The sequence below is a fragment of the Lemur catta genome, chromosome 19 (genome assembly GCF_020740605.2).
Source record: "Lemur catta isolate mLemCat1 chromosome 19, mLemCat1.pri, whole genome shotgun sequence".
Taxonomy (NCBI): domain Eukaryota; kingdom Metazoa; phylum Chordata; class Mammalia; order Primates; family Lemuridae; genus Lemur; species Lemur catta.
Genome location: NC_059146.1, coordinates 10,664,072 through 10,785,967, shown reverse-complemented (window position 1 = coordinate 10,785,967; position 121,896 = coordinate 10,664,072). Strand labels below are relative to the sequence as shown.

Below are 121,896 nucleotides of genomic sequence, written 5' to 3'. Positions count from 1 at the left end.
AAATAAAATTAAGTTAAAAAGTACCTGAATTGTAAAGTAAATATTTTTAAAAGTTGTGACATTTAAATTGCTGAACTTCTTACATTATTTTGACAGTAATATAATTTTTTCTTTATTGTTCCATCTGTTACAGAAAAGTATCAAATGTCTTATGCTAGTAGTTCAGTTGCATTATGAAATTGTGAAAATTATACCTATATTAAAAGTGAAATATTTGCACTTAGCCATGTATAATATATTTACAGTCTCAAATTCTAAAGTTTTCACTTGTATATTTTCAACAAATTCAGACTTTTATGTTAAGGCAAAAATTATGATATTAACAACTCATAAATTCCATGTTGTCTATAGAAAAAGACAAATAGGCCTTATTTCTAATTTACAGATACATGTATATACATGACATCTTCATAAGAACAATATAAGATTCGCCAAGAAGGAGTTTTGTCGTTTGGGAAAAGGATGCATGTAATACTATCGTAAGTGATATCAATTATAGAACAGTTCTAAGATGCTGCCAATGCACATCCAAGTTTTTATATTCCATTTATTGGTGGATTTAGTTATGGGATTGAATTTAGGATGTGGGCAATTAGAGTAAAGGAGGTTACAGTGCCGCCTCTGCTTTTATAGTTTATTTTATAGGAAAAGCAAGTTCAGTCATATTTGAAATTCTGCATATTTGATTGCTTAATAACTGTTCTAAACTTTAAATTAAATATCAATAATATGCATGTTGTAAAATGTGACATAAAATTGACTACTGTGACCCTGAAAATTTTCATATGCCTTGGAGCCGTTTTACTCTTAGCCTAATCAGAGGAACACTTTTGGTCCTCTCAAATCATTTCACACTGCCTCTTATAATTCTTTTGGGCTTTGTGGAATTCCTGTTGTTTTGTTGTTACTGATGCCAATTTTATAACTGGTAGATGATTAAAGGTTCTTAAAAAAGTATTTATCAATAATCATAACTAAAGAAATATGGTTGTCATCAAATTAATTTATTATGCATTCTGTCACTCAAAAACACTTAAACACTGTACCTTCCCTGCAGGAGACTGCAAACATTGAATTAGGATCAAATCAGCATTTTGAAATCCTGCAATGTAGAAATCAGTTCATTTTTAAACTTAGGAATTAAAGCCTGGCTGGTATATCCCAAACAATTTCAATAGAAAAAATAATAGGATATATAAAAATTTTAAAATGCCTTCAGTAGGATTAAATGAAATTAATTAAATTACATATAGTAAAAGCAGTATTATGTTTTATTCCGTTATTCCTTGGGTTACATGGGACATAATGGGATAGACATTACCTCACCATGCAAATACTTCTTTAAAATGTATGGAATTACGTATCTGATTCCCATGAGCTGTCTTCCCTAGGGCCATTTCTCTATTTATAATTTCTTGGAATGCATTTGCTCTTCATTTCTATAACTTTTGAAGAATGCACTGTTTATAAAAACATAAGGCAAGCAAACAAAAACTCTAAAAACTAAAAATATACCATTACTTGTTATTCTTCAGAGAAATGTATAGATCTGTAAATTCATGGCTGATATCTTCAACTATTGAGTTATCCATTGGTTTACTTGGTGTTTAGTAACTCTTTTCTACATATCCAAAGATAGTTCAGTTCAGAGGGTCCTCAGCAGGATTGTTTGCTGCGAGCGATCATCCTTGGTTCTTGTATTTGGAGACAAAGAATTGAAACCAAACACCAAAGCAATAAAAAAAAGTGAAAGGTTTATTAAGCAAGGATACCTCCAGACATGGGGTTGGGGTATCAATAAAGATTAGCAAGGGATAGCACATTCCAGAAGCGGGGACAGAAGCAAGCACATGTCCCAGCCCTGGGGTCCTTTCAGGTTCCCCTGTTTCTTCTGACTCGCTCATTCTTGTGTTACTGTCCCCTGGCCAATGAGAATGTTATCTCCTCCCATCCCTTGGATGGAGGAAATTTTTTACTTTATTTATTCAGGCCTGGATATGTCATGGCTTCCAAAACGTACTGGGGGTGGGCAAACTGCAATGCTAATTTATGGTAATAATGGTATAACGAAGTCAGAGTGGTTTGAGGACACTCTCGTCCATCTGCGCAAGTGCTACCCCCTAGACTTTGCCCAAATCTTAGCAAGCAGGGTGTATCTACAGTGGATACACTCTCAGCTGGACCACAGCTTTTGTTTCCACTGATCTGTAGCCCTGATTTTGTTCCTATTGTTTGGTGTCACCTGAGTTCTTTCCGGGCCACCTGTGTTCCCTATCCTAATCTCCTGGCTCAGGATGAAATACTCAGAGACAGACTGGACCACATATAAGTGTTATTTTTGTTCTTTTCTTTCTTTCTGATCCTGTAATTGCTTCTCTGTGTTATAAGTAGTCCATAGATTGTGTATGTCAATAAGATATTTTGAGTGTTCTGAGAAATGGAATCGTCTTTTTATTTGCAATGTATTTCTGAAAAATGATATTCTCAGTGCTTCTCAGGGGCAAACTTTTTGTCATCATGTTTTAAAATGCATTATTCAAAAATAATAGTATAGAAGCAGTGTGATAATCCATTATATTCTCTCTAACAACGTCAAAATTTAAGATATTTTCTCATATGATGTATTTTTATAGTCCTCAGAACATAAAACTGCTTGCTTTGCTCAGCATTTCCAAGTAGCCTGTTGTACTTCTCCAGATTTAGTGCCCTTACATGAACTGAGTTCAAACGGTTGGAAGTGATCACTTTTCTAAACATTTAGTGAATGATAGTCTAGTTGTCAGCTGTGTAAAACTGGACTTTTCCTCAAGTAGCAGTTGCCAGAAAAAAATAATTTATTTCAATTGTACTATTGTAGAATAGGAACTAATTTCACATTAGTAACTTTTGTTTCAACATTCGCAATAGAATGAAAGAAAGAATAAAGAAAGATTGCTATAATGGAACTCCTATAGTTATGTCATCTATAGATTAAACCCCTGTAGTGTTCTGGAATCTTTGCCCATTACTGTAGATACAAGGGTGATTAAGGCTTAATATTTGCTTTCAGGAAATGCATAGGATACACTATCTACTAAGGCAGATGGATAAGTACGTATAACATGATACATGGCATATGTAATGCTGTAACAGAACATATTTGATTATAAGAGAGTATATTTGGGATCTTAAAAGAAAGAACAACCATAACCTGCTAAATGAGGAGAAAAAAACCAACGGGTTAGATTAGGGAAAGTTTTATAGAGCAGTTGACAATTAGCTTATCTTTAAAAATGATTTTGTTGCTTTATGGTTTTGCATTTTGGGGATAAACACAAATACATCCACACACATAAAGTTAATTGCAATAAATGCTGATGAACGTTAGGTTAGACAAATGTCTTCAAGGAATGTTTTGAATATTAAAATTTGGCCCCATATTTTGATGTTCTGTTGTCTTAGCGACTGTTTTACAAGAAGGTGGAGCATTATTTTCATTTACATTTAAATTTATTTTAAGTCCATATTGTAATTGAGTTAGCAGTGCTTAATAAATAGTGACTAGTAAAAACTGTTAGGATATGTAACATTTAGAAATGTATAGAGGAGTGGGTAATAAGTTGGTAGAAGAAAACTGTTATTACAATAAAATATGTAAAATTTTAAAATAGCTCAGAGAATAATTTGCTTCCAACCATTTTTGTTTTGTCTTGTTGCTTTTGGTAAAACTTTTTTGGATAGTGATGCAGTTACAATTAATAGAGATTATGTATTCAAATGCTGAGAGTGCACAAAGGAATTGATACTCAGAATATTATCTGTACCAACAGAGGGGAAATATGGAAATGTTCCAGTAGATACAAAGGCCTAGAGTGTTCAGGAATGAGAAACTGGGCTCTAATCAAGATCTGCCACTGTCATGGGATGATGTTGTATACAAGTTATCAATTTCCAGACTAGAATTAAAAATCAATTTGGCAGGACAGTCTATAACAATCTGGAAAGTGGCCTGAAAATAGCATAGGTTAGAGATACGTAAATAAATTTTTGTTCACGGAGTTAAAAGTCAAAATATAATTGCAAAGTGATAATAAAATAGGATGTAATTTTTATTGAACATTATATATGTATTGATGGTACTTATGAATTACGTAGTTTGGGGAATTTTTTCAAGTGAGAAATTCATGGATCCTAATATATTCCCCCATAACATTTTAAATAGTTTTGACGTGGTTTTGCATAACTCTTAAATACAGATAAAATATATTGCTTTTGTTTTACTATATATACTGTAATTAATTTCAGGATAGTTGGAACCAGTTCAACTGGTTCAAATTACTAAAATCATAAATGAAAGTAGTGTGTTACTACTGAGTCTACAGAACTGGAAAGGATTATAAAAGAGTAGTACGAACAATTGTATGCCAACAAATTAGATAACCTAGACAAAATGGACAGTTTCACAGAAAAACAAAGCCTACCAAGAATGATTAATGAAGAAGTAAAAAACCCAAATAGATCTATAACTAGAAAGGACATTGAATCAATAAACAGAAGTCTCCCAACAAAGAAAAACTCTGGACCTGATGGTTTCACTGGTGCATTCTACCAAACATTTACTCATTCTTTATATTCATTTTCTTCTGGTTTTGGAGTCCTGCTGGATGTGCAGCCCATTTTTATGGTGTTAGTAAAAGTATTTATTAAACCTATATTGCTGGAAACCTGCACTTTGCTTGCCAGAACATTGATAGAGTGTTGAGTTAACCAAATGGATTGTCTGGAACCTACATTGCAATGCATGACATAATAAATACCACTATAGTCCCCAAACATCAACGCTCATTTTCTCCTACTTTTCTGCCAAGAGAACCTAGTAAACCACACAATTAATTCCACCTGGCTTGAATGAAGTGATCCCGTCACTCTACAGGAAAGCCTTGAAAACAGATCTTTTTATCTCAAAAATATTTGTATTTCAATCCAATTCTGTCTTATGTGAAAAGAATCAAGGTAATCTAGGCAGAATTTGAAAGGTGCCATACTTTAGATAACACTTTCTACTTCCTTAATATCAAATTCTCAGTTACATGTGATTCTGGAATTAGGGCACTGAACTGGAAAGAAAATTTTTATTTTAGTTAAATAACTTTGTTCTTCAACAAGATAATTATTGGACCTCTGTTATCTCGTATAAAATGAGGTTTTTGAACAAAATCACTAATTTTTAAATAAGTTCTTTTTAAAAAAATTCATCCAACTCTTAGTAATTTGAATAAAATTATGCAATTATATGGAAAATTTTTCTTGGTTTTCTATTACAAAAACTCAGATCAGACATCTAAAAAATATAAAAATAATTAAAATATTTTCCCCAGTACCCTGAGAAGGCACAAAAGAGAGAAGTGCAGGTCACAATGGAAAGGAAAAGCACCTAAATGTCCTTTTCATGCATTTATCTATTCAAAGACCTGTTCATAATTATAGCTCATCTCAAAAAAAATTTTAGCTTTATTTTCTCTATCTCCTATATTCTGGTTGTGTCATTTTTTAACATAAATGGATATATGATTTTTAAATACACATCAGTTTATATGCTCATTTTATATGTTCATTTATGTGTTCAATGCTCTCATACCTCCTTTCTTGCAGAATTAAACCATAATGCTCAGAGGTCTTAAATGAAAGATTAGTATTAAGACAAAAATACTTTAAAGTCATTCCAGCAAAGGTGAGCTAAGAGCACATTCTAATTAACCATTAACAATAACAAAGAGGAGAGGTTGGAGTTATTTCTGTCTGTTATAACTCATTTTCCCTGGGTGTGTTATATTTGTATTTCTTAATATTAACTTCTTGTGTTTATTTTGAAACATATTTTAGTGGCAGAAAGTATCTCATCAGTGCTCTTGAATTTACTTTACAAATGTTGACAAGTATAACTTTCATGTTTTCTAAATATGAAAAATGCTATTTCACTGAAAAAGGAGGAGATCATTTCTTCTGGTACAAATTATATAAATAAAAGGAAAATAAACTTTCATAAATAAACCTTACTCATTTCAATATTAAATATACAACCAAGTGTTTCACCATAGTTCTTTTTCAGCAGATTATCATGGTATGAAAACACTCATATTGATTTCACTTCAGAAGACTCATGTCTCTGATTTATCTCCACTGGAGTTTATTTTTTGTCTTTCTCAATGGCACTAAAGAGTACTTCTAATAATAATATTTAACAAGTATTGTTGTCAAGTCAATCCAATAAGCCTAGAGGAAAATATTGGCTGTCTGCCTCATTAGCATGAGATGCTGTACCTTAGTGTGTTCACTGTACAACATTATTGATTCACATACACATAATTACCTGGTGGCTGAAGTGAAAATATCTATGAGTAGCTGCTGGCCAAAATTGATCTTAGGTGTTTAATAGCTCGGTTCATCTGAGAGGGTATCACTGATACTATTATATCCTGTTCAGTCCATTATCCTGATAAATGCAGTATTGCTTTTATGGTTCATTTGCTAGACTTCTCTTGAATGTGAAATTACAGCATTTTCAAGTTAGAAGAGATTTTACAAATAAAAAAAACTAAAGATACAGGAAGGTTAAGTGTGTCTTTTATTCACTATTCTGAAACTGTATTCTATTTTATTTTTAACGTGAATATTATGTAAAGATAATTAGAAGTATGCCCTATTAGTTCTCTTCTAGTCTAGCCCAGAACTATTTGCTGTGTGAACATGCTCCAAAGGCTTGCTTTCGTGGTTTAAAAATACTTTTAAGGAGAAAGCCATCCAAACAAAGAAATCAATTGTGTAACCGAGGAAAATTTACATGGGGCTTGTAAAAATGGCTTATGATGAAAACAGTTGTTTCCCTGGCACATACTTTTAGAAAACTTGATTAGATCACAATCTGAAAAGTTTTTATACCTGTCCTATACCATGAGATCACAAGTCATTATAATTATAATAAAAATTTCTGGTTACAACATTTTTATTCATCACACAATGTTACTTATTCATTCATTTCAACAAAAATCATGCTTCTATTATTTCTTTTAAATTCTATTTAGTAACTTTTTTGCAAGTGTTAATGAAAATTGCGTCTAATATTTAAAGACTTTTAAAAAAACAGTTTTTGATTTTTTTATTTCAGGAAATTACCGGGGTACAAACATTTTTGTCATATGTTATGACTTTGCCGCATCCCAAGCATGATTTCAGACGTGCCCTTTCCCCTCTACAATGCTCACCACGTCCATTAGTTGTTAGATTACCCACCCCCAAGCAGCCTACCCCCAAAGAATATAACTACTGTGTGAGCACCTTAGTGTTGATCAGTCAGTGCCAGTTTGATGGTGAGTACATGTGGTGCCTATTTTTCCATTCTTGTGATACCTCACTTCAGAGCATGGGCTCAAGCTCTATCCAGGAAAATATAAGAGGTGCTAGATCACCATAATTTCTTATAATTGAGTAGTATTCCATTGCATACATATAACATATTTTATTAATCCACTCATGGATTGATGGGCACTTGGGTTGTTTCCACATCCTTGCTATAGTGAATTGTGCTGCCGTAAACATTCGAGTGCAGATGTCTGTATTATAAAATGACCTTTGTTCCTTTGAGTGGATGCCTAATAGAGGTATTGCTGGATCAAAAGGTAGTTCTACTTATAGCTCTTTGAGGAATCTCCAAATTCTTTTCCACAGAGGTTGCACTAATTTGCAGTCCTACCAGCAGTGTAAGTGTTTGTACCTTTCCACATCCTCGCCAGCATTTGTTGCTTTGGGATTTTTTGATAAAGGCCACTCTTACTGGAGTTAGGTGATATCTCATTGTGGTTTTGATTTCCATTTCCCTAATGCTTAGAGATACTGAGCTTTTTTTTATATATTTGCTAGCAATTATTCTGTCTTCTTTTGCAAGTTTCTGTTCATGTCCTTTGCCCTTTTATTGATGGGCTTGTTTGATTTTTTCTTGTTGATTTTTTCTTGTTGATTTTTTGAGTTCTAGATAGATTCTTGTTATCAGCCCTTTATGGGATGTGTCAAGAGCAAATATTTTCTCCCATTCTGTAGATTGTCTATTTGCTCTAATGATAGTTTCCTTGGCTGTACAAAAGCTTTTTTAATTTGATCAGGTCCCATTTATTTATTTTTGTAGCTGCTGTGATTGCTTTGGGGGGGGGTCTTCATAAATTCTTTGCCTAGGTCAATGTCTAAAAGAGTATTCCCTACATTGTCTTCTAGGATTCTTAAGGTTTCATGCCTTAGGTTTAAGTCTGTTACCCATCTAGAATTCGGTTTTGTAAGAGGTGAGAGGTGGGGATCCAGTTTCTGTCTTCTCCATGTAGCTATCAAGTTTTCCCAGCACCATTTATTGAAAAGGGATTTTTTTCTCCAGTGTATATTTTTGTCTGCTCTGTCAATGATTAGATGAAAATATACAGATGGTTTCATCTCTGGATTCTCAGGCCTGTTCCAAAGGTCTGTGTCTCTATTCTTGTGCCAGTACCATGTTGTTTTAGTTACTATAGCTTTGTAGTACAGCTTGAAGTCTGGTAGACTGATACCTCCCAGTTTATTCTTTTTGCTTAAGATTGCGTTGGCTATACGAGGTCTTCTCTGGTTCCATACAAAGCGTAGAATTATTTTTTCTAGATCTGTAAAGAATGATGATGGTACTTTGATAGAGATCGCATTAATTCTGTATATGACTGTAGGTAGTATGGACATTTTAACAAAGTTGATTCTACCAATCCATGAGCGTGGTAGCTTTTTCCATTTGTTTATATCTTCTACAGTTTCTTTTTTTAGTGTTTTATAGTTCTCCTTGTATATGTCTCTTACCTCTTTTGTTAAATATATGCCTAGATATTTGATTTTCTTTGAGGCTATTGTAAAAGGTACTGTGTTTTTTATTTGAATTTCACTTTGACTGCTATTGATGTATAAGAATGCCTCTGATTTGTGTGTATTAATTTTGTATTCTAAGACTTTACTGAATTCATTTATCAATTGCAGGAGTCTCTTGGTTGGATCCTTGGGGTTTTCTAGATATAATATTATATCATCAGCAAAGAGTGAGAGTTTGATCTCTTGTGCCCCCATTTGGACAGCCTTAATTCCCTTCTCTTGTGTAATTGCTCTAGCAAGGACTTCGAGCACTTTGTTGAATACAAGTGGGGATAGTGGACATCCTTGTCTGGTTCCAGATCCAAGTGGGAATGGTTTCAATTTTTCCCTATTCAGGATGATATTGGCTGTGAGTTTATCATATACAGCTTTGATATTTTTAAGTTATGTTCCATCCATGCCTATTTTGCTAAGAATTTTTATCGTAAAGATGTGCTGGACTTTGTCAAATGCTATTTCTGCTTCAATTGAGAGAATCATATGGTCTTTGTTCCTGCTTTTATTTATAAGGTGAATTGCATTCATAGATTTGCATATGTTGACCCAGCCTTGCATCTCTGGTATAAAGCCCACATGGTCATGGTGAATTATTTTTTTGATATGCTGTTGGATTCGATTTGCTAAAATTTTGTATTTTTGTGTCAGTATTCATGAGGGATATTAGCCTTAGTTTTCTTACTGTGTCCTTTCCTGGTTTTGGTATCAGAGTGATGTTGGCTTCGTAGAATGAGATAGGAAGGATTCTATATTCCTCAATGTTGGGGAATAATTTCTGTAGTATAGGTATGAGTTCTTTGAATGTTTGGTAGAACACAGATGAGTAACAATCCAATCTGGGACTTTTCCTTTTTGGAAGGTTTTTAATTGTTGCTCCAAGTTCTGTGCTTGATACTGGTCTGTTCAGGAATTCTACTTCTTCATGGGTGAATTTAGGGAGGTTGTATGTTTCCAAGAATTTTTCCATTTCTTCAACATTATGTAGTTTTTGGGCATATAAGTTTTTATAGTATTCAAAGATAATATTATGTATTTCTGTGGTGTCTGTTGTGACCTCTCCTTTATCATTTCTAATTGATATTATTAGAGTCCTTTCCCTTCTAGTGCTTGTCAATCTGGCAAGAGGGCTGTCAACTTTATCTTTTTGAAAAACCATCGTTTGGTTTTGTTGATCTTCTGTATAGTTCTTTAGCTCTCAATTTCATTTAGTTCTGCTTTGATCTTAGTTCTTTATTTTCTTCTGCTATGTTGATTTGCTCTTCCTTTTCCAATTCCTTGAGAGTGTTTGTTAGATTGTTGATATTTGAGTTTTCTGCTTTTTGGATGTGAGCATTTAATGGTATTGGTTTTCCTCTCGGGAATGCTTTTGCTGAGTCTCACGGATTTTGATAACTTCTGTCCCCGTTATCATCAAGTTCGAAGAATGTTTTGATTTCTCGCTGTATCTCCTCATTTACCCGATAGACATTCAACAAATTGTTTAATTTCCGTGATTTTGTGAAGTCGTGTGTATTTATGTTAGAATTGAACTCAATTTTATACCGATATCTGAGAAGATATACAGTATTATTTCCATTTTTTTCAATTTGTTGAGGTCTTATTTGTGGCCTAGTATGTGATCAGTTTTGGAAGAAGTTCCATGAGCTGATGAGAAGAATGTATATTAGGCTTTATTTGGGTGGAATGCTCTGTAGAGGTCTGTCAACTCTTTTGTTCTAGCACTCTGTTTAAGTCCATTATTTCTTTGCTTATTTTCTGTTTAGAAGATCTGTCCAGTTCATTCAATGGAGTGTTGAAGTCCCTGGCTATTATGACATTATTGTTTATCATGCTATTTAGATTACACAGGTTTTGCTTTATGTATCTGGGTGCTCCTGAGTTGGGTGCATTAATATTAAGAATTGTTAAGACTTCTTGTTGAATCTTGTCTTTCACCATTATGTAGTGGCCATCTTTGTCCTTTTTTACTTTTGCTATTTTAAACCTTATGTCATCTGAAATCAGTTTAGCTACTCCTGGTTTCTTTTGACTTCCTTTGGCTGGAGGATTGTTGTCCATCCCTTGGCCTTAAGCCTAAAAGCATATTTGTGGATTAGATGTGTTTCTTGTAGACAGCAGAAACTAGGCTTGTGGATCTTTATCCACTCTGCCAGTCTATATCTCTTCAGAGGACTATTCAAGCCACGCACATTTAATGAGAGGATTGATATTTGAGCTAGATTTCCATTCATATTGTTAGGTAAATTCCTATTGTTTTGTTTTAGTCCTTGAGCCATCTTGGAGACGAGGTTCTAAACTGGTAACTCCTGAGTCATTTTACTATGGAGAGTGTCTAGGGCGCTGTTCTGTGTGTAATGTGCAATGAGTACTTTCTGTAGGGCTGGTATGGTCTTCGCATAGTCCATCAGAGTTTTCTTGTCTGGGAAGGTCTTTATTTCTCCCTCATAGATGAAGCTTTATTTTGCCCAGTAGAGAATTCTAGGTTGGCGAGCACCGGAGGCGACTGTTTGAGGGGGCAGTGGGCGCTGGACCTGGCAAGCTGCCTCAGTGAGCCACTGGCCATCCTCTCCACTTCCCTGATGCACTGACTCGCACCTGTCCAGTGGAGAGTCCCACAAACTATCCCACCCTGCGCCAGCTGAATCTTTGGTGGTTTCCTGGGGCAGAGCCTCTCCCTCGGCATTCACTTCCCTTGGTCTGGACCCTGCAAGTGCCAGAGGTGAGAACCCTGTCTCCAAATTCCCTCCTGCCGATCTGGGAAGTGTCCTCTCAGACCTGACCCTCCCCCACCCAGCGCGGACCTACCACCACACACTGGACAGTTCAAAATGTCCCCTGACTTTGTCTCTTCTCCACACTGCCCATCAGCTATGCCTCAACTTCACACTGATTTCAGACACTTCCCTGGCTAAGTGGATGTGGAGGTCAATGGAGAGAGAGTTGTCCTCCTGTGGGTCAGACCATACCGCCCCACCCAGCCAGTGGGTGAGGCTGTCCCAAAGTCTATTCCTTATCGTGTATCTTGCACTCTCCGAACTTGGTGGTCGATTCTCCAATTCACCTTTCATTTTTCCAGCGCTGCTTGTCCTGTGCTGCTTCTCTGCAGATTCAGGATCCTGTTCCTGTGGGAAAGCAATCCACTCATGTGTAGCTGTCCCCGTTCTTCCCCTCCCACTCTGGGAGCAGAGAGCCAGGAAGTAGCCGCTAATCAGCCATTTTTTTTTCCATTTATTTTTTCCACTTAAAGCCTTTCAAACTAGAAACAATAATTTTTAGAGTCTAAGTTACCAAAATAGAATTAAAACTCTTGGTTTTTGCTTTGTTATTATTGTATGAAGGAAGAAAAATTGAAAGTTGTATTTTTAACCCTAATACCATAGCAATCTTTCTTCTGTTAATGATTGTTTTGGGTTGTGATCCCATTTTTAAAATCTACTGATATCTGTACACCTTTTTACAACCAGAAATAAAAAACATATGCCTAATAATGCATAAAACTTAAGGGTATTTGAGAATGCTACAATGTATCCATGTATCTCAGTGAACCTTAAATTTAAAATACTTGCCTGAATTAAATTGGAAGTGGAAACTATCTTTAATTAGTTAGGAAGAAGGCCAACCTTCACTTTAAATGTGTAAAGTTTATGCTCAGTATACTTAGACAACCACAGCTGTAGTTGATAGTGGTTTAAAATGTTTAATAATGCCAGGTCATGCGTAGGAAAAAAACAAATTCGTTTAAACAGTTGGTGTTCAAAGTCAAAACATAGCAACATAAATACTGAATTATATTTTAATTCTTATGTAAGAATGGATTTTGTAACTGAAAATGTAAATCATCTCTCAGAGCAGTATATCATGTTATTCAAAACTCAATTAGGAATATTTGAAGATGAATATTTAATTGTTTGGAATAAATAATGTGTATGGATTTATGCCAACTAATGATCTACTTTAAGCACTTTGGATATGGGATAAAAAAGAAACAGCTGGTTGTCAGCAGTGTTTACTGTGACTTCAGCAGACAACAATATCTACTGAATGCAAAACTTTAATGAAAGGGAGGCTCTAAATCTGCCTGTGGATAGAATTACAAATGTTTTGAAAATGTCACAGTAATTTTTTTCTTTTAAGAACAACCAAATAAATTTGAGATTCCATTGCCTGAAAGAGGTGAAGTCTACAAGAAGCAAATGTAAACAAATTCTTCAGGCACTTTGAATAACAGTTCCGTTTATTCTTTCTATTTTTCAATGCGTAAGTGTTATATTATTAACATAGAGCAAAGGAAATAAATCCTTGCATTTCTATGATGAGCTAAAGTTCAGTACTGTGGGGCTCTATCAATTTGTATTTCATGTGCCACTACTTCCATTGACATTTTACCATAGGGGGATCTCACACATTTATCAGGTTTCTATAATGAATACAGGAGGATATAGAATATAATGAGCTGATACACAAGAGATTAAGAGAGCATAAGTCAGAGTAATTTGTCAGTAGATATGTGGAATTAGATAGTAATTGGAAATGACCTGAGTATTTCAAAAGCTGAAGTGTAGATCTAAGTTATTTAGTTTCAAAAGGAAGACATGTGTGATTGAAATTGAGAAGTAATAAATGATTAAGGTAGGAAAGTAGAATGAAATATGATTTTTATACATAGCATGTTCATATGTTGAAATTGAATATAGTCTAAAGCAGAATAGGTCCTGAGATTCTTCTTTTTTAAATGGGTCAATTTGATTCTGTGGACCTTGGTTCAGCAAACAATACCCCTTTGACCTACAGACTTTGTTATGTAAAGAACGTTTTATTGGAACAAACTGACACTCAATTATGTATTGTCTATGGCTAATTTTGCCATCTGCAGACTTGAGTAATTGTAAGAGAAACTAGACTATATGGCATGTTAGTTAAATATTATATGATATTATACAATATTTACTGTTTAGCCCTTTATAAAAGTAAAATTTTCCAACACCTATTCTAGAAGTATGAAAATCATTGAAAATTAAATCTATGTTGTTGGTAGATTTATTATGTTTAAAATCTATTTTCCAACGATGTAGCTTCCAATATAAGCTAAAGAGTTAAAAACAGATTTATACTTGCTACAGATGTTTTAATATAATAAGAATAAAAAATTAGTGCAAAGTCAAATAGCAAGAAGAAAAATAATTTTTTTTAAAAAGTGACAAATCATATTTGTATTAGCTAGTGTTAATTAGAATACTAGAACTATTAAAAATTATATGTGATATACTTACCTGACAGGGGAGATACCATGATCATGAAGGTGGTTTTCCCAGGGCAAGTCTTATCCATTGTACTCCAGATGTGCTGATCCCTTTGATATCCCCAAATGTGGGAAACTCTACTGCATAATTTTCGGTAGTGGGGGCCTGTGTTTGCACTTTCCCCTGGGGAAAAAAAAGAAAAAAATCATATGTAAAACAGATGTGACAGCAGATGGTAGTAAACAATGCATTTTTTTTTATAACCCATTAACAACTTTTGCCAAATGCCAGTGGTAATAATGAACTTTATCTTGGACTATAAGGAATTAAATATTCAGTGATAATAAATGCAACTATTTTGGTTTACCTGATATGACTCAGTCTCACTGAGTGATGTTAAATAGTAGCAACTTGGTCTAAATTCAGCTTTGCTTTTTACATGGCTATGTTTAGTTCAGTAAGGCAGCTATTATATTTTATGAAGGCAAGATAAATCTTTAATCAATTTTGTCATGTCTTGATTATTTGCAAAACAGGATGACCGATAGACAGAAAAGAAGAATTAAAATCTGTCCAGCATAAGGTGAAATTTATAGCTGTAATTTTACAGAAAGGTCCCTTTGATGTCATAAACTACAAGAATAAAACATGAACAGTTTATTAAAAAACATACGACTAGTGAGATGAGATTGAAGCTGTTATAGTGCTGCACACCGTATATTGGATAATTCATTCCTTCCCCATTGTAGAAAATAGTAAATTGATTTTGATTTCATAGGTAGCTGTCCCATTAATTTTCAAAGCATAACTTTATGAAGAACAAAGTAGTGCAGTTTGCTGACATCAGCTTCACGACTGAGAACTTATCACTCCCTGAAGAAAAAAAAAAAAGTAATATTATCAAGAAGCACATCTGCAAGTCCAGCTATTGTCAAAGAATCATGACATATAAATTATTGAAGTGACACTGTTGATGTATCCATTTTGCTAAAACTGTTACCAAAATAGTTTAAAACTCAGGAAATGAGAGTCAGAACTTTAATAGCATGATCAGCATTTAGGGCTTCTTTAATTGAAGAGAAGTTTTATTTTTATCATCATAACACTTAGTGCATTTTCACTAGCTCTATGCTAGGAATATCTAAGGACAGAAGTTAATTTAGAGGAATGAGTTAAGATACAAATTATTTATATTTACAGAAAAATTTTGAAGATAGTACACAGAATTCCTGTGTACTCTGTACCTGGTTTCCCCTAGCATGTACATCTTAAATTTTTATAGTAGAATTAATGCACTCTTATTCACAATCTGTTGTTAACTACAGTGTATAATTTATTCATAAATCCTTATTTGATGGCTATTTTTCTGTTCCAGGATCTCATCCAGGATACCACATTATATTTATTAACCATTTCTCCTTAAGCTTCTCTTGGTTGTGACAGCTTACGAAGTCTCCTTTTTGTTTTCTTTGTTTCGTTTTATTTTGTTCTTTAATGGCTATGATAGTTTTGAGGAGTACTGGTCAGGTATTTTGTAGAAAGTTCCTCAATGGGGATTTGTCTGAAGTTTGTCTCATGATTTGACTGGAGTCATATATTTTTGGTGGAAGAAAATAGAACAAGCGTCAGTTTGATCACATTCTCTTTATTCTTCTGTTTCATTTTGTATGATGTCTCTGTGAGTTACTTGAAAATTTTTAGGATCCCATATTAATTTTTATATGGTGTTTTGGGGTACACAACTTATATAGCTTTGTTAGTAATGCTATTGGTATTAAAATATACATATGTGACTTATCACTATCTACTGGAAATAGAGGAAACTAACAAAAACCAAGTAATAAAATGACAAACAGGCTCTAACCTATCAGTAATTACCTATAATGTAAATATGTAGATAGTGAAATACACCAATAAAAGACAAATACTGGCAGACTATGAATTTTTAAATGACCCAGCAAGAAACTGTTTACAAGAAACTCAATTCAAATACATTGACATAGATAAGTTGAAAATAAAAGAATGGGGAAATATTTACTGTGCAAACATTAATACATAAAAGGAAGCATGATTAAATTAATGTAAGATAAAATAGACTCAGAGTAAAGAAAATGAGACAAAGCAGGACATTACATTATGATAAAAGGCTCAATCCATCAGAAAAACATAATGATCCTAAATGAGTATGTCCCAAACAACAGAGCCTCAAAATATGTGAAGCAAAATGTTATTGAGCTGAAAGGAGAAATAGACACATCCACAAATATTATTAGGAACTTTATCAACCTCCTTTCAGCAATGGATAGAAGGGCTAGAGAGATAATCAGCAAGGACACAGAATATCTGAATCTAAGCCACCAATGGCATCTAATGTTTAGGAGTTCTTCTATCTAATTATAAGGATCTCGAAGCAGTCTTACTTGTTTCACAGATGTTAACTAAAGGTCTGATGACCATGCTTTTAATTGGTCTTCAGCCTGCAGTGGTGTTTTAATATCAGGACACAGGATATCTGAGATTCATATTTTAATGGTTGTACCTTTGATCTGGTAAAATAGTTTCACTTTCTAAACTTGCAATTTCTGGACTATTTCCTCTAAAATCTGGCAAACTAATAATTAGATTTTTGAGCTCATCTCTTTCTTGTAGTACTTTTTAAAATCCTATTACCTGCAATAAGAAATTGCTAGTTACAACTCACAATTTCAGTATTTCACTCACAATCTCCTATGCCAGTGCTACAGATTTATCAGGCATGTATTTATTATGTCTTTCAAGTTACCTCAGGTGACAGTTGGCCAAATGCCTTTTTACTATGCAATCGTGGGGGGTCATTTTCTAGCCCCCAGTAAGAGTTTCCTTTCCATTCATTACCTGTTTCCAACACCAAGGTCACATATAATAGATTATTATTACTTTATACTATTTGGTAAGGAATTTTGTATCAGTTAGATTTTGATTTGTAACGATTACACAACCAGAATGGCATCTAGAAAGGAAAAAACGCAGAAAAAAATTTTTGTTTTCCTTCTTCACTCCCTTGAAAGTCTGTCATTTGGCTGACATAGGCTGAGCAAGGCTAGTGTGGATTTGAAAGTAACATTCATACAACTCAAAGAGTAAAAAATTAGTAAAGATAACGGAATGTACTGTAATACTTTATTACTAAAGTCTATCATTTTAATCAAAGTAGAAATGTCACTTTGCTCATGCCCGGTTATTTCCTTGAAATTAAAAATTTTGCAGTGAAAAGTTTCTAGAATTGTTGTCACAACAGTGTATTCTTTAAAACTAAGCCCTGTGTATAGACATCCTATATTCCAGGCATTTCACATGTAAGTAGATAGGACTGTTATGCTATGGGTAAAATTCTTTGCTTTAGCAGTCAAGAATTTTACATGGAGATTTAGTTACTAGACTGAAGAAATAAAGATCATTCTCTGCTGCATGGATCTCTATATTTATGTCTTCTACTTTTAGACACTCTAGATCCAATGAATCTCCTGCAATGAACCTAATTTGTTTGGATACTTGAGTCTCAATCTTTGTGAAAACTTGGAGATACTTACACTTATTTGATAATATAGTTATTCCTATAAAACTGTTTGTATACAGTATTACTTCATTTCATTGTAAGTTATTGTTGCGTGTTTATGTAAAGAACATAATATTTAAGATGAGAAACTAAAATTGAAATGTTAGCACTCAGACTTCTTCCAGACATTTGTCAGAACATTTCACTGGTAGTGAAATTATAATTGGGCTGTATTTAATAAATAACTCATTTGATGCAGAGTATCTGCTAGTTCCGATGTGGGTGCTCAGTAAAGAATTTTTGTTTTTACCTTTATTTAAATGAATATGGTTTAAAACATAAATTTTTTCTTTGATAAATTGCCACATAATCTTTCTAGAATGTTCTTTTAAGTATTGGTAGTGGATTTTATACTGATGATATTTCTGATTTATAAAAGTTATTTATTTTATAAATTATTTTATTCCATATACTTATAGCAACATGTAAAGAGTTAGCTTTTTGGATGCTGAGAAACTTCCACTGTCAAGATCTAGTTGATGGTTCAAAAGTCAAGTCTGAACTAAAGCATTGCCTGAAAGCTTGAAGTCATGGTATCAAAAGTACACTTGGTTTAAAATAAGACGGTTCATTGACAGCACCTCTAGAAACTTTCCCTCATGATATTCTTAAATATAAGGTAATCGCTGGGCATAAGCAAGGTGACCTGCCTACTGTGGTTAAAGTCATAGTCTTTAAATAGCAATTACAATAATATATTTCCTTGCCTAGCTCAACCTGTGAGTTTTCTGAATATTATCTATTAATAAGTTGCAATAGGTGGTTACAATATGCCAAATAAATATGTTCTTACAATTAGGAATTATTTGTTTTAATATTATAAAAAATTTTTTTGTAGATCTGCAAAAACTCAATTTTTATATTTTATATGCACTGGAGGAAGCAAAATGCTATGAAAAATAAACTACAGAACTTGATGTCAAAAAGTATCAACTGTGATATTGTTACTATAATCATGAAGTAATTTTCCTATTCTGTATGAACCTCTCTGTGCACATTGAAAAATTGTGATAATAATATAAACTCACTAATGGGAAGCTTTTGAGAGAATTCTACTGTGTATCTTGTGAAAAAGTCCCCATGTGGTACTTCGTACAAAGTAATTATTAAAAAAAATAGGCCATTCCATTTTATCTTCAATTGGAGAATAAAAATTGAAGATTACAGGAGAAGATCAGAATATGTCATGGCTCAAAAAAGAGTTTCAAGATGAATTTCCCTCTTTATTCTGCTTAGAAATTCATCCAATTTTTCTTACGCTAAAACATTTCACCTATTCTGCTCCTTTAATACAACCTAATTTGAATAATCATTATGAACTGAAAAGGTTCATTTTCACCCACCCTAATACCAAAAGACACACAGGGCAAGTCAACTTAATTATAAAGCAATAGGCTTTCCAAGATAGTTCCAAATAATTGCTGTAATAATATCCCCAAGAATTTCCCTGTTGTTCTTTATTCCCAGACTGATAACATAAAATGCTCCTTTAAAATCTTGAAAACTTTTAGAGACAGGAGTGAATTAAACAGTTATTCTTGCTTATCCTGCAGGGCTGTTTCATGTGCTAACACTTCTGCTAAGAAAGATATAAAAGAATATCATTCTTAGAAAGACCAGAGAGACCTTCCCTTAATAGCAGGGATGTGAAGGGAGAGTTGCTAACCTATTTTTCAGGAGAAGGATCTTTATGGTCCTGTTATAATATGGTCCCCACCTTAGGGCAAACATGAACATAAATCTTTCTTTAACAATTCAATTCTGAGTAGAACTCTTGAGACATACCAAATATTTCTTCTTACTGTTGGTGCTTAAATCTGCCGAAAGAACTGAGAGACAGAGTTTTAGTAAACTGTGTCTACTAAAAATCCTTGGAAAAAGTTCTTCAAAATCTCATCGCATTTTTAAAGCAACAGACTACTGTAATTGCTAAAGCCGAGTAAATGAAAATTGACTTGTTATTTGGCATTAAACAGCCTTGCTCAAATAATGTTGTCATTGGCAATGATTTCAAGCTACTTCAATATCCCCGTTTCATTTCATCTTCAATATGTGATATACATCTACATCCACATATAATTATACCTCTCCTCAAAGTTTACAATTACACCACCAGCTGGCTATAACCTACCAACCCTTCCCCTCAAGAGTAGGAATAATGTGGGACGATAAAAGTTATTACAAATTAGTACTTTCCATCTCTAACAATATTATCTAATCAGCCAAAGATAGAAGCATGACATTCTCCAATATAATTGCATTTTTTTCAAAATGCTTAGGATCCTTATAACAATATATTGGAAAGTAAAGAAGTTAATCTCTCTATAAAGTATATAAAAGTCATGAATAGCACTTTACTCATCTTTGAATACTCAAAACCTATCATTGTATTTGGCAGTTGTAGACACTCATTAGCTATTCTTTTAAGTTCTTTAACAGGAATCATAAAGATCTTGCATTTCAGCTTGCTCTCCTGTATCCACACCATGTTTGCTTTACGAATTATATGTTTTATTGTGTGACATTTGATATATAGTTGGCTGTTTAATCTTTGTGGTTATAGTTTTATCATTATGAAATCCTTTCTGTTTTAACATTTTCAATCATTGGCCCTGAATTCAACCAAGCCTTGTCATAATACTGTTATTCATCATTTTTCTTCTCTTTCCCTTGTTTGATTGATATCTTTACATAACCTTGTACTTTCAGACTATACTTGATACTTTAAAAATGTGTCATAGTTAAAATACATAATAGCTAAATAGTACTAAATAATGATTGAGAACTGGAAATTCAAACCAGGATATAAACCAGACTGGCTTTACTATTTACTGACACTGTTACATTGTGTAAAATATTTAAACTAGTTATTTTTCAGTTTTTTATACATCAAATGAGAATGATTGGTCCCTTACTCATTGAGGGTAATTGTGAAGATTAAATGAGGTAATAAATATTAATCATTCAGAACAGCTCGTATAAGGTTTTGCTTTTGTAAACGTCTTTACCTTTATAGAAGTGATTTTGTATCATTTGCATTCATTAATTGCATTTCCATTTGACATATAGTTATTATGTATTTATTTTATATCAGGGAATTTTTAAGTCATTGAGGACATTGATAAATTATCAGATATTTTGCCTCATAAATGCTCATGTTCTTGTAAATATTATAATATTTGGGTGGATAGATAAAATGACAAATGAACATGGTAACTTCCAATCATGATAAATGCTAGCGATATGAAATGTCATAATATGATCGAGACAAAGTTCCAAGGATGGTGTTACTAAAAAGGTAAATTTTGAGTTGAGATCTAAAAAAGTGACACAATTCAAACACTAAATATACCAAGAACACTAAGTCCAGGTACTGCAACCTGTAGACTATTTCTACATCGTAAAGTACAGCAAACTGGGGGCTTATACTATTTGTTTCCTTTCTCTCAGGGATCATTGTCTTGTGTGTTTTCCAGTATGGGAAACACATGTTGATAATACTTTTATTGCTTAAAGTGGGAGAACATATTAAGTCCCTTTATATTCTGAATACTCATTTTCACAGAAAAATATTTGAGATTATTTCCAACTTACAGAAGGGTTTTAAATAGCACAAAAAAATTCGTATGTTTTCACCTAGAATCACCAGTTGAACAACTATATGCTTTACTTAGAATCAGCTGTTAGTAACATTTTATAACCTTTGCATCTCTGCCCTTTGCCCCTTACACACATACACACACAAACACACACACACTTCACTGAACCATCGAAGGATAATTTACACTTCATGCCCTTTACCCCTAACTACTTCACAACTGTATTTCTAAGCAAAAATACAATCTCCTTCACATCCCTAGAAAAAATTTAAATTCAGAAAATTTAATATTGATATAATAATATCATGTAGTGTGTAATTTTATCTAATGTTCAACAGTCTTTTTTTTTTTTTTTTTTTTTTTTTTTAAGAGATGAAGTCTCACTTTGTTGCCCAGGCTGGAATGCAGTAGCATTATCATAGCTAACTGAAATCTTGAATTCTTGGCTCCAGTGATCCTTGTGTCCCAGCCTCCCAATTAAATAAGAGTATAGGAGATTACACCACACCTGGCTACTTTTTTTTTTTTTTCTAATTTTTATAGACACGGGGTTCCCTGATCCAGAATCCAGTGCAGGATCATTTGTTACATTTAATTATCTTGTCGCTTAAGTTTCCTATTATCTGGAAAAGTTTTTCAGCCTTTCTTTTTCTGGGAGAACAGGCCATCTCTTTTGTCATATGACCCTCCATCTAATTTGCCTGCTGTTTTGACATGATTAAATTGAAGTCATCTATATGTGACAGAAATATTACATAAGTGATGTTTCCTTTTTCTCAGTGAATCATATCAAGAAAAACATAACACCTGTTTTCCCATAATTGGTGATGTTCATTTTGATCATTTAGCTTACATGGTATTTATCAAAATTCTTCACTGAAAAGTTATACTTTTTTCCTTCATGATTAATTAAAAATTTTGTTGGGAAGATAATTTGAAATTCTCTAAACAGGCTCTTCGCTCTTTCACCAAATATTTGATGAAAAAAATTTGATGAAATTATCAATTGATAATTCTTCCTTCAGTCATTTTTTTAACTAATTTTACTGATTATGTAAATCTAGCATTTGTCTACATTTATCAGATGGCATACTGCTATATATTATATTTTGCCTCCTCTCTCTTCTTTCTCTCTTCCTCCCTTTCTTCCTTTTTTCTACTTTCTATAAATGCAGACTATGTATACTTAAATTATTCATAGGAATATAATACTTTACTAGAATTTTAAAATTACTGTTATAGATTTAGTGGGTACCAATGCAGTTTTGTTACATGCATATATTTTTTTGATGTTCAGATGTGCTAGATTTGCTTAGTCCTTTCAAGATGACTCCTTTTTTTTTAATGGTCCCATCGTTTTTGAGCACTTTCTTATTTTATGATACTAGATATAATTCCATCTTGTACTTTTCTTGTCCTAGCCCAAGAATTATCCATTTATCCAAGGTTCCTGATTCTTTGCAATAAAACAAAAGTCAAGAAGAAAGGGGTTCTTATTACTATTGGAACATCATTGTTGCTAGGCCAATTCAGCAAGAAGAAAGAAACCAAAAATTACTTTTTGTTTTGTGTGTTTGCTCTTTTTTGTAATTGTTTTGTTTTGTGTGTGTTAATTACTTGAATAATAGAGATGTCCTTTACTGAATTAAGATGATTTGAGGAGGAAAATGTTATTTTGATCAAATATTTTTTGAGGTGGGGAATTATTAGTGTTGATTTGACCTTATTAAGTTTGTGAGACCTATTAGGTAGATAAAGACAGCATGAAATTAGTCAGATGTACACATTTTAAGTTAGTGAAAATGTTAGGGCTGAGTTATACATTTTAGATTTGGTGGCATTACATGGTATTTAAGGGCATGGCATAGGATGAGATCACTTAGGGAATGCATATAAAAATAAGAGTATAAAGCTTAAGATAAACTAATAATTAGAAATCAAGTAGAGACTGTACCCAATATTCTCTGTGACATCGTATTTTATGCCTCTCCCTCTCCATCGGCTCCATTCAAACAAGGCATCTTTGTTGTTCTTGAACAGAGCAGGCACAGTCCTATCACAGGGCTTCAGAGGTTCCAGAACTTTCGGTCTGAACGATACTTAGACCAGATCTTTTCATGGTTCATTTTTTTCCCACTGTGCTTCTTTGAGCAAATGCCATATTCTGTCTGAAGACTTCTCTAACTTATTTAATGTGACAATCCTCACTCCTCTTCTTTGTTTTATTTTCCTCCATATCCCTTATCATCTTCATATTTAGCATGTAACTGACTTATTTGGTTTATTTCTATTTCTCTTGAATATAAGCCAATGAGTTTAGAGACTTTAATATGTTTTGTTTATTGCTGTATCACCAGTGTCTTAAAAGGTAAATAATATATAAATAGTGCACAGTAAATATTTAAATAAATGATATGTAGATTTCCAACCAATTATAAAAATAAAATATTTAAAGTGTATATCTGTTATCAGAATTTTCACTAAATTTTGTAATGTCAGTGGCGGAAACAAACTTTCTATATTTAATATTTTTATTTCAGCCATGCAATATTCTGAATAGCTTAGATAATAACAAAATTCAACCACTTTTAAAAACTCTAATTTTAATAATTCAGATCCTAAATTCCTATAATATAGAATTAATCATCTTCAATTATGTCACATATTGATATTTCATTAACATAAACTTATTTTAAACATTTTTATATTTTAAAGTACAAGATATTCATAGGAGAATATATTCAAGTGACAAAGATCTTTTTAAATTTAGTGATCAAACTGCAAGTGCAAATTATTTTAGTGTTTTTTCTAAGAATCAGGTAATTAAAGTATATCGACTTAAAACTTGATTTGCTCTTTGCATCGAGGGTTACATCTATAGTCAAGAGCATGCTATTTTTTATTTTTTAAACACTCTTCAAGGATAATGGGTTTATTAATATATTGTTAATATATTAATGTTTATTGTGATATAATGCTTTAACACCTGGCCATGACAATAAATTATGGGTGGAATATAGATCCAATTCAACATTTAATGTTCATGTTGAATGTACATCTTGCTCATGTAGAAAACTATAAACCGATATGATGTACTATTATGAAAAAATAATAATGGAAACCAATTCAGTTGGCTTTAAACAATCAACATTTATACACTAACTTGAATTCTTATAAAGAAAGATATCAAAGGAAAAATAATTGGCTCAAATACAATTTACTTTGTATCTCAATTCATACATTTTATGTGCTACAAAATGTTATATTATGGGAAAATGTATTGAGCTGCTATCTAACAAATCAGAATAATTAAATTCTCCTCTGTCCTACATTATTCAAATACTATGAAACCACCTTTATCCTTCATTAGTATCACATTTCTAAATAATATTTATATCTTTTTGGTATAAAAAGTAAATAATTTAAAATATATCCTAATTTTAAACATAAGATTCAACAATATCAAGGAGTAATTTAAAAATTTAGAACACTTTTGGAGTAACAATTGTGAATATTTACACTTACAAATGTAGACTCTCTCATCCCTAATATTAGGCTTTTAATTTTACTTATTTTTTTCATGATTTTAAAGGGGAAAGTATAATGGAAGCATTTCTTTTAAAAACTATAATTAACTTAATAAATGATAACAAAATCAAACAGCTATTTTTGTAAATATTGTGTTTGCCATGATGTGGGCTGTGGAGTGACTATAGAAATTGAATATTTATAATATTATGCACTGAAGGTAAGGAAATTATGATGTAATATTTTGTTAACTTAGCACATTGCAAACACAAGGGAAAAGTTAGAAAATGTTTAAGTCCACTTGTGAATTTAAAGGAAAGATAATCTTTAGAGCAATCCAGTATGATGATTCCCTAATGATTTCTAGAAGTGACAATAATTCACATCCTCAAGCTAATGATTTTATTTTTGTTCATAAAATAATTATTAGTTTATATTCTTATAGCTAAGTTAAATAGCTTTGAGATGTGAAATAGAGCATGGTATTCATGATGAGATCAATCAGAAATTAAAATACGGCATGTTTGTAAAAATAATTTTGTTATTTATAAAAATGTCATAGGTAAATAAGTTACATTTCCTGGATTTTCTGTGTGAGACCTGCTTTAATCATGAAGACAGAGAACACTGTAGGTATATCGGACAGGAAGGAATTTAATAAAGAAATTAGAAACAGCTCTTACAAGACCATTGGAAAAGCCAAAGAAGCCAAAGTCAAGGAAATCTGCCTATGGCTTTTGAGAGAGCAAAAGTTTTCAGTTGTCACAGGAAGTAGCCACTGATTTTCTTAGATCCCTGTAACACTGATGTTACAGGGGATGTCCATAGGCACTGGAAAAACCTTATTTCTACCATATGCCATCATCATGTGATTGCCTGCCACATCCACATGAGCAAGAATAGCATTTTCTTCTGTCCGAAGCTTTTGTTAACGCCTCTCATTAGTGGAATATAATCTGAAATCCTGATGACAGGAATTGCAGAGAAATAGAGTCTCTAGGTGTATAGCTTCTATTACAGAGGGAAAAGAATACAAGGAAAATTTATTATTGAGTTGTTAAAAGACAGTATGGAGCAGACTCAAAATAACATGCAAGGTTTATTGCCTTTGTAAAACAATTACATAGGACCATAAAGATACTCTACCTAAGCAATACAATCTCCATTGCAGGGTATTCATCATCACACCTAACTATGTACTGTTTTCAGAGGCTAAACCATAACTGAAAAATAATTATAAGCTATATATATGTAAATTTTAATTAAAGAACCAGTGTTTGTGTTATTGAGGAAAATTTGAGGATTAACTCTTCTGCAGTATTCTTAGATATTCGGGCCACAGTTTATACTTAAGTCTCTATTTTTATATGGGTTGTGGTAGTAGAGTTAGAGCTACCACAGTATTTTTAAGTTTTTTATATTTTTAAGAGAGGAAGTGTCATAGAACATATATCAATTATACTTATCAATCATTACCAATGTGTAAGTCTTATTGTATATTCACCATTATCATAAATTGCATCAAATCATATAAGAAAACAAGCAAGGTGTACTAGACATACACATATTGTATGAGTGTATATATGTCCATTGTACACATGTGCATATGTGTCATATATAGTGTAAGCATACATGTCTATACTGTGTGCTTTGCAGTATATCCAAACACAGATAAAGCATTTTTAAGCATGTTTTTGCATCCATATTCAAGACTGTGTTTGTGTCCATGTAACTTCAGAGACAGGAAGTTTCAGTCATATTAAAAATAAAAATCATAATCTTTGCAATTGTATCTGAGGATGTTTACATAAAATTTTAATTCCTAAGAGCACATACTTTGCAAATTATTACTTTTCTAATATGTTTGTTACTTGGTTAAAATATGTAAGATTTTACTGTATGGTTGATAACCTAGAATCATGTAACAAAATAATGACATCCCTTGGCAGTTCTACATTTTCAGAACAACATTAATCTGAACACAGAGTAGCTTTATGTGACTTTCACTGGAGTGCTTATTAATATATATTTACCTGGGGACAGGACCCTCCATGATATAGCCCATTTGTTAAAACTTGTTTTTTTGAAGTATCCTGTTGGTTCACTGAAGAAACCATCTAATAGTGATGTCCCTTTGGATGAATGAGGCGCTCTGGTAGTTTATGATACGTAGACTGAACTCATTTCAATTCTAGATAATAAATAGCTCTGCTTCAACAGAGTTGACTGTTACAGTTAAAATACTTCAAGTGAACGAGCGATTTTAGTCTTGGAGAAAAAGTCGCTTTTTTTCCACTAACCCAAACAATTAAAAAAGCCCTGTAAAATGTGCAAGTTATTTTAATGAGCTAGAGGCATCTCTATTCTCCATGGAGTCTTCTGGTATTTGTACCCCTTAAAAATATCTGAATAACAGTAAGAAGGTTCTCAGTGGGGTAAGAAAAATACACCAAAGGAAGAAAAGACCAGCTGACCCTTTTACATTTCAGGTAGTCATTGTTGCCAGCCAGGACTAAAACTCTTGTTAGGAGGTGGATGAGATTTTAAAACAAGAAGAAAAAAAGAAGAGAGGAGGGGAGGGGAGGGGGGAAGGAAGGAAGGAAAGAAGGGAGGGAGGAAAAGAAAAACAGTAGAGATGTGAAATGAACTAAAGTCAATTTTTATAAATACTTGTATAATTGAAATTTATTTGCTCTGGATAATGCCAAATAACTCCTTTTATTAGACCATTTTACTTCAGTTAAATACTCAATTGAAAGTTCAAGCTTAAACATACTCAAAACTTGGCTGATTATTGAAATTAAAAAAGAACAAAACAAAAACAAAAGGTATTTTTATTCTTCTCATCTTTTAAACAGAAGAAATCCAAAAATAAGTAGTAACGCTGAGGTACTAGGTTAAAGTTAATGATGTAAGGCAGGGGGAGAAAATGAAATGAAAAACGCTCTGTGCTTTCATACCTTCCACTTTCGAAGTGAGAGTGGGGAAAAAAAGGTGGGAAAGAAAAAATAAACAGATTTTAAAAACACAGTCACTACTTTCATTGTAAGTGCAAAGGCTGTGTCTAGTTTTGAAGACATGTAACATTTATAAACCACATCTGACCCTAGCAGTAGGGAACTGGGGATCTCTAGCTAAAATAAATACATGTATGGATTTATATTTTTCCTTTCTCTAAAGTAAGTTCAAGGGTAGGCAACCTGGAACTGGTGTGCAATTTATTGTCCATTTTTAGCTTGATGCCCCAACCTTACTGTAATATCTTGTTCTTGAGCACAGGATGGTCACTGCAGCTCCTGTTCTGGTCTCTATATTTATATCTGATAAAACAGAAAAAGCAAATAGGCTAAAAGCACCTACCTTTTGGGTCAGGTCCCTTTTAAAAGCATCTCCAGAAGAGTCACCCAAGACTTTTTATTTCCAGTCTTTAACCGTGCTATTTACAAGTTAAATACATGAAGCCAGTGGACTATCCTTCATCATCCCCAGAGATGCAGAACCAGATAACCCATGACATTATTTGGGAAAAAGTCATTTAACATAAACTTAGTGTTGGAGAGATGTCCAAACTTCACTTTTTTCTCAGTTTAGAAGTCTGAAGTTGTGTTCATAGCATGATACCAGACACTGAAATGAAATATACACACAGAGTACATACACACACATGCAGACTCAAAATAGTTTATTCTTTTCAAGCGTTATAAAAATTGGTGCTATGTTTTCATGTGCCGTGTCTATAGAGCCCACACTTGGTAAAGCCTGTTAAGAACATTATGGCAACTGGACCAACCTTCTGTTTCCTTTCCTGAACATGAAGATTTGTGTTATGTTTAACTTAAAGTAAATAGAAACAATTAGTGTATAATTATTCCTTATATGAATATTCAATTGTATAAGCAGTATTTATGTAATTTTTGGATAGAAGTTAGATATTTGCTATTCATTACTGTATAAAATTTTTTAAACAAACTCGCTAATGATTCTATGAATCAGTACGAGATTTTATTTCGGAAGAAAGCAATGGGAAATGAGAAATAGGGTAACTGCATAGGTAGCAGTAGAGAAAGCACAGTTCCTAGTTAGAGGAACAGCAACTTCCTAATTCTGGTAAGACAAAGTCATTTGGGTATAAATAGCGCAAGCATTAACTGATAGCTTAAGTTTCAATGGAGTTCTGGACACTAATCTTCAATGGAGTTCAGGAAATCCAGCCAGGACTTTTTTTTTTTTTTCCAGCATATTACAGGGGTACAAATGTTTAGGTTACGTATATTGCCTTTTCCCCACCCGAGAGAGAGCTTCAAGTGTGTCCATCCCTCAGACGGTGCACACTGCACCCATTAGATGTGAATATACCCATCCTCTCCTCCCCCCTCCCACCTGCCTGACACCTGATGAATTGTACTACTATATGTGCACCTAAGTGTTGATCAGTTAATACTAATTTGATGATGAGTACATGTGGTGCTTGTTTTTCCATTCTTGTGATACTTCGTAGAATGGGCTCCAGCTCTATCCAGGATAATACGAGAGGTGCTAGATCACCACTGTTTTTTGTGGCTGAGTAGTACTCCATGGTATACATGTACCACATTTTATTAATCCACTCATGTATTGATGGGCACTTGGGTTGTTTCCACGTCTTTGCAATTGTGAGTTGTGCTGCTATAAACATTCGAGTACAGGTGTCTTTTTTATAGAATATCTTTTGTTCCTTTGGGTAAATGCGCAGTAATGGGATTGCTGGATCAAATGGTAGTTCTACTTGTATCTTTTTGAGGTGTCTCCATATTACTTTCTTTTTTTTCTCTTTCCAACTCCACCAAAAATCTTTTAAGTTAGTTTATTGTTTGCTCTAATTTCCTTTTAGAATACATTTCCTGTTTAGAACACCTAGAGTGAACTTTAGTATCTGAAACTAATTATGTCAATAAATAATAAATAAAAAGCTAGTGCCAAGACTGATTTTAGACAAAAAGAATACCTTGAGAAAAGTAGAATCTGGTTAGTTTTGGAGAAAGTTATACCCAAATTAGCATCTGAGAAAGGAATTTTTATAGTTCTTAACACATGGTAGTGAAAGCATTTCTTATATTTCCATCTGTTTTAAATTTTCACAGATAAAGAATCAGCTATACTGATGTGTCTATTGAAGGCAAGGAAATTTATTTAGTAGAATGAATGCTTGCTGTCATAAATTATGATTATGGTCATAAAGCTTATAAAAATGAATCGACTGGTTGAGTACGTATAACTGCTATGGAAAGCTTAAAGAAACAAATTTTGAAACCTACCATTTTATATTCTTGTATTAAAGGAAAAATCAAAGAACCATACAGTCCCTACAACTGCCCTGGAAATACCACATTTCTTTTGTAGTCATAAACAGGTGTAGAAAAATAAGATTAGGGTATTATAAACTACTGAATTACGATAAATGTATGATAGAGGGACTTATACTAGATGTATGCAATTATCCAGAGAATTTGAATTGAGCATACTAGCTAAAACAGCTGAGAATGGTAACAATTTTTCATTCAATTGGTAGACAGCAACTGGCACTTAATGTTGACTTATTCTAAAATAAGTTGAGCTATTACAAATATATTTCAACACACAAAAAATAAAACCTACTGCAGAATTTATAAGATCACATAAAAAGTAATGAAGAGAAAATAGACATTAGAAAAAAATAGCAGAATAGATAAATTGAAATGCTACTCCTTTGAAAAATTTAACATTTTAGTTTTAAAAAAATTATAATTGCACAATTATAGAAAATATCTGACACTGGGATACTTTATTTTGTTTACCGTTGCTCACTATATTATAGCATTTTAATATTGCCCTGAGGTTTAGGATTAATTTTTCATGTTAACACTATTGTTTGTCATTAGATTAGGCTTGTCTTGTCTTTGGTTTTAATTACTAAAAGCCACTTGACCTGAAACAAACAAATAGACTTTAGCTTTTAGAAACACATTATATGAAAAGGCATCGTGAGAGAGTGACTCTGAATGCTTTAATTTGCTTCTTTTGATTGGCTTGGAATGTTCTTACTGAGTTCCCTTAAAGATTGTCAGGAAAAGAAGTAGTGTTATTAGTTTAGTTTTTGATTGAGTGAATTGATAATTTTGTGTCACCCAAATAAAGAATAAGAACATCAGAATGGAAACAGAAACTCAAATTAATCCCAGTCAATTAAAATTCTTATTTTGCTTATTTTCCCCCCAAAATTCACAAAATGTAAACTCATTGCTCCAAGCATAATACTTGTACAAAAATATTTTCTTTCTATTAGAATAATGATTAGGACTAGAAGTTTAATTGCACACTGAGTACATTAACATTCATTAACATACTAAATGAATCATTAATACATTATGGACAAATGTTTATCTTGTTGGGCACTATCAATTTGAATAAAGTTTCACATAATTTACTCAGTAGACATTCCTCATTTCCTACTCTTTGCCCTTGGCTTAAATGGTTTGATTTATCATTAATCATAGCTCTTGTGTTTATAGTATGATCATTAAAGTTCAATGTAATTAGGAATCTCCAAATTGCATTTGAGGTTTCTGATTTAGAGACTTCAACTATATTCAACCACTCATTTGTGGAAGGAAAAAAAAATCAACTTCCTTAAATTGAATGTGTTTTAAATTTTATGTCACCAAAAAAACATATAAATAAATAAATAAAACCCACTAATCCGTAGTTCCCTCTACCCTATCCATGTATTAACCAATAATAACGTTAGTCAGTTGCAAACCAGGAATATGGGCTTTTTAATTTGTCACCACATGCTATTGGTATATAAAATCTTTATTAGAAAAATAAGTCAACTTATGAATTTCAAAGTATAAATGGAAATATTTTAGATAAGCTGATTCATGTCATCAAAATATTCAGTATGGAGTGAAACATTTGAAAACATACATCCATCTTTAGATTGAGATAATGTTCTATCAATGCAAGGCAGCTAAAACAGAAGATGCAGGAGGCTTTGGGTAGTCAGAAATTCATTTGACCTTTCCCACTAATGAGAACTATCATCCCTAAGAGCATTTTTTCACTCGAGTGCATTTTCATGTTAACCTACATAGAGATTATGGGTTAAGCAGTCACACTATATTTTGCCTTATTAGGTAAAAACTATTTTATATTAGTGAAGTAATTTTGCAAGTGAAGTTTGGAATCTGATTTTTGGTTCTATAAAACATTATTTGAACATAATCACACCACATTACAATTCAAAAATATGTATGTAACATGTGATTTTGGTTGGAATATGAATGACTTTTGTTTGCAGCAAAGTGCTATGCTAATGAGCTCTCAGCTAGGAAAAAAAAAAAAAGCCTATTACTGTATTACGTTAGTTGAGGTTAACCTTAAGTAAAATCTGGAGTTTGGAAATAAACTAAGTACTCTATTTTTATTTGTTAATAACAATTATTGGTAGAAAATCTGAAATAATAGAAAAATGTAGATCATTAGCAGCTCTTTCCACATTTAACAACTTATTTTAGCGTCAGTGCCATACTCTAATAAATGTAAATATTTGGGTTCTCAGCTAAATACCAAAAGCTTTTCAAATTTTGGATGAGCTACATATTTGGTTGAGACTTTTAAATATATTAATTAAAAAACTGATTCTAATACACATCACTTTCATTGCTTTTTAATATACAAATATAGTATCAAAAATAGCAATATTTTCCCAAATTAATTTTATTATTGGAGGCTCTTAATATAGAAGATATTCTCTAGCAAATTCTGTAATAGACACTGATCAAAATAACACTTCAGTTTCTCAATATTATTAACAAACCACAAAATATGATAAACTATGTCTACTAAACCTATATTTTAGTCAATCAGTAAATGAAGATATTAAAATAATTTAATCAATTTTTATGTGGGTATTAGCATTTACTATACCAACTTCGTTGCTGAAAATTACTGTATGATAGCCTAATAAAAGTCCAATGGAGTGATTTAACTAAATCATTTTTTAAAAAATTGTTATTTTGTCAACCTGTCATTAAGCTTTTATGTCAAGTAATTGCAAGACATAATAGTTGCTACTTTAGAGATAAAAGTGTGGTTCCTCTTCTAAAGCAACTCTGAAGTAAATACACATATAAATTCATAAGATATATTTTATTTTACAAAAATATTTTCCTTTAATAAAAATTTTCACGTCATGTATTTCATGGGAAACAAAATGTACATAGTGAAGTAATAAAATTTTATTATCCTTTGGATCATATGCTTTTTCTTTAAACTCTCTACATTGTCTTGTGATGCTTTCTAACCTAGATCTTGATTTAGAATTGACCCATCAGTAGATCCTAGAGGAGAAGCTACATAGGATCCAGATTCAAATTCTGGAAAGCAGCTTTTTTCTCCCAGCTCCTGCTCCTTCTTGATTAAGTAGTTCTCCGTGCTGCTGATTCAAATCTCTAGGCTTGAAGTAGGGATCACTAACATCCTTTTTTGTTTTTACTTTAACATATAAATGATCTATACAATATGTTTTATGAAATAATTATATAAAGTTAATTATAAAATATAACACACATTAGGAAATATAATTACCAAGTTTTATTTCTTAGAGATTAAATATGCAAATAGTGGTTGAGGGGGGGAAGTTTAAACAAAAATGTTGGATGGCAGAGAGAAAAAGAATAAGAATAATAAAAAAAATACAGATAGCAGAGAAACTAACCTAGTGATTTTAACTCAACCAGAATTATCCAAATATGAAATATTCAACACCAACAAAAGGATTTCTCAGAGGACTGGAAAAGTTTTGCATTCAACAAACACAGAAGTAAGAAAATAGAGGAAGCAAAAATGGAGGGTTGGAGCAAATTGCAAAATGCCTATCAGTGTAGAAGGACAGTGGGTGTCATCCAAATGATGGTTATATGTAATCAAATGACCTTAGTTCACAAGGGAAATTTGTGTGTTTAAAACAATATTTAAGTGGAAAAGGAAAGGGACTACTTTTGGCTGCCACTAATAGGTATCTAAAAAACTTGAAATTCTAGTTTAATCACTGACATCATTATTTATAAGTGGTGTTGCATTGCAATCTTTATTTGCTATATTCCTTAGACTCAGCTGAAAAATTCACTTGCATTCTTTCAATTCCCACCAAGCTTCCTAAAGTAACCTTAGACAACTAAATTCATTTGAACGGTGCAGGGTAAAAACCAAGTGACTACTCCGAAGAGTGAAAAGATAACAGCTAGACTGATCATTTATTTGACCAAGTCTGAACTTGCAAATTTCCAGTCTTTGGTACCATAGTATATGAATTCCAGTGTTGTGGTAGCAGTAAAAGAATGTTGAGTCTCCATGAGCAAAATGAGAGTGATATAAACCCATTATTCCCTATCATCGGCCACATGCAAGTTATTATTTTTGGTATTGCTGATATAGTAGTGAAGACAAAGCCCCTCCATATTATGCTTATAATATAAGAGGAAAGATAGAAATGCAACCAACAAATAAATATATAATTTAATTTTAAGAAAAGATAATTACTGAATAGAGATAATTTAAAAGTTAAGAGCCGCTTTTTATATAATGCATAGTCTTTTAAGATATAGTCTTAAAGAAGGTGATAATTGAACAGTGAGTGAAAAGAGGTGGGAAAGCTTGCTGTTGGGACAAATGGAGGAAAAGGTGGCTCCAGTGAGGAGGGACATCAAGAATGTACTCTGACATGGAGCCTCCTAAGCATCTTCAAAAACCAGCAAGAGATGAGTGAGAATGGGTAAGACAGACCTAGGCTTTTCTATGAAAACAAATAGAGTAGGTAGGCATGGGATGAGATTTCTGCTCCACTGAAGGGCAGCGAAGGAGCAGGATTGTTCGGCTGCACCTGAATATTCATTATGCCTGAAACTTGTCCCATTTTTGTGCAAACCTTGTCATTTCCATGAAAGTTATTTTCACTCATTTGAACTGCAAGATCAGTACAAAGTAGCTCTGAGCATCGTTAGGAAAAGTATGGATTTTCCAGAATATAGATTAAATCATTAGTGAATTTTATTTTCAAGGTATAGTCTTTTGAAACAGAGAGAATCATGTGTCCTATTTGACTCACTCCAAGCTAAATCTAGGCAAATGGCATTTGAGGTCTAATTATGTGGATCATCTTTGTTGTTCTGACAACTGTCTTCTCCAAAGAAGTAGGCTGAGCTGGAACACTAGATTTGAAATATCAGATGTTTGTAAATGTTTAGATTGTAGTTCAATATGCCCATTTTATGCAGATGATTTGTGTCATCTAAATACAGTCTAATTTGTTATTATACTTGCTGACTTGATTTTTCAATTTTCATTACATTTATCTTCCATGTAATTTAGTGGCCAGAACACTGCATTGAGAGTTAAGTGACATGGATTCAAGATCAAGTTGCTGTCACCATGCACCACTCTTCTTTAAGCCACTATTTCTTCATTTATTTTTTAAAAAATAGAGTACCAGTTATCTGCCTTCTTACGGAGTTATTCTGAAAAAAAGAAAGAATAATGTATGGAAGTGCTCTTTGAAATTGTAAAGGACTGTTCAAATGAAAGCTATTATTACATCAACAAAAAGAAATATACCAATATGTCATTCCACTAGCATAGAATTATTAAATTATCATTTTGCAGACAAATAAAAGAATGTCTTTTATAATAATGTCATATCTTCAATTTGAATTCTGTATGATACTAGTTTTAATGAATAGATTATCCACATTACTATGCCTACCTTACTTCTTTCTAAAAAAAGGTATATCGTTATATAATTGTAAAATTATGTATGTATGTTTAACGGGCACTTTGTAATTAAAAAGAAGAGGCTGAAAGATGAGTTGTTCAGAAATCTACTGCACTATCTAAAATGGGTTATAACTGACTTTATTCTCACTTCCCCTTGTCTGGCATTGCCAATTCCCTCTGCTCTACTCATCATTCATCTCTCAATGAAAGCTTTCTTAAAGATAAAATCCACTTAATTGATCCCTGGCCTTAGGCGTATCATTATTACATTGATATAGGAATTGTCTCTAAAATTCCACTGAACTAATATTTACTTGGTCTTTTATGTTCTTTGAAACATCTTCAAATTCAATTATCAGTGCGTGCACACACGTGCACACACACAAACCAAAAAAATAAAAAAAAAAAACCTCCAAAAATTCTTTCAATTGCCTCTTGATTAAAAACTGGCTTAAACTATTCACTTTTTATTTAATATAAATCTTTTTTCTTTAGCTCTTATATTCATAATCTGTGTTAATGTATTCCCTTCTTTTCTTCCTTTCTAAAATCTGGCATTATTCCATAAAAATTACTCCTTTGAAATTTGAAAGGCCTCATACCTCAATCCTTTTCCTTATCCTTTAAGTCCAGAATTAGTGCCATAAACTTAAACTTAGATTGGCTCTTTTAGATCATTTAATATAGTCTTGGCTTCCGGGCATGAGACATATGTGCAGACACCTGTGTTAATTAGGCCTTTTTAAAAAATGTATTTATATATTTTCTCTCATTTCTTCTTGAAAATAAAATTTATAAATACATATAATTTGCATTGAGTTTACCTTAAATGATAATCACAATTCAAATATAATTTGAGTAACTTTATTTAAAATATAAATAAAATACAGTATGATTGTGTGTGCACATATGTATATACATAGATACAGTTAATTAATTAATTAAAGCAAAAAGATATAAACCAATGACCCAGTACTTATTAGACTGTTCTATTTAAGTTTGAAGTAAGCTTTAGTTAGCCTCTTCTTTCTTAAATGACACTGGAAAAACTTAAATGTTTAATAATATTAACAAAAGGAATAAAGAGGAAGATACTTTTTATTTACCATGTTTACCCTACCTATATCATAGTATTAAAATATGTCTTGAAATGTTGTTATTGACTGCGCTGCTTTTTATCATTATAAAATTTTCTATAAGAAAATAACAATGAAACAATAAAAAGCACTAAGACATTTTTTCCATATAATCATTCCTGCACTTTGTTATGAAAAATAAATTTATGGAGTTATTTGCAAATCTCCTTTCCTTAAAAATAATAAAACCTAAATTTATATAGATGACTCATAAAGGGAATGTAATTATGTCATCTTTAAACAAATCACCTTGGACACAGCAAAGGATATTCATATTTAGAGCCCTTGTGTCACTTTCCATAAACTACATATTGAGTAATCACCCAATCAGGGAGCTAATTATATCTATACTAAGAACCTTGTACTTAATCCTTGAACTCAGGCATTACTGTTTGTGCACTATTGAGCTAAAGACTGCCTAAAGAAATTAATATGCGATGCTTTCCATACTAACTTAGCTAATTTTTACAAAATTTGTGTTCAGCTTAAAAAAAAAAAAAACAAGGAAAAAGTTACACATGTACAGACAACAATTAGTTTAGCAGGCTATTGTAATTATTCCTAAAGAAATAAAAAAATATTTTATGCTGGAATTATAGATGTATCTGTACAATGAAAATATATTAATTAAGCAACTGTATAAAATGAACATTGAATAAAAATTTATCCCTAAGCTGAATTTCATATATTTCTAAAATTTCAGCTTTGTTCATTAAAAACACTGAAGACAAATTTCCTTACTATGTTTGCATATGAAAAATAAAATGTGTAAAACCAATATAGAAGTTTATTTTAAAATGTTCATTGGGAACTGACCTTCCTTGATGTTAAAAAATATATTAGTGGTTTTATAACTTTATTGGATAAAATAAATTATTAAAAACTGACTTTGCTAGAAAATTTTGACTGTTACTTTGACAAGTGGTTGAACATATAAATAGAAGTAAAGTTGTTCCTTTTATAACCTCTGTTAATTTTATAACCTTCCTTCATTAGATTATCTGCCCTTTATCAATAGCTTTCACACAATAAACTTTTTTTTTTCCTAGCGAAGGCAGTATTTATTAAATGGCTTTCATAAAGGTTGCCTGTTGTTATGTTGGGAATAGATAGCTATTTGTAATCCCAAAGCTCAGCAATAACATTAATTCTAAACTAAAGGTTGAAACCATAAATTTTTCTAATATCCCCTGCAGGAAGATGAACTTTGCAATCAACAAAATGAAAACAATAATGCTATTTCATGAGTTTTTAATTTTATTATTAAAACATGCTAAGGTAATATGTGGCTTATATAGGGAAATATGCTGTTGGCTTATCATATTTCTTTATAACCCAAACTATAATTGTTATTATAAAGGTATAATGCTTGATTTTTATACACACACACTCCAAAAATATATATTTCAGAATTGATTAAGTTATTGTCATACTTTATTTGACATTGTTAATAATAAACAGATTCAAATTTAAGCAACCCTTTTATATACATTTGATTTGAAGAAACATACATAATACATAAATATAAATCGATTTATAGTCATTTCTATAGTCTGACCAAATAGCTTAGTCTTGATTCTCTCCAGAATATTATAGATATTTTCAGGTAGTGAGAAATACTTACCATAGTCAGAAGAAAACTCATTGATAAAACTCTGTGACTACTATTACTTCATGACCTTTGCCAATTTTGCCAGTATGAAAAGAAGACTAAGGAAAGTTTTTGAACATGACATGTATCAGCTACTACAATATCCAGTCCATGGATAGTCTTATAATTATCCTCCACTGTGGCATAGCAGTTTTCCAAAGATGAAGTGTAGAATTTTGCCGTACAGTTAGAATGCTAAAATGTCCTTTTGCCTACATACAGTGTCTTTAGATAACACTTTAAACAGGTGACTATGTTATAATATGCATGCATTTTCTTGATAAATGTTTTTTATTTGTACTCAGAGAAAATATAGTGACTTCATTGATTGTTAGGGGGAAGTAGAGACTCACTTAAGTTATGATAAAAGAACAAGTAGGGTGCAAGAAAAATTACAGGGATACAATTAGTGGAAATGGCAAATAATTACATGAATCCTGAGGCAAATGAAAAACTAAGAAATGGGATTGGGTTAAAGAAAGACTGCCTGAAATCCAGTCAAAACCAAGGAAGAGGAAAGAAATGATAAGTTCAGTTGTGGAACTAAAGGTGGATATATAGAATAGATTAATCAATTATGAGAGTATGTGGGAAGAATGAGCATTGTGAATATCCACATGGTAGCTATTTGTTTAGCAGTGATTGCTAACAAACAAGGTATGTTTCCGAAACAGAAAAAGAAAAAATTTTCAAGATAGAATGATTTTATTCCTGGAAAAGCTAAAAGGAAAAAATGAGAACTTAATAGAACTAATGAAAAGTTTGAGAAATTGGCAAGCTGCAAAAGAAAATTTAAAAAAACACAGTAATTCCTATTTCCATGATTTTCCAGTAAAATAATGTTTAAAATAACATATTACAGAAAAAATAATACTGAATCTATATTCAAAATTATTAATAGTAACTATCTCTGTGTATTAGATGTAATTGGTAAAATAATTTTTATCATTTCCTTGTATGTTTTATATACTAAACATAAACTTATTTTTAAAAATGATTCATGTGATTTATGTATTATATTACATACTGAAAAAATATATAATGACAATACATACAAAGAATAATTGAGAAAAAATAGAGAATAATTAAATTAGAGACTGGGAATACAGGAATAGATTAAGCAAGAGATTGTGAAAATAAGAAAAGAATAATAAAATTATAAAATGTAGAAAGGTACAGATAATTTACAAAATGAGAACTCAGTATAAATGTCTAATTCTAAAAAAGTCTATACTCATATTGCTGATTAAAATACTTTCTCTATTAAGAGGAAGTAACCATAAAATAGTAATAAATTTTAAATTTCAAATTTTACAGTTCGTGTTCTTATTATATACCATGTATGTATACTTTCCTGAAGAAAACGTAGTTATTTTCCTAGATAAGTTATTCTAATTTATTATTTTTATAAAACCATAATAGAAGGGAAAATATTGAACAATAATTTTGCGATTTGCTTATATATAACATTGGGATATAAGAGAAATTTCCAAGGCGCCCAAAGGATTGGATAGTTCTAAAGCAATTAATTTCTAGAACTCAATTCTTTGTTTCCTAATATTTATCTTTCTGAGACTGTGCCTACATTGTTTTGGCTTTATGGTGCCATTTCTAATTCCATATTTGTTATCTTCCCTCTTCTACTTTACAGAATAATTGCAAACATTTATCCATTCAAAAGCTGACTACCCAGAAGTATAAAAACTACAGGAACAAGTGATAATGATTGGTGCACCTATTAAAAAGGTGAATGACTCTAAGAACTGTTCAAAAATTATATTTGAATATGAGGTGCTTATAATTATTTTTAATCAGATGCAAGAGAGTCAAATTGATTTTTTTAATTAGTGGATGATTCAAATTAATTTTAATGATAGAAATACAGTAGAAATATAATATTGAATATAGCAGAAATATAATATTGTATAGGCTTTTCAAGGAGTTTTCAAAAACCAAGTTTCATTGCTGTAAGAAAACTTCTTATTCTTATCTAAATATTTATGTGAAAAGTTTCTTCAGCAGTTACAGAAACTAAACATATTTAACTTCTTTAACTTCAGAAGTTTCTTCAGCATTTTTCTATAAAAAATGAATAGCAAAAAATGAACAAATTTTGCCTCGTTATAGCCATATAAGCAATATTGATCTATGAGCACAGAGACTAATTTTGGAAGAGTCATAGTAATCTCATTAAGGGCTGTATATCTAATGAAATATGATTTACAAAATATTTATACAAATTTTGATGTATGTTTTTATTTAGCTTAGATTTCTACTAATAATAAGCTGAATAATAATTTAAGCCATAAGGTTTAACACAGAAAGCTATTTTTAAAATTTAAACATATATATGGGCAGCTATAACAAAATACCATTTGACTGTGTAACTTCTAAGCACAAAATTTTATTTCTTACAGTTCTGGAGGCTGCAATGTCCAAGATCAAGGTGCTGGCAGATCTGGTGTCTGGTAAGAGTCTATTTTCTGATTCACAGATAGCACGTTTTCATGGTGTCGTCACAGGGTGCAAGGAGATAGGCTTTCTGAGGCCTAGGCTTTCTAAGGGAACTACTCCCATTCCTGAGAGCTTCATCTTCATAATGTAGTGATCTCCATCATGTCCTCACATCTTACTATCATCAGCTTGGGGGTTAGGTTTCAACATATGAATTCTGGGGGGGACACATTCAGACCATAGAAACACATATTTAAAATTTTCATAGATACAGTAACAAATATGAAAGAATATGTAACAAAAAGACTCTCAATATTTCAATATGCTATCATGCTATATTCTATTAGTAAAACATAATTACAATGAATTAAGGTAAAGCTTCTTTGTGTATTTAATTTATATCAGATGGTATTGGGTATCAAATCACTATGGTGTTTAGATACCATTGGATTTACTGGAAAATGATGCAACCGTTTATTAAAATTTTATTATTAAAATATGCATTACAGTAATAAATTATGCAAAGTCAAATCCTTTACAATATTTTAAAATTAAGATATGAATATTAGAAAGACGAAGACAAAATAACTTTTGTTTTTTATCTTTTATGAGGTACACCAGTAAAATTTCAGAGACAGACTATATTCAGAGTTAGGAGAGAGTAGGGTGTGAGTTGGCTGAAGTTAAATATGTTTTGTACGGACATGTAAACATGGTTATTAACTCTGGTCTCCCATTCAAATTCAGGATTTTTTTTTTTTAAGATAGATACCTGAGGTCCACCCCAGCACAAGTGAATCAGAATTTCTAGACAGAGAGGCCAGTCACCAGTGTTTTTTTTTTTTTTAATTTATTATTATTTTTTATTTAAAAGCTCCTCAGGTTTTTCTTCTGTTTAATACAAAATGTCTCTATGGTCAATCCATTAAAAAAAAAAAAGGATGAGAAATAATATGGGTTCACGAGAGAGGAAGAATTTTTCTCCTTCATATTCATATCAGTGACTGCTTTTCAACTATTGACGACTCCTCACCCTTCTTTTCCTCCTCCGTGTGTAGTGTAAATTAAAGAGTTAAAGAGATAATGAGTTTTGGTCAGTGTAGCTCCTCAGAAGTTAGGAAAAAATGAGAATATAGCAAGGACTGGATGAAAAAGAAATATTCTCAAGTGGCATAAGATTAAAGGGATTTGGGGGTCTTTTTCATTTTTACTTGGTTTCCTTTTTTGTGTTTCTTTGTTTACCATTGACTCCCATCCTTAGAGAAGAGGAATTCTAATGAAGAAAAAGAAAATTTTGCTTAATGTATAAATCCAGGAAAGATGATAAACACAGAAAGGAAAACACTGGAAAATATCCAGGTTGGCAAATGGAAATTGCTCATTGAGTCACCTAGGAATTTGCAGTTTGTACTCGATATTCCTAACTCTAATTGGTATAAAAGTGCAATTGATCTTCTGGTACTCAAATTTTTTAACATACCCTTTTTGCTACTGCTTTTTTTGTATTTTAAATAATTTTTTTAAAACTTAAAAAGGGAAATGTGATATTATGAATTAAGCCATAAAATAATTACCCAGAGAAATCATGTAAAACTGTAAGAAATATCTAATGTACTTATTTTAAGAATTTAAATTTATTCCAATTGTTTCTAGACAAATGTAATCCATTCATAAGATTAGTTCATATTTTTCCAGTTGCTTACACACTGACTCCAGAATTTGGTTTCAGTATATTCATCATGTTAAAAGCAGGGTTTAAATCAAATTGCACCCATTTTAACTGTCTAAATACTAGGATTCCAGCACCAAGATTTGCTGCTTTGTTGAAATGTTCTACCTTCTGTCACATCCAAAATTGGTATTTCTGTAATCCTCACACATTGGTTTCTATGGACTGTCAACCACCCCTCTGGGGCTCATTGGAAAGCAGAGAGATTCTGTACATGTAATGTAATAGCTTATTTTAATGGGGTCCACAGACATTTACTTCTAATTGGTCACACTGAATATATGAAAGTCAAACTGAAAGGTTAGCTATCCCTAAAGGAAGAACAAAATGTTTTCTTGATTATCTATCATAATTTGTCTCATTAAGACCATCAGCAAGTCATGGCATTTTATACTCTTACGGTGTTTCCTAATTTAGGATTTTAGAGCCAAACAATATAAAACTTTTGGCATAGCCTGTGATCACATTTAATAAATATCCACTTTGGTTTTCTCATTATAATTTTATTTCTTAAATTAGAATGCTGCGTTATGATACATAAAACCTTAAAATTACTAAAGTAGAATTCCTTATTGAATACCATTAGTTGATAACCATTTATGAAACATTATGAAATATTTCATTAAAAAAACTTTTTCTTAGAATAACCATATTCCAACTAATTTTCTAAGCTATGTAAAATATGAATAGAAAAAATACATATACACCAATTCAATTTTAACAAATAGCAGAAAATAAAATTATTTCTTTTCTCTGCATGATATCTAAAAATGAATTGAACTTATATTTTAAGTAAGAGCTTCCTAATAGCTCATATATTTTGTTCTAAAATATTCCAGAAGTTATTTTGTTGACTTAGTTAAAAAAGGATTTTCTTATTTTTGCATCTGTATGTGTATATTTATGTTAAAGTTGTAAAGCCTTGTGCTGTTTGATAGTTGGATAATTAAATTTACCTTAAAATATATTTAGTAGAATATAAATGGCCCTTCCTCTTTCATTGACATCTCAAATGTCATAAAGCTAGAAATGATTTCTCAATGTACAAGAAATATCACATTATATGGAACAAACTGGAGATAAAAGGGATAATAGATCTTAGATTGTTTTTATATTTATCCCATACATCAACTATTTTCATAACAAACTAGACAACTGTTCACGGATTCATTCTTTCTGTCATATTCCATTTTTGGTTCTGATTGGTATAGCCAGACTGACTGCATGACAATTTACATGAATTATGAAAACTAAATGAAAGTATTTTTTGAATCATATATTATCTCCTCTGAATTTTAGAGTATAGTTGCAGGATTGATCTTGGGTTCGTATTAGTCATTTTTTTGCATGCTGATAAACTTGGTCAATTAAATTAGTGAAATAAACATTAAAATTGAAATAAGGCATATTAAATTTTGTCATAAAATCATGATTTTTTTTGGATGTGAAATCAGTGTAAATCTTAATTAAATTAATATCCAAAGGAGATAAATTTATATTTCCACATTTGTATTTTATACTAAAATATGCACTAATTTGAAAATTGCTTAAAGATTAGTTAGAAATAACTAATCTCACCATCAAATAACTATGCCAAATTAAATTCATTTCATCATAGCATACAAAATATAGAGTGCATTTTTGAAATATAAGACTCTTTTATTTACCTAGACTCTTCAGGTAATATAGACCCTTTAATTTATCAAGGATATGTTATATTTGTATAGAGATTTTAGTAAACAAAAGAAAATATTTTTGAAAGGTATTACACTGACATAAAATTTCTTAATAAGTGTAAGTCAAATGTTGTTTAGGCATTTTGGATTATACTTTAAAGAGACTTATTATATTGATATGTTTTTCTTTTATATGTGTATAATTTGTATAAAAAATCAAAAATAGTAAATATCTTGTAAGACCTTTAAAAGTATATTTAATGTTATATAGAAAATGTATAGAACCTACATAAGTACACAAAGTTATACAAACCCATTAAATATTCAATGAATGAAAAAATACAGCAAGAAAATAACATGTAGCCATAAAAATGCATCATTTAGAAAACAAATTATAAACCACAAGATGGAGCTGGAATTACATTCTATAAAAAGTTAATGAAAATTGACTCAAGTCATGTTTTCAAAATGTGTATACTCTATGCAGTACATGATTCCTAAAACACCATACAAAATTGTATTTTATAAGTACTTATATATTTTCAGTAACAGATATTATTTAAAACATGACTCTATAATATGCATGTAAAACCTATTGTCAAACGACAAAATTACAACAAATTTAGTTTAAAGATCTAGTTGGCTTTTATTTGTGATTCTAGAATCAGGGAAGACCTCATTTTATAAAATGGAATGAGTGTCCTGATGAACTTGGTAGAGGAGTTTGGCTTTGTAAGGCAAAAAGAGCTAAAGAAAGCAGAGACAGAGAACAAAAGTAGATTGGCCATTTCAAAGTTACTTTCCTTATAGGCTTAAAACAAAGGGGACTGCCTTATTATGCTGACTTGGGTTGACTAGAATTTTTTTTTTCTTTAGAAAAATTGGCCCATTTCAAAGTTCAGTTTGATTGTGTGGCACTTCATACATATGACTCCATTCTGGTACAGTCTGATGTGTTGGAGCCTAGTACAGGAGGCTGGTCCATAACAATGACTTTATCACAGTAGATTCCATCCATACAATTATGCTAAAATTTCACAGAAATATTTCTACGTTTTAATAAAAAGAGATAATATAATCATCCAGGCTGTATGTAACTTATAGAAGTGACTGCTCATGTTTCCTTTATTAGTTTCCAAATAACAAAATGATATTCATTATGGAAAGAGGATTTTAGTTATGACACTCAGAGACGATCAGTTAGACAACATTGCGTGCATGTATACATATATATCTATATATATATATGTATATAACTGTCATTTAAGAGAAAACACTATTTAGTGAAGACCATTTACATTCTTCTCACTCTTTTGTCTGTCTTATCATCTTTGGTAATTTTGTGAACTAAGACAAAATTCACTTTCTTGAACTTCCATTTGGGAAAATTCTCCCTCGTCTCTTGGCTTGACTTCCATCTTTGTGAAGGAATCTCTAGCAGTCATCTTAACCACAGCAAAATCTCAAAAACACTGCTAACAATAACAATATATTATTAAGCTATGATAGGCAATTTATTACCTGTGAAACTGGTTTTATTCAATATTTTATTTCTAGGCTTTTAACAAAACACTGACTAGAAGTAGCAAGGGACTTCACCAAAAAACTAGTTCGAACTAATAAACAAATTAAATTAAATTTTCAGGATACAAAATCAACAAACAGAAATCATTTGCATTTCTCTGCAAAACTGGTTTCATTTTAAATTATTAAATTGAGCACAATTTATTTATTGTCTTCTGTTTAAGACAATGTGATACTCAGCAAGAATATACTCTATTGGAAGGATTATACTTTATTAAGAGAATCTATCACCTCTAGATACACCAGAAAGTCTACTGTAATATGAAAATTAAGGACAAAACCAACAACTTCAGATTGGTTTAAAAGTGGAATGTAGACTAAAGTTTCTTTTTTCTGTATAATCTGCATAAGGTATATTGAAACAAAAATTAAAACTATTGAAATAAATTACCTATTTAGAAAATCATATAAACTCTTAAAGCAATATAATTTAACTAGGGTTTGGGACCACTCTTGAATACTGAGAAAGTTCTAAGAAATTTCATGGTCCACATTTTTTGCGCTAGCCCCTCCTATATTATAATATATAAGCTGCACTTTTTTTCCTAACTACAATAACTCATTTCAGTCTAACCAACTATGAGGAAATCAACATTAAAAAAAAAAAAGCTTAGAAGAGTTTTGTTTTTTGTTTTTTTACTGTAGTTTAAAAAATATGTACATGGTAAAATGGTTAGCCTCTTAGGAAGAATCCCTGATAGAAACAACTTCTGTCTGCTTTGTCAAAGATTAGATGACAGTATGGGGATGGTTTCATCTCTGGATTCTCAGTCCTGTTCCAGAGGTCTATGTCTCTATTCTTTCTTGTGCCAGTACCATGCTGTTTTAGTTACTATCGCCTTGTAGTACAGCTTGAAGTCTAGTAGACTGATACCTCCCAGTTTGTTCTTTTTGCTTAAGATTGCTTTGGCTATACAAGATCTTCTCTGGTTCCATACAAAGCGTAGAGTTATTTTTTCTAGATCTGTAAAGAATGATGATGGTACTTTGATAGGGATTGCGTTAACTCTGTAGATCACTTCAGGTAGTATGGGCATTTTAACAATGTTGATTCTACCAATCCATGAGCAAGGTAGATTTTTCCATCTGTTTACATCTTCGATTTCTTTTCTTAGTGTTTCATAGTTTTCCCTGTATATGTCTCTTATCTCTTTCATTAAATATATACCTAGATATTTGATTTTCATTGAGGCTATTGTAAAAGGTATTGCGTTTTTTATTTGAATTTCAGCTTGACTGCTATTGGTGTATATGAATGCTTCTGACTTGTGTGTACTCATTTTGTATCCTCAGACTTTACTGAAGTCATTTACCAATTCCAGGAGTCTCTTGGTTGGATCCTTGGGGTTTTCTAGATATAATATCATATCATCAGCAAAGAGTGAGAGTTTGATCTCTTCTGTCTCTATTTGGATGCCCTTAATTCCCCTCTCTTCTCTAATTGCTCTAGCAAGAACTTCCAGCACTGTGTTGAACGGAAGTGGAGACAGTGGACATCCTTGTCTGGTTCCAGATCTAAGTGGGAATGGTTTCAATTTTTCCTCTGAGATAATTTTAAGGTATGTACTGTCTATGCCTATTTTGCTAAGAGACTAATCAACACTAAGGTGCTCACACAGTAGTAATATTCTTTCGGGGTAGGGGGCTTGGGGTGGGTAAATTCACAACTAATGGATGCAGTGACCATTGTGGGGGCAGACAGGGCACATCTTAAATCATGGTTGGGATTTGGCAAAGTCATAGCATGTAACCCAAATGTTTGTACCCCCATAATTTCTTGGAAAAAAAAAAAAAACAAAGATGCAGGGTGAGTTTAGTGCCCTACTATTGCACTGAATGATCGAATTCACTTTAGACAACCCAATCATGAGGAATTAGGAGGCTGAATGAGCAGCTATGCTCATAGATATATTGAAGAAGAGAAAGAAATACCAGCATCTTAAATAATCATTTAGTTTCTTTTGAACCACAAGATAGTTTTGTTCTAGTACTTAAATATACATGTGTCCTGCCAAGAAACTTAAGATCTGATAAGAATAGTTGAGAACAGTGATAGTTTATATAGTGTATTTCAACCTAAAATATACAAGCCCATGCCAAGATTAACGCTTCACCTTTCCACGCTGGAATCTATACAAGAGGAGAGAAGAGGTTCTAAAGCATTAAAAGAGACTTAGGACTCCCAGAATATTACAAATGAAAAGGATTTTAAGAATAATCTCATCCTAAACTGCAGGTAAATTTCTGTGCCCAAGCCATTTCCAATTAGTTGGAGGTGACTGTCTGAAGCACCTCAGGAAAATTCAGTGAAAAATTCAGGAAAATTCATAACTATGAGGAGTGTTTCAAATTATAAATGAGACTCATCGGAGGAGTTTCTACATACCTGCTGTGCAGTCAACATCATCTAGAAACCATCACGACACTTGAAGATGTATCCAACATTAAATAACATTGTTATCACTTAGAGGAAAAGCTATAAACTTACTGACTCTGTATTTAGTATTCAGTACACTTTGCTATACTAGAAGTAGCACACCAATGTGCAGGTAAATTTGGGTAATATACTACTAACTTGATAGCTCAGAAACAATAGGTTAGTTGTATGCTATCTGTAAGATACCTACTGGATCGTAAGTATCTTTAAAAAAATCTATTATTACAGTATCTCTTAAAATCTATTAATTTTACTTAAATTAGTAACTCTTGAGGATTGAAATATCAAATCCATTATTTTAATTCACACACCTTTAATTGGCTTCCCGGTAGCTAGAGTGTACTTCCAATCCCTTTAACTTTGGGTTTATCCAAGTCATAGCCAATGCTTAATGCATTTTAAAAGATAAATTACTAAACCTTGTGACTCATTGTTTGTTATTCCTGTTTATAATTTAAAGGGCAAACTCAGTGTGTCATTATCTAAGCCATGCCAAGCATCAGCATCTCTTAGCAGGGAAAATAATCAGTATCTATGCAACAAAGAATAAATAGATATCTTTCTCTTAGCATTTTTGCCTACGTTAGGTACGCATAAAGATAAAACGCTGTTTTACTGCCCTAGATTTTTTTGTTTGTTAATTTTATTAAGTTCACAGTTCAAGTCATGACTATTTACAAAAAGTTCTATTGTGAATCAAATTTTCTGTTATGTCTGTAGAAAATTCAGTTTGATAATATGTGTACTCTACATATTTTTGGTTAAATATCATGCTATTCTTATGTTATTTTAATTTTTGTGGGTCAGCAATATCCATTGCTGTGGTTTTTAACCTTGTTAGTGTATCAGATACATGTGGAATTTTGAAAATACATAGATTGCGGGGAGTTAGCTACACTCCCTGCAAAGGGGTTCTTGTGTTGGGTCCCTCAGGCAGGCGTCGTCACAAAGGATGAAAAAATAGTAGGAAACAGACATAAAAAATAATACGCAGAGCCAAAGATATAGTTCATAGGGTATAGGTTTATGAAGACAGACAGGAGGGTATCCGGAAGATTATATCCATTCCCACGGAGATATAACAAAGACTGAACTTTTACACAGGTACTTAGAGATTTACACAATGATAGATAGTTTGGTTCAGGGTCAATAGTCATCTAACAGCCTACTACAGATCATTCAACTAACTCTACCTAGGTAAACAATGAGTTAAATCTTCTTAGGGTAAAATGCTAGGTTTATGATACGGCTATTACTTTAGCAAAAATAGAGACATCGTGGCTCTGGTTGTTTTGAGCTAAAACAGATTTCAGAAGTCAACATGAGCTGTGCCTTATTTTGCTTATTTTAAACGCATAGTTCATCTGGGCCCAACTCGGGCAATATATCTGTTTAATCAGCTCTCGGCATATTTCATAATCGGCTCTCCTCCCTGGGAGGTCTCTCTTTGTTGATCACCTCTGGCAACCTAGGCTCTAGGCAAGACCTGCTTTGTCTTTCAAAACAGGTGAGAACCATAAGCCCCAGTTTACAACTGTCACTTTGCAGCTGTTACTGACGATTGAGACGCTCTCCTGAGGTGAGGCAGCTTTTGAACGAACACGTTTATTTCTTCTTTAAGGCAAAGCCTTATTTGACTTCTGAAATCAAATCTTGTCTCTAAAAATACAGGGGGCATTTTTCTATAAAGGAGTATTCTTAGGCTCAACATCTCCCCCTTTTTTTATTTTTTGAAGAAAGTTGATGGAGTTGGACAGCCATCACAGCGAGGCATTGGTCTCCGGATTCTTGTCTTCTTCGGAGTTTTCTCCAAACTGTAAGTAAGCACAAGCAAAGGATTAATATAATGCTAAAAGTTACTATAGTGGAACTCCCATAGATCTTCAGATGATAAAATGGATCAGCTGACTCTAAAGCAGAAGAGATGCCAATAACAATGTAAGCTTCAGAGAGTAATTTAAGTTTATGACTGAAGGTAGTTAATATTTCTTGTTGTAAGTTTCCAATCTCTTCAGTTAGATTTCTTTAAGCAGATGTTTTTGATGTTTTCGGAAGGAAACTGAGTTTGATTATATATATGAGGTGTAACACAAAATTGAGTGATATTCCAATCGCAACGGAGTCTTAAGTTGCTTTTGTAGACTTATAACCTGGTCTCTTAACAAGGTGAATGCTTGTTGTAAGTCAGCCACTTGAGTAGCCAATTTGCTGTCAATTTGATTTTGGGTAGACCATGATTGATTTGAATCATGGTGCCAATTTTGAACAAATTCAGTAGTCTGAACGGTTTGATGCAGAGCCACACCTGCGGGGGTCGCAGAAGCAGTGACAGCAATGATTCCCAAAATAGCTGCTATTAAGAGACCAATAAACCTTTTTGTACATTAAAGAATGTGGTTAGTTTATCCAAAAGGAACATTGCTGGTATTTCTTGCCAGACTCTATTCATTTTAACAGGTAACCACAGTTCTGTTCTGGCTTTGAGAATACAAAGTGTTTCTTTATAAGGATTGAACTTTATGGAATTGTCAATACAGGTATGATAAGAACAGTTGTTACAGGTCACTAGGAAGGAAGGTTCATTATAGACAGCATGTCCAATCATAAATAAGTAAGGCAGTCTAACACAAACTTGGACATAATGAGTAGAATTTAAATTAAAGGTCCATTCTCGGTTATTGTTTATATCCAAAGTGTGTGTGCTAATCCAGGCCTGCAAAGGGTGCAAAGCAGCTGATATTTTCCACAATTGATCATGAATAGGGCCATTTAAAATATGAGGGGCTGGAGGGCTCATACCATTATTGAGCTATGTAATATGACTTTTAAGGTCAGTGTCTTTTACAGACATTGAGATAGCAGTTTTATTCCAATGAAGCTTTTTAAGATTATGAGAGGAGGCAGGATGTCCATAGGGACTCCAGTCTAGAACAACACCATAAGATGTGGACCCAGCAAGAATGCGCCCCGTGTGAGCTCTACAATTTTCCCATTGTACCCAAGTTTTAGGGTCAGAAATTATTACTTTCTTACAAATGGGTACATTTGTGGGTGCAATTTTAGAATGCCCAAAAGGAGAAAAAGAAGAGACAGAAGGAATAACTGGGCTTTAATTTTATCACCAGTTGAATTGCTGGTAACTAACCAGGTTTGGGTGGCAGGTTTTAAACAATGAATACCTTTACCAATACATATAGGAGGGCCTTCTGTCCCAACATCATATTTATTAATTCTGGTGCCCTCTTCATTGGGTTTCATTGGACCATGATAATCATAAGGTCCTGGTAGCCAATTAGAAATCATTAACAAATACTAAGAAAGGCATGTCAGCCCAACTGACAATCTTATTTAAAGGTGGATTAGGAATATATGCCCAATAGTGATAGGTTTGGTTGCCAGACACTCTTACCACCATGCTCACCATGCAGATCATGGCAAGAAAAATATTTACAGACGTTTTAGGTACAGATGTCTGGTTCAATGTCCTGTCTGCTGCTTTGTATGTTCTCTTCAGCTGTCCCCACGTCATGATCTGTGCCTGACGTGTCTTCCACTTTGGGCTTGATTCTTCTGCTTGGAGTCCAGACTGTTTGTCCATCATCTGTGAAAACACAAGCAAAAACTCTCCCCCACACCTTTGCCCATCCTTCTTTTCATTTATTTTCTATATATTCTTTTGACCAGATAGGCTGGTGAGAGAAAGAGTGTGATTGTCAACTCCCATTCCAATGCTTTTCTATTGCTGTTAACTTATCTTCCTTACGAATATTCAAAAATTTTAAAGTAAATAAGGCTTGATTTATTCTATCTTTGGGAGACTGTCTACCTCTCCCTTTTTGTTTTAATAACATGTTCTTTAGAGTTTGATGTGTACGTTCTATAATACCTTGTCTTTGAAGATAATAAGGAATGCTAGTAATGTGTTAGCAGGACCAGATATATTAGTATACTGACGTATGCTCCCCATTGTTGTAACAAATCCCTTTTCCATAGATTAATAGCAATGTTAGCCACATAAGGTTTTAAAGTGGCTGTCTGTTTATCAGGGCCTGAACAATTTAAAATTTGTTGACTTTGAAATATATCAGTCATAGTTCCTATTCCAGTAAGAACAGTAGGAACTTGTTGTAAAGGCCAAGACTTTGGCCAAAAACTTTTAGAAATAATTGTAACATCAGTTCCAGTATCTACAAGTCCAACAAAAGATTTGCCATTTAACTTAATTTCTAATGGAGGTCTCTGGTCATTAATAAAAGTTTGCCAATATACTTTAGTTCCCGTACTCCCAAAACCTCCTTGCCTTAGAACATCAGATTTTCCAATCTGTATTTAAGGTAACAATAGAAGTTGTGCAATACGGTCTCCAGTCTGAATAGGAAAATCAAAATTGGATCTTATCATAACTGATATTTCTTTTGAATAATCTGAATCAATTAGACTCAAATCCACTGAACTTCCTTTTAATGTTAGAGAGCTCCGGTCACTGATAAAAGCTCCGGAAAGGTTGTTTACATTTTTTTTTTCAAATGTCCTTTACGGACGTAATTGAGACCTTTTACGACAGTTCTTTGTTTTCCGGGAGGGATTGTTTTTCCCGCTGCTAGCCTCAGCTAACATTTGTATTTTAAAAGCATCTGGCTTGACCTTTTGGCAAAATTTTCTTTAAAAATTCTTTGAGCAGCAGATGTAAAAGCCACTAACACTTTGAATTAGCATTATTAAAAGCCAACATATGGAACCTCAAATTTCTCAAGTCAGGCGGATGAACCCTCTTTTGCACATCTTGTCATCTAGCAATAAAATCTACATAAGTTTAATTAACTTTTTCTGTAACATTTTACACAAGAAAACATCGACTGTTTAGGAGAAGCTATCTTTTCTTATGCTCTAATACAGCACTGCTGAATTTGAGCAATAACTTGATCATCATATTTTAATTGAGCATTTATGCCAAATCAGTTTTTTTTTTTCCCTGTAATTTGAGCCTTTAAAATTTTTAACGGCAGATCGCGAGATTGGTTTTAGCCAGGCTTGCTGGCGAGCCTTCTCTCTCTACCAGGTAGTGAACGGTAAAAATTTAGACGGAAACAAAACTGTCCGCGCCAGAGATTTCTAATCCCAAGGAATTAATCTTTCTGTTTGAGCCAGTCTTTTAAGCCAATCTTTGAGAGTTTTAGATGGAATAAGCTCACGTATATCACGGGGGCTCCGAGGTGTTTGCCCGGCCCCATCCTGATTATCAGAATTTGAGCCTGGCTGTATTATAGCAACAGGATAAAGACACCCTTCTAAATTTTCATTGAATTGTGCTTCCCTCATATCTTTTCTCAGACTTTAGTTTGTTCTTTAAAAGTTTTTCTAACAGCCTCTCTCATGGGCGGACCACGCTTCTGGGATCATTTGCATTGGAAAGCAGCGGTTCCCAAGCCTAAAGCAGCTGACTTGAGCCGCGCAGAGAGCTCTTGCTTAAAGTGAAAGCTCACCTGTAGAATTTTTTTCCCCCCTGTATTTTCTATAGACCCGAGAAGAGGGTCAGTAGCTTTTTCTACTGGCTCTGTCTTATCCTGGCCCAGTGCAGACGGAAGATTCCAATTGACTTTCTGGCTCCGGATCTTTCACTGAGCTTTTTTTTTTTTTTTTTTTTAGGATGGAAATCCTGCGTCTCGCTAATAGAGAATTCAGAGTTAGAATGAAATAGCTGTAGAGCTTGAGAAATCAAAGAGCAGAGTTTTTAAATACGTAGAGGAATCTTTTTTACTTTACGGAGCGCTTTTCATAATGTTTTTAGCGCCAGCTGCTATTGCTGCAGCTTGAACTCACCCGGAGGTGGGAACCAATCACAGGGCTTGGAAATTAAATGTGACAATTCCTCGAGGTCTTTCTTTTTGGCAGCTACTCCAGAACTCTTTAATAACTCTCAGCAATTCCACATACTCAGAAAAGATAGTCTTCCTCATTATTTTGTTCCAGACAGAATAATGTTTGTGATTCCTTAGCACAGAGTTCAGTAATAGACCAGAAGGTACCAGCTAGGAGAATCTGAGAACAGTTAGTGATTTAACGTTTACGTAAGAATATAATATCCCGTGGCCATATTATTCATGGTGTAGTTTCAACACTTTTAGTATACTTTCTTCAAATTAGGTAATTTTTGCAATACATAAATAGATTATTTTCAGAAATTATCCATTCTTTCGTAGACATACGTGGATACCGTTATTCTTATCAATGGTCTAATATAATTATTACTCCCCCAGAAACAGTTTTGTCCATTTGAGGAATAGATTTGTATTTGTCTTATAGTCTGTAAATTTTGCCAACAGTGAGAATATTATTGGATAGAATTTTTGGAATAAAATTAGAAAATCTGAAGAAATTTGTGCCATCAGTAATAATTAATATGCTAATGCAACATAATATGTGAAGATGAAAAGAGGGTACTAACAGAAACCAACTCTAGTTACCCACACTAAACTCCAACACTTTTTTATCTGCCTTCACTTTGACTTTCTCATTACCATCTTTTTGTGTCCTTGAACTACTAACTAATCTACTTAATACTCAACTTTTTGTTTCAGGGTTTATTTCTGGGAGTATCCAAACTAAATCACAACTTTATTGTATAGTACTGGTTCCTGGACTGCCTATTTCCAATAATCATTCCTGGCCTACTTCCTTTTAGACTCTAACTTCAAGCCAGAGAAAATAATCAGTGTTCCTACACAAGAAAGTTTCAGTTCTCATAACTTCAGTGTAAATTTCCTTTTAATTCTAATTATTTTATTTACTGATCTCATTGCAGTCTCTCCACTTTACTTTTAAGACTTCACAGTTTTGACAAGTTTAACTCTAAATTTTGACTTATTTCTTCATGTTTCTGTTTCTTCTTCTTTTTGGATTATGAAATCTCCATGAATGACTTAATTCAAATGATGTGCTTTTTACTAAATCTTAGGTTTTATTTGTACTTAGTATGATATAGGCAAATACATATCAAGCAACTGTAGTTAAAAAGCAACAAAGAAAAATATTGTAGAATATCACCCTCTGCTTCTGGGCTTCAAAGGAGCTATCTCTTTCCCCAAACAGGGATTCTTGACTCCTGTAGAAATCATCAGAAATTTAATTACAGTTCTTAAGATTTAAGTGGATGCCTCATGTCTAAATAATTGTTTATATTTTTGAATAACACTTTAACTGTTTCCACAATAAGAATATTAATTGCAAAACTATTACTTGTTTGAAGTTATGCTTTTACTAGTACATATTCTCAATGTATGTTTCTCTCCTAATATTTCAATGATAAAATATTAAGTTCTCATATTGCTACTCATCTCTACAGGAGTGCTCCCAGTGCAGTAACACTTAAAACCAAAATTGGGGTAGTAAATGAGAGGGAAAATGGTAGTACTTAATGTATTTGCGAACTCCCAAGTCAAACTTGAACATTAAGATACATTATGTTGATCGTGATGAATTGGCAATATCAAAACAGGAGCAAGTGTGATGGGATGCTGTGAAGTGTATTCATGCTCTTAAGGCAATTAATTCAAGATGAAAATGAAGTGGATGCCACAACAATAAGATGAGTGATTATCTTACAAAAGGAAAGAGGTTGTAAAGATGTAGAGAAGTATTATCCTTTTTTTTACTAATTATACAGTCTAATCATTGTAGAATTATTTTATAGCTTTTCTAGAAAATGTTTTTCTAATCTTTTATTTTGTTATAAATGACAACTTACAGAAATGTGGGAATAGCATAAGCATAAGAATCTCTTATACAGTATTTAACTGCCAATTCACCAATTCTTTTTCCCCAGCTTTTTCCTTATTAATACATTCATTCTCTGTCTCTATCTTTTTGTGTCTCTTTGTCTTTCTGTCTCTCTCTGTCATTGTGACTGCAATTTGAATTTTCCTAATGATTAATAATATTTAACATTTTGGGGGGGGTTTACCTACAATACATATATTTTCTTTGTAAAGTGTTCAGATCTTTTACTCATTCTTTATTGGGTTGTTTGTTTTCTTATTGCTGAATTTTGAGATGGCTTTATACTTTCTTTATACAAATCCTTCATCAGATACTGATTTGTTAATTTCTTCCAGTCTGTGATTAGTCTTTTCATTTTTCTATCAGTGTTTTAGGAAGAGAGTATTTTTTTAAATCCCAATGATATTATATACTGTGTTTTAGGTGTTATATCCAGGAAATCTTTATCTAATCCATGATCACCAGGATTTATTTTCTAATTTTATTTTTTTGTTGAAGTTTTAAAAATTGTACACAGAACTCTGAATTTTTTCTCTTGAATTTACTGTATACTATTAAGTTATTAAGACAAAATTTCTCCAATATACAATTTGACTACTAGTGTTCTTAGGGGATGATATTTTATTTCAAAAAGTTGTGAGCCTTAAATTTTAAAAAGCTAATATTTGTAAAGCTTTTAAAGTAGGGCCTGGTTTATAATTGGCACAAGTGGCACACTGTGCCATTAAAAATGTTAATATACCTAAATAGCTTAAATAAAAATATGATAATAGGACATATTAAGAGGAATGCAAACAAATACAAACATAATAATCAAATATAATCATTATAAAATATTTTTTTATATTATTTTTCTTCACACTTATAAATGTAAGATATCTTTGATGGTACTAGCATTTATGGATCTTTTAACAAACATTAAGCTTATAGTAGAAAAATCATTGGTCATTTCAGTAATATAGGAAAACAGTAACATCATTAGTATCTTAGTAGCACTGGAAAATTATTGATTAAAAACAACTTATAACTTATGTAAGGAATATTGCCTAATATTCTGTCTTACTATATTTGGCAAATTGAAATATTTACATTTTCTATATATTCTACCTTTTTAATAGTTGATTACGTTTTACTAAAAAAAAGTATTCATAAAGATAATCTGACACTGAATAAAGCAATAAGTATAACATTAAAATGATGAAAAAACGATCTTAAGCTACAGATTGCTTGTTTTATGAGGTATTTCTAAATTTGCAATATATTTGTTATGTATTAACTACATACATATCAGAATAAACAACATTAAACAAAAGAACTATATTTAACATTTCAAATTCTTGAGATGATTTTCAAAAGTAGCTGTTTTCATTAGGTATTTTAAACTATCTAGTCACCTAGCATAGCTTCTCTGTTTGTCATATGGCCAAATGGCCGGTTTATTCACTCAGAGCCACACTTTCAATGTGTGTGGGTGTATTTTAATATTAGAAAGATATAGTATGAAGTGATTTATGATGGATATAGATGCAAAATGTACCAACAGTGACACAATTGGGAACAAATATTTTTTCATTATATATTTGGTTTGCTATCATAGTCCATCATATTTCTCAATTTTACACTATTAAAATTGTTCACTTATACAACAATTTTCATGATGAACTACACATATATAAATATAGGCATCATAGATTTAGAACTTATTGGCAAACATCGCACAATTTTAAGTCTTTTCTCTTTCATACTGACACGCAAAAAACCTAATTACTGGCCGGGCGCGGTGGCTCACGCCTGTAATCCTAGCCCTCTGGGAGGCCAAGGCGGGTGGATCGCTCGAGGTCAGGAGTTCGAGACCAGCCTGAGCGAGACCCCGTCTCTACTAAAAATAGAAATAAATTATCTGGACAAATAAAAGTATATATAGAAAAAATTAGCCAGGCATGGTGGCGCATGCCTGTAGTCCCAGCTACTCGGGAGGCTGAGGCAGTAGGATCGCTTAAGCCCAGGAGTTTGAGGTTGCTGTGAGCTAGGCTGACGCCAGGGCACTCACTCTAGCCCAGGCAACAAAGTGAGACTCTGTCTCAAAAAAAAAAAAAAAAAAACCTAATTACACAAATCTACATGTGGATCCATAGAAAACTCTGCCTTTTAGGCCAGGAATTTTTTTTAACATATGCTTTTATTTTATTTTTTTTTAACAAAGCAGTGAGACATCTCACTTTGGATCCTAGACTACAAAAACAAATAGTGAAACAATTGGAAAACTGTGAATACTTTCTGTACAAAAGTATAATATTGGCTTAATGTTAATTTTGGATCTTGAAAACTCTTCTATGGTTTTGTACGAGTCTCCTTGTTTTAAAAATATATTTATTTTAGAATTTACAGTAGAGTTACATATGTGTGTATATATATGTGTGTGTGAATATTAATGAGAGACAGGGAGAGAGATAATATATAAATCAATGCAGTAAACATTATACATCATTTAAGGAATATATGTATAATAGTTGTTCAGAAATTATTGTAACTGTTTTAAAGTATGATTTTTATAACAGAGTATTTTATAATTTGAACTAGTTCAGTGCTATAATTTTAAATAAATAATACTATAAACATTTCATTAAATAGTTCATATTTTTATAAATTAAATGATAATGAAAATACCAAAGTTTCTCATAAAATTTCATAGCAATCCAAGAAACAAATCAAGATGCTTGCAAATGAAATGTGACATGTATATCTCATATTCAATGAAAAATTTAAGCAATTAAATTGCCTTTTAATAACCGTCATATGCTCAATCCCTTAAGTAACCTTTTCTCTATCTCTGGTGTAAGCTGTTTTCAGATTTAGATGTCTTTTGATGTGCTGACAGTACCAAATGTTCTCTGACAAATTATTTACAAATGTTAATGTTCCACTTTAGATCAGGCAATGTTTTAATTTAACTCAGATTTATGTTTTATTTCTTTTCCCTGTTTCTCTATATTCATACTTCAGGGATCATATTAAATTTTTAAAATAAAAAACCAACCAAACAAACAAACAAAAGAATGGGAGCAAAATATCAGACATTTGATTAAAATAGTGAAGTGTTGTGTTGAAAGCACATAGTCCATAATTGACTATATTCAATTTATTTCACTCACGATTTTCATATTTATATTTTTCTGTACTTGTTTACATTGAATAAAAACAGTAAAAGGCCTTATATAGTTTTGCATACAAAAACTTGAAATCCAGAATTAACTGAGACTTGGTACTTGATTTATACCCCAAGCTATTACAATATGTGGTATAGAGACAAGGGATGATTGTGCTGTAAAGGAATGGAGAACATTAATTTTTTCTGATTTATTTCATAAAGGATAACTCTAATTTTTTACATTTCTCTTCCTGGTAGATACATCTGTCCTTAAAAGCCCTAACAAGAGACGGACAAGGATTCTTAAGAAAAAAATTAGCCAATAATCTCATTACACTCAGGAAGGACTTCTTCCTCTGGAATCTTATTTTATTGTCACTTTCATGACTCTCAAATATAATTAAATTTGTGATTTTTTTTTTTAATAATTTACCTGAACTTTCTGTGTTACAACAGGACAACCATGCTTGCTGCTTGCTGCTGTCCTTTCTAGAGGTCAAGTTCAATAACATTTCATGTAGTATATTTGGGATTTAATCTACCAATGTGGTTTTTTTCCCCCATTTATATTCTCTTTTTAAATGTTTTTATAGACCTTTCTATGCTGTCCTTGTGTTGAATTTTATCCATCCCCACCATTTGCTTATTCCCTCCTCTTTTAGCATTCAATTATATTTCTCTCATTTATTTCTTTAAATAGTTGCCCTTGAGTTGAGTTTTCAGTGCATATGTACAACTAATCCAAGCCTTCTTTCAAACAACACTGTGTCACCTCCAGGTGGTTCTTACATTCAGGTCCCTTAAAACAGAATATTTCCCATTATTCTCTCCCATCCCTTAAAATAGTGTTGTCATTAATTTCAATTCCCCCGAAGATAAAATCAATGAATACTTAGCTGCTGTTATTATTTTGAATAAACTATTACTTGATAGATCAATTAAGAATCAGACGATAACATATTTTATTTTACCTTCATTTATTCCTTTTCTAATAGTAGTTTCCTTATGTATATATCTGAGTTTCTGACCTATATAATTTTCCTACTTTCTGAGAATCTTCTTTAGCATTTCTTTCTACTGGCAACAAATTCCAACATTTTTCTTAAACTGAGAAAGTCTTTATTTCTCCAACAGTTTTCACTGACAGAATTCTATATGGTGCTGTTTTGTTTTTTTCCCCCTCCCTTTCAACACTTGAAATATTTCATTCAGCTGTCCTTTTGTATGAATAATTTCTCAAAAGATGTCTAATTGAATTCTTATCCTTGCTTCTCTATATGTAAGGAGTTTGTGTTTGTTGATGTTTTTTTCTGGCTTCTTTGATGATTTTCTCTTTATCTTTGATTTTCTCCAGTTTCTATATAATATGCTTATGTGTATATATTTTGGTATTTATTTTACTTAGTGTTCCTTGAGCATCCTGGACCTATGTTTTGGTGTGTATCATAAATATTGGGGAATTAGTAATCATTATTGCTCCAAATATTTCTTCTCTTTCTTTTTCTCTTTTTCTCCTTCTGGTCTTCTCAGAAGTATTTTGCACATTATTTATTGTCTCACAGCTTTAGGGAATGCTATTCTGTCTCATTTTATTCTTTTTTTCTCATTGCATTTTAGTTTTGGATGTTTCCATTGACATTTCTTCAAGCTGAATCATTCTTTCCCTTTATATGTCTAGTGAGCCCACCAAAGGCCTTCTTTGTTTGTGCTACTTTGTTATTTCTAGTATTTTCTTTTCTTTTTTTCTTTTTTTTTTTTTTGAGACAGAGTCTCAATCTGTTGCCCAGGCTAGAGTGCCGTGGCATCAGCCTCACTCACAGCAACCTCAAACTCCTGGGCTCAAGCAATCCTTCTGCCTCAGCCTCCGGAGTAGCTGGGACTACAGGCATGCGCCACCATGCCCAGCTAATTTTTTATATATATTTTTAGTTGTCCAGCTAATTTCTTTCTAGTTTTTTAGTAGAGTCGGGGTCTCACTCTTGCTCAGGCTGGTTTCGAACTCCTGAGCTCAGACGATCCTCCTGCCTCAGCCTCCCAGAGTGCTAGGATTACAGGCATGAGCCAATGCGCCCAGCCAAAAGCAAAGTCTTGAATTTCAGTTCAACTTTGATCATATACCAAGAATATTAAAAAGATATCAGAATAATCTATGCATAGAGATGAACACACTGAATGAATGCAGAATTAGAAATCTAGTGAAAATATTATAAACAGACTAAACTAGTAGAAGTGATATTTTATAATTATTTAAAATCAAAATGTTTTAAGCATTTTGTTTTCTATTTTAACCTGAAATTTACTCCTGCATTTTGAACTCTTTATCTCATTTTAAATATATATCCAAGGCTACTTAATTTTCCAGCTGGTGTTAGATTTATAATTGGGATTCTGGAATAAACCATCATATGGGCTTCTTCCTACCCAGTTATAAATCTTAGCTACTCTGCTACAGCAGGTAATGCTGATGGTTTGGTGGTGATCATGGGAGAGACTTAATAATCAGAAGTTTGGCTTTTACCATTATGATAAAGGTTTATTCAGCATTTATTTTTACCAGAAACTATACTGTTGATTAAGCTTTCTTTCTTTCTTTTATAATCTCACATGCCTGGTGGTTGTTTTTTCCTCTTTTTAGGTGTGCTGTTTTTGTTTATGTTGTCATCTATTATAGCGATGGTTGGTTTCGTCTATAAACCTTAGCTATAGTTTGGTTGGTTGGTTTCCCCTATAAACCAAACTTAGACGAAAACTTAAAGAAATAAAGTATTGACATTTTAAAAACATTAAAAAGTAAGTATAGAGTGGAGCAATATCCTCTAAATGTTCAACAGAAAACCTTCAAAAATATATATTATTCATTCCATTAAATTAATCCTATCAAAAAATTAGATCATATATAACTATAGAATATTTACAGGTCGTTCAAATCTATATCTTATTGTATCATATTTCTTTTTTTCAATTTCAAGATATTATGGGGGTACAAACATTTTGGTTACAAGTAATGACTTTGCCTCACCCAAGCCAGGACTAGAGGTGTGAGAGGTGTGCCCTTCCCCCATACAGTGCACACCACATCCATTAGTTGTGAGTTTACCCACCCCACCCTCCCACCTGACCGACACCCTGTGAAAATTACTACCATGTGAGCACATTAGTGTTGATCAGTTAGTACCAATTTGATGGCAAGTACACGTGGTGCTGTGATACCTCACTTCGAAGGATCGGCTCAGGCTCTATCCAGGATAATATAGCAGGTGCTAAATCACCATTGTTTTTTGTGGCTGAATAGAACTCCAGGGTATACATATCCCACATTTTATTAATCCACTCATGGATTGAACAGCACTTGAGTTGTTTCTACATCCTTGCAATAGTGAATTGTGCTGCCATAAACATCGGAGTGCAGATGTCTTTATTATAGAGGATCTTTTGTTCCTTTGAATGGATGCCTAGTTGTGGGATTGCTGGATCAAATGGTATTTCTATTTTTAGCTCTTTGAGGTATCTCCAAATTATTTTCCACAGGGATTGTTCTAATTTGCAGTCCCACCAGCAGTATAAGAGTGTTCTTATCTCTCCACATCCACGCCAGCATTTGTTGTTTTGGAACTTTTGATAAAGGCCAGTCTCACTGGAGTTAGGTAATATCTCATTGTGCAGAAAGTCCCAGAAAGTTTCATTTGTACATTTATTTATTTTTTTTTTGCCTAATTTACAAGAAAGAATAACTTAATGGGAAAAGCCTCTACCTCTTAAATATATTACTTCTGATAATACAAAAGTAAAAAGTAACCTTCCACACAGCTTCTCTCTCTAAGAGGTACAAAAATGTTGGGTGTACTATCCTCAGTTCTTACAGACTTAATTTAAGAAAACATTAAACTGTACCAACAGTTTTCAATACAGATTAACTTCAATTAAACTGTGAACTGCAAAACATAATTTGATTTAATAATAAGGATGGCTCTATTGTCTTAATTTCTGTTTCTAGTTATGTCATAAATATACAAATCTAAAAATAATAAAAACACCATTATTATTTGTAAAGTAAAAATTTCTTATTCATTATTTCTTTGATAAAGCCATAAATACAATCTCAGTTCAACCACAAGAATTGTAGAACTTTCAAGATTTCACATCAAAAATTAATAAAATTATGACTTACAATTATACATTTAATTACACATATTTTAATCTAACCCAAAATTCAGTGTATTTAAATGAAATCACACATAGAATGTAATCTGAAAAGGATCAAGAAAATAGTTCACTTTTGAAAACAGTTTTTATCCAACTTTCTTATATAGAAAACAAGGAAAGGAAGAAATAAAAAAGAAAGGAGACAAAGAAATGAAGGAAGAAAGGAGGAAAGTAGATAAAAGCAAAAGTAAAAATGAAGAGCAGAATTAAAAAAAAAACTATAAGTACTTCTCTTAACTATGTACAGTACATTGTAACTTTGCTATTTTGAAATCCACTGCTCAAAAGCCCATGTCTGCTGAAGTCCTTTACTGTAAAGCGTACTTTACTGCAAAGCAGAGCTCTTTTCCAGAATCAATTTTCACTTATTAGTGGGTTAATAAGAAACTTATTAGCATTTTCTGTTCCTCAGAGGCATTCTTAAAAATGAGGCCATAATGATCTTGACACATGCCCTAAGATGATGATGAAAAGCTTTACTAAGTCAAAAAAAGGCAAAGAATCAGATTCATGTGTAGCAAATATTTCCCAAAGATATTAGAATTCCAATGCACACTATGCTTATATGTAAGCCAAAGGCTGAATTGTTGCATGTGAAGTCCTTTTTCCTATTATAATGTCTTATCTACAAATTGGATATGGTCATGTGTCACATAAATTTTTGACTAAGAAGCTGTAATGTCAATTTTATCAAAGTTCCATCTGATTATAATGCAGAATAGCCTTAAGCAAAGGCCTTTGAGGGCCCTGCTTCACCTAATAGAGATATGGATAAATTATAAGCTTGCTTGCTGCAGAGCCCATAAGTTATACTGTAGCCACTTCTATAAGAGAAGCAATGGAATAGAAATGAGATCTCACAACTTGAACATTTTTAGATATCAAAGTCATTACATTATGAGATGAAACTCATGAAAAATTAACACTCAAATAATTTGTCCATAGTCAACTCATTTACTTAATTAAAATGATAGAATTTAGGAAAGTTGAAGTTAAGTTAAATAGCATCAATATGTATAAAATAATAAAGAATTATTAGTAATGAAACGGATACAGGCTTTGAAGTATCACCAATTTGAGTTCAAATCAAATATGTTTTATTGATAGGAAACTTGCAACTTTCTTATTTTCCTAAAGGAATGTGTTTTAATGAGTTAATTCATGCAATGAAATATGTAACTATGATGTGATTCCTTAGATAATTGCCATCAAAGACAAAGAACAAACAAAAAAGCATTCATTTCTTCAGCTGACTTTATACTAACCATGAAATAATATGTATGCAGTCTTCCTCTTATTTCCTTGGATGCATTTGCCAAATTATATAAGAAATTGCAATTTCAAAGACAGATGACTAAAACTGAAGAATTGAGGATACAATTAATAAGACTTTCTATTCAGTAGCTAACATGCTTCTATCCATAAATTCCAGTGTAATTCTACCTGATTATCTCAGAATTGCCAAATTCATTTTGCAATAGGGGACCTTCCTCTTTCTCTTGCTAGTGCTCTTTCCATGGTGGGATGGTTACTGTCTCACCATTCCTTTTTGTTTATGAATAATCTCCTTACAGAGGCCTTACCTGAATAAAATACCTGAGTTTTTTTTCTTCAAATATATATTTTAACCCTGTTTTAGACGTTTTCTTCATAGCATTTACCATACTTTTAATAGCACCTCTCTTTCCTGCTTTGTTTTCTATCACCTCAAAAACTTCGGAAGGTGTACTATGCCAGAAAATACTACAGTGTAAGAAATAAATAGTACTCAAAAAGCAGTTGGTCGATACTTGTTAATTAATATTATTCTAATTGACAAACCATAATTATATACATTTATGGGGTACAATGTGATGTTTGGAGATATATATACCCAAGAGAATAAATGAATATGGCATATGACATATTATTATTTCAGCACATGGTAAATAGTACCTATAACTCCATTATGAAGCTTTTTAATTATTGTTAATTATATTGCATCCATATAGACACAAATTTTTAAACTCTACCAGACATGTGAATTGGCTATTCAAAAGCCATGGTGTTCTCTTTGCACAAAAATCTACTGACTAGACAATGGGAATTCTGAAAGCCAAAAAAACAAACAAAAATCTTAGCCCCTCATAAATAAGGTTACCCATGCAACTTGTTCATGTTTATAATTAATCCCTTATAAACATGCCAAAATATGTTGTCTCCTGCCCATAACCAGAAACTCCTGGGTCTTATGGAGTACTTAGGGAGATTTATCTTCCCAAATAATAAAAGGAAAAGACTTTGAATAAAGACAACTTGGGTCTTACTGATTTATTTCCGCCAGAATTGTAAATGCAGGGCCTAGAGGCAGAGTAGACTCCAACATTATGAGAATTAAGGCATATGCTAATAATGAAAAGAGAATTTGATTTTTTCATAACAAAGTTGAATTATAATACTAGGTCCAAACTATCTTATCCCTTAACAATGTGTCAGTAATACAAATAAACTCATTATCTGCTTTTGATTATTTTTAGTGGCTTAGCTTTCTAACATAAGCTTTACAGATTCACTTATCATTTTGTCATATAATCGAGCTTCATATCAATTTTCATGACAATCTTCTGAATTCTAAAGCTATATAAATTATAATCCTTGGAATATTGAAGAATTATATTTACTATAACCATGCTATACCTAAAGTACAAATTAAATAAAATAACAGCAATATCAATATAAACACTTTTAATGAAAACCATGCAAATATTTAACATAATTCTTCTAGCCATTTTAACTGTCAGCAGTACCCATTAATATATGACAAATTCTGTAAATAAAAATATTTCCTATTTATATAAATTATCTTTTTTTTTTGAATTATGGTTATAGTCACAATTCAGTGGTCCCCAACCTTTTTGGCACCTGGGACCAGTTTCACGGAAGACAGTTTTTCCACAGATGGGGGTGAGTGGGTTGGGTAGAGGGTAGGCGGTGATGTGCAGCATTATACACATTTTATTCTTATGTAACAAATGAACAGTATAAATAATAGAAATTTGAGTACATAGGACACTCTTTTTTAAATATTTTTTAAAAAGTCAGTTCTATATATATTGTTTATTTAGCATTCTCAAAATATCAAAAACATTCAATTGAATGCATGGTATTTCATAAAATTTGCAGTTAATTTAAAAATTGACCAGTAGTTACAGATGAGCACTATTCTTCATTTTGCTTCTAGACACTTTAATCAACCTGCCAGCATGTTGGGATCAATCAGTTGTGGCAGTTGTGTTCATTCATCTTTGTCCTGCCATTCATCCTATGGCAGTAAGGAGCATGCTGTGTAATTGAATTTGGTTGAAATCTAATATAAGAGCAAACAGTGACACAGTAGCTATAACTAGTTTGATTCAAAAATTTGGGCACATGATTGTGCTAGCTGTTTTCAGGGAGAGGCATACGATACTTTATTCTCTACTATCATAAGTGAGAGCTTTGGGGGAAAAGCACTCGGCATGCTTTAGGACACACTAAGTTTTCATAGATTCTCAGTTGAAAAATTGCAGTTGATGAGAAGAAAGAGAGTACCAAGTACAAAACAGTGTTTTTTAGAAAATAAGGACATAAAGCTTAAGGCATAGAAATTTTCCAGGTTATATAAACAAGATAAAGTCTTAAAATTGTCTGTAAATATTGTCATGTATTTAGGAAATGTATGTGATACAGTAAAGGTCCCTGTTTTAGAGAATTAGAGAGTTTGAAAATATTTACATCTACATATCTATAAATCTATACCCATATCTATATCTATATTTACTTGTGTTCTGTTTCAAAATTTTGCCCCTGGTTGTGTTTTTTAAAGTTAATTTTGAAATGTGAATGAAGCTAGCTTATGTGGATGAAAATAATCACCTTGAATTATTTGTTTTTATATTTTAGGCAAGTAACACGTTTCTCTGTGAAGCAGGTTCACTGTGCACTGGGTCCGGTGAGTCAGAGCACATACACAAGTAACATGAAGTAGATTTATTACTTACAGATGGGCAGCAAGGGACAAAAGCAGCCTAGGATCCATTGTGAGCCAGTCTCCCAGAGCTCAAGAAAGCCTCCGGGGGGCAGTTGGAGTCTAAGCTGCACACACACCCTACTAGCACAACACTTAAGAGACCCTGAAAGAGCCCACCCTGGGTTCTGTCCCTCAGGAGTCACAAGATTCACTGGACAAAGCTTTGAAGAACATCTTGATTCCAGTGGAGAGGAATAAATCCCAGGCTGCCTCAGGCACTTCCTCCCTGTCCCAGAATAATGCAGTCCCAGCACATTTTCCTGTTATTTTTTAGAAATATAACCAACAAAAGGAGGAGAACTTGGTTGGTCCCAGACCACCTGGAGAATTTTCCCGCAGTTCACGTCCCAATCTAAATATCTCCCTTAGCAAAGCTAATCCATGTCACATAATCGTCAATCTCCTGGACCTGGAGGCAGAGCAACGTTTGTCTTGTCAGATATATATAACACCTTGATTGATACCATCTCAGTGGAACATCAAGTCATAGCTAGAATATATTTTACTGAACTCAGGAAAACTATGGATCCAGGTCAAAAGTTGTTCAAGAGATCAAAGGTTCCTACAGGTGAATCTGTTGTCTGCAGCAGGGAGCCTGCTTCAGGATCTCTGCTACTTGTGTGTCTGCAATATCTGCTGTGTTTATCCCGGTATAGTAGGAGGTGTTTGGCAATAGCATGCATTCTTCCCAGTGGGCTAAAAAAAAAGTCTAAAGCAATTTTGTGTTTTAAAATAACTTTCCCAAGGGAGCTGAGAGATCCTTGCTGGGTTGCCAAAGCAGTTTGAAGCAAATCCTGAGTTAACAAAATAAAGTCCTGTTCTCCACTTAATATACAGTGTTGTTTTAGTTGAATAAAACATTGGGGCTTGTATAGTTTAGATGGCAAGCAAGAGTAGATTATGCCCTGCTATTATAGCTGATGTTCTTAGTTGTTAGGGTGCATGTCCCTCATGTGGCTGTGATGTTCTGTCCCACAAGCAGCCAAAATGCCAATGCCTATTATGCACTCAGCAGTGGTAACCACGGTCACCAGCACCTGAAATGCCCACAGAGCCCCCAACCACAAGCAGTACACACCATGGGTCATTGCATTCATCCCCAAATCTCCCAATGTCATCAGTTTAATTTTTCCCTAAGGGTACCTGAAAATGTCACGAGGTCTCCATTATCCAAGAAACCCAGAAGAATCTGAATTCCCTTCTTTTCTTCTCTCATTTTAACAAGAGTACAGGGCCATTGGCCTCTGGTTGGGGACCAACAGATCTTGGCTCCATTCCTAACTCTGCCATTTATCCCAAGACATTTGGATCTACAATGTCCCTTTATCAAACAAACACATCAACCAGGCTGCATAAGACTTCCTTGGTCTTTCTCAGTATTGATGCATTTTTTTTTTCTTTTTGACATAGGGTCTCACTCTGTCACACCAACTAGAGTGCAGTGGTATCATTATAGCTCACTGCAACTTCAAATTCCTGGGCTCAAGTGATCCCCTGCCTCAGCCTCCCAAACAGCTGGAACTACAGGTATGTGCCACTATGTCCTGTTATTTTTTTATTTTTTGTAAGAAAAGAGTCTTGCTCAGGCCAGTTCAGGCTGGTCTCAAAATCTTCACCTCAAACAATCCTCCCGCCTCAGCCTCCCAAAGTGCTGGGATTACAGGTATGAGCCACCACACCCAGCTTATATCTATACTTGAGTATAGATATTGAGTATAGATATACAGTATACTATAATGAGTTTTCCTTTCTGTGAAAGCCATCATCTTGCAGGTTCATTTTCTCTCATATCCCTCAGGGACCGACTGAAGACCTCTGTCTAATTCCTTCTTAGGCACCTCACGTTGTATCTGAGTACCCGTTTCCCTAGCTCTCTGGCCCTGGCAATGAGCAATAACATAAGTGCCCAACAATTAGGAAATCTTGCACCAAAATTCCCCTATTTCCACATTGCTATTTCTCTGACTCAATCCAGGCAGCGAGCTCACTCACATCTGCAGGGCGTAGGGCGGAACTGATGTCTCACTTATCACCCTTCTCCATAAAACTTCCGATGTATAGCACCAGGCTAACGTCTCCACCCTGGATCCTGCTCACTGTATCAATTTCATGAAGCAGGTTCACCGTGCAGTGTTTGCCAACTTGCTAAGTCTGGAGAGGCAGAAGACCCACATACCCAAACAAGTTATATCAGACAGATTTGTGGTTTCCAGATAGGCAGCAAGAGACAAAAGAAGCCTTGAATCCATTATGAGCCAATCTTCCAAAGCTCAGTAAAGCTGCCCCATAGATGGAGTCTCAACTGTATATGCCTCACTGCACCATAGCTGAGGGATTTTATAAATTATTGACTCACCAGGGAGATAGTCCTTCCCTTTTTATAGGACAAAACTCTACTAATTAACAATTAACTTCACTAGTCCTGGAACTTAAACAACTGTAAACAATGAAATGCATTTAGTAGAATTCCCTAGGCAATATTTGGGTTGCCTTTCCTTATATATGTTTTATGGAGGCATATTTCTAAAATGCAAATAATCTGGGGTTATATTGAATTGGTAAATTCACAATTACTAATTATTAATATTAGGGATTACCTTAATCATATATCCTGCTACATAGAACTCAACATGTAATAATGGAAATCTGTTAAAAATATGTTTTAGTTTTCTTTAATCATAGTGCAGGTAAGTTGAAAATAATAGTGATATAAATAAATTAATTTCAAAGATTTTGAAATATAAATAATAAACTAATAAATTATAAAATTAATTAAATTATACTTGAATAAAAAGGAAATAAAACAACAGTTATAAACTATTTTTAAACTAATGAAAAATATTACAGTCTGAAGGAAAATAAAAGTAGATGCTATGACAAGAGACCTTAATTTCCTTTTATGAATTATATTTTAAGTTATTTCTCATCACTTCTGCTGGTCTGTGGATCTTATTCTCAATAATATAATCTAGAAATAATAACATGGGTTTTCCATTATTTACCCAATTAATTTAAAGGTAATTCAGATGATACTCATAGATTCTACTTATGTAATATAGATTGTAGTGTGATTTAACTTAAAGTCTTAGTACATGATTTTTAATAATATGCACCTGAAAATCTCAAGCATACTTTTTTAATTAACTTTTTGTGATGCTAGCAGTACATTTCAATGAATGTTCTATAACTGTGTATCAATAATTGATTTAAAAGAATTAAAGAGTTTTTAATGCAACACACTCACCTGCCATCATTCAACTCTTCCATTATTCAGCAATGTAAATATGGAAATAAAAACTAAGTAAGGTAACATCATCACAAAGAATTTTAAACTTCATGAATGGCTACTAATTTGGTCAAAAGGGCTTGATTTATCCAAAAATATTTTACCAATCTAATAATACTCATATAGCCTGATATATTACACTATAATCTCTGACCTGAGAGATAATAAAATAGAACATTCTTTAAGATGTATTCCATTGCATCTTTTATTAGTGTGAATATTCAATCTTTTTTATCATAGTTATATTTTGAAAATCACCTTGAACCTAGAGTCAAGTGATAGAGATTTGATTACCTCAGCTGTCACTAACTGTTAGAACTGGGCAACCTGAATTTACCTTGAGATTCACGTTTCTCTTTTATATTAGAGAAAAACTTACAAAATACCTTGAGGATTACTGTGTAAAATAACACAAAATTATTGTAATTGGTACTATACAAAATATTTACTGTAATTATTAGATAAATTTTTGTAGCTAATAAGAAATGACATGATTTCGAAAGCATCTTTGTTTACCCTTCAAAATAAAACCTCTACATTTGTTTTTATTTAACCACCTTTATTATGAGGTCAGTAACATATATCCTTGATTTCATAAGGATTCAGAAGTCCTTGTAAATAAGAATGCATCACTAGTTAACACAATACAATTTACGTCCAAGGAATTAAGATGGTCAGATTATGCTTTAGTTCTATTCCTTTAAATTTTCTTGGAAAAACTCCCTCTCCTTCCTGGCATTAAAGGAGAAATGTGTTTGTGAGGAATATTTTTACATTTTCATTAGAGACCTTAAGTTCTCTTTATTTAATAATATTAAAAGCGTAAGGTAATTGGAAGAAATTAAAGGAAACAGCAACAATGATGTCAGCACACTGAATGCTAATTTTTAGCTGTGCAAATTGAAAATTTCAGAACCAATAATATCTAAAAATATTTTTACCCTCCTTATCTAAATGGAAGTTGGTCCTGGTAGAAATATGCTAAGTCACATTTTTTAATAAAGAATAGTGTCTATGTTTTAAGATCATAAATAATACTTCAGACATCCCTTTTTCACAATTTCATTTATGTTGAATAGATATATACAAACATTTGTAAATTCACACACATATATAGTAATTGCAATTTGTGCTGCAGTATCTTCTCGTCAATGTCAATCTTGAAGCATATTTAAGGTCATTTATATCTCGTACAAATCACATGTGGAGATTTTATTGCTTTTTTTGTAACTTTTCTCATTATTTCTGCTTGCTTCCATTATCATGGTATAATTATTCACGCATCCTAAGCAGTGAGAGCTACTATGTTTCAATACCATCATTATATGGCATCTAAGATTGATGACACTGTTACTACCAATTCTTTAAATCTGTCACTTTGAAATTCTCAAGATGATTAGGAATTACTCTTCTGTGGCTGCTGTTTGGAAAGTGCAGCTAACCAAAGCATGTAGAGTGCATAGTAGAGGAGAGAAGCATAATCAGAAAATGACAATTCCAACACTCAAAGGCAGAGCCTTCGTGACTTTGAAAAATGATTTCCCCACGTTTATTTCTGAACATAGATTTAGGGATCTTATGTGCAATAGAGAATGTACATTTGGTGTAAAATTAGCAATGTTTTTCCAACAAAAATATTCATATTTTTGGAGACTTGCATATTAATTAAACATGCAGAACTGCTTGTTTGATACAAAGCTAGGACTTGGCACTTGTTCAGAGTGATATGGTGAATTCAGAGTAGGCTGCGGGTCACGTAGGTAAGGTAGACCAACAGGTCTAGAAGTGGGTGCTGATGGCTGTATCAGATCTAGAAAGGAGTACTTGTGGAACAAGCAATTAGGGAGCAAGTGGGAGGAGAAAAAGGTCACACGTCTAAAATTTATAGTATATTAGATCTGAGGAATCACTGGGACTAGAATTAATATTTTTGTGAAATTGTGTATTTCTTTAGAATGTTTTTTATCTTTAAAGGATCAAAGAAGAGATGATTTGTCACTATGTTACTCATATATGCTGTAGTAAAATACCAGAAAGTTTAAGAAAACAGATAATAATGATGAAAAGAACGTTTGAGTTAGGTTCCTTAATCACTCTATTTCCTCAAAAATATCTTACAAAGTGTAGAAAGGTTGAAATGGAAGTAAAAAATTCACCAAATGTTGAATTTAAAATCATTTATAAAAATTTATTTTTTACCCAAAGAATCAACAATAACATTAAAATTTGGGGGGATTATAGTAAGGTTACAGGATACAAGCTTGATATAAAAATGTTAATTCCTTTTCTATATTCCATAAAGGGACAATTGGATTCTGAATTTTAAAACATAACACCATTTACACTGGCATCAAACGAATGATGTGCTTTGATGTAAATTTTTAAAAAATCTGTAAGATCTATTTGAGGAAATGTTAAATAAACACTAATGGAAAAATCAAAGATCTAAATAAATGGTGATATAGTCCATGTTTATGGATAGGAGTAAATATTGTTAAAGATCAGTTTTCTACACCTTGATCCAAAGATTAAACACTATTCCTATAAATATTCCATCAAATTACTTTTTAATACCAACAAATTGATTCTAGAATTTATATGGAAATTCTAAAGTAAAAATTTAATAATAACATTCTATATATTGACATTGGCCTATAAATTGAATTTAAACTATATGTTGATTTAAAAACTAAATTTTTATGAGTAGTATTTCATTATAATATTTGCAAAAGTGTTTTTTATGTTAAAACACAGATGAAATTCTCAGAAGTAAAATGGAAAAATCCAATTATTTTAATTCAGTTAGTTTTTATGGCATAACTTATGTAAAAGTCTTTGAAGTCATGGTCTAGTTATTTACCACAGGTGTTTTATTACACTCCAGATGAATCGCATAAAAACGTATTTGGTTTGCTAGTATTGTATTGAGGATCTTTGCACCTATATTTATAAGAAATATATGTCTGTAGCGTTCTTTTTTTGTTGTGTCCTTACCTGGCTTAGGTATCAAGGTGATACTGGCATCTTAGAATGAGTTTAAAAAATAAGTGATACTCTTTCTGTAAATGAATTAATTACATATAATTCTTTAAAGTGATGCCACCTAATTATATGAATACCCTGACATTTAAGCATGCCATTTTTTCTGGCAAACTGTATACTGACCTATCTATGAAAGCATATGTCTTAAGATACAGCGTTTGAATCTCTCCTACTATTAAATTTATGTATTTAGTGTATTTCAATTATTATAAGAATGTATATCTAAATTTTGTTTTTAAAACTGTCACAACGAGGTGATCAGTTGCTGGAATCAAGTGGGTGCTAAATATCATACAATGCACAAAGCAACCCACCATAACAAAGAGTATTGCAGCCCCAAATGTCAATAGTGTTGAGTTTGAGAAAGGCTGACCCACCAGGACCATGCAAGTATAATAATAGAAAATGAATTGGGACCAGTTAAACATCTAATTTTTTTTCTTCCTAAAACTATTACTGAAAAAATTAAAGATACATTCATAATAATAAATGGCAACTGTCAGTGGTTTTGATCTAAGGATCAAGGGAATCATATTAACTCCAGCAAACTGGAGTGGCCTTGCTAAAATTACAGAGGCTCTTTGCTTTTAGTCCATTGTTCCTAGGCATATATTGACATTTTAGAAATATCAAAAATGTCATTGTGATGCCTTAACTTTTAAATGTTGCCAGTAAAATCATACTTACACAAATAAAACACTTGTATGGGATTAACAAATTGTGTGCAGGGCTTAAATTAGCAGAATTTAGTAATGCTGAGGTCTTTGGTGATTCTATTGAGAGAACTATTTCATAGGTGTATTGGAATTAAAACCTTCTTGGAGTTGATTGGAGAGACAGAGTGAGGTGAGGATACACATTAATTTTGTATATATATGCTTTTTCAGAAAAATTTGCTGTAATAAGGAAATCAATAATGAGTTTATAGCTGAAAAGGGCATGGGTTCAAGTTTGGAATATATTACACATACATTTTTTTCTTCTGAGTTGAGAGTTTTAGAGCCTATTTGTATGCTAATGCCAATGATTCAGTAGAGAGTTAGAAACTGATAACAAATGAGAAAAAAACAATAATTACAGTAATGGGTCTTGAAAAGAGAAATAGAGAATCCAGAGGAAAATGGAAGTCTTGATTTTACAAAGACAGATTAAAAATTCACAGTAATAAAAAAGAAAATAAAAAGTATGGTAGGTAGTAAAGGAAGGATAATATATTTGGAGATGAGATGAAAAAAACCTGTTTCTTTTTAGGTCAGAGCAGCATATATTGGCTAAATGTTTTTAAGTATATATATTCATGAAATTTCTCCTATCCAGCTATTCTGATAATCACATTATATACCTGAAGAAATAAACATTCTATGCACATTGAATTATTCTGTATTACATGTACATTTGATGCTATCAATGTGATGTCTATAATTTTTATCCTTAAAATTTTTAAAAATGTAATTGTCCTTGGACAAGTTTGTCAATATCTTTGTAGGCAGTGTCTCTCACTCCAAATCCTGTTATTAATTTTACATTATGGATGACCCGAAATTTATTTGTTAACATGCAGAAAAATCTCCCTATGGATAGAAATACATAATATTGGATATATAGATACACACACACACACACATACTCTCACATTATAAGTCAATCATTTGAGAAAAAACTACTTAAGAAAAAAAGGGAAAATAAAGTAATCTTGAAACAGATACATAATAGTGAATTATATATACAAAATTAATTGCTAAATTAATGTTACTGTAGACAACAGTCTACAATTTTATTTTTGAATCATTATTTAAACTAAAAAACTCCCTGGAATTTGTTTTTCTCTGTAATTGCTTTTGCACAGCTGCATGCCATTAGTGCTTTAATCTACTAATCAACCAAAATGATAACTTGACCCAGAAATACTTGCTTCCAATTATCAGTAGTAATAGAATCGTTATTGATTCTAGTATGTGACAATTTCATATCCACATATATTATTGAGACCTGTAAAGCAATTTAACTTCCAGTAAAAGAATTTTCAATACTGTGTCAGGGACATGCTAATGTCTACCCAAATGTTAAAAAATTCCTTTTCCAAAATGCTTCCAATGTTCAATAATATTGAGTAATTTTAATATTTTTACCATTCTACACATTATCCGTTCAAATTAGTACATAAAATATGAGAAATCCTGCAGTAAATAAAATTTAACTGTTTACCATATTGTTTTAAAATATATTTGGTGACAACAGCCTTATTGATCCTTCAAGGTAACATTAACATGTCCTGAAAAATGACATACTTCTGATACCTTCACCTTTAAGGGGAAGACAAGCAGCTTTTGCAAATATGTATACCTATTCATGGCAAAATTGTATATGTGTATTTTAGTAATGTTTCACCTTCCCTGGTGAGCCAGCATCATAGTAAGCGATAAAGTAAAAGCCATCTGACTTAACCCTTAATGTAACTATGCACTTAAATTTACTAAATAGTGAATATAAAAGTTCATGACAACAATGTATAAAAAGAGATTTTATGGTCATCTATTTGGCTGTAGAGTTGATTGTACCCAAATACAACTCAGTCAGACGTTTTGTAAAATAAAGGTGCACCCAGCAGAGTTGTCATTTGGGATTCTTAAAATTCACCTACTATTCAGCTACCACTAAGGAAAAAGTCATCCAAATCTTTTTAGAATGTATGTATGTCAAAAGCAGCAATTGTTTCTGTGCTGCATCCAGAATTCCAGTGATTATTTGATTTAATGTGAAATTTTCTCAGAAGATTGAATATTATAAGAGTCTGGAACACGAGTTGGCACGAGCTTTACCGTTGTGACATTATCTTTTTAATTTAACTCAACCAAAGCAGAATATGAATGTGTGTTAAGGCGAATTCATCAGATCATCTCTACTTTCCATAAAGGTCTAATTATTCGGGGTACAGCTTCCAAATTATGTTTCTGTCTAAAAATGTAGAGAGATCACTAAGTCAGGTTGTTCTGTTGTTTATTCATTTTCACCAATCAGTTCAAATCAAAGTGGATTAAAGACTTAAATCAAAGACCTCAAACTGTGAAACTACTAGAAGAAAGTGTTGGGTAAACTCACCAGGATATCGGTCTGGGCAAAGTTTTTTTGTATAATTACATTTTTGTAAAAGTCTATAATAAGCAAAACTAATCTATTGTAAAAAGAAATGAAGAATTTGTCTTTGGAGGTAGAGGTAAGGGTTGACCAGAAGAGGGATGAAGGAACCTTGTGGGATAATGGTAATTGCCTAGTTTAATAGGGCTCTTGGTTACAGAGGTGTATGCATTTTTAAAAACTTATTAAATAATACATTTAAGAATAGTGTGGAAATTTTACCTCAAAAAATCTGTACACAAATATCAAAGCTTACTTAAAATTAATATTTAACTCTTGTTAGTAACAACCATATACCTTTTACTTAATCATAATTCTGAAGGGCTTAGGAGTAAAGCATACTAATATCTACAACTTTGAAATACATCAAAGTATAAGACATTGCTAGTTGGATAAAAGACTTGAGAGATGTATGGATACGTGATAAAGCAACTGTGGCAAAATTACTGGGAAAATCTAAATGCTGAGGATATGGGTCTTTACAGTGCAATTCTGAGGACTTTTCTGTGTTTTAAAAATTTTTCTAAGAATATATGAGGGAAAAATCTATGATGAGGGCTGTTATTTCTACTGATAAAAATTCTCTAAGGTTTTCTAGATGTCATGATAAAAAAGTTTCTCAATTGTTTTTGAAGATATTATAAATTTTGCAGTCACTACATGCCTTAAATTTTATTGAAAAATATGTCCATCTTTTTTTTCTTCATTTCTTATTTCATTGTTAACTACTTACCAACAATATGTTTGTCTAATTGATAGGGCTTTATCCTTTTGAGTATTCAATAAAATTGATCTATTACCATCCTGCATTTAATGTTTTAATAAGCTACTTTTAAAACAACTGTCTACGATTTCCCAGGTAGTTTTGTGTATATTATCTTATTTGACATGCAAACACAGAATAAATCTATGAGATAACTGTTAGTAGCCCCAAATTAGAAATGAGAAAGTTTAGACATGAAAATATATATAAACCTAGCAAAAATCTTAAGGATAAGATCTGGGCTTCAAATTCAGTGCTAAATTCCATCTATGAAGATAAGATGGTATAGTAAAATGTAAGTGTTACTTTTATAAAAATAAAAGGAAATTAATGCTGCATATAGTAGTCCCAAAGTAATGTATCCAAGAAAATATAATAAAATATGGAAGAGCATTAAGATAACAGGAAACAGAAATCCAGGGTAGTTCTTGGAGGTTAGTCTGTGACAGATAGGCAAGTAGAATTCAAGGGGAAAAATTCAGTTTCTATAACTGTGGATATGGTAATAAATGTATTTCTCTTAAAGTGGAAGAATAATGGAGTCTAAATAAAAATTTACCTGACTGAATATGTTGAAAAAGATAATCTTTAATTGCATTGCTCAAGTAACCTTCCTGAGGGTAGCTGAATTTTGATCAGTAAGTCATTCTTGCTTGATTAAATCATGGTCTAGTATTTTTTTTTAACAAGTATTTAACAGGTTTCTTTTTTCCTACTGAATAAAATGAAATTAACACTGGATCACTGTCATCATAGATTAAAAACATGATAGTAAATATTTACTAATTATATCTGCTACATCACTATATCTTTATATCTGATTATTTAATTACTATGAATGAGACACTGAAGATACTTGAAATCAATGGGAACCCAATCTTTCAGTTGCTACACTTTTTATCAAATTTTAAAAAAACCTGACTTCTCTGTAGCCTAACTTTCTTATCAGGGTTATAGGAATAATTTTATGTGTGTCTAGTAGGATATACATTTTTAGTATAAATATTCATAGCAGATTTCCTGCTACATAGTAGGTCATTGCTATTACCATCTTCAGCATTAGCGCCATTTACATTACAATTTTCTGTTTGCATTACAGTTCATGTTTATTGCTCTCTCATTCTTGGACTTTTCTTGAACTCAGAGTCAACAGACAGTTTAACTGTGTGACTCTATTTCTCATTAAGCTTCTTTATTATGGCTGGTAGGAGGTACTCAGAATAATGACTAAAGTGAATTATTTCGTATTTGACATAAATAGATCCTATGTAAAAAGTTAAATTTGTTTTTTCTATTTAAATATTACATTGATTTAACATCATATGTATTTTTAAAAAGTAATTCTTTGGTTCTTTGGGGGAACTACTACACTATTAAAATACAGTACATTAACCTAAGTTACTACAGTGATAGCTTGCTATTTTGTTTCCATGGAGACTGCCATGTTGTTAAGTGACTGTTACATTTGTAGCCATTAGGCACTTGATGAGATTCTCAGCAAAAAGTATGGTTCAAAACAATGAAATGTAAGACATGCATATTAAAACCTTTTTTAGATTAATGTCATAAAACATGTTTTCTAAAAAATGATTTTCATTATGAAAACTAAAAGTTTCATCCTACTTTTTAAAATCTTTTTTTATTTCAGCATATTACAAGGACACAAATGTTTAGGTTACATATATTGCCTTTGCTCCACCTGAGTCAGAGCTACAAGCGTGTCCATCCCCCAGACAGTACGCACCTTGTTATGCGTCCTGAAATAAAAGGTCAATAAACTTGTCAAAAAATAAAAAAAAAATCTCTTTTTAAATAGCATTGTGAAACAAAGGGTAAGCCTGGTTTATAACTAAGTGGGGAAAAGAAAAGCTATGTTTCTCTTGTAGCTGTCAGAAACATCTGCATTTCATCAATTATGAAAAGATTTAAATTACAATCCAAAATTATTAATATCAAGTATAGTTTCACTAATATGTCCACCAAAATTTCAAAATAGCATAAATAACTTCATTGAAATGAGTAATCCATGTCTGCCACAAAATATGCCAAGTTTCGGAAACCCTCTGAAACAATCAATAATGAAGAAACAGAACATAAGTGGCAGAAAGAGAACTTTTATTAGCCACTGTATAAAAGTACTGCATTCCCACAGCTTTATATTCTAAAACATTCCCTGACAAAAATTGCTACCTGTTTCTTTTATTACATGGTTTACTTGTCTTGGGTCATAGTAATTTATAAAAGTTTGTGTCTGCTGGTTTTGAAAATATAGCTAAAATTGATTTATTTCTCCTCTATTTAGTCTGCAGTCTTTATTATTGGCAGATCCTTTTTCTACATGAAACTGAGAATTACACTGAAAATACAGCTACATTTTGGAAGGTAGAATTTACAAGAGTCAGTACACAGATCACAGCTAAATACACAAAAGATGGAAAGTAATAGAGAAATATGTCACATTTATTAACATAACTTCAATGTGAAATATTATTTCTCTTTCCCAAATATATTATTTTTGGTACAGTTTTTCTATTGTTATGTATCTGCCAAAACCCTTGAACTACTGGGATAGAGAAATAGCACAGAAAATTAAGAAATATTTTCTTCTTGTAAAGTACCACAAATAAAAGAAAAATATGGAACCAAAAAAGACCCTGAATAACTAAAGCAATCCTAAGTAAAAAGAACAATTCTGAAGGCGTAATATTACCTGACTTCAAATTATACCACAAGATTATAGTAAACAAAACAGCCTGGTACTGGTAAAAGTAAAGACATAGACCAGTGGAACAGAATAGAGAACCTAGAAATTAAACCATCTACTCACAACAAACAGTTTTTCAACAAAGCAGACAACAATATACACTGGGGAAAGGACACCTTATTCAATGAATGCTGCTGGGAAAACTGGACAGCCATATGCAGAAGAATGAAACTGGATCTCTATCTCTCACCATATACAAAAGATAACACAAGATGCATTAAAGACTTCAATGTATGACCTGAAACCATTAAAATTCTAGAAGAAACTACAGGAAAAACTCTTCTAGACATTGGCCTAGGCAAAGAATTTATGTGTAAGAACCCAAAGGCAAATATAGCAACAACAAAAATATGATTTTTAAAGATACAAGAGAAAACCACACCATGTTTCTTAATGAGACTAAATATTAAAGATAAAATACTTTTTTTACCAATCAAAATTTAAAACCCTTTATAGCTTAACAAAAATGATGGTAACATTGAATTATGTAATAAAAATGGAATGAGAATGGCTTATAAAATAAACGGGACTTAATTAAAAAGTTTCTGCCCAGCAAAGGAAATAATCAACAGAGTAAATAGACAATCCACAAAATTGGAGAAAATATTTTCAAACTATATATTCAACACAGGGTTAACATCCAGAATCTACAAAGAACTCAAACAAATCAGCAAGAAAAAAAAAATAACCCTGTCAAAACGTGGGCAAAGACATAAACGACTCTTCTCAACAATGTTCATAACAGCTGCTAACGGTTTGTGTATGTTTGTTTGGCCCCACCAAGTGTCAGGTTGAAATTTGATCCCCAGTGTTGGAGATGGGGCCTGGTGGAAGGTGTTTGAATCATCAGTATGGATCCTTGGTTCCACTCTCCTGAGAGTGAGTGAGTTCTCACTCTTAGTTCCCATGAGAACTGGTTGTTACAAAGACCTTGGTACATCCCTCCCCCTCTCTTGCCACCTCCTCTCACCATGTGAAAACCTGCACCCGCCAGCTCCCCTTTATCTTCTGCCATGAGTGGAAGCAGTCTGAAGCCCTCACCAGAAGCAGATGCCAAAGCTATGCTTCTTTACAGCCTGAACAACCGTGAGCTAAATAAACCTCTTTTATTATAAATTACCCAGCCTCAGGTTTACTTTATAGCAACACAAATAGACTAAGACAGTATCATTGTTTATATTAGCAAAAAATAGTAAGCTAGCTCACAGCAACCTCAAACTCTTGGGCTCAAGTAACCTCCTGCCTCAGCCTCCCCAGTAAGTAGGACTACAGACGCTCTCCACCACACCCGGCTAATTTTTTTTTTCTACTTTTAGTTGCCCAGCTAATTTCTTTTTCCTATGTTTAGTAGAGATGGGGTCTCGCTCTTGCTCAGGCTTGTCTCGAAATCATGAACTTAAGCAATCCTTCCACCTCGGCCTCTCAGAGTGCTAGGATTACAGGCATGAGCCACCATGCCTGGCCCTCTTACTTTCTTCTTGCTTTCTTTTTTTCTTGCTCCTTTATCCTTTTTGCTATATTTACAAATGCCACAAATTCCATCCATATGTACTACACATTCTTTTGGCAGTGTATACTTTTAGGTGCCATAAAGCACATGTTAGCTCCAACTGCACAAGTAATTTTCATTCTTATCAACATTTAACCAGATTTTGAAAAACTCAAACATAAATGTGTCTGAAATGTAATTCATTTTCTCATTAAAGAGGAACATGAAAAGTGATGCAAACGATAAAGGAATATAGAATAGTTAAAAACTTTAATGGTTGCATCTCAGTAGGAATCATGCCTGGGAAATAATTTCAGTGATGATGAAAATGTTTTTTCTCTTAAAGTTTGTGGTCCATCAATATTGCTTTTTGAGATATTTAATAAAACAATACCACTTTTGTTCATTGTTCTGCATTAGTCACATGATCTTGCTTGAGTATAGCAGGGCTGGAAATTTTAGTCTTCTATGTAATTATGAAGGAAGGTGACAAGGATCTTGGTGTGCATAAGCCTTCACTTTTTAATTCTGGGAAATTCAACATGTAAGGAAACCTACATTTCCAAAATAAAATGATTAACAAATTGACTGTAACACATCTATAGGATGATAATGATGTATGGTTTACCCTAACACTGTAACTATGGATTTTCAACATCTCGGACAAGAACTAAATTTTTGTTCACTGTTTTTATATTGTCTTAAAAATTTACATGAAACACCGGCATGGCTTCTGTTAAAATAATAGTTGAGCACAATCGCATCATTGGTTTACCTCATTCATACAATCCAAAAAAGTTTACTGAGTGTCTGTTATGTGCAAGGTCCTATTCTACCACTTGAGATTCTGGTTCTCAATGAGTCAGACAAAAATATTTGACTTCTGGGGGTAACATTTTAGTGGAAAGAAATAATAAATAATAGAAAAACTAAGCAAACTATTATACAGATAGTTGTATTATTATTTTTACTCTCAGACTTACTTGTTTTAAAGAAATGTAAGAAGGAAGCGTAAAAACAAGGGGAAGTGTCATTATGGTGGTTGCAGGGAAAATTAGATGTCCATCACCTTTCGCATGGTCTGTTTAATTCTTAGTCTTTAATACATTCACTTTTCTCTGACTGCCTTCTTTAGTTACTTGTATAAATCAGCTGTCAGACATCACCTTTTGCTAGTCACCCAGACTCAAAGTGATTTCTATCAAGAGTTGTGGATATTGTCAGCCTGTCAGGACTGCCTGGTACTTTTCAACTCCGCAATTGCTGCTTGATTGACACTTTTGAAATTCTGTCAGATTTTCTTTTCTTTGTTTGCTTTATACAGAACAGAAAAGAAGAAGCAGTTCCTATCATTCCTGTTCATTAGCTTGGTAAAACCATAGCTTCAGGGAGGAAGAAAGTCCAGTCTCATAAATCATGCATTTCATGAACAGAAAAATAAAGATGTCCAGGTGGAAACTACAGACTCAGTTGCCTAAAGGATTTCTGGTCTAAAATTAAATACTTTTACTTTTAAAATCTCCATTTATAGACTAAAATACCATAATAAAAACCAAAATATTTAAAATATTAACTAATTTTCTTCAGTGTATAAAAATGGAACTATTCTTTTAAGAAATAATTTTTATAGAATAGGTGAACATCAATAATTAATTGTGGATTACAAAATCTGTGAGCCAAAATGACCTATAAGCCAAGTATACTTGATAGATTCCTTTGTTTTGCTCATTATAATATTATAGAAAGTGCTACTTATCCCCAAGATGATTGTTGTCCCTTTAGAAGTCTCACTATAAAATAGACACGCTAATATTAAATGTTACCCTGACTTAAGACGTTTCATTTCTGAAACTAAGAAAATGGGAATCACCTGTACTCTAAATGGAAATGAGGATTATACAAACAGAATTAACTGAAGTATAGATGCTCACAGTGAAAACCTATTATGACTTCCAAGAGATTAATCATTGTCAATATTGAAATGTTTTCATAGCATATTCTGTCATAGCTTTTTAAATTTTTCAGAGTGAGTTTCCAGGTTAAAATTTCTACTGAATAATTTTGGAGATATTTTAACTGATTATAGTGGATGACATAGATTTAAGATAGTTTATTTCAAATCTAAAAGTAAGCATTTTAATCACTGGGACATGCACACAGTATTAAAATGAAGGTTAGACATCAGTTAAACAATGAAAAAGTGAGCTTATTGGAAATGAGAGTATTGACCATGAATGTAAACATTTCACATCCCATAATATTATTTTTTATTTACTAAACAATATAAAATAGTATCTATGCTATATTATCAGAATTTATCAAGACAGCAATTATATTATAGTTAAAATTGTGGAATTCAAGTTAATTCTAGGGATGCCATTTTCTTATTAGGGAGGATATATAGTTATCAACTCAAAAATAGTAAAATAGATGAAAAATTAAACATAGGAATATAGGGCAAATAGAAATAATAAATGAAGATTATATATACATTTTGCTCTAATACATTGATGTAAAAATAAATGATTTATACATTTATTTCTCCATCGAAAGTTTGTAAGTTGGCTACTATGGCTCCACTTCAGGAGATTTCAGGTGTGTTTGGGTTGCCTCACGTGAGTTTTCATTCCTGATCCCAGTATGAAAAAGCATCCTTCATCTGGGCAGACTGAAAAAGTGACAGTTGCAACATGTTATGGACTTAATTGTGTCCCCAAAAATGTGTATGCTGAAGCCTTAATCCCCAATGTGACTATATTTGGAAACAGATCTTTTAAAGAGGTAATTAACGTTAAATGAAGCAATAAGAGTGGTAGCTGTATTCCAATATCATGGTGTCCTTATCAGAAGAGGAAGAGACAGACACTAGGGGTGCATACTTACAGAGGAAAGGCCATGTCAGGTCACAGAGAGAAAGCAAGCCAAGAAGAGAGAACTCAGGAGAAATCAAACTTGACAACAAAAAGATGAAAGAAAGAAAAAAAAAAAGAAAAGAGAGAAAGGAAGGAAAAAATGAAGGAAGAAAATAAGGAAAAAAAGAACTGGAGAGACAAAAGGAAAATACTCAATACAATGATGATGAAACAAAATCCTATTACAAAAGGGAAAGAACTAAAATCACACAGCTGACATCTGTAGAAATTCTGAAATCCCTTGATTAGGCCCTAATACTGCATTCTGGGTGTAGCTTGCCAGGCAATTATTCTTTATGGGTTTTGGCTCCACCCTCTGAGCTTTTCAGACTGTTTTATTATATTATTTGCACATATTTGAAAAAAAGTACTAGAGAAAATTATAGAATAATCCATCCTTGCTGACTAAGCAACTTTCTCAGTCAAATTTCTGTCCCTAAAATATTGAATGCTCAAGAATAAATTTCCATCTCAAATTGTCAAAGTCTCCCTTCATCCAAGGTAACAATTTTTGTCATTCAGCTGTCTCAAAATGTCATTAGTTTTTCTCTAATTATTTCGATAATTTGATTTATTAATTCCAGTTATACCACACACACAATTCTTCTCAATAAATGCTTCTTTCTCAACCTGAATATATGTTCTTTGAACATATAAGGCACTGATGGCACCATATCCTCAGTTTATTTTACTTTGAGCCTTTTAAAAAGATTAATTCATCTCCTTGGGGGACACCTCAGTTCAATTAGAGGAGTCTTAACATAACAGGTCATATATAACATGTAACATATCTTTCCTGAAAGTTTACCTTTCAAATCTAGAATTCATGGATTCTTTTTTTCTTTTATCACTTCTCTATCAAATGCTAAATTATTCAGCTTCTGCTTTATTTATATTGTTTTTAAAAATTCCTAAAAATCCTTGGCTTACAGTAACAAACATTAGTATGTGCTAACTGGTCTTTCTGCTCACTGGTGAAACTCTGCTCCAGGTGTTATGCTGGGTCCAGAAGTGGTCTCTAGGCCTCCTCATTCTACAGGTAGGTGGAAGCACCAGCTATTATATGCTATGTGTTGTTCTCATGGCAGAACGCAGATGATGGAGAGAAACTTGCCAGGCAAACTTTCATTTCCACACAATGCCCCAGGCCAAAGTAAATTATGTAGCCTGAGCACATCAATGGAGTGGCAAAACATGCCTCTTTCATGATTGGAGGGGAAAGTGAATATTCTCTGAACAATAATAAAATTACAATACTATTATTCTTAATAAATAGGTTCGTATTTGATAATACTCATAAAAGTATAATATAAAAGGACTAAATGACCTATTAATGGAGGTCTTCAAACTAAATTAATAAAACATTCAATATATTCTATTTTCATAGAAAAACCTTAAAGCATAAAAAAAAACCCACAAATGTAAATTTAAGAAGATAGAAAAAAGACATTCAGGCTAATACTAAGAAAACAAAACCAGTAGGGATTAATATCAGGTAACAGACTTTATGAAAAAAGTATTATTTGAGATGAAGACAATGACTATATCATGAGAGAAATTTTGTTTCCTAAGATAATATTGATCTTTTTACCTGTATGCAACTAATAAAACTCCTCAAAATGTAGGGAACGTAAATTAACAAAACAGAAAAAAGTAAAATGATGAACTCACCATCATAGCTTGAAATTTCAGCATTGATTTATCAACTAATGATAGTTCAAAAAGAATAACAACAAAATAAAAATAGCAAGAATAGCTTTCCATACTTTCTCATTTCCTTTCTGAGAAATTCAGTCCAAAGCTATTATTTGAGAGAGAGAAAGAGAGGAATCTGTCTCCAGGATGGAAGAGAAATGCATTGTGGCCCAGAGCAGGGTGTCACATTTTGAGCAGGGTGACTGGCGTCTTACCCACATCGGACATAGAATTTGCTTTCAAAATGTGATTCTCCACTTAAAGTAATGAGGACTTTTTGGTGAAATATCTGATTTGAAGCCAGGGCAGAGGAAATACACTCTCCCTTTGTGCAAAAAAGAAAGGCAGGACTCAGTGATTAATTAGGAAATATAAAAAAGACACAGAAACCACATTTAAGGGATTCCCACTTGCAAAATCAAAACACTTTCATCAGGAAAATAAATCGTGTTAGTATCAAATATAAGTGATTACAAATAATAAGATACCTTGAATCCATAAATGAATAAATTAAATTTTTATGATGAACGTGATATATTATATGGTTTCATTATTACCCATTAATGGCAAAGGGGAAAAGAATAATTTCACAATGTAGAAGACTGGCAGACTTACCTTAATCAAATGATCAAAGTTAACATCACTAATAATGTGTCTAATAGAAAAGTTTGCAACTTAATAAGGTTCAATGAGAAAAAAAAAAACATTTTCACTTCTGTGATAGTCTGTCAAATATGCATACCCTGAAAGTAATCATGAGGAAACATTTGACAAACCAAATACACGAAATTTCTAAAATACCTGGCCCATAATCTTTAAAACTGTCAAGGTGCTAAAAGTTAAATAAAGCCAGATTTTTTTTCTAGACAGAACAAGACCCAATAGAAATAATAACTAAAAGCAACACATCTAGTCTGGAATATATTCTTTTAAAGACATTATTAGAAAACTTGGTAAAATATGAGTTGTATCTGAAGACTATGTGGCCATAATTTACTAATAATTTTTGATTCCGACAATTTCATTTTAGTGATATAGGAAAATGATCTTATTTGTAGAAAATTTATTCTAAGGTATTTGGGGAGAGTGATGCATCCTGTTGACATTTCAGACAGATAAGCAATCTATTATAGATTTCTTTTGGCCTAACGTTTTTATATAAGTACACATTATGCAATCACAGTCTCTTATTCTCCAGAAATACTCATGGACATCTGTTTTGAGATAATCTTTCTAAAAAAGATCATGGGAGCACCAACAGATGTGGTTTTCTAAAGTCTGTATAGACTTCCAGTGCATATCTTGCCAATTTATCCCAATCTTAGGATGAATACAACTTTTACTGAATTAGGGGAAAATTCATATGAATAATAAGAAGATTCATTTAATAAAAGAAACACTTTTATTTGTTAATTGAACCATCTGTGCTGGGTATTTGGATCTTCATTGTCAAAAGAACCTGGTGGCTCACATCTGTAATCCTAGCACTCTGGGAGGCTGAGGCGGGTGGATTGTTTGAGCTCAGGAGTTTGAGACCAGCCTGAGCAAGAGCGAGACCCTGTCTCTACCAAAAAAAAAAAAAAAAATAGAAATTATGTGGACAGCTAAAAATATATATAAAAAATTAAAAAATTAGCCGGGCATGGTGGTACGTAGTCCCAGCTACTCGGGAGGCTGAGGCAGAAGGAGTGCTTAAGCTCAGAAGTTGGGTTGCTGTGAGCTAGGCTGATGCCATGGCACTCTAGCCTGGGAAACAGAGGGAGACTCTGTCTCAAAAAAAAAAAAAAAAAAAAAGAGCCATCTACCCTTATTATCAAAGACTTTCTTATAGTAGAATCCACTAACTTTTACAAATTAATGGACAATCATTATATGCTTGGAATACCTTTTTATTTTTTCTATAATATATACAGCTAAATAATAAACTGATTTGGATGAATAAACTTTGTTTCACTGCTTCTGATTATACAGTTAAATTTTTTTTGTATTTTTTTATTGATACACAATAGTACATATTCAACAAGAGTTGCATTTTCACACTCATATATGGGACCTATACAGTTAAACTTAAATCAATTTTTGACCTCACAAATTTCCTTATTGATTTAAACTCATAATAATTTAACTGGCAGTTAATCAGAAACATAAAATATGCATTCTTAAAATATGAAAATTTTAATATTTTTAGATTCACACTTTAACTGAAATAATCCTATATACATGGTAATATAATAAATGCTGTAATGCATAGAAGAGCAGCATCTGAGTACAGCATGAACTTTTTTTTATCCTTCTAACATTATATGAAGTTCCCTTTTCTGCTGAGCCTGGATATATATATTAGTGAACAATACAAATAAATGCATACCCATATACCCTCATTTAGTTTATGTGCTAAAGGGAATAGACAGTATGTGTGTGTCTACACATATAGTCACACACACACATGTATGTACTCACATGTACATACATAACACATAAATACTATACAATAAATATTCATAGTATTATTTTCTATGAAGGAAATAAAAGAGTCATGGGAGTTTTACATTAAACAGAATGATCAATGAAGTTTTCTTTGAAGGAATGACTTGAGATCTACTATTGAGAAGAATCCATGCCAAGAGTCCACAAGGTTAGAACTAGAAAATACAAAGACCCTTTGGCAAAAGGAGTTGAATTCATCTGAGAAACTGAATGAAGGTGTATGTGACTGGAGCAGAATGAACACAAAGGAATGTGGAGCAGAAACAAATGAAGAATGAGACAGAGGCCATGGCATATAAAGCATTTAACTTCATGGCAAGAAGTTTGAATTTCCTTTTCTGTGTGCATGAGAAATCCTTCAAAGACCTCTTAACCAAATTTATTTTGCTTAAAAAAAAAAAAAAAAAACTCTTAGGACCCAATGAGATAGACTCTTAGTGAGTGGTGGGAGGTGAGGCTGCAGAGGTACACAGGTGTCAGATTATCCTAGCTAGTGCAGGACACCATGTTAAGGATCTTAGAAGCAATTCTTAGAACCCCTAAATGTTTTAAACAATGAGTGGGCTTATCAGACCTATATTTATAACATAGAAAATAAAGACACATTTTGCAATATTTTACATATGCCAAAAAATGTGACTTCTTATAAGTGACGTTTTACGACTAAGTATAACTTACTTATAGTCAACTTCTCCTAATGAGTATATGTGCTTCACCCTTTAAGACTTGATTGTTGGAAGTACAATAATAAAATATAATATAGATGTGATACTTTCTTTAATACTACAACTCTAAGTTATATTACCATATACAAATTACTTAAGAAATTGAAAAGTTCAATTCTCAAATATTCTCCAAGAATAAAGAAATATCTTTTTTTTTTAAGGAAGGGAAATATATTCTTTTCAAATGCACACAATAAAACAAATGCATGTAAATAATTCTTTGAATTTTTGCTACAGCGTGTACATCATTTGCTGCAAGAACCGTAATTTTATTTTTTAAATTTTATTTTTATACATATGTGGGAAGGCAAGCAAACTAATCTAGAGAAAGATATTAGAAGATGGAGAGAGCAAAAGAGAAAAACAGAAAACAAAGAGAACAGGAGGACACACACAGGTCAGGTGGGAAATGAATTTCAATATTAGAGAAGTGGAAACATTTTTCAAACCATAATAATAATATACTGAATATAATTGTAAATAAATAGGAATTACTTTAACAAATTAAGGAAGCATTTACCATAAAAGGTTGTTCAAAATTATTTACATTAACACACATTAACAAATGCATGTACACACACGTGAACTGAATAATCTCAGTGCTTTCTGAACCAAAGATGGATCTGATTAAACTCCCTAATATGAAAAGTTCCTGCATGCCAAACTTTTTCTACCTAAAATTCAAAACTAAGCTCTTTCTTGCAAGTTAAAAAGTTGCTGTACCAGAGGTACATAGATACTGCTTAACATAAACAATTTTTTTCTCAGTATTAAGCTTTGAAGTGCATTCATCTTCAGCTGCTATATCTTGTAAAGCACAATAAAGCACTGTAACAACCTTCATGCAACAAAAAAAGACAATAATAATTTAATCAGTATCACTGCTGATCAGGTTCTATTCTAAATGTACCAATACAATAATTAAAACATTTCAGTATAGTCTTACTAGCAATATGATGATTATATTTATTTGACTCCAATAATGATATAATACAATCTCCATGTTTCCCATGGAATTAAGTCAATCAGCAACTAAGAAGGCTGGCTTAGTTACTCTCTATGTCACTTATTCACATCCCTGGTTTTTTTTTTTTTTTGGCTGTATTTCCCAGATAAAGAGTCTGGACTTGAATATGTAATTTAGAATCTGTTTTTGGAGGAACCCAAACTAATTTTATACCAGAACTGAGCCAAGGAAGCAGATCCTCATGAGGAAATTCTATCATTGACTTACCTGCCAGAAAAATGACAACAAAACCATCTTCTGGTGGTAAGTGGATGATATCAACGCTAACATTCTGTAGCTTCATCATCATTATGGTTCATACATGTTTGAAATTAGGAATGGATACAGGTGAAAGGAGTTATGCTAACGTATGCAATATTCTTTGCATTTGGAAAAAATGGTGGAAATGGTAGATGTGAAAATTCCAGTGTAATTTTAGATGGCAATAGGGACTATGACCTCAAGGAATATTCTGTTACCTGTCCTCACATTGTTATTGGCACTTCCTGTATCTCCTCAGTTTTGTAATAGCCCTTTTCAATGTATATGTCCGGCACTAGATTCCAAGATATGTGATATCATGTTCCTCTTGCTCCTGTTACATAACCCCAGTAGGTACCCCCTAGTGGGCATTTGTCAAAGCAAGAAGAAGGCAGAAAAGGAAAAAGAAAAAAAGGAGGGAAGGGATAAGGAAGGGAAGGGAGGAAAGAAGGGAGGGAGGGAGGAAAGAAGGGAGGGAGGGAGGAAAGAAGGGAGGGAGGGAGGGAGGGAGGGAGAGAAGGAATTTATTTCAAGCTATTAAGCCAATAGAAGAAAAATATATACTGGTTTTATTAATGTCACATCCATTTTGCAGGGAGGGGAATCAAGTCTGTAAGTGATGACAAAATTTTGCACTCTTGTTTGCACTTGAGAGAAAGTTATTTTGGCATATATCTTACCTCAAAAGTGTACAGAGCATTTGGATGAAAAACTTGGATATAATTTTTTCTCTTTTCCATATTGTTCAATAAGAGTAATTAAGTTTCCGAGAAGAACTCAAACATATTTCTTGATATAAATGGAGTAATAAATTTCTTTGACTTTGAGGCCTAATAATTTTCTAAAATGTCACTAGAATCCTGTATGAGCATCATCTGTTTAAAAGGCTCATTGAAAATGTACAAATGTTTAACATTCATATTAATTTCTTTCAATGTTAAATATTTAGTTAATTAATTGCCTATGAATATAGTGGTACTTTTCAAAATATCAATGAGTTTACCTTACTTTACATGGAGCATTAATATAATTTATGTTCCTTAAATCTAATAGTTTAAGAAGAGTTTCTATTGATTTGTTCTTTGTTCTTATTTTGGCTGCATTTGCATTTTAGAAATGTGTAACATTTACCTAGTTATGTGACCTACTTACTTTACACTTTTGAAGTACTTCTCAGTCTTCCCACCCCTTACATTTGTATCTTGCTCACCTCAAGAAGGTATTATTTTAACACACGTATTTCATAGAACTGAATAATAGATTATATTTACTAGGAAGCCTAGAAATACACAAATTTTTCTATAAGATTATCAAACTATGTTCTATGGCAGTAGTTCCCAAACTTCTTTGTCTCAGTAATTCTTCATGCTCTTAAACATTATTAAGGTTTTGAATAAAGCTTCCTAAGTAAATTTTTGGATAAAGTTTTAATGCCTAGTAAAATAACACAAATCTGAGTAAAAATCAATCAAAATAATTGATTTATAAATACCTTATTTTTTAACTTGTATAGTGAATATTCATGAACAGTTTTATTATAAATGTTAGTAAAACCACAAACTAGTTCACAGAACCAATTATCGTCACTGGAAATATGAGATATATGTCTCCATCCTTCCTCAGAGCAATTGAATCAGTATCCTCAGGCCTAGACCCCAGCTTGTGTTGTTACCTAACTGTGCTTTTGTTTTGTTTTAAGGTTTTCAGATGATTCTGCTTCATAGTTATGATTGAAAATAACTGCTCTTCTAGGAGATAAAATAGGGATATTGTGTTGTTTGAGTCCAATATGTATTATAGAACCTATTAAATTTTAAAAATGTTATAGGACTGATGGTTATTAATCAATAGTTTAATTTATATTTTAATTAATGGAGTACAAACAAAAGTGTAGGAAATCATGAAAATTACATTAAAAACTTTCCATAAATTTCATCACTAAGAAATATCTGCCATACTAATTTATTATTTTCCTTTCTAGAATATAATTTTTGCATATTTTGTTTATGTGTATATCTTTTAATCAAGCCAGAAAAAGTCTTTGAGTGCATAACTTTTAAAGGATACATAACATTAGATTGTAGAAATAGACCTTATTTATCTTATTTACAACATGTTTCTCTTGTTTTTATAAAACAATACTGTGAAAATTATTGTGCATGATTTTACTTGAATTTATGATTACTTCATGCAAAAAGATTCCTGAAAGTGAAGAATTTGTAACCCTGTGATTACAAGGAGCCATCTGGAAAATTCCGGATAATATCTCCATGCTAAGATTCTTAACTTAATCCCAGTCACAAATCCCCTTTGCCACGTAAGATAACATAATCATAAATCCTGGAGATGAGTATGGGGGAATCTTTGTGAGGCCCTCATACTGTTAACTACAGTAAGACAACTCTTCTTCACCAATACATATTCTTCCTCATCCATTTAACTTCCTAATGTAGTGTATATTTTAAGATGTAAAAATTTATGATGTGCCAAACAAAAAGATATAATTAAAGGTTAGTTTTATAATTAAGACACCCTGAACTCATAAAGCTTTCTGTCATTCTCTTGTTTAAATGCATTTATCTAAAGGGTGAGGTTTAGCAGTAGCATCAGAATATTGTGGTACTCATTGGGGTACTCTGAATTGAGAAAAACAAAACAACCTATACCTGATGTGATTGTTCGATACAATCATGGAATGTTTTGTGGGTTTATCAGAATCTTCAGGACATATTTACAAAAGCCGATATATAATGTTTACATAAATCATTTCCAATTCTTTGTGCTTACTTCACTGAGGTGGTGAAAATGTGCTCTTATCAAATTATATCATAAATATTTATTTCAAATATAAATTATTTCAACTATTAAATTTTTCATAATTTATATCTCATTAGCAAGAATTAAGCTTCTTTTAACTTATAAAAATATTTAGTTAGTAACATAAAAATGTGTTAGGTAGATACATAATTTTTCAAAACTTCTTACAGGATTGATGCAAGCTAAAATTTTGAAGACCCAGCTCTACACTGGAGTTAAATATTTGAAATTATATTTTATTAATCATATTATCTTTCATTATAAATCCATTGACCACTCATTTTTCTTTTGCTGATTTTACACTATGAATATGGTTTTATAATATTGCTTAGCAAATTAACATTTATTAATTAAAAGTCAACATTTTTTCCTGGCATATTAATTATAAGTAATGAGTCTGTGTTTGTCATTTTGTTCACGGATTTAGTATTAAATACATTATTCAGAGTTTAGCAACATATTTCTTTTTTTTTTTGTGGAGTATTTCTTCCCTGCTTCACTTTAGTTACTGAAGTATCTTTATGTTATTATTTTATCTCATTAAAGAACCTCTAACATACCCTATAACATATTTGCAAATATTTAGTCAGAAAATAGAATTGAGCGATTATTTTTATCTTGGGTAGTATGTAGTCTTAAATCCAAATTGACTAAGGTACTATTCCGATCCATGACAGGGCTTTCTATGGGCAAGAGCCACATGGTTCAACAGAGGTCACAGGGGACTACCCCAAGGTGTGGCTTCATGAGAGCTAAAAATGGACATCTCTTATATACTGTTAATCTTCTTGTATAATTTATGAGCTCAATGAATTAAGAGAAAGAAATATATATATATATGTGTATTTTCATATATTTACACACATACACATACAATATACACATATATGGAATGTAACAGATGAAACTACTTTCTTACACTCTCGTGTTTCAATGCAAAGGAACATGGTGACTTCAGCCACCTTAATTTATCTTCACTGATTGGTGAGTTCCAGAGAGGGAGAAGAAAAGCACATGTTTTCTTCATTTCCTTCTTGGCTGTTTGTGAAATTACCTGCTGGAATAAGTCATTTGTAGATTTTGTATATTGCAATGGTATTCTGACCTATCACTCTTTATGACTATCACTTGATGAGTGAATATTCTTAATTGTTATGTATGTGAATTTATTCTGATTTCCTTTATAGTCAGTGCTTCTTCTGGTCTTGTTTAAGAATTGTTTTTTCTCCTCTTAAAGTAACAAAGATAATCCTCTATAGTACCATGAAGGAACAAAAGAAGGAGAAAATAAAAGAGAGAAAGAGGGAGAAAAAGTGATGGGAAGATAAGCAAAAGGATAAAAGTTTCAAAACAAATTAAAAAATCCTCTGTGTTTTATAAATATGAAGTAATTTTTAAATAGTCATATACACAAAGATGGTTTATATATATTTATATCAAATTAGAATTGATACCAAATTTTGTTACTAAATTTATTCCTAATCTCTTCGTATTATTCCAGTGAAATAACAGTAATTAAGACTAATTTGTATCAGTTTAAAAATTCATTGAGTATAATCTTTAGGAAGGCTGTCTCTGGAATCAGACAGATCATTATTCTAATTTTGTCTCATTCAGTCTCCTGTCAATTAAAAAATATATATTTAATGCATAATGTTACCAAAGGATTAAATAAGAAATGTACTGTAGTAAAGATATACTTTTTCTTCTCAGAATATTTTACTCTTAGAAGTCCCGTTCCTCTAATCTGTGCAATTTTGTTACTGTTGTCAATAAGATAACTGTAAGTCTTCTACCAGAGTTGGGAGCATTTAACTAAATTTGAGCTCTTAAATTATCTTGGACCAGTTTATCTCAATGTCTACCTTTGGTTGTTGTTTTTTTTTTTTGTTTTTTTTTTTGCCTCTGACTCTTCAATTTTGTAAACCAATAAAAGTCCTATATTACTTTATTTGGTTTTGATTTGGTCTTCTCTCTCTCTCTCTCTTTTTCTCCAAGTAACTCTTAATAATTATATGCCTGTAAAGCATTTAGAATGTGCTGTCATAAACTAAGTATTTAATTAATAGCATACATAATTACTATAATAAAGTGGATTGCAGCTAAGTAATAACAAGGGGATTGGAAATTATTCCAAAGATATATTAGCTCTGCTATAAGATATGAACATCCCTGAAATTCATTCATTCTTTATTCATTAAGTTAGTCATTTAACAAATATCACTGGGGCCATAAGTAGTTAGGAACTCCAAGAAATATTAGGATTAAAAATAGGCAATACTCTTGAAATATTTTGAGCCTAGAGAATAAACAACTCTTTCTCCTATGTTCCATTTATATGTTTCTATGTTCTTGCTCATTCCTCTACAAATAGAAATTATCTCCATATAAAATCAAGCATTCTAATAACATCTGCAAGAGCATATGGGAATAGCATAGCATTAAGCCATTCATTTTACAATTCAATAAAATTAATGGTTTAATGTGAATCAAAAATTCTGTTCTTATATAATGTGCACACATACATACAAATGATGTTGAATAGCAAAAAAAAAGCTTTAGGTCATATGGAAACACTGTATTCTTAACATGTAATGAAATCTGTAGTCTTTTTTTTTATTTCAGCTTATTATGGGGGTACAAAAGTTCGGGTAATATATAGTGCCCATGTCCCGCCCATCCCTCCGAGTCAGAGCTTCAAGCGTGTCCATTCCCCAGACAATGCGCATCACACTCATCATGTAGTTATACCCCCATCCCCTCTCCTCACCCCCCATGCCCCCGAGACAGAACATTCAAGCGTGTCCATTCCCCAGACACTGCGCAACGCACTCATCATGTAGGTATACACCCATCCCCTACCCCTACCCCCTACCTCAGTCCGAAACCCAATTGGTGTTATTCCCAAATGTGCACTTAGGTGATGATCGGGGAAACCAATTTGCTGGTGAGTACATGTGGTGCCTATTTTTCCATTTTTGAGATACTTCACTTAATAGAATGGGTTCCAGCTCTCTCCAGGAGAACAAAAGGGATTCTATATCACCGTTATTTCTTATAGCTCAGTAATACTCCATGGTATACATATTCCACATTTTACTAATCCACTCATGAATTGATGGGCATTTGGGTTATCAAAAAGTGGGCAAAGGACATGAATAGAAATTTTTCAAAAGAAGATATAAGAATGGCTAACAAACATATGAAAAAATGCTCAGCATCTCTAATCATCAGGGAAATGTAAATCAAAACCACAATGAGATATCACTTAACTCCAGTGAGAATGGCCTTTATCAAAAAGTCCCAAAACAATACATGTTGGCGCGGATGCGGAGAGACAGGAATACTCATATCCTGCTGGTGAGACTGCAAACTAGTGCAACCCCTGTGGAAAGCATTATGGAGATAACTCAAACAGATTCAAGTAGACCTACCATTCGATCCAGCAATCCCATTATTGGGCATCTACCCAAAAGAACAAAAATCATTCTATGAAAAAGACACCTGTACCTGAATGTTTATAGCAGCACAATTCACAATTGCAAAGATGTGTAGTCCTTAATATATCTATGTTGTTCCTAAAACTTTACATTTTTCCAACATCATATAGCTTTGTCTATTTGAGTGCACATATGAATAGTAGTAAATTCAAAGTCAGGAAAGTATATAGAGCTGAAATGTTGCCACATATGTACATTAACTAACACTAAATACTTCTAAGAGCCAAATTTCACAGGCATGTGAAGTTGTTTAGACTATTTATGGCCACTATTAATGCTATATGTTAAACAACCACAAAATTGCTGTGGGTTTTTTTCGGTTTTTTTGCCCAGGAGTTTATGCGTTTTCTGGATGGTTCTTTTGAACCAGGTCAAGATCAAATGATCTCGGTTTGGCTTCCTCATGTTTTTGAAGTGTAGCGATTAAGGCCCTTGGCCTCCTAAAGGTTCACTGAAAAATCACTGACAAGATGCAGATTAATAGGAGAAAAGGGATACAAATGTATTAATATGTTTACGTGGGAGCCCTCAGAAAGAAGATCCAAAGGTATGGGAGAAATAGTCCATTTTTATGCTTAAGTTCAACAAATATGGATAGCTTATAGAAATATGATTGGACAAAAAGGGTATGATCCAATGCTAATAGACTGGGTGGGGAAACCCAGCAAGCCTGTCTTTCTAGATTCTTCTTGGCCTCTCTGAGCTTGCATTCCTTCCTTCTGGGTGTCAGGTAGGGACTCTCTGGAATGATGGTTTTGTGACTTACAGTCAAACAAGATAGGTCAGATAATTTCTTTATGGCCAGTTTTACACAGAATTATTTTAGCTTTTATGCCTGGCTTTTGAGGAAAGAGGTTCTGGCTTTCATAACCTGCCTTGGGGAAGAGGGATTCCAGTTTCTATGACTAGCTTCAGGAAAAAATGGGACTGAAAGGCAGGAAGACAGGAGAAGGTCAGAAAAAACTTTTGAGGCCTTCATTTTGAGGCATTGTTTCCTGAACCCAGATAGTAGTTAGCTGGCTGGAGGTTTGGCTATAGGCTGGCTGGTCTAGGAAGGTCTTGACGGGGATGATCCACGTGGTCTCTCAGCCACTACCGGATTAGTCTGGGATTGTTTTCAGGACTGGGCCAGATTACTAAAAGAGATAGAGCTGAAGTATACAAGGCTTCTTGACCTTTTTTGGTTCTAATACGGCACAGTGTCAGTTGTGATGCATTCAACTGACAAAGCAAGTCACAAACCCAACCCAGATTTAAGACATAGGGAAACAGACTCTATGTACCGGGATGGAAGGAACTGCAAGGTCACAAAGCAAAGTGCACATACACAGAAGGGGTGGAAACTGGGGTCACTTTTGCAATTCTGCCATTTTTCCCCATTTACTCAGAACACCAGCTACCTAGAATACACAGAAGCTCACATATTTGATATGATGTGGTATTGTAATAAACTGAAAGCACCTTTTTCTTAGAAAAATATGCTCTTTTGAGAAATACACATTCTTCAATAATCCAATGTAATATTAAAAACAATCTACAAGATGTAAAACTACTCAAAGCTATCTGTCCAATTAAATAGGCAATAGAAAATTCACTTTAATTGTAATTGTATTGCAGCCTGCAAAGCCTATATTTTTGTCATTTGAGTCAATAAAGCAATTTAGAAATTAATAAGCATTTGTCTGTGTGGATATGGCTTTATGAATTTTAAACAGGATGAGAAATTGCTACATTATATCTTTTGTCAAACAATGGTTTCCTGCTATTAGCAGTGACAAATTAAAACTAGCTGTGTTTTTTATGAATATACACATGTAATTTCTTAGCAGTTAATATCTGTATGCTTAGTGAAAGGTCTTAATGTATTTTCTCAAGTATAATTTAAAAAAGAAAAAAGTATCAATTAACATTTCAATTTTACTGGATGCTCACATAGGTGTAACTATGTCCAGAAAAATATGTCAGTAGTATTCAGAGAGCTACTCACCATAGGCTGTTTGTCTTCTGTTTTCCGGCACAAGGTAGATATAGTACTCAGTTAGAAACTGAAATGACAAAAAAGAGAAGAATAAATGAAACAAAGAACAAGTGGAGTGAATAGAAAATGGTACAATCATGGTAGATATTATTATGATTATCGATGTTTAATTCAACTAATGAGTATTGATTTATCACTTTAAATGTGACCGGTCTAAATAAGCCAATTAAAAGACAGAGGTTTTAAGAGTGCATTAAAATACAAAACCCAACTATATTTTGTCCACAAGAAACTCACTTTATATATGAAGACACACAGATTAAAAGTACCAGAGTAAGTTATACCATGCTAACATTAATGTAAAGAAAGCTGGAGCACCTGCCTTAATTTTAGCCAAAGCAGAATTCAGAGCAAGAAAAATTGCTGTGGATAAAGGAACGCATCCAGTGAAGATCTTCATGTAAAGGGTGTTCTGGGAGAATCCAAGAAGGCTTAGCACTATTTAATGTGGATGCATTTTACAACAGGGCATCAGTATGCATGCATCAAAAACTGAAGAAACTAAAAAGATAAATATACAAATCCACTATTTTACCTACAAACTTCAATACCTTCCTCAGTAATCAAAATTGACAAATGAAGCAGGCAGAAAATCTGTGAAAATATCATTTATTTGATCAGTATTATCAGTCATCTAATCATTTTACAGAATAATCTATTCAAAAACAGTGAAATATACATCATTTCCAAATTCACATGGGATAGTCACAAATATAAACTAAATTCTGGGTCATAAAATGCATATTCGTAAATCTGAGAATTCTTTACAAAATACTTCCTCATACTATAATCAAATGAAACTGGATACCAATAATAAAAAGAGCTGGACCATCTCCAAATATTTAAAGAATAAGCCACACACTTCTAAATAACACATGGGGCAAAGAAGAAGTTTCAAAGGAAATTTTAAAATATTTTAAACTAAGTGAAAATTAAAATAGAACTCATCAAAATGTGTGAGATGCAGTATAAGCAGTATTTACAGAGAAATATACAGTATTAACAGGTCAATACTACAGAAGAGCTTAAGATTAAAGGCAGAGTTCTCCTTCCTTTATCCTCCTCACCTCCGTTCCTACTCCTCAGAGGCAGCTTTTAACTGTTTTATCTTTTCACTGTTCATGCTTGTGTTCTGTCTGCCAGTTACCTCAATACATTTAAATAATATGCCAACTACTTGCTTCTGGTGATAAAGATTTAGTTCCCTCAATTTTTTCTTCCATGTTTGTGATATTGGTTGTCAATAGCTTTATTGTTAAGTTTTTTCAAGCAGTATTTTCTTAGTCTCTAATAAAATTTTAAATTGTAACCTTATATTTTTGTCACATTTCATAAGCTTTAGCCATAAAAACCCTACATTTAATATAATGAAGACGTTACATAGTCTTACCTTTTCCTCTATTTCTGTTCCCAATAAATAGTATTCTTTCTAGTCTCTGTTAATCATATTTTCACATGTCTAAGTTGTTAACATTAATTTCTTGATTTTAAAATTATATAATTATTTTATCATTTCTAATAATTTGTTTGCTCTCCTTAATGGGGCTATCTTTCTTGTTTTTCATGGCAGTATTATAAATTAATATTTTTGAGGGGTTTTATACTGTTTCTTACATAAGCCATTGGCTCCAATAAAACAAAATCTGTTCATCAAATACATAATAACTTTTTAATAAACAATTACTATGTTTGAGGAAAGAACTGTGAGCCACCTCCAAAGGCAGGTAATTTTGTAAATCCTGTTCAATTTATATACAAAGAAGTACAGAAACATTAGTACCAATGATCAAGCATTGAGCAATTCTTCAAAACATAAAGACACTGACAGTATTTTTAAATTACTTTGTATGGTCCATTACTTTCATTCTGGGTATTCAAAACCCTTAATAAATCAAAGGCAGAGGACTAACAAGAGTACTATGAATATTCATCTATGCTATAAACTTTCTCCCTTTTGTTAGGAAATAAAAAAATAAATGGCAAATGAAATCTTAGAATTAGCCATTATATTATGGAATTAAAGAAGTAATATAAATTTTTTCCAACACTGATTATGGAATTATAGATATACAATTTATCTCACTTAGATGAGAAGATAGAAGACAAAATAATAGCTCTAAATTTTTTAATAATAATGAGCTAATAGATTAAGATACAATAACAATTAGCTAGGAAATATAAGGAAACAATTGCAGCAAATAACTTAAGACCATGAAGACATTACCAGGAAGGAAGAAATATGTAATGATAATTATCAGTCAAAGACAATTAAATTTTCAAGAGAAAATGGACACTAATGACAGAAGGAAGAGCAACATCAAATATAGTGTTACTAGTATTATTTTTTGTTGCCATGCTCATAAAGCCAATGTTTATAGGGATGAACATTTGAAAATTAATACAATCAAAATTGTAAAACAATATTAATATTATATACAGATTAAATATAATATAGTAAACAATGATATTCTGCTGCGAAAGTTAAAAAAGTTCTACTTAGTTAGCTAATCATTAGTTCCCTCTTACGAACTCAGTTTATATTTCTCATGCACATTTTGTTATTTTAAATGAAAAATGATCTGTATTTATATATATATATATATATATATATATACATACACATACATATATAATTTAGCCTTAGTAGTGGATCCCTATAAGTTACAATACTTTTAGGAGACTACCAAGTCAAACAACCAAAAAAAATTATTCTGAGATCTTTAGAAATGAAGAGAATGTGGTGTAAGTTTAATAGGTTGTCAGAATTTAAACATGTATCTTCCCATCAATCTACCTTTTGAAATATAAGAAAGCATTCATTCAACTAATGTTAACTAACCTCTTATTTTGATCCAGGCAATCCTATAAACACTTTTGTAATGAACAAAACAGCAAACTGCATGTCCCAATAGAACATGTATTTTAGAATCTTAAATCATAAATTGTCTGTGATTTTGTTTGAAAACACTTTATAATTACTATGCCCTGGTTATTTCCTTTTTTTTTTACTATTTAAAATAATAATATTATAAATAATAGCAATGATACTTTTATAAAAATAAAAATAATTTTGAAAAGGAAATATCTCTAAAATAAAAATAAATAATGATTAGAAATAATATTCCTTGTTAATGAAATAGTATATTATTACAAATCTTTCCATGTAACTTTCAATGTAGTTTAAACTCATTTAAAAATACTAATCTTTTCTCTGGACATTATAATGGTAAACTGCAAAAATCATAAAAATGCATTCTAAATAGAGGACACTTCTAAAATTCTAAATATTTCATGAAATAAGCTAATGAATATTTAATAATATAAAATAATTTCCTGATGTATATTTAAACAATTTCACATAGAGAAATCAGTATATAACTTAATGAAATCAAAGCAAAAGACAGGAAAAAAAGGACATATGGTTGAAATAAACAGACTCCATCTCTTTAAAAAAAGCACTTAGACAATATAGTTGAATTAATGGGATTTTACACTAAAATATGCATGCTATGTAACAGGAGTTAGCATTGTGAAAGCAAAAGAATAGAAAAAAACAAAAACCATTTATGGAAAAATTCAAGAAGTCGCTGTAAATATGTATGTGTATATACACACATACAAATTCTGTGAATTCAGTACAACATAGGTAATTATATGTCCACCAAAATTTGTTTAAAAGGAAATCATCTTCAATTCTATATTTTTATGCATTTCCAGCAATTTTAGTTCAATCACTAAACCAAAACAAAGGAAATATAGCCTTTTTATATAAAATAGATCTTTAGATAAAAGGTTTATATTACTACCTGTTAGCAATTTCTTGTGACAGTATCTCTGAAAACATACTATATGTGCAATAAAGCAGGTTTGAGATGAGTCATTTCATATAATTAAAGAATATCTTTCTTTCAACCTGCTCAGTGGGATAGGCAATTTTTAATTTCATATACATTTAAAAATAGTAAAAAATATTTTGAGACAGAGTCTTGCTTTGTTGCCTGCGCTACAGTAGCTGAAACAACAGGCGTGCACCACCATGCCCAGCTAATTTTTTCTATTTTTAGTAGAGACAGAGTCTCGCTCTTGCTCAGGCTGGTCTCCAACTCCTGACTTCAAGTGATCCTCCTGCCTCGGTCTCCCAGAGTGCTAGGATTATAGGCATGAGCCACCGCACCTGGCCTAGGAAAATTATTAATATGAGGAAAATCTATAGTAATTCTAAATCAACTCCTTACTATGTAAAGTTATGTGCTTTTATTTTTTAAGTAGTACTTTCTTCTTACAAAGGCTCTGTGGATCAATGGAACAGTTGGAAGCTACCAGACTCAGGTAGCAGACAAGTTTAAGCTACTATCAACTGAATTTTCTAAACTACTTTTTCCTCCTCTATAAAATTATAAGTATAAACTGTATAATAGTTTCTTCATGATTCTGACATTCAGATGCCTATTAATAGATGATATACCCTTCAGAGTTTCTTTTAAACAGAATATTATTCAATGACATTTAAGATATGTACTCTTTTTCAATAATTTCTAAATGTATATTTTTAGTGCCAAAGATTAACTAAATGTCAGTTAATTACTTAAATCAACTAAAAAAAAACATAGCTGAGCTTTTATTAAATTCAAGTGGTATTTTTATTGGATCATTTTCATTTAAGACTAATTCTTACATTTCGTTGCAATGTGTTAAATATGGTTTTCTTAGTTGACTACTAGGTAGTAACTGTAAACATCTGTTTAATTTTATTAAATCCATAATTTTAATACATTAATTGAAGCTTAAATGTTCTTTATTCATAATTTTTGCCAAGTCAGTAATATAAAATGTTTCATAGTTTCATATGTGATATTCTGGATTTAAATGTGTTGTTCCTTTCAGTTTGTATTTATAACATTATAAATTTGGTTTTGTTGAAACACATAACTCTTAGTGGTAATACCTATAGTAGGTAAGATTTTACGCCTTCAAATTGATTTCTTAAAAAGTAAAAATGACTTTTGACAGTGATATCAGCAAGATGGCAGAGTAGGAAGCCCTGTCCCCTTCCTCCCCTCCTCATGAACATACCAATAAAAAAAAAAATCATATAAAAATTTCCTTCCTGAGGAATTGAGAAACTAGTTAAGAGGTTCCTGCATCCTGGGTGAATACAAAACTACCCATATTCAAGCCAGTAGGAAAATTCAAGGCATCTTGCTATAATCTTGATCCCCAGTACAGTACCATATGAGCAGGAAGAAATCCTAAGCTCCAGCTTTTCCCTAGAAGAGGAAAGGAGATGGATCACTAGTCCAACATTTCCAGGTGCTACACAAAGGACTAGATCTAGCTTCTGTCTAGTTTGTCCTGGAGTGCTGGCACAACTAAGCATAATACAATTACCTTGGGCAAGTGTGAACAGAGATTGTGGTTGGGGTTAGCAGTCACTACAGTCCCCCTCTGACCCCAGCTCAGCACAGAAAAAAAATGGACGAAGGAAACCCAGTATCCGGCTTCTCCCTGTGTAGGTATATTATGTGTCTGAAGCTCTATCTTTTCTAGAGGCTACACAGAGGACTGACTTCTGCCTAGCCTGTCTTGGAGGGCTGATGAGACCTGGAATAATCTAGCCAACTTGGGGTCAATGAGAGCAGAGACAGTGTTTGATCTAACATGCAACTAGTCACCAATATCTCTTCACCGGGCTTAGCACACTGAATACACCAAAACACTGAGATTTTAGCTTCTCTATGGGGAGGAAAGAAGCTGTACAGATTACCCAGTGGCCCGACTTTTCTGAGGGCTGCCTGGGAAACTGGCTTTGGTGACACTTGTTTTAGTGCTGATGATGGTACCTGGCATACATTAGATGCCCGGGAGGCTGAAGACAGAGAAAGTGGATTAGACAAGTACTTGCCATTCATGTATCTTTTGCGAGGAGTAAAGTGTCTGTTTAAATTTTTACCCAATTTTACTGTGTTCTTTGTTTTCTTACTGTTGAGTTTTCGTACCCTGTATATATTCTGGAAGACCAATTTGGATATCTCTGCAATTCCATTTTCTTTCTACCCCCTACCCCACAGAGAGATGTGACTCTCCTGTGTTTGGTCTTAATCATGTCTATGCTTCTGTTTATACTTATTTTGTATGAGTATTAGTATAACCTATATACATGTGTGTGTACATATATTAGTTTTGTAGGTTTTAATTTCATGTGGATATAAGTTTAATTCTGTTGAGAATTTTGTAGGAATAGTAAAATTACTTCTTTCTGCCTCTCTTCCTTTTGAAACACACACACACACACACACACACACACACAGTCTTATTTTTGCTTATTTTCTTTGTTCTTTGATTTCTCTCCCACTTTGTGTATGTGAATGTATGTGGTGTATGTGTTTGTGTGTCTGTTTTTTCCAAAATAATCACTTGGTTAAGGGAAGGTTCAAACAGAGCACAATAAATATATTTAAAAGATAATAGTTTTCCCTCTAAAATCAATAACTAATTTCTCAGGTGTTATTTTAAGACAAGGTGATTAACCTCCTGAAAATTCTCCTGTTAGTTTTGTCATTATTTGATGATTTTCTAACTCTGCTAATCTGTTAAATTTATCAGTTAGCGTCTTATTGTACAAAGTAACTGTATCTTCTCCATTTGCTTATTTACTGATTTATGTATTATGTTATGAATTACCAAATTTAATTTATTTAATAGATTATGTATTTATTTCTTTTTCTGTTTCCATTCTTTCTGATTTGGCTAATTCCTTTCCACATGGCTATTTGTTCTTTTGATATGTTCTTTCATCCTTCTAGGACTTCTCTATTTCACTCATACACACACACACAAACACACACACATACATTCAGAAATGCACATATGTATATCAAGATAAGATATATGCATCTATAAACACATACATGCATATATACACATATATTAATGTATGTTTCTCAGTGTTTCTTTGTCTATGTAGAACTATCTATATCACTATATCAATACATATATTTATATTCTATAATATCTTTTTAGCTATATCAAAAACCAACAGTCCAACTTATGTAATGCAATTCTAATACCTCAGAGTACCTTCTAGCCCCCATTATTTCCAGTTCTGACACTCCTTTTGTTGACAGTCAGATAGCTAACTCTTGTTTTCTTCAAAATTCTACTCATTTGCTCATGCCTAAATACATTGAAAAGAGTTTCAAAGATGCTAACACAAACCTTTGTGCATATCTGGTGCTAGTTTATGGGTCTTTTTTAAAGTAAAGTTTACATACAATGAGATGCAGAAATCTGAAGCGTACTGATGAGAAAGTTTTCTCATGTCCCTCCCCAGTGAATTCCCAGCCCCATGACCTCCTCTACAATATTTCCCTGTTTATCACTCACTGAATATTTTTGACTATTCTAGATTAGATTTTACACACATATCATACTATATGTGCTCCTTTGTGTTTAGTTTCCTTAAAAATTTAATATAATATCTGTGATAAACTGCTGAATTTATCCATTGAACATTTTTATTTATGGCCAATGAGTACATTCATTGCACGACTATACCCCATATGTTTGTTCATTTGTTGTTGATGAACATACAGATTGCCTCTAGTTTTCTCTCTTATGAATTATGATGCAGTAAACACTTATACATTTGGTAAATATGTAGGAGTTTAATTACTACTTTCTAGGAAGAGTGTATATTTAATTTTTTAAGAAATTGACAAACAAAAGTCTGTTCTCCTACCAGCAATGTATGAGAGTTCCAACTGATTCATATTTTCCTCAATATTTTACTGCTGACAAGTTTTTGTTTTAAGTTAGCCATTCTAGCAGCTATATACTGATATCTCCTGATGGTCTTAATTTGCATTTCTTCATGACTAATATGGAGCACAGTTTTAGTGTCCTTAATAACCATTTCTGTGTATTTTTTTGGAAAGTGTCTGTTCAAATTTTTTGGCCTAACTCTGAGGGGGCACTTTATCACTGCATTGAGTATAGCAGCTATTTATATTTTTAAACATATTTTTTGGCAGAAAAAATATATTCTGTGTGTCTCTCAGACACACACATTATATACACATAGACGTGTATATATAGTTGACAAAAATATTCTTAGTCTGTGGTTTACCTAAAAAACCTTTAAGTATTAATATAATGAATTCTAATATATCATTTTTTTGTTATTTGCTTTATACATCCTAAGAAAAGACTTCCTCACCCTGGGTTGCAAAACTATTCTTCTAGATCTCTTATAAATTTATAGAAATTTATAAATTTAATTTTTCCTTATCTGTGCTTGACATCTTGATTAGGAAATCAAGTTTATGTTCATTACTTCTACATGCTTTTTTCAGTTGGTTTATGATACTTAAATAGTCATTTCTCTATATAATGAATTACTTGGTAAGTTTTTAGAAAATTGATCAATTGATCATATCACTATAATTATATCTATTATGTCCTATTGATCTATTTCTCCATCATTATCAAATACCACAACAAGGTGTTGATGTCTGCTGTTTTTTAATACTAAGACCTGAAGTCAAGGAGTATAAATCCTTGAACTTTGCACCTTTTCAAGATTATTTTGGTTATTTCAGATCCAAGGACTATTCATATATCCTGGAGACAGCTTTGAAAGATTTTGGCTTTAAATAAGATAAGAACTATTGTTTAGTTTAGTGTGCTATTTTTATATTACATACTACAATTAAAGACAGAACTAATTTATTTATTTGCTACTGATGAAAGAGAATATTAGATTAAAATATACTTCCAATGATCTCTTTCTGGATTTTCTCCATGAAATCACCTGTCAACAGACTTTTACCCAATCTGACATTTTTATTCTTCCAATATTTTAGAATACCTCAAATTATTCTACATAGTCACTTAATCTATAGCTTGAGTGGGATGATTTACGAAGGAGATTTATTCTGATCTCCTCTTCAATTTCCATTTACAGTAAGAATGAATAATTTCTTTTTCTTCAGAACATCTTAAAAGCATTACCTAAATGCATTGCTTCAGGTTGTGTGTTTTATAGAGGGTGCTCTTATTTTGATCAATAATATTTCATTTTTTCAAAACATATTTTATAGTATGTTTTACATTTAAAATGAATAATATTCCAGATCAAGAAGCTTTTCTAAAATACTACAGATACTCGCTGCTGTTGGCTTATTTGGGATGTATCTGCATAAGCTTAAATTATTCTTTTTGAGTAGCCAAATGATTTTCTGCCCATTTTGACAAGAGAAGTGAGAAAGGAAGCAGACTCACTATAGAGAAAATGATAGAGAAAATGTAATCCCAGCTCTTTAAATATAAAATTTGAGTATAAATAATAATTTTCCTGGGGTTTAGTTTAGATGACATAATATTTGAGAACTTATATTGGAATGTTTAATCACTATGCAAATTATTGTTAGAATGATTATTTATAATATCCATTGACTGCTAATGAATTTCCAGGTGTTATTGAGAGCCTATAATTATTGATAGAAACTGATACTCAATGCAATGAAGAGTGATATATTTGCTCAATGGAAGTCATCAAGCATAAAGAAAAATTATGTCAACCAACATTGAAGCAGTCAAATTTTCTGAGGCTTTGTGTATGTTTACTAGAGAGATCTAGTCATAATAAATGGCAATGTTAAAATATGAAAAACCCAAATTTGAATTTTATTTTTATTTTACTCTTTTTGAGCCCTAATAATTACATTGAGAAAAACAGTGGCTGATGGTATCTTTCTCATGGTAACGTGAAAACTACATTTTCTGATTTTCATGCCTATCATGAATTTGTTACTGAGAAATACTTTTCTCTTTCTCTTCTGTGTCAGTTGTTCACAGCATCCATTCCTGTGTTCAATTATATTCAAAATCTAGAGCATTCCCTATTGTCCACAATTATTTGAAACTGTATGGATGAGTCAGGATTTTTTTGTTATAAGAAATAATTGGCCTGGTAAAATGGACTTAAGAAAACAACCTGGACATCAAAGGATATATAAAAACTATAATGGTTTCATACCATGACAGAACTAAGCAGTCAATTTTTTTTTCATCATGAAAAAACAAGTGATCCTGTGTTTAAAGTTAGTCTTTTCCCACTTACTAACTCTGGGACTTGGAAAAGTTACTTATGCTTTATAAACATTCATTTCTTTGTGGAAAATAAATGTAAAGCACTTAGCCTAGTGTGTGACAAATGGCAAGTGATTGTTTATTGCTATCAGTAAATGTTATTCATTTAAAAGTCAAATAAAATTGAGCCATGCCAGGAGACTATATAAAAAAGACATAGGCTCTGCCTTCTGAGTTTATAGTGCAAAGAGATAGACAAAGAATAAATTCTACCAGTGTGTCAAATGTTATGAAATATGGAATACCGAGCAGTGGCAGCAGGCCTGATGGTAATCAGTCAGGGGAAGCTTTCTTCAGAAACTCATGTCTGAGTTGAGGACATGAAGTAGACAGGAGTTGTCTAGAAGGAGTGGTCAGAGAAAGGGTGGTGGTTCAGAAGTTACTAGTTATATGTAAGTCTAAATACACAAAAAATGCTATTAAAAATGGAACATAGGATGTCAGATGGGAAATGGCAAATGTGAACTGTACAGATAGACAAATAAATTGGTTCATAAGACAACATATAAAACAGTTTGCACTTTATTCTAGAGTCAATGGAAAGCTATAAAAGGGTTCCAAGCAAATAGACAAGTCAATGCCCACTTGGATGCAACAAGGAGCAAGGAAAACCTGTAGGCAAGAATTCCCATCAAGATGTGCTTGCAGTAATCTGGGTGGGAGATGGTAATATTCTGGATTAGAGAAGTGTCTTTGAAAATTAGGAGAAATGGATGGATAAATTTTATATACACTTAGGAAACAGACACGAGTTTTTTTATCTGAAATTTCTGTCTTGAACATAAGAAGAGACATTGCACTATATATTGTCTCAGCAAGCAAGTATGCACAGGTATGCACCATCAAAAATTATTTAACATGTCTGACCATCAGTGCACTTATTTAAAAAATTAGAGGATAGGACAAAGTGAATAATACAGCCCTCTGTTTTTCCAAATTTCTATGACTTTTCAGTTCAACAAATACATATATTTATCACCCACTATATTCAGGCACTGTGATAAATACTACTATGAAGCAGATGGATACAACATAATCCTTATCTTTTAATACTTTTGTATAAATAACTAAATGTAAGAGTTATATTAAATTGCTTCCGAAAGCAATTTAACATGGGAGTACATGAGAAGAAATTTATGAAAATTGTAGAAGGCTTCCAAAAAGCAGTAGCATTTACCATGTTCTACAAATGAAAAACATGGATTGAAAGGTATAATTTCCTCCTTATATATATGTGTGTCCTTGAAAATTGGAATTTTGAAATTGTATAAGTGCATGTATCAAACATTTTTTTTTTTAGTAAAGCAGGTTAAAACTGAAGATGATTTTTCACTGACCTCGCTTACCCAGCCCCTCCAGGGAACATTTGACTACGTTTAGGAGATCCCCTCCTTGCCCCACAAGCAATTCTCTGCTCAAATGTTAAAAGTGCTGAGGTTACCAAACACTGCTGCAAAGTTACTTTAATGATTCTGAAATTGAAATTTCAAGTATAATAGAACAGCTAGTCTCAGCTCTTCCTACGTAATGCTGCAAATAATTTTCTTCCAGCACTTTCTTGATTGCTTTACATTATTGTTCAAAATCTTCAGTGACCATGGTAGACTAGCAAATTAATTCTAATGTTTTACCCTAATAATCAAAGCCTTTCAAACATAATCTAGTAAAATTCAGTTTTTCTTCCAATGTTTATGTTTCCCATATTGGTAGATAAATAGCAACTAAGTAAACAGAGAGATAGATATGTAGGTTTTTGTTTGTTTGGTTAATCATTCCTTATGCTTCCACATGCACAGTGAAACACCATTTGAATTTACCAGTTTCTGACTCCATCTATATTTAGTTTTCTGAATCTAACAATTTACATTTTACACTTACAAAATGATACTGATTATTGCTAATTTCAATAATCAAAGTGCTATCCCTGATAGGTAAATTACATGTATGTTAAAAATGATAAACTCCAGTTTATTAGGACTTTATAATAAAATACATTATTTATATACTTTACTCTCTTCCTATTTATTAAATCCACAGTTATTTCCTCTTTAATTTGTTGTATTTTTAACAATTTGCCAGCTGTGTTTATTGGCAATATTTTTTATTAATTATCCTTTAGGGAACTCATTTACTTTTGAAAGAACAGATGTTGCTTCATTAATAAAAACCACTCAGTCTCTTCAGAGAGAATGAATGATGTTTACAAGCCTTAAGAAATGGGTTAGGTGAATGCATCTACGTTACTAAATCACTGTGTGCCAAGAAAAGTCCAAATGTGTTTTGATATTTTGAACAATAACTCTAGGAAATACAAACTTTGACAGCTCATGTTTGAATCACATGTTTAAAATAAAAGTGGGCAGTTTATTTTAAGCACAAATCACTTATTTATATTACTTTTCATTATATATTTTTATCATTATTAAATGGTTTTACATCCTCACCTGCATGTGACTAAGTTCTATCTAGGTATTTTACAATATCAGAAATATGAGTAGATATTTATTTACTTGTTTTATTCATTTATTCATGCAAGCTTGATTGGATTTTTTCTTTAGTAAAGACCTATTTATTTTAACGAGAAAGCAGAAGCGATTTAATGTACCCTCTCCCAAATCTACAAACTGCCCTGAATTATTGTCGTCTAAATTGTCTTTGCTTTTATTATAATGAAGGAACTCCCTCACCCTATCTTCATTTATTCATTCATTCAACAAGTATTTATGGAGTGCATACCATGTCAAGTTTGTTAATACTGTGACTATGGAGTCAACCTAGAAACAAACATTTAGGACTTCATGCAGTATATAGTCTTAGACTTAGACAGAAAATAAACAAAATAAATGAGTAAATATTATATTAGTGTCTCAGTCAAAATAGGATAAGCTATGTTAATGCTACTAATGCCAGTGGCTTTATGCAACACACATTTATTTCTAGTCATGGCTACACATTCAGCCTGGCTCTTCAGAGGAACACTGCTCATCCTAGCCACTTACATAACCGCTAGAAAATCATTTTACTATTTGCTTCAGTGATCGCCAAATCAAGAGGAAGGCAGTGCTGAGAATTCTGTTTGGCTATGAAAGCTACCCAGCAGTAACATACATCCGTTCAGTTCATATACCACTGACCTATGCAAGCATGTCTATGTTTAAATGGAAGCAGAAAGTAAAATCTTATTTTTCTGGGAGCAGAATAGAATCACATTTTTAATAGTTACAATAACTACTGTAATCTTCCATTCTAAGTTATCAAGTATTTAATTTATTCTCCTTTCTGGTGAAAACTACACTTAAGTTCTTCTCAGAGACAACTCAAATTCTGTCCGTTCAAGACATTGAGTCATGCGTCTATAGGTGAGGATCTGCAGATGAACCAAAACACGTTTTTCTGTTTATTTCTGTAATTATCTTTCACTAGTGATAACACACAATACCTCAGGTCTAACTGTGATTCCCTTGATTTAGAAATCTATAGACTTAAAATATGAGCTGTCAGTAATGAAATATCCAGTATCAATAATGGAGCAAGGGCAAGACAACTGCAAGAAAGACACCATTTCACAAGGGCAAAGAAGAGGATGCATACAATAAACACAGACCTGTAGTCATTGTAGAATTCTTGTTCAATTGACACTTTGAGGGCCCTGTACTGAGCTTGGGGAATATTCATTGACTGGCACTAATTCTGCTCACATCAATGTGCCTTCCTGTTTACTGCACAGTATCAGTCGTAATTCTACCCTCAGAGGGGCTTTCACTTTCCATTTGGTCACATCTGAAGTAGGCATTTAGGGACATTCCTAACTTAGAATACGTGTGTGCTGCTTGCCACAGTTTTTACACCAAAATGCTGGGAGCCTAGATATCACTTTAAATCTCAAAAAGTCACAGATTATTTTACATCAGGCAGGTGGTTACTGCAGAACTTCCTTAAAATGGAACTTTCTTAAAATTTTAAAGGATTCTTTGCTTGTTACCACTTGCTTTCATAAGCTGCATTTCTTTGCCTTGCCAATACTTCCTATTCTATCCTGCCCTATTGGTTGGCACTTTGAGATTATCAATTAGGAAGGTAATGAGTAAAGGGAATATGATTTACTGATTTTGGAAGTAGATGCTTTATATAATATATGTATATATTTTAAAGTGGAGTTCAGAAAAGGTGTCATTGTCTGAAGCAACATGTGAAGGAATCACTTGAAGCTCTGACTCAGGTGGGGCAAAGGCAATATATGTAACCTAAACATTTGTACCCCTGTAATACGCTGAAATAAAAAAAATAAAAAAGAGAAAAATCTAAAGGAGATGCTGGTAAAAATAAAAAATATGTCCTACCAAAAGAAAAAAGAATAGCCAATTCAAATGCATTGATAGCAGCAGCTGTTCAAGAAGCCAGTGCAGTTAAAAGGCACGAGCAAGAAGAAACTACTAAGAGGTGAAGCAAATGAAAACGAGCCACATTGTGTTCATGATTACAAGAAATCTGACTCTGTTCTGTGTAAAATAAGAAAACAATGTGGGCTTTGAACCAAGAAAATCTGGATCTGACAATTTGTTTTTTTTCCCTTTCTTCAGCTTTATTGAGATATAATTGACAAAATAAAAATCAACAAATAAAAATATATTTCAGGTGTACATTATGATGTCTTGTACATGTATGCGTTGTGACACGATTACCACCATCAAGTTAGTGCATGTGTCTGCCATCTCACATAGTTGTCTTTATTTGTGGTCACAACATTTGAGATCTACTCTTTCAGCAAATTTCAAGTATATAATGTAATACAGTACTAGTAACTGCAGTCGCCATGCTGTGTATTAGATCGTCAAAACTTATTCATCCCACTTGACTGAAACTTTGTATTGAAACATCTCTTTGTTAAAATGAAGAACTTCACTGGAATTAGATGGGAAGCCAGATCCAGAGTTTTGAAAGCAATTCCAATAGTCTATGTGACAGATGGTGGTGGTGGTTATCAGAAGTGTTTAGAGTCTGAACGTATTTTGAAGGTAAAGTTAACAAGATTGAATTTGAAATAGAAATATCAAAATTAAGTAGGTTGAGGATGACTCCAACCTTTTTGTTTTTGGTGTTCTTGCTGTGTTTTTTTGTTTTTTCTTTGTTTGTTTATTATCCAGAGTAAATGAAAGGATGGACTTCCAATTAACTGAAAATCAAAAGGCAACAACTAGAGAAAGTTTGGCAGGAAATAAGAGAAACTAATTTGTGGACATGTTATGTTTGATTAGCCTATTAAAATAGCAGGTGGAGTTCTTGATTAGGCAATTGAATACATAATAATGGAGAGTGGGGTAAGAGCTGAGCAAGGGATATGAATTTGGAAGTCAAGAAGTAAAGTTATGTTTATACTTGTGAAACTGAATGAGATCATTTAGGTAATAATTATAGACAGGTAAGTCCAAACATAAAGTGCTGGGTCACCTAGACTCTAACAACCCTGGGAGAGGAGGAACATTCAGCAAAAATAGTCAATGAGAAAGAAAGAAAAAGAGGTCAATGTCTTAAGATTCAAATAAAGAATATTTATCAAAGAACGATCATCTATGCTAAATTGTGATAAAGTATTAAGTAAAATAAGGATTAAGTTATGACTGTTGGATTTAGCGTATTAAAGGTTATTATTAAATGACCTTAGTCCAAAATTTGCACTTGTGCACTGTCTTTCTAATAGTCAAGAAATTATCTCATGATCTTCTCAACTGATGCAGAAAAAGCATTTGACAAAATTCAACATCCTGTTATGACAAAAGGCTCAACAAATTAGGTATGAAAAATATTACCTAAACACAATAAATGTCACCTTTGATAAGCTCACAGCTAACATCATACTCAATGATGAAAAGTTGAAAGATCCTTCTCTAAGATCATTAGTAAGACAACTTTTTTGTGACTTTGCATAATTCCTTTAAGTTTCAGACTATTGGTAGCATCACTAGATTGACAGATTGTGGAACACAAATACCTATGTATGAAAGAGGGAAGTTTCTGACCCCAGGAAGTTGTGTGCCCAGTGTGAAAAGGGTCATCAACACAAAGAAATATCTACTATTGAGAGAAAGAGAGTAACGATGAGTTTCAGTTAATAAACTGTTATAATACTGGGTAGAAAAATTTATGCCATTACATAAAACTTAGACTATTGTTTGTAGGCAATAAGAATTCATAACTATGTAATCAGAAGAATATTTAATCGTATCAGAATTGCCTCTCAGAAACAACTTTGGTAACAATGTGAATGATAATACTGTTACTGTGAGGGTTGTTGGTACAGAATTCAGGGGACTCAATATTCCTGAAAACGGATGATAAGTGTCTTAACAGCCAAATGGTGATGGAGTTGAGGAGAATGAAAAATAAAGAATGTATGTAACTTACATACATTAGTGACTTACTGGATGTAAGAGATAATGAAGTGAAATGAACCAGAAATAACTTATTGGGTCCTAAATCGACTAATCAGGTAACTGGGATGTTGATGAAAGAAAATTAATTCAGTTTTAGATCCACCATATTTGAAATAAATGGAGGATTCAAGAATTGCAAAATATTGTTCTACAGATGGAGGCATAGTTTGAGACTCTTTAACATAGGGAGAACTAATATTCCAGAGATGCATACAGAAGGATAAACTAGTAAGAAATGTAGCTGAAAACAATGTGAGAGTTTTGATGGAAACCAAGCAAATAGACTTCCAAGAATTAACAGGAAGGCAGCTGGGTTATGTGCTTTTGAAATCAAATAGAAAAAGAAATGAAGACAGGCTAGAGGTTTAGATAGTAGTTACTGATATCCTTGACACAGCAGTTTCTTCCAAGTGGTGGAGAGAAATCATGATTTCAAGGACTGACCATGAATTTGCGCTCACAAAGTTTAAAAAGTAATGTTTAACAATATTTTTCAGAATAAGGAAAGATAAGTAGATGGTAGCTTGGAAAGAAAGTAGGGACACGGGAAGGGTTATTTACAATGTAATCTTACAAAGCAGTATTCATTCACTATTTTAGTCCTACTTTAGTCCAATATGATTTATTTTATTAAATAGGCAAATTTAATGCTACTTAAATTATGCACTATTTAAGAATTCATAAATTTATTGCTTACTCATTTAGTATAAGGTAATGTTAGTGATGATAAAAATGTTAAATATTTATGTTTAACCACACTTAATATATAACAATGACTTAGAGTACTATATTTATGGGATAGTCCTGAATTTTATGCAAATGTTGGTAAACAAGCACAAAATAAAATAAATTGTTTCCTTTGAAAGGTAATAATTTGAAATAGATTATGGTTTGAAACTCCACTTTAGCAGCTGACAAGACCATAAGATTTCTTTCATAATCATCCTCAATATTAAACGTTGATTTATTTTGTTGAAAAATATATTAACATAAAAAAGAAAGAAAAGTGAAAATAAAATACTAAGAAAAGATGTTATATTCAACCTCTGTGAAGAACACTAACGAGACAAATGCTTGACTATTATTTCATCCTTCTTTAATTGATTCTGGAAACCTATCACCAAACAAGCTAGGAAGAAAATCAGTAATGGAAACTGTACCATCAAAAGTGTAGTTGCAATGCTTTGAAGAATCACTGAAATATTTGTACAACAGTATGACTTAAAATAATCCAGAGGTTCCCCCAAAAGTGTGGCAAACTGCCATACAGATCATGAGTTACCACTTTGTCAGTGTTCCAGCAGCCACAGCATTTGAGACCCCAGCCCACTAGGCTGTTTTGAGCCTCCCGAAGCCTGTTTAACTGTTTCATAAAAACATCATTCTTTATGCATGTTATGATGCATAAAGGTTGGGAATCATTACTTTAATCAACAATTTTTTTTTTTTTTTTTTTTTTGGCCGGGCGCGGTGGCTCACGCCTGTAATCCTAGCTCTGGGAGGCCGAGGCGGGTGGATCGCTCGAGGTCAGGAGTTCGAGACCAGCCTGAGCAAGAGTGAGACCCCGTCTCTACTAAAAATAGAAAGAAATTATCTGGCCAACTAAAAAATATATATACAAAAAAATTAGCCGGGCATGGTGGCTCATGCCTGTAGTCCCAGCTAGTAGGGAGGCTGAGGCAGTAGGATCGCTTAAGCCCAGGAGTTTGAGGTTGCTGTGAGCTAGGCTGATGCCACGGCACTCACTCTAGCCCGGGCAACAAAGTGACACTCTGTCTCAAAAAAAAAAAAAAAAAAAAAAAAAAAAAAAACAATTTTTTTTAAGATACTACCAATATTTTTCCCCTGAAGAAGTTGGAAAAAATTGAAATGTCAGCTATTTTAGTACATTTTTCCTTACTATGGAAACATACATGATAATGATAGCAAATATATACAAATCACAAAATAAGCACAAAGGAAATAACACATTATTTTTCCATTTAAGCATACATATTTTAAACATTTTGAAGCAATTCTTTCAAGGTGTATGTATATATGTATGTGTGTTTGTGTTTAATAAGCCTGAATGTATTCCTTGAATAAATCAATTATTATTATGAAAAGTTTTAAAAAAGGACAGAAATCTTAGAATTTGGATTTGTATTCTAAAGTTCATATTATAATATTAGTAATACTGAGGATGGTGAAAATATTATTGCATTATTGATAGAAAAGGGTTTTATAAAATGTGCACTAAATTATGTCAAAGGTTCAAATTTGCCAGGAACAAGAACTGGATAAGCAGGAAATCACTAAATTTAAAGTTGGCATTTAAAGAATAGAATTTATGTTAAGAATAAACTATTATAGCCAGTATTCATATTCATTTCTTAGCATATATCCTTTCAATTGTATCAGAAATATTGGTTATATTGTTATAGAAACATAGCCTGAGAGAATGTATTATTAGCTGTTATATTTGGAGGTAGTTTCTCTCAATTAATTTTAATCATTGAATGCATTTATATCCAATAAAACCAATATATTTTATTTTCATATGACCATTATTCATCTAATGCCTTTATTAAGTATATTGACACACATTACAGGAGTTGTTTGTGTACTTAGATATATCTTCTAGTCTCTTTTCTTAAAATTTTCCATATAAATTACTAAATTTGCAACCTTCTGTGTGTACATACTTCTCATTTTTCTGTCATCTAGTGAATCTTCTATAGGTGGCATTTGCTGAATATCTGCCTTAATATTACTGTCATTCATGGCTTCTTAATTTTAGTGAATCTAGTTGGAATTTGAACACTTTTACAATGAAAAAGAATGCTCTTATGGGTTTTTAAATGGGAAAACTAGACACATGTATTTCATAATATGATAATATTAATAGATTTTTCTTTCTTAAGAACTTTTGATTTTACAATAGTTCAGGTTACAATATTACTCCAAATATATTCTGTGTTTCTTCCTGTTAATGCCTTAGATATGCAGAGCTAAGTTGGTTGAATTCCTTAGGTCATGGTACACTATCTTCATGGGTTAGTGTAAAACTCCTTTTTTTGTTTTATTATTTTTATGTTTCATCAATGATGTTCTCAATATACATATAAGGTCACTGTTAAATATCTTGTGGCCTAGACATATCCAATCAAATGAATCAATAAATTCATACCACTCCAGAAGGAAGTGGCTAAATAACATTGCATGATTTATTTTAAGAGAAATAAATTAAGTACAGATAACAAACTGATAATGTATAGATAGCATTTTATAATCTTTAATCAGTCTTGTGCTATACACAAAAATACAGAATATATTAAGAACAGTTTTGGAGAATATGCTACTGAATATTAAATACTCATATTATATAAAGTATTTTTTTTTCATTTTACTATTCTTTCTTTCTTAAATCCAGAGTTCAAAATAGAATGCATTTGGAAGGAAAGGCATTTTCTCCACATTACTACCCCTTAAACTTACATCCCAGCACACTCACATTCCCCTCACACACATATTCATACTTAAAAATTAGATTAAAGGTTTTTTACAACTTTATAATTTCTGTAAATCGCTTTGTGCACAGAAGCAAAGAGGCACACACATATCTGTGTGTGTCACAACTTTGCCATGTACACACACACACACACACAGACACAGAGAGAGAGATTTATGTAAACCAGAAAATAGGCAATGAAGAAAATAAATCAATGATAAATCCTAGATCTCTTGTTTAATTAGCTGAATTAATACTGCTTCCATGGAAAAAGAAAAACCTATTTCATGTTGTGCTCCTGTGCTGGAAGCACTAAATTCTGTTCTAAAGTTAAGTTTGACTGGCATATGAAACATCTCAATGGCGGAGCCAACTAGGCAACTGGATATATTAGTTAATAGTTAAGAGAGAGATCTAGATTAGAGATAAATATTTGGAAATGATCTGCATGTAAATGATATTTAAAATGATGGAAATAGCAAGTTATTTAGGGAGAAAGTTTAGAGAAATAAGGGTATAGTTAGTCCTTTCAGAGAGTAAAAGTATAGATGCAAAAATGTGTCTAATACTAATTCTTCCTGAATAGGAGGAAAACAAACATTTGATAGGATAACTATAGCCTTAACATTTGTATTGAGTATATTCAATTAGGAATTTACAATGAATCCAATGCATTTGGTTATACAATTTTTTCCCAAGAAATCTACACTTGATTAGATACAGAAGTGAGAAAATTGATATTTGAGTTGAAGTATTATTATTATTTTGTTGGATAACTAAGATGAGATGAGAGAGAGAAGTCCATTGATATCAAAGCTGTTTTTAAAGAAGTGATCAAATGGTAAATCATGTGATCTCAGATGAGCAACAGTGGAAGTGAAGGCAGTGTGTTGGTCTATAGGTTAGAATCTTAATGAGATCGAAGAATTTGTTCAGGGAGATATTTGAATAAATGAGCCAGAGGAAGAGAAGTACTGTTTGAACAGTGAAATGTTTGTTAACAGGTTACTAGTATAGGATGTATCTGTGGAACTGAGTTACAGAAGTTCAATACATATAATTGAGAGTTTTGTACTGAGAGACAAAGATGCAAATGTCTATACTTCTGCTATCAAAATAATTAAGCACAAGTGAAAATTAATTTTAAGAAAAATATTCCATGCCAATAAGTTTACCTGTATCCTTTTAATAACTGAGGTCAAAAACTCAAAATAATTGTTTAGTCCTCTCTTTGAAATCTATGTGATCTTCAGCAAATTATTTTGCCACTGTCTCCTAAAAAGTATGGATTCTAACATTTATTACCATTTCCACTGCTACCACTCTGGACAAAGTCACCATCCACTCAACTGGATTGCTATTGCTTACTAATTGACCTTCCTGCTTCCACCACTGCCCCTCTGTATTTAATTCTCCCCAGAGCAATCACGGTTATATTTGCAAAGTCCAGTTTATATCTTTTTCTGTTCAAAATCTTCCAATGATCCCTATCCCACTCTGCATGGCAACTGAAGTAATTACAAAGGTCCATTACCTCTTGCCTCATCTCCAATTGCTCTCCTCTAACCGCTTCCACAGCCAACTAGCTCCTGACTATTCCCAAATCTCAGCAGGCACATCCCTGCTTCAGGACATGTGCATTTGCTAATCTCTCTGCCTGGTACTCTGAACTCCCTAAACCTGCAGGGTTCACGGTCTCCTGTCACTCTAGTATTCACTCAGATATCACCTTCTCAGTTACAACTTTGTCTGCACTATTTAAAATTGGAACACACATCTCTACTCTTAGTTCTCTGCTTTATTTTTCTTTAGAAAAATATATAATATTAATAAACTATTATTTAATGTATTAATCCTGTTTACTATCTCTTTATACATACTAGAATATAAATTCAACAATGGCATATTTTGATTGTTCATTAAACTTTAATGTCTTCTTTACTACTTTAATCACCAGAATTTAGAAAGATAGCATTGTTAGTTATCAATATGAATTTATGTATGAATGGATGGATGAGCTTACTGAGCTATACCAAATGCATATAGGTTGAAGATACTTTTTAATAAGGACCAGTGTCATTAGTATTTACATCCTGAGCATTAAAACCAAAAAATCAGTCAATACCCTAAGTAACTAACAGGGAAGACTTTTTTTGTGGGAATAAGTAAATATTTTCTCTTGCTGGTTTTCATAGGACAATAGATAGATGGTGACCATTTGAATTACAATGGTTTTCAATTCTGATCTTATGTTTCAACAAAGAGTTTTTTTAAAAAAATGAATTGTCTGAAAATATTCTGCTAGAATATTTGTATAAACATACAAATATTAATGTTAAGCTTTTGAACTCTTAAGTAAATCTAACAAGTGATGCCCTCTTTATCAGTTGTGATTTGAGTGTTTTAA

The 121,896-nt window shown here is 32.3% G+C and overlaps 1 protein-coding gene, 2 long non-coding RNA genes and 1 other non-coding gene across 4 annotated transcripts; 3 read left to right on the top strand and 1 right to left on the bottom strand.

Annotated features, from left to right (window-relative positions):
• Positions 1 to 393: 393 nt before the first annotated feature.
• LOC123624529 lies at positions 394 to 40,888 on the top strand. The gene is made up of 3 exons (XR_006730142.1): positions 394 to 479; positions 40,096 to 40,190; positions 40,862 to 40,888. It is a non-coding gene; the product is annotated as an uncharacterized LOC123624529 (long non-coding RNA).
• LOC123624920 lies at positions 14,170 to 14,333 on the top strand. The gene has a single exon (XR_006730280.1). It is a non-coding gene; the product is annotated as a U1 spliceosomal RNA (small nuclear RNA).
• Positions 40,889 to 47,400: 6,512 nt separating the features above from the next.
• LOC123624261 lies at positions 47,401 to 67,422 on the top strand. Its single transcript, XR_006730095.1, has 3 exons — positions 47,401 to 47,446; positions 50,061 to 50,140; positions 67,373 to 67,422. It is a non-coding gene; the product is annotated as an uncharacterized LOC123624261 (long non-coding RNA).
• LOC123624260 (periphilin-1-like) lies at positions 49,995 to 52,505 on the bottom strand. Its single transcript, XM_045531889.1, has 2 exons — positions 51,746 to 52,505; positions 49,995 to 50,138 (listed from the first exon to the last, which is right to left on the bottom strand). The coding sequence occupies exons 1-2, from the start codon at positions 51,923 to 51,925 to the stop codon at positions 50,085 to 50,087; spliced, it is 234 nt and encodes a 77-aa protein (XP_045387845.1). The 5' UTR covers positions 51,926 to 52,505; the 3' UTR covers positions 49,995 to 50,084.
• Positions 67,423 to 121,896: the final 54,474 nt, after the last annotated feature.

What these genes read in the sequence shown, in the direction of transcription:
- LOC123624260 (XM_045531889.1), bottom strand. Translation starts at nt 51,925, where the DNA reads ATGATGGACAAACAGTCTGGACTCCAAGCAGAAGAATCAAGCCCAAAG. An exon ending in TTCTTGCCATGATCTGCATG is followed by an intron (nt 50,139 to 51,745) that starts GTGAGCATGGTG and finishes GCTTACTTACAG; the next exon opens with TTTGGAGAAAACTCCGAAGA.